The sequence below is a fragment of the Diospyros lotus genome, chromosome 11 (assembly GCF_014633365.1).
Source record: "Diospyros lotus cultivar Yz01 chromosome 11, ASM1463336v1, whole genome shotgun sequence".
Taxonomy (NCBI): domain Eukaryota; kingdom Viridiplantae; phylum Streptophyta; class Magnoliopsida; order Ericales; family Ebenaceae; genus Diospyros; species Diospyros lotus.
Window position 1 is genome coordinate 4573266 of NC_068348.1, and position 144179 is coordinate 4717444.

Here is a 144179-nt window from a genome sequence, read left to right on the forward strand (position 1 = left end):
GAAGGGGACGAAATGATCAAAGCTCAGAAGTTTTTTGGGGGGCTGAATCTGAAGCTTCAAAGGGCGTTGAGCAGTATAAGTACTCAGTCTTATACAGAAGTGGTATTGCAAGCCTTTACCACTGAGGCTAACCTAAGCCGGATCGAAGCTATCCATGGAGAAAGTCAGCGAAGGAGCGATCATAAAGCAGGCAAGAAGCTGGAACTCCAGAGGCCGAAGTTCAAGCCTAGTACTCCATGCAAAAGATGCCAGAAGCAACACCATGGGAAGCCGTGCTGGCTTGGAATGAAAAGTTGCTACAATTGCGGAGAAGAAAGACATCTCAACCAGAACTGCCCTAAGAGAGGAATCACTTGTTTCAACTGCCAGCAGATAGGGCATTTTGCAAAGGATTGCCCCAAGCCACGACAGATGTGTCAACCCCAGGGATCGTCCGGAAATGCCAGAGTACAGCAAGGAAGGGTGTTTCACCTAACTCGGCAAGATGCAGTAGAAGACCCAGCAGTAATCGAAGGTACCATGTCTACATCTGGTATACCTATGCATGTTTTGATAGATTCAGGAGTAAGTCATTCATTTATTTCGCATGCATGTGCTGAAGTACTAGGAGAAAAATCAAAAAAACTTGAACTATCGTATGATTGTGGCAACCCCAATGGGGAAGTCTATAGAAACCTCTTCAATATACAAAAATAGGAAGATTCAGATAGGAGAAGTTGAGTTCCTAGTGGATCTGATCCTTCTGGAATTTTAAGATTTTGATGTGATTTTAGGAATGAACTTCCTAACCAAATACAACGCTACATTGGACTGTAAAGCTAAGACAGTCTATCTCAAGAGCGGAGACTCGAACGTCAAATTTCGAGGGCAAAAGAGGGAAAGTGAACGGAAGTGGATCTCGGCTCTAAAGGCTGAGAAACTATTACGTCAAGGGGCTCAGGGATACTTGGCTTGTGTCCAAGGGAAAAGCGAGGAACTGTTAAAAATCGAAGAAGTGCGAATCGTTAGAGAGTTCGGGGATGTGTTTCCCGAATAATTGCTTGGATTGCTACCCTAGAGAGAGATCGAGTTTTCAATAGAAATCGTGCCAGGAGCAGATCCGGTTTCAATACCCTCGTATAAAATGGCCCCTGCAGAATTAAGAGAATTACAGACCCAACTTCAAGAATTGTTGGACAAGGGATTTATCAGACCAAGTATGTTGCCATGGGGAGCACCAGTACTCTTTGTTAAGAAAAATGATGGGAGTCTGAGGATGTGTATAGACTATCGACAGCTGAACAAGATAACTATCAAGAATAAGTACCCACTCCCCAAAATTAAGGAGTTGTTTGACCAGTTACAGGGAGCTAAGGTCTTCTCAAAGATCGACTTGAGATCAGGTTATTACCAATTGAGGATCAAGGCAGAAGATGTGCCCAAGACAGCTTTCCGTTCTCGCTATGGGCACTACGAATTTTTGGTGATGCCGTTCGGGCTAACCAATGCCCCAGCAGCTTTTATGGATACTATGAATCGAGTCTTCAGACAATTTTTGAACAAGTTTGTGATCGTGTTATAAACGACATACTGATATACTCTCCCTCGGAAGAAGAGCACGAGTCACATTTAAGAGTAATATTACAAACATTGCAAAAACATAAGCTATATGCCAAATTCTCAAAATGTGAATTCTGGTTATACCAAGTGGCATTTATAGGGCATGTTATATCAACCGAAGGAATATCGGTCGACCCGGCCAAGATAGCAGCTGTGAAGAATTAAAAACAACCTCAGTCGGTTACCAAAGTTAAGAGTTTCTTGGGATTGACTGGGTATTATAGAAAATTTGTGGAAGGGTTTTCCAGGATTGCAACACCCCTCACCAAGTTAACTCAGAAAGGGGTGAAGTTCAATTGGAGCAAACGATGCGAAGAAAGCTTTCAGGCGCTTAAAGATAAGCTAACAACCACTCCAGTACTGGCTATGCCAAATGGATCAGGAGGATTTATGGTGTACACTGACGCCTCAAGAAATGGATTGGGGTGTGTGCTAATGAAGCACGGTAAGGTCATTGCCTATGGATCCCGACAGCTCAAGAACCACGAGCGAAACTCCCCGACTCACGATTTGGAGTTAGCTGCGGTGGTATTTGCCTTAAAGATTTGGAGACATTACTTATATGGCGAGAAGTTCAAAATTTTTACAGATCACAAGAGTCTACAATACTTCTTCTCGCAAAAAGAGTTAAACATGAGGCAACGGAGATGGATGGAACTGTTAAAAGATTACGACTGCACTATTCAATACCATCCCGGTAAAGCTAACGTGATGGCAGATGCCCTAAGCAGGAAAGAAACCACTTGTGTGGCCGGAATGATGGTGGCAGAATGGAAGCTAGTTGAAGCTTTTAGCTTGATAACGGTAGGAGTAGTTTCCCGAGGAAACTCTGGCTACGCAGCTAGTCTCACGCTACAACCAGAATTAATGGATCAGATACGACAAGCATATTTAGAAGACTCTCGAATTAAAATATGGGTTGACGAGCATGAACAAGCAAAGAGACCAGAATTTGAGGTAAGAGAAAACATCCTTCGATTTCAAGGAAGAATATATGTACCTCGTGTGAGGGAATTACGGCAAGCAATTTTGGGAGAACCCCACCGATCTAGATACTCGATACACCCTTGTGCCACCAAGATGTACCAAGACTTGAAGGCTGTATATTGGTGGTCAGGAATGAAGAAAAGCGTGGCAAGATATGTAAGTCAATACGACACGTGTCAAAGAATCAAGATTGAGCATCAGAAATCGGGTGGAAGTTTGCAGCCATTAGAAATCCCGGAATGGAAATGGGAACATATTACGATGGATTTCGTGTTTAGATTGCCAAGAAGTCCTAAAGGAAATGATGCTATTTGGGTGATAGTTGACAAATTCTCTAAGTCTGCTCATTTTCTGGCTGAAAGTCAGCCAACTGATCAGCAAATTAGCCCAACAGTATTTGAACGAGATTGTCAGATTGCATGGAGTGCCTGTAAGTATATTATGTTTGTGTGAAGGCTAAGTTTTAGTGAATATGGATAAGTTTCAATAGAGTATCTATATAATAAAACATGATGATTTTTGAAAATATCTCAAAAAGGAGACATTTCAATGGCTGGGATCAATTTCTAATGGATTGATGGCTGGGATTAAAAAATTTTCCACCCACAGCCACGCACAGCGCAACCATCTTCCTTCCAAACACACCCACAGCACAGCTATCTTTCATATACACACAGTCATCTTTCATATACACATAGCCACATATACACAGCTAGCGGCAAGGGCGAACCAGCAATCTGTAAAGGGCGAACCTGCTGCAGGGGCGGCCGTGTAGCAGCGGTGGCCAGTTATGGAGGCTGGTCGGGGTCTCAACGGAACTGGAAGGAGATCGCAGCGAAGTGGCCAAGAGCGTCGGTGGCCGACGATGGCTGAAGCAGCTGCGACGATCGATGGATGAAGACGCAGGGGGACTAGCTGTGGTGGCTCGCGGCGGTCGGAGGCGGCCAGCGATGGAGAGGCTGGCTGCAACGATGGCCGGAAGAGGCCCAGGTGGCGTTGATCGACAACGGCTCTGCGCCCAGACGGGCTGTGCGCATGAAGAATAAAAGGAAGGAAGAAAAAATAAAAATAAAAAATAAAAAAATATCAAACTTAGTCTTTAAGTGAAAAAAAGTACTGACAATTAATAATTTAAAAGAAAAAATAGAAAAAAATACAAGAATTTAACTAGTAACCCTAATCAATTCATAAACTCAAGCAAAATCTTAGTTAACCTCTAAAGAAATTAAAAAGCCAATAAGTCCATAACCTAAGCACAATTCAATTTATTTTTAAGTAACAAAATCAAATTAATCTCAAATTTATCTTTAATTGCGAAAGTAAAGTAATTTTAACTTTAAAAATTAGAACACGAATATAGTGTTTTAAAATTCAATCAAAAATTATATTAAATAAAAAAACAAGAAATTTTAAAGAATTATTATTTAAAATGTCAATAAAAAAACCATGTTTACTAAAAAATGATATTTAAGTTGATTCTTTAAAAATTATCTTACTATCAAAAGTAAAAATTGAAATGGATATTGTTGTGTTATGGACCAATTGATTTTTGTACTTTTTTGGAATAAATTGAGATTTTGTTTAGGTTTAAGGTCTGTTCAAAGTTAGTGGTTATACTTTTTTACTTTTTTTTCTATTTTTCCTTCCCAAATTATCAAGTGGTACAAATTTCTTTTACTTAGCCTTAAGTTTGGTATTTTAATTGGCAATGATTTGTAATAATAGAATTATATGTAATTTTTTAAAATTAATCGAAAGCATTATAGCCATTTTCTTTTTTTATTGCGTAAATTTAATTTTGTTTATTTAAAAATGATATTTAAATTAAATTATCAAAAAAATAATATTATAAAAAAATGATATTTAAATTAATTTTGTGTATTGAAACTATTTGACTTTTATCCAAAACATCGACTCATGGTCATCACATGCAACACAACATTGTATGATTTATGTGATTTTGACATCTAGGATTACCTGTTGGAACATCAATACAAATATGACTATAATAACAGCAAACCCCCTGGAAATACTACAGACCCAACAAGCAAGGAGCAATTACAAATTTGTATATTGACACATCCACAGAACTTCTCACACAGAAATAATCAACAATGTTTCAGCAGCAGCATATATATGTATGTATCTTTTTGAAAATTAATTTGAAACTCGAGGAGCATGTCAGAGGCTCAAAAATAGAATCAAGACACAGGGTGGCAGCTAAGAAGGCTTCAAGCTAGCGAAGTGCATGCAAGTCGAGAATTGGTAGTTTCAAGACAAGTTCCTAACCCTATCATCATGTTCTTCAATCCCTATACAAGTCTCTATCGGTTAAAAATAAATACGCGTGGTAATTATTTATATAATAAAGCAAAACAATTTTTTAAAAATCTCTAAAATGTATTAGAGATACATTTTAATCCTATGATTGAGATGAGTTTTGAATGTTGGTGAATGGCTGAGATCTAGAAGACTTCCTACCCAATTTTTCTCTCTCTTCCACTCCCTCACTCTCTTTCCCTCTCTCTCACCCCCGATCGACAGTCGGAGCAGCTGGCGTAGGTGGGAGGAAGAAGAAAATGGGAAGGAAAAAAAGAAAATAAAGAAAGAAAAGAAAAAATGAAAAAGAAAATGGAAATAAAATAAAATATGAAAAAAAAAAAAAATAGGGGGAAATGACATTGTTGATGGGTGGGTTTTAGTGTAAGGGAGACAGCCAAAAAGGTGACGCAAGTGTAAGCGTTTGCTTGGTTTCTTTTCTAGATTGATTGATATAAAATTAATTATTTTTAAATTATTTACATTATGTGAGACAATGTAAAATAAGTATTGGTTTGGTTGAATTAAACTCTTGATTGGTGTTGTTTGAAAAATGTTGATGGGTGGGTTTTGCAGGTCGAGCTCCTTTCCAGTTGTTTTATTTTTATTTTTTGTGAAAATATTTTTAAAAAATTCATTTATTTTTTTATTTTATTAATTCTATTTTTTTAATTTAAGCACAAGGGTTTAGGAACACAAAGGTTCCCGACCATTCACGGTTGCGGCCATGGCACCCGGCAGCAACTGGTATGTATTGTTTGATATTTAATTTTTAATTTAATATATTCATATTGTATAACACTTACTAATGTGCTATATTATATAGATTTAGTAAAAAAAAAAAATTATTATAAAATGTTAACAAGTATATACAATAATTTTAATTTTAATTTTTTGTTTAGTGTCTACAAATTTTTTACTTGCTCTTATATTTTGAGACTAGAGGAGCATGTCAAAGCCACGCATTACGAGGTGCAAATCAACTTTTCGAACAAGGTGAGTGGCTAATTTCAGTCTTACCCATTGTCTTAAAAATGGTTTGGTGTGTGTGTAATGAGTTTAAGTGAGCGGTTCTACCCTCCCAAATTTAGGTTGCATGTGTTTAAACCAATTCCGACGAACGATTATACTCTCCAGAATTTAGGTTATATCGTGGAGGCGTTTTACTTATGTACTTGTGGCCTCATATGTATATTGAACATGTGGTATATTGCATCAACTGTTTTTACTTGTAAAAGAGTTGGTGCATGGCATATCGTTTTTTATATTATCGGGTTATTGATTTTCGTGTCGTGGTTGTGTCCGTAGGGGACGGGATGGGGTCTTCTCGAGTGACACGGTAGGGCATTCGTGGATTAAGTATGTCGCGATAAGGTCAATCCCAAAGGTGTGTGGAATGAATTTTTCACGAGATGTTGAATATGCCAGGGAGATTTCTCAAGTTAGACGTGTTGCATGTTGTCGTTGTCTGTATAGGCCATGCTCGTGTGTGTGTTTCATGCATTCAGTAAGCTGTATCATGCCATCACTTAGATATTTTATCTTCTAATCTGGGTTATGCCCCTGGAATTTTCAACGTTCCAGCTATGAACTGTTGCGAAAGCGAGGACGCGGCTAGTTGAAGGCCAACGGTGTTTAATATGATAGCTGTTGTAGCATTTTGAGGCGATAGTATTTAATTTGATATATGTATGAACGACTATATGATAATATTATTGTCATTTGGTAGCCTTGTATAACGTATTTTGTGTTAGAAATACTATGTAAGAACCTCGTGGAAGGCCACGGCATTTCAATGTTATTATATCCGCTGCGATATTCTATGACTCATTTAGTTTAAGATTATTGATCTTGTTAGTTAAACGGGCAAGACTGGGATTTTCGAGATCTTGTGTGCATGTGAAGATTGTTCTTAATGCACCACGCATGATGAACTTGAAAGGAAAACAAAAATTCAAGAATTCCCTTATAGTGACATGCCTGACGAGGCGGGGTGTTACACAGTTGCAGTTTTCGCTGCATCGCCTTGCCACACGCTGACCATCGTAGATTCTCCTTCTCTGTGGCAGTCAGCGCAAGGTGATGCGACAGTCAGCATGAGATGAGACAATGCAACGACCAGCGCAATGTGAGGCAAGTCAAAAACAACGAGAGGAAAGCGACGACCAACGATTACAGCAAGCAACTGTGGGAAAAAAGGAGAAAGAGAGAAGACAGTCAAGAGCAAGTGAAGCAAATTTATAATTTTTGTAAAGGTATTTTGGTCATTAGTGCATCTGGATAAAACCCAAAATGTAGACGTGAATATACAAAACGGTCCTTAATTTTTTCGCTGCTGAAAAATAGTAACAAAATTTAAAACAATGGGCCCCGCAAAAACCCTGGGGGCAAGCAAGGAAAATGGAACACGTGGATTCCACGTGTGGTGTGGCCAAAATTTATTTTGGCAATTTGTTATCCTTTGTGTCTTGTATTATATTTTATTATGTTATAAAAGTAATATTAATTAATTAGAATATTTGAGAGAGTTAGTTTAGTTTTAGTTTTCTAACATATTGAATGATAATGTTTGTATTTTTAAAATTTTTAAAAATAAAAGTTAATTATGTTATTTGATGTAAAAAAGATTAATTTAACGATAAGCAATACGTTTAATAATATATAATAATTGAATGTCAATATATTAGTAGAGATACTAAACGAGTTTAGTTACATAATTTTGTGAGATTTATGACATTAATTTTAATGACAAGTGCATTATAAGTTAGGATACAACTAGTTTTAATCATTTTATGATTAAAAAAATAAATAAATTTAGATATACAAAATATATTAATTTTAATTTTAAAATTATAAAATATATCATATGTAATGTCCCACATTTTTTAGCACGTTGTCGTCTTAGAAATTCTAAAGTTTATTTTATTTATATTATACCCATATATTTTTATGAATTTTCCCTTTTTAACCTCTTATAATCTAAATCCTTACATCTCATACATTAATATTCAAATAAATTAATGAAACTAAACTTTAGAGAAAGATAATTCCAAATTGAACTTAGAGAACACAATCTCCTAGCATGTCAAATAACTAGTAAGTGGCTCTTAGGGGCATAGTTGGGTGGCAAATGAAGTGGTTGTAAAGTCATGCAAGAGGCTATCAATGTAGGATCAATTCTCGAGAAAAGTAAAAACAATTTATCCTTCTGGAAGTGGTCCTTAGTAAGTGTCAGTGGACGTAACTTCAAAAAAAAAAAAAATCCTACTCATCTAGGCACATCCCTGATTTACCTCCCTCGTAATGACCCTGTAACGAGTTTGACAAGAACGCGAGTGATAGCACGTAATCTAAAATAACTAATAAGTGACCAAAGCTGGTGGTGGTACTCTCAAAATGATTTTTCAAGCATATGCACATAATCTAACTATTCGAGCCTTATAATCAAAGGGTTGTAAAAATTTCAATTTATATATCAATTGAACCTGCTGGCAATTCAAGGTAAAAACTAAATTCACCCATTGATAATGAAATATGGACCCCATTTTTTAAGACATCGAGTCATAAAAAAAAATGGCTTGGCCATGCCATGTATGCATCTCCAAAGACATTAAATCAAGATTTAATGCATTTAATACCAAACTTTTAAGCAAGTGTCAATATACCGATAATTTAGGGCCAATATGTAATTTCATGAAGTCAAATATGCATTAAATACCAAATAAGTGATATTTTTTGCTTAATTTCCTTAAAATTCTCAATATTTCTTCATCGTCTCAAATTTCTAAATCATCTATCATCGACTTTTTTTTAATAAAATAATTGTGCTTTAAAATCAAAGTTATAATTTACCAAAAATAACTTTTTAAAAATTATAAAAAAAAATAAAACAATACTAGCACAAACTCTTTATGCCTATAATTAAGGATGTGCAAACGATTGGTTTAGTTACCAAATCGATCGAAATCGACTTACTGATTAAATCAAATTGAATTAATTGATTAACCCAAAAATTTGAACCAACCGATAATCGAAAAAACTAAATCCCAAACTGTATAAACTAAACTAAACTAATTAAACCAAATAAATACAAAAATCGACGAAAGCTTAAGTAACTGATCAAAAACATACAAAACCAAAAACAACGATGTCGTTCTATAAACATCAAAATATCGTTTTAAAATTCAGTCAATTTGATTAGTTCAGATATTCTCTAAAATATAATTTACTATAATGTAATTTACTAAGAATAAGAATTGATATATATTGGTTGCTTGTGAATTTAAACCAAAGTTTAAAATTTATAATAAATATAAATTTTAAGTTTGGCGAACAACATAATAAAAATAAAAAATAACATAAAAATATATTTAATTATTTATACATAAGATAATTACAAAATACATAAAATTTTAAGTTTTGTATGAATGATAAAAGAGAAGAAATATAATTATATTATGATGGATATATGAATATATTTTTATTAAAAATAAATATTATAATATTAGGATTTATAATTTGATTTTCTTTTCATAACTTAAAAATTGAAACAAAACTACAAAATGATTTTTTAAAAATAGCAAGACAAACTATGCTTCCCAAAATTTTTCAAAGTTACAAAATGAGTTCATTCTGGTTTAAATGATTTTGTATAATATATTTTTAATTTAAAAATAATATATTTAATGAGATAAATGTTGAATATGTTGTTTTATATGTTGATGTAGAAAGAATATGATTTTGTAAAGTTGTACAAAATCATAGTTTAATCTAAGTAAATCATAATTTTATAATTTGATTTGATTATAAAAAAAAATATTTAATTTAATTTAAATAAAGAAAATAGTATTTTATAATTTATTTTTGAATTATAATATTTTATAATTTAATATTTGAATTCATATATATGTAATATATATAATATATACTATTTGGTCTGGAGGATTTAACTTACATTTAAAACGAATAATTTCTTAATAACTATATAATAATTTTTATAATGTTAATTATATAAATACTATAAAAACTTTGATTAATAACATGATTTTGATTTAAGTGTTTTGGTTGAAAGTAAGTATGATTACATTGTACCTTGAAAAAAAATGATCAAATTGTTTACAATGGGAATCTAACCATGGGTTAGGACCTTTGTTAGTAATTCGGTGTACAGAAAAAAAATTATAAATATTATTTGGTTTGATATATTTTACACACAATCAAACATTCGTTACATAAAAATATTTAAAATATAATTAATTTGTATTTAATATTTTTTAATTGAATAAATTTATCAATAAAAAATCGATATATTATATATAGATAATGTGCTAGATATACATTTTAATTTTCGTAAAAAATATATATAATATATTTTGTAAATATAATATTATAAATATATTATTTTATAATTAAGTAATATATATTAAATATTAGATATATATATATATATATATTAGAGTTACCAACAAATTTTCTCTAAAACAAACAAATCACTCTCCAAATAAAAGCTCATAATAGCTTCTTGGAGAACACCATTGTGACTTTGGGATTCTAAAAATTTATTAAATAAGGTGAGAGAATGAAATTTTAAGTTGTGATGGAAAGGGTATTATTGGTAAATAAAATGATAAATGACATAATTATCCTAATATCAATAATTGAAATGATAAAAATAGATAATTCTATCTAATAGATTCTATCCAAATAGATTTATTGTTAAAAAATATTCTGCTTTTTATACAATGCAAGGGACTTCTTTATTTTTGTTTAAAATTAATTTAATCAGCTTTTTTTAATGAAATAATTGTGCTTTAAAATCAAAGTTAAACTTTACTAAAAACAACTTTTTAAAAATTATAAAAAAAAAAATAAAGCAATACCAGCACAAACTCTTTATCTCTATAATTAAGCATGTGCAAACAGTCACCTCAGTTCTTGAGTCAATCGAAACTGATTAATCGATTAAATCAAATCGAGGACCAAACCATTCGATTAACCCAAAAAATTGAACTAATCGATAATTGAAAAAACTGAACTCAATTCGTATAAACCAAATTAAATCGAAAAAACATAAAAAAAAAAAAAAAAACAAAGAAAACTGAAATAACGGACAGAAAATACATAAAACTAAAGAAAATGACATCGTTCTATAAACATCAAAACATCATTTTAAAGTTCGGTCTGTTTGATTAGTTCAATTATTCTCCAACCAAAAAACTGAACAAAAAAAATCAAATTTTTAAGAAAAATTAATCGAGTCGAATTATACAAGGAAACAGCCAAACTGAACAAACAAGTTCGATTTGATTAATTCGGGTAAATCAAAGTTTTACTCTCCCTTATTTATAATACACTAATATTAATTTTTTTAAAAAAAAAATAGGTGAAGACAAATTTTTGGTGCTCTAAAGTAATTAGTTGTGCTAGCAAAATCAATCGTCCGTTGGGTTCTAAGATGAATCCATTACGCAAGAAAGGAGAACAACAAAAAGCAATAGCAAAAGGATGAAATACAATAGATTATATGTATAATATTAACTTATAAGTATGATATTAGTTTTGTTGTGGGGATAATTTTATATGTATGATTTTAGTTTTATGTAAATAATATAACATTACACGTATAATGATCTTTTAATGATATATTATAATATTATTAAGATAATGCTAACTATTATTTTAAAAGTAATGTTTAAAATGTAATAAATACACTTTATTTTTAGATTAAATGTATTTACTTCATCTTTTTTAACCTAAAAACACTCATATTGGTTGTTAATATATATATAAGTGATGTATTACCTCTCTCAAACAACAATATGTTTCACGCAAGTTAGCCAAATAGCGGGTGTGTGGGTCTCACCTCCCTTTTCACGGTGCTCATACTCGTCTCTCACAAATAGCCATTGTCAAGTAAAATTTATATTGTTCAAAATTTTTTTATATGTATATATATATATATATCATATTTTTGAAATATTTTAATTTTATCAATCAATTAAATTATTTTAGATTAAAAAGTGTAATAAATACGTTTTATATAAAAACGAGATAAATTTACTTTGCTTTAACTGTTAACCTTAAAATTTTTGTTAATAAGTGTCTTGTTCATTAAGGTACATTTACTGTAATTTACTTTTAACATTTAAATATTTTATTAATTTATAAAATATTTTAAAATACGATAAATTTATTATTAAACTCAACTCGAATAAAACTCATCAAATGTTGGACTTGACTCTACAAGCTTGAGTTTGATTCATTGACTCGACTCATTTAACTCGATTCAACTTAAAACAAGAACCCAAAAAGATCTTACTTCAGCACAAAATTAGTAGTGTCATCCCTTAGAACAAGGTAAACCCTTCAGAAGAACGAGAGGAATTTAGCCCTCAAGATGCTGTAATCTCTCCTACATAGCAATATCGCCCCTTGCTAGAAATGCAAGATAGATTCACCACTGAGAGACCATGTACGTATAATTCAGCAACAAATTCAATGGAAGTAAATTGGGCTTCTATCTAATCAAACATCACAGAAGAGATCCATGGCAGTAATTCATGACTGAAATTCTTAAGACCTTATCATATTGAGAAGGAATAGTACTTTTATTATAGAAGCCCCATTAGTTACTTAACAAACAACCAGAAGAAAGATAATTGTGGAGATCATGCCTCAAAATCCCCACAATGTTTGCAAACAAATAACGTTGCGGTTCAGTAGCGAACTCTCTGTAAGAACAAAAGATGCAGCTTTTACCCAATACACACAAGTTTCTCCAGTCCTTAGAAGAATATTATTGAGACTCCCATTGTAAAGCATCCAGCAGCTACCCAAGGGCTCAATCGTTCACCTGTTTCAAGTATCAATAGTTAGATACCAGCAACAATCAAACAGACATGGGTGTCGGACAGTAAAAAATGCCAGGATTTATTGGAGGCCCTTGAGCAATTTTCAATCCTAAAAAAATATCTTTAATAACCATTAACCAATGATGCCTTAAGAAGACTCAGTTATGGAGCTAGAGCTTGATTAACTTTGTTCTAATGCTATCGCAATGAATATGAAAAACGAAAGTGAGCTGCAGCATGTGAAACATGAGCGGGGGAACAAGTAGAATTTGAAAGCCCACCTATTCTAGCTGCCTTCCAAAAGAAACCTCGAAACCTGTCCATGAGAGACATTAATCAGTATCAACTTGATGCAAATATTGTAGATAATTTTCTACTAAATATAAAAACTGGAAAATTTAATCCATGGATACCCTGGAATATGACAACAGCCCTGATCTAGTTCTCACAATCACTGCGGCAGCCCCTTCTGCCAAAAATATTATTATCCTAGTTGAAAAAACGATGTCATTGCCTTGGCTCTATTAAGCAAACATTTGAAATAGCTACACGTAATATACTTAGAGCATTCTTGGGAAGAGGCCTGCTGTAAAAATAATGGTGTTAAAACTAGAGCACAATGTTGGGCCATTTCTTGAGCTCCATGCCAACATCACATGGCTTCAACAATCACAACACTGACCCTCCTCCAGTCATTGGAAAAAAAAAAAAAAAAAAATCTTTTACTCAGACCAAAAGAAACTATTTGTTTTAATAACTAATCCTTTATTTTCTCAACAGAAACTGAATTAATTTGTCATTGGCTATTTTCTTCCCTGCCTCGAGTTTCAGCAAGGATATGAAATCATGAGCACAGTACTGGGAAGGCAACAAGAAGAAAGACATGGTGGCTGCAATTGCATGCTTTACAAGAGAAGCATACTGATTAGTTACACTTTTTGCTCTCTTGACAACCTGTCCCACGGTTATTGTCATGGCCTGGTTGGTTAGTTTCATGGAGCCAAAAGATTGGAAGAACTTACCTATTCTACAAGATAGCCCATGAAATTTGGGAAGCTATGCAAGAAATATATTCAGACATGGAAAACACTGCCCAATGTTTTCTGATTCAATCTACCATTCAGACAACAAGGCAAGATACTAATTCTGTCACTGAATATTATAACACTCTTAACAGAATTGTGGCAAGAGATGAACCTTGTGATTAGGGTATAACTATCTCAAAGGCCAAAGGTACTACATCTATGGCTCGAGGGAGAGGGACAACCAATGTGGCAGGCCCAATTCGGGAATCAGTATTATATGTACCTGATTTGAAATGTAACTTACTGTTAGTAAGCAAACTAACAAAAGAAAGGAGTTGTGGTGACATTTTTTCCTTCTTATTGTGAATTTTAGAACCTATCTTTGGGGAAAATGATTGGCAATGCTGAGAAAAAAGGTCTCTATTATACCTTAGGGCTTGGTCTTCTCTTGGATCTAGGTCACATATTCGATCCTCTTTGTCTACTATTTCAGATTCTGAGATTATGTTATGGCACCAAGGTCTAGGGCATCATAGTTTCCATTATCTCAAAATTTTGTATCTTTTTTTTTTCATTAATAAAAGGAGACATTCTTTTCTTTGATCCTTGCTAAACAAACCAAAAGTGCACATCCAACTCATATATATAAGCCTTCAAAGAAATTTAATTTGGTTCATAATGATATCTGGGAGCCAGCAAGGACTCCTAACTTAACCAACACTCATTGGTTCAATACATTTATAGATGCCCATGCAAGGGTTAGCTAGATGTTCTCAATATAAGACAAATCTAAAGCTTATCTTGTTTTCAAAAAGTTTCATCAAATGATAAAAAATGTCTTTCAATCCTCTATCCATGTTTTACGTTCAGATAATGACTAGCAATATTTTTCCAATGACTTTAATCATTATCTAACTAAGCATAGCAATTCACCAAAGTTCATGCCCTTACAACCCTCAACAAAATGAGGTGGTAGAAAGGAAAAACCACCATCTTCTTAAGACTACAAGGGCTATAATGTTCATTAATTCAGTGCCTAATGCTTACTGGGGAGACGCAATTCTTATAGCCTCATATCTTATTAATTGACTTCCCTCTAAGGTCCTTGCATTTAGAACTCCCCTAAGGATCTTTCTTGACTTCTATTTTCATCGTACTCAAGTCCTAAATTCTCTTTCCCCGAAAGTTTTTGGATGTACTGTTTTTGTACACAAGTACTAACCTTCTCAATCCAAACTTGAACCTAAAGCTCTCAAATGCATATTTGTTGGCTATTCTCCTACTTAGCAAGGGTATAAATGTTACAATCCTTCTACACGACGCTTTAGTGTGTCTTGTGATGTATCCTTCCTTGAGCATCAACCATTTTTCTCCCCTATTCCTCTGTAGGAGGCCACACCTAGTGTAAAGGAATATTGGGACTCCACTATATCTCTACCTATGAGTTCACCTCCTATCTCTCCTCCTACTTCCCTACCCTCTATGATTTCTGCTCTTGAAACACCTCTCACTACTGAATCAATTCCTCCCACTAAACCAGTTCCTCCTATCCAAAACTTAGTGCCTAATCCAAGGGGAGATCAGGAAAACTAGATCCAAGATGATCCAGCTTCTGACAAACCATCCTAGGTGTATTCTAGAAGGCCTCATAATCCTCAACCAAACCTATTGTTTAATCCAGAGATATGTCCAGATATTGGAACTATGGAAGATAATGGTGATGTGGAAAGAATGACATCTAACAGATTTGATAATCTAGATATCCCAATAGCACTAAGGAACGGGGTGAGATCATGTACCAAATACCCTATTTCAAATTATTTGGGGTATTCAAATCTATCTCCTCAATTTAAAGCTTTTACGATTAGCATTGATGATATTGTGATCCCTAGAGATATCATGCATTACAAGATGGGAAACGGAAGGTAGCAATTATGGATGAGATGCAGGCTTTAGAAGCCAATGGAACTTGGGAAATTGTGAGGCTATTCGATGGAAAGAAAATTGTTGGCAGCAAATGGGTTTTTACAATGAAATACAAGTCAAATGGAAGCATCGATAGGTACAAGGCTAGATTAGTAGCCCAAGGGTTTACGTAAACCCAAGGACTTGATTATGAGGAGACTTTTACTCTGATAGCTAAGCTTAATTCAATCCAGGTGTTACTCTCATTAGTTGTCAATTTGGATTGGAAATTGCACTAGCTGGATATCAAAAATGCTTTCTTGAAGGGGGAACTAAAAGAAGTGATTTATATGAGGATACCACTGGGTTTTGAGACAAAGAACACAAAGGGGAAGGTATGTAAATTGAAGAAGTCGTTATATGGTCTTAAGCAGTCCCTTGGGGCATGGTTCAAACAGTTTAGTGACACTCTAACCAAGCTGGGATGCAAATAAGGACATGCAAACCATACCCTATTCATAAAACTTGAAGCAGCTGGAGGAGAACAATCCTCATTGTGTGTGGATGACATTATAATTACAGTGGATAACATCCTGAAAATTGAAAATCTCAAGGAGCAACTAAGGATTGCATTTGAAGTAAAAGACTTAAGAGAATTGAGATATTTCCTTGGAATGGAAACAAGCTAGAAGCAAAGAGAGAATTTTCATATCCCAAAGGAAGTACATGATAGATTTGTTGAAGGAAATTGGTAAACTTGGGTGTGAACCTACCAATACTCCACTAGAACCCAATTAGAAAAATAAAGAAGACAGCAAAGAAGAATACCAAGTGAATATGGGAAGATATCAACCCCTGGTAGGTAAGCTAATCTATTTATCACTCACATGTCCTGACATTGCATGTGATGTAAACATAGTTAGTTCATGCATTCACCAACAAGAAGACATCTTGAGGCAACACATCACATCCTTGGGTATCTCAAGGGAACACCTAGGAAATGACTTTTATTTAAGAAGAGCCAAGACAGGAGAATTAGTGTATACGTAGATGCAAATTAGGCTGGTTTCATTGAGAATAGCAAATCTACATTAGGATATTGCACTAAACTATGGGGTAATTTGGTTACATGGAGAAGCAAGAAGCAACCAGTAGTGGTTTGTAGCAGTGCAGAAATAGAATATAAAACTATTGCTCAAGGCATATGTGAGGTGATTTGGGTGGAAGAATTGATGAAGGACCTAAACATACCTGTATCCTCTCCAAAGAGACTCTATAGTGACAATAAGTCCATAATAAATATTGTGAATAATCTGGTATAACATGATCGAATGAAACACGTAAGAATTGACCGATATTTTGTCCAGCAAGAGATTGATAGAGGAGATATAAGTCTCATATTTCTACTGAATTTCAAGAGACAGCTATTCTTACAAAGGCAATACAGAAGCAAGGATTTGAATCCATTTGAGGCAAGTTGGGAATAATGGATATCTATTTACCAGCTTAAGGGGGAGTGTTGGAGAAGATAAAGGAAAAATGAGAGAGAATTTCAAGCTACAAAGGGTAGATAAGGAGGTGAGATTATTATGAGAAAATATTGAAAAAGTTTGAACTAAGAAGATAAAGGAAAGGAAGGATAAAGCAATTCCAAAACCAGATAAGTAAGTCCTTCAAATGAATTATAATCTGGAATATATTGCTATCTAAATTGTTATAATCTATTCCTGAATTTTCAGGGGGTTGTGTGTACATATAGTGCATCTCTCAGATCAATGAAAGTATGGAAGTACATTCATTGCATTAAGCTTCCAACATTCCTTTTATTTTTCAGTATCGCAAACCCTAACTGAAACCCTAAACCATCACCACCAGTTGTAGCCCAATACGACACTTCTTTGCACGACATCTACAAATCTCAATTTCTTCTTCACTACATCAGATCGCAATTTGATGTGTTCACAACTTCAAGATCCGACAACTACTCCTTGTGTTTTCTTTTTCGCGACTTCAGTTCACGATTGGCACCTTTTTGGTTCACAATTTCAGATCTGTTTTGCGCACCCTTGTTGGTTCATGATTGGATTTCACTTCAGATCTGGTTTTCGACGTTCCTGATTAGGGTTCGTGTTCTGGTGTTCAGATTGCTGAGTTTGCGTATGTGATCATGTCTTCATCCACAACAGTCTCCAACATCTAGTACAGCCACATCAACAACCGTTCCCATTCCTAATTCTCAGGCACACCAATTATTACAACTTAGAAATTAAATGGGAGAAACTTCTCTGCTTGGTCTCAGTTGTGGAAATCTGGTTTCTCGGCCATGGACTTCAAGATAATTTAACATCCATCTCAACTATTCCTGAGAGCAACAGACCTACTTGGCAAAAGGTGGATGCACAATTATTATGTTTGATGTGACAAACTGACCTACTTTGAAGCCCATTTTTTGACCTCTTCATGAGTGTAGTGCTCTATGGACCCGTGCCCCTGAATTGTATACAAGTGACATAAAGCATATTTATGATGTGATTTGTGCTTTGTTTAGTCTACAATAGAATGATTTAGGTATTACCACTTTTTTGGGTAAGCTCTAGGCCTCCATTACTGATTTCAACGAATTGATGCCTTCTAAGACAGATGTGAAAAAAGAAACAAGCACAGCGGGATCAAATGTTTACTATTCTGTATCTTCATGGAATTCGCCCAGAACTCGTACCAGTTAAAACACAGGTTCTGAGCATTGCCTCTCTTCCACCTTTGACAAAGGTATTTGCCAAGCTACTTTGAGCCTCTTCCCTTACTATTGATCATGGCACTTCTATATCTGGAGATCACTCTACTCTTGCCACTGCCCAAACTGGTTCTCATCCTACTCGTGGGGTAATTTGAGTGGGTATTGTGGTGGTGATGGGTGTAGTCAGGCCAGTATACCTACTATAATCATATCAATTACACCCAAGAGACTTGCTATTGCTTACATGGCCACCCACCTCAATGAAGGAGAGTATGCTCAGTTCCTCCAGTTCCAAGCAGCAAATCAGGCCACTTTGTAGTTCACATCTTTTGCTCACATTGGTAACACCAATAACCACACTGCTTGTTTAACCCAGTCCTCATCTTCTATTAGCCCAAGAATCTTTGACTCAGGTGCCACCAATCACATGTCTAATAATATTTCTCTTCTCCCATATCCAAAATTTGGGGTATCTAAATACTGTTACATTGGCTTATGACTCTAACGCCTTGGTTAAGGGTATTGACACTATAGAACCCCTTCCTACTTTTACCTTTATACTCCATTTTACATTTACCACAATGCCCTTGTTAGTCAACTCATTTGTAACCTTAATTGCTACATAACATTTTTGTTTTATTATGTTCATGTTCAAGATCAAAGGACCAGATGGACAATTGGCACAAGGTCATGAAGCTCAGGGTCTCTACTATTTCTCACCTTGCTTCATCAGTAACTTGCACACTATTGCTTCACCATTACAGGTCCATTGTTGATTAGGGAACTCGTCTCTATCTAGTCTCAAGAAGATAGTTCCTAGTCTATCTAATCTTCCTACCTTAGAGTGTGAATCCTATCAACTTGGCAAACACAATAGTAGTCCTTTCCCTTTTAGAGTCAATAAACCTGTTTGTTCTCCTTTTTCAACTATCAATTCAAATGTAGGGGTCCCAGGTGTGTTAGTTTAAAACCAGGTTTTGGTTACTTTGTAACCTTTATTAATAATTTTTCCTGTAACCACATGGCAACATTTAATGAGAAGTAGCTCAGAATTGTTTTTTGTTCACTACATTTTGTGTTGAAATTCAAACTCAATTTAATGCACCATGCTCTTCATAGTGATAATGTCCTTGAATATTTGTCAACATCATTTATATCCTATATGGCATGCAAAGGAATTCTTCACCAAACATTGTGTCTTAGCACCCCCACAACAAAATGGGGTTGTTGAACACAAGAATTGTCATTTAATTCAGACTGGCCAAACCCTTTTTCTTCATATGCATGTTCCTCTCTAGTATTGAAATGAATTATGTCTTCACAACGTGCTACCTAATTAACTGGATGCCTTCGTCTATACTTAATGATCAGATTCCTCATTCTGCTCGTTTTCCTCAACCACACTTGTATTTGCCAAATCTTAGAATCTGACAAGAAGTTCTAACTGATTTTGTGAGAATCTAGTTAAGAAAGTAGGGGGAAATGAGAAGAATTCCAGAGAGGGAAAGAAGACAAAGAGATAAGAGGGAAATCTGAGAGAGAGAGGGAAATCAGAACTTCTTTGATTAATTTCTTCTATGCCTTTACACTGAATGCAATCAATAATTATATACTGATTGTGGCTAGTATTTGATGCCAAAAGGGCCTCCACTTTCCAAAGTCACAGCTTTCAAAATATTTCAACTCTCTAACTTCCTTCTAGAAGAATGACCTTTCATCTACCCATTCCTACTACCTGAAAATATATTCCCCCTAGTTATTAGGTACATGACAGTATTCTCTCCCTCGTTGTCTCTTTGAGAGTACTTGTTTTGTCCACTAGTTTGCTTTTGGTTGGGATAAGTCGTCAGCTCATTCCATCAAATGTGTTTTTCTTGGTCATTTCACGTCTTCAAAAGGACTATAGCTGCTTACTATTTTGAGCTGGCTCAACATTTTGTTTTAACTAATGCTACCTTAAGTCATCTCCTTATTTTCTTCCCTCAACTGAGTTGTCTGAGTCAATGCCTACTACCTTACCATTGCATGTTCCTTTTCTTGATATTTCCTCTCCTCCACCGCCACAATTATTTCACCTTGATTGCCCAAATCTTTAAGACTTATCAACGGCGGCGTCCCCAACATGTGAACCCACCTTCAGAACTTGTCGTCACCAACCCAATGGAACAATCACTTGCCTTACCCTCCAATCTTCCTCCTTCAATTGTCTCCCTTTGCTTTTGACCTTGACTACCTATTGCTCTTCATAAAGGTACACTCATTGTTGTACCATCTCACATTTTATTAGTTATCATTCTTTGTCCCCTAGATATTATGTCTTTGTTGTCTCTCTTCCTAGGAATATTACAGAAGCCCTTTTTCCATCAAGGGTGGCAAGATGCTATGGTCGAAGAAATGTTTGCCTCCATTTTAATTGGACTTGGGATTTGATACCTCTTTCAAAGGGTAAGTCTATCGTTGGATGTCACTAGGTTTATATTGTTGGTTAGATTGATCACCTCAGGGCCTACCTTGTTGCCAAAGGATACACTTAGGTTTTTTGCCTAGATCATAGAGACCCCTTTTCCCTATTGCTAATATCTCCTCTATTCACCTCTTCTTGTCCCTTGTTATGTTTCATTGGCCTCTTCATCAACTATATATCAAGAATGTCTTTATTCATGGCAATTTATGGAGGACGTGTATATAGAGAAACCTCCTGACTTGGTGGCTCAAAGGGAGTCTGGGCTAGTGCGTTACCTTTGAAAATCCTTATATAGAGGGACACGTGTAGATTAAATTCAATTGTTCTTGAGTCTGGGTTAACTTGGAATGGAGCCCATCATTTAAGTTCTTTATCAGTCTCAATCTAACTGTTACATTCTTCTAGTGGTATATTACTATATTTTGATAATATAGTGATTACAGAGGATGACAATATTGGTATAACTAAGTTGAAGGCACACCTTCATTGGCAATTTCAAACTAAGGATTTGAGTGCCTTGAAATACTTTTTTTGGGTATTGAGGTGTCTTGATCAAAGCAAACATCTATATTTTTCAAAGGAAGTACGCCTTAGATATGCTAGAGGAAACATGGTTGCTTGGACTTAAGCCAATAGATACTCCTATGGTTCCAAATATCAGATTGTTACCAAGAGAAAGGAAGCCTATTTTTTACCTTGGGTGCCTCCATTGGCTGGTTGGAAAACTTAAATTATTTCACAGTCACCCATCTTGATATCTCATTCATTGTGAGTATGGTCAGTCAATTTGTAGATTCATCATGTGGCAATTGCTAGGAGGCAATGATTTGCATTCTTTGATATATTAAAGGGGCAGTCAAGGTGTATTGTATCCAGTCAAACTGTGGGATATACAGATATTTGGGCAATATCTCCTAGTAACAAACAATCCACATCTAAATACTATGTATTTGTTGAAGGCAATGTAGTCTCTAGGAAGAGTAGGAAATGAAGTGTTGTTAAGTCCAATGCATAAGCTAAATATAGGGCAATAGCCCTAACATGTGAGCTAGTGTTGCTAAAACAATTAATTAAAGAGTAAGGGGTTATTCAAGTCGAGTTTATGCAGTTAATTTATGACAATCAGGCTGCCATATTTAAGTTAATCATGTTTTCCAAAACCAGGCACATTAAAGTTGATTGCCACTTTGTCAGCGAGAAGGTGATCTAGGAATATAGTTACAACATTTGTTAGCTCCAAAATTCAGGTGACTGGTTAACTCACCAAGTCACTTAGAGATCCTTGTGTGAGCTACATTTGTACAAAGTTAGGAATACTCGATATATATGCTCCAGTTTCCGCGCGGGGCGGGGGGGGGGGGGGGGGGGGCGTTAAATAGTGTGAGGGCATGCGGATAGATAGATTTTTATGTACTCGGATGAAAGTGCTGACCTTGAGACCGTAGCCAGATTTTTGGAGTCCTCCTTCTCTCCCCAGAAAGAGAAGGCTCAACAATCAAACTCTTCATTGACGGGGACACACACACTCTCTTGTGTTGGTATTTTATGAAGAAAGAAGAAAAAGGAAGGAACGTACAAAAATAGATTGGGAGAAGGGATGAAGCTAATCATTTTACTGAGCATTGATATCACTTATTTATACAACAAAAGATCAACAAATCTGCAAAATAATTTGCTAACAAATCAGAAAATATTTTCCTACAAAATGGCATAAATAACAAGTCAAAGTCTAACTGATATTTGACTTATTCAAACCAGATCTAACTAACACTTAACTTATTCAAACTAGAATTAACAGTATCTTAAGTCATAATTCAACACTCCTCCTTGACTTCGAGGCTGCAAATGTAAATTTTTAATTTTGGCATGTCTTGGATATAGGCATATGGGCATTTTATGGTTTATGGTTATGAGGCATAGGTATGGTTATGGGACATAGGCATTTTTTGGGGCATAGACATGGATATGATTTTGAGTAAAGTTAAAATAACTCCTCCGACGTGCATGCGTAGTCAACATTGCCAACATATATTGACCAGGAGTCCACTTCTTCCTTCTCAGCCTATGTAGCAGACCCATCAGAAGAATCTTGAACAGCGCCTATTTCCTTCTCAACTTTGGCACGCATTTCATGAAGGGCACCAGCTTCCTCTTCTATCTCCTTGAGTCTCTTCTTCATCTCCTCCAAGTCCTTAGCATTAGGGTCTTCTTCTTCCTCATCCCTAGACATGTTGACATCGGCAAACATCTCTACTTCCATTTCTAAAGGTTGTGTTGTAGGTTATGTTTGGTTTCTCTCAACTCACAGGTCCCTCAAGAAAATATGCTTTGATACCATTTGTTGGTATTTTATGAAAAAAGAAGAAAAATGAAGGAACGTACAAGAATAGATTGGGAGAAGGGATGAAACTAATTATTTTATTGAGCATTGATATCACTTATTTATACAGCAGAAGATCAACAAATCTGCAGAATAATTTGCTAACAAATCAAAAAATATTTTCCTATAAAATAGCATAAATAACAAGTCATAGTCTAACTGATATTTGACTTATTCAAACCAGATCTAACTGACACTTGACTTATTCAAACTAGAATTAGCAATATCTTAAGTCATAATTCAACATCTTGTACTAAGTGTTAAGAGGTAGAAAAACATAATATTTTATTATTCTACAATCCATTCATAAAAAGTACTCCTCCATTCCATCTAGCTCTCTTTAGGTCAAACTTCAATCATCAAGATGCCAGAACCCTCTTACCATCAGAAAACATGATTTTCTAGCTTCCCTTTCCTCTTTCAAAAAGATTTGACATGTAACAACTATTTATTGCATCTGGAATTTCATAAATTCTATGCTCTTTATTGAAGGCTAAACAGCTTCCACTGTAACTCAATCAAAAACCTTGGTAGTCCTGGTCAGCAACTATAGCTCTCTCCATCGCATCCATGATTGTCTCATACCTATCTAATAATTATGAATATTTAGCCAATTTGTCTCTTCGCTTTTCTAATATCCAAGTTAGAGAATTAGGCCCTGTTCTCTTTGTTATTTTTAGACTGTTTTCAATTTTTAGTTTTTCAAAATAGTTAAAACATGTTTGCTTTCATATTTTCAAAAATGCATTTTCGAAAACAATGAAAAATTTTATAAAGAAGACTCAAAATAAAAAATAAAAAATCATTTTGGCTGTTTTTATCATAAACAAGCTCAAAATTTCCAAAACGTGAAAAACACTACAGACAAAAAGAACACGTTTTCAGCAATCTCAAAACAAACACTCAAAACACAAAACTGAAAATGAATTCAAAACTCAAAATTGAATACTAAAACACAAATAGAACCACCCCTTAAATTTTCATGAGATTCCTAATCAGAATTATCCCACATACGATATTAACTAGATAAAATAACTTCTAACATAACACATTCAGGGGCTTCTCTAAGGTTAACTAACTTGAAAAAGACTCAATCTTACCATCTTCCAAGTTTCAAAGCATTAAAAGAAAAGAATATCACAACAATTCATCTATCTCTAATCAAAACTCCTAGGCCACATCCATTTTTAGTAGAATTTATGAGCCATCCATCTTCAATGCAGGGAGAGTTTGGAGAATATAACATGAACAAGCAATCAAACACCCTATGCCATCTTCCAATTAGCTAATTGTATCTATGGTTGATTGTATGTTTTCATGTTATTCCTTGAAGTTCTCTATGTCATCATTCATTGACAGCCTCATTTTATGGTGCCTTAGAATAAACCACATTATCTGAGAACCACTATTTGTAATATTGTTGCATTTATCATTCCACTCGAGTTCCAGAATTGTTCCAGAACATTTGAGCAACATATACTGTTACTAATGCTATTTATTATCCTCTTCAGCACTCAGACACCCTATATTTGTTACAGTAAAATCTAAAATGGCTAAATTTTGCTATATTTTATTGAAGGTGTTTCTTCTATACACAGCTGGTCCCAAGCTCAGAAAAAGGAGGGTTTTGTTAGATAACCAACCAGTGTGAAAATAGCTGGATCATACATTAAGAATTCTAGACAGATACGATGACGGATAGACGGTTGGAAAGCTAGAATTCATGTTGCCAACCTCATATATTGGGATCAAGGCTTGGGGTTGTTGCTGTTGTCGTCGTTGTTAAAACTATATGTCTACAACAATTCCAGTATCATCCATAACCCCAGCTATTCTTTTACTCTATTTACTTCATCAAGACATCTATACTGTTTCGATGCACATGCACCCTTCGATCTTCAATAGCCCACAAAATACCACTATTAACAAATCAACCACAGATAGCCCCCTGGTATTTAAATGTAGAACTGTTGGCCCAGGGGCTCTCGATGTAAGACTGCACAGATTCCTGGATCTGTTTTGATGATAACCTTCATATGGCACTTCACACCATGCCTTAAGAAATCTACGTTGCCAGTTTATCCATGCCAAGGATAAGTGACTATTTCATGGTTTCTGGGTCATGACCATAAATAGATATGCATCTATAAATATATATCATCTTCATGCACTTATATACTGAGCACAACTAAAAATATTTTCCCAAATAGATTACCTCTACATATAAAAGAAGCGGGAAAAGAACAATACCCTGTTTTCTGTTCGAGGAGAGTGGGGAATTGCATCTTCACGTATGTGCAAGTGCAAATCACCAAAAGCACCACTGTCAGAAAGGAATGGAAGTTGAAAAGTGCTGACTGCAATTTCCACAATAACAACAAAAACTCATCAATAAACCCACCATCAAAAACTTTGAATTAACATCATTCCTTTCTGGGAAACATCAGGTAAAATAAATAAAAAGAAGAACAATAAGCATTCATCATCATCCAGTAATCTACAGTTACCATGTTTCTGATTCTCCTACAACCGAGTATTCTTCTGCCTGTCTCACCAAGCTTGCTTCAGATTAGCGGAGAGGATTATTGAAACAAACAAGATCTATCCCAAGAGTGTTAAATCTTGAAGACGAAATCTGAAATGTGGCTCCACTTTTTTTTTACTTATTGTCTCCCTGATACAGCGCTGCTACCAGTAGAGATGCTGCAAACAGAAACACATTCAGTTGCAGTTTGGAAAAAACGCGCACCCCCCCCCCCCCCCCCCGCGGGTTTCCCGGTTTTCAATCACCATAACACAACCTAACCCCTTAAATCCCTTGATTAACCTCCAGAGTGCTTCAATTCTACCCAATCCCGTCACCTGGTTATTACCCATCTTGTTCAAATTTTTTGCCTACTAAAACGATCAAATTTCCAATTATGCCATCCAACTTTTTTAGAAATTAATAATAACCAAAAATTCAAAAAATAACTACATAATTTCAAATATATATATATAAAAATAGATCATACATCCAATCTACCTGTTGGGCAGGGGCAGATCTGGGGTGGGGGTGGGGGGCAGGCACGGGCCAGCCTCAGCCCTCCCCCAGATCCACCCCTGGATCTGCCCTGCGGATCTGGCCCATTTGGGGAGAGGGGGGGCTGGCACGACTTGCGGATCTGGGGGCCAGCCCTCCTCCACATCCGCCCCTGGATCTGCCCCTACTGTTGGGTTTGGAAAGTTTTGCTTCTTTTTGATGATTTAGGACAGTAGGAATTGAGTTCTTTAAGATCTTGTGTGGATTTGCAGGATTCTAGGCAGCAGAGAACAGAAAATTCTTGGGATCAACAAGACAGGCACACGGGATTGTCAAATATGCAAAAGAGGAAGAAGATGTGTAACCTAGGCTAATGGCTTGCTTGAATGAACAATTAAGCATAAAATGTAACCAACAGAGAAATGATGAAGAGCAAGTGTAGTGTTTTGTTCAGAAGAGAGGCTTAGAACAGTCCTAAGCCCCAGACAAAAGGGGAAGGTTGTGTTAGGTAGACAACCAATATAAAAATTGTTGGATCTTTCAACAAATTCGAGATAAAGATTGGAGAGCAATAATTTATGCAGCTGATCCACACAGAGGATTAAGGAGTGTGATGATGATAGATAATGATTTACAAGTCATTTATACAAAAAATATAATCAAAACATTACTGCAAATAGCATTTTTATATTTATAAACTACTATAATGAGTGTTTTCTTGCCAAAAAAATGAATTAATAACAACTGAGCAATTTTGACTTGTGCAATTTTGAGAGGATTGTAGATGCTAACAAAACTCAACTTGGTCACAAACTAAGCTCAGTCACATAATGTCTTTGACTCAAATTTACACAACTCACTGCACAGATGAAGCAACAAACAGCCAAATCTCCATATTCTTATCAAGAAAGGAACTATAAATGTTGACAATGTCCTTTGAATTTGTTATAATAGCGAATATGCAATGTCTAGTTCTTACCAAAATACGATGCTTTTTCCTCTCCTTCCTCAAAGTCGTTGGAAATTGATCTGCAATAAGTATTCTTTAAGCATTTCTACCTCACCTGAACATTCTTTCAAGCCACCAAAACTCTCAAAGAAGCTACCTCCCATCTAACTGATATCAAGTTATTATAGCAGAGGTAGGAAGATGTGGGAAGATAATACATATCACAATGTAAAAACAACTAAAAAAATCCAATATGGAAAGTCATAAGTAACTAATAGTAAATATTAACATCACAGGAGCTCGACAGACTCATTTTTCTAGTTTAGAGTCATCTTACTTTTGAATAATAAGCTTACAAATGTCAATTCAGATTGCTAAAAAGGTTACAGGGACATTGTTCATCTATCTAACTTCATCCAATATGCAACTGCAAAAAAGCCTAAAAAAATTCTAGTGGCAATACACAGTCACATCAAGAGGGAGAGAGATTGACATCAGGATTATCAATAATTTATCATTGAATGTATTTGGGGATTTCGCCTTTTCTTAAGAGAGAAAGAGAGTACTCAGCGGAATCAATCAGATCTTCAATGTTGTGGAGGGATCTCTCTTCTGCGGCCAGCATAAAGATGGCACGAATCTGGGCCTTTTTGGCCAGTCTTGCTGCCAAGTTCAGTGGCAAATCAGGGGAGTTCATACTCCGCAATAGTTGGCGATAAAGAGATAAGACTCGTCCTCTATTCCTTGCCAAATCCTCTGCTGTTGTCCATATCAAACCTTTGGCCATTTTAGTGCTGAACCAATCAACCATAAGAAGTTAAGGTGATTATTTTGCATTTCATTTTCAGTCAACCAAAATGACTTCCAGGATAAATAAGAGTTGATGTTACAAAACAATAACAAGTCATTTAATAATCAATCAGCCTTACTCCATAAACAACAGTTTAAATGAGAAAATTGAAAGCAGATTTTACTCTTTAATCACACACTAAATTGAGTAACTTATAGTATAAGTTCCTATTGCCAAATAGCAGAGAATGAATAACTCTAGCTTTTCTTCCTAATTGTAAGGTCAATAACAAGGTTAAAGCCCCAAGAAAAAAAGGGGACAAACCAAAAGTAGAATCCACTCAACAAAAGTCCAGACTTTGAATAAGAAACACAGTGCCCAACATGACTAGCATCTTAGAATCTCTAACGCTAAATGGTACAGAATATGATGGTTGGTGAACTATGCCAAGGACCAAATGAGATCTCACTGCAGTTTATTATACAGAATCAGTATTGAAAACTGCCAGAATTTGGATTCAAAACATAAAAATTTATTAGATCAATTGTACAAAAGATGGAATGGACCTCATCTTTATTGTACAAAATTGGTATTGCTAATGATCAACTATTCAAACACATATCACAGATTTAGCCCCTGGATTCCTGTCCAATAAACTAACCAGATGAAAAAAACAGAGAAGAATATTGAGATCAGCTGACTGGGGTTTGGTAAACCAGGTAATGGAAGACAGCTACTTTGATCCAAAAATTGCCAACAACAATTCAAAGGTTTGATCAGTAGGAGTAAAGAGAGAGAAAAAAGAAAGAAAGATACTACAGAAAAAGGGGACTTGGTGGCAATAGATTCGACACGGGGAAAAATTTGATAGCCAAGGTTTCAACAGATTGCTGGGAGCAAGTCAATGTGGCATTGATATTTTTTTTTTTTTTTAAATGTGGGCGTTTGTTGAGTAGGTTCTACTTGTGGTTTGTCCCATTTTTGTTTTTGGGGCTTTAACATGGTTATTGACCTTACAATTAGGAAGCAAAGCTATATAGAATTGTCTACCATATCAGTTGCCAAAAGGAACTAGTACCATAAGGTACTCAATACATTCAGTTGATTCATAGTAAAGTTTGCTTTAAATTATCTCATTCCAATTGTTATTTACAGAGTAGGCTTATTGCGTATTAAATAGTTTGTGTACCATTTGTAGTGTCAATTGTTACTCATCTTGAAGTACATTTTAGTTGATCAAAAATGAAGTACACAGCAACCATGTTAACTTTATCGGTTGATTGGTTCAGCAATAAAATGGCCAAAGGTTTGGCATGGGCTTTGGCAAGGAATAGAGGACGGGCATTTATCTCTTTGTTGGCAGTTATTGCTAAATATGGACTCCTCTAGCTAGCTGCAGAACTTGGCAGAGAAGAACCAAAAAAGATGAGGTCTGTGCCATCTTTATGCTGACTGCAAAGGGGATCAACTCAGTAAAGAAACTTGTACAATAACTGACTCTGTAATATTCCCATTTGTATGCTGAACAATGTGTAAACCGACTCTGTAAACAAACTTTTTTTATTTTCTTTTGTGATACTAGAAAGCTAGTTCGGCTTTCCTTTGTAAATATATTATCTGAAGTAATCCTTCTAATACTAGATAAATGAGTCAGTTCCGCTCCAGCGAAATGCGTAAAGATTCACTGCATCAATATATATCAGCAACCAAATGCCATTGAGATAAGGCAAGTGATTTTTAAGGAAGAAACAAAAAAGGTCCCTTATTTTCAAGTTCCTTCAAATGGAGGAACCCACTCAGATCAGATAATTAAATTAAAAGAAGAAGAAATAATCTATAATGTAAAGTCAGTAGGAACCTATGAAACAACAGAAATTAGTTACACATGTACCTAAAAAAAAGATCAGCAGGGTTCCTGAGTCTTAAAGTCAAATAAACAACTTTGTCCAATGTCACTGACACTTGGTGCTTCTTCAGATCAATTGACAGGTCAGTCCAACCTGTAAGATCCCCACAACTTAGTTCATCATCGATATGAAAAGAACAAAAAGCATGAAAAGAAATACTTAATATTTTTTGAACAAAAAGATGATATTAATTTTTACTTTTTCATAATTGCCCTCTCCACAAATATTTACCATTTCACATGTAAATGTAAAAAGGGATATCCCCAGTCTTTCCTTTTTTGCAAAGAGGGGATATCCACAATTAGCAGAACCCATGGCCTTCCGATTACAAAGGAGCAACCCTACCATTGTCAATTAGGTTCACTCTCCAAGCTTTTTTTTTTCCCTTTTTTTTTTTTTGGGGGGGGGGGGGAGCAAAAAAGGGTTGAATATTAACAACCAAAACATGCAAATTGAAAATTTTGAGGAAGGAAAGATTGAAGTTTATGCATGTCACACCCCGTACAAGAGCATACATCTTGGAGGAGCATGGGGAGGGAGGGAGGGTGAGAGAGAGAGAGTCCCATATCTTCAAGATGAGACTAAGCTAACCTACACTAAATGAGACTCCAGTGGGGTCTCAGGGCAAATGGTCCAATTGGGGTGAATTAGTGGTTGATGAACTAGTTTTTTGAAAAGGATCTTAGGAAAATCAAAAAGGTCTCAAGGAAGGTCCCACTTGGAGTAAGTGATAACCCTTGGCTGGTTGAGATCAGATTAGTGGTCTCAATGGGTCACTAAGACATGACCTAAAGAACTTGGCTCATTATTAACCTAAGGGGTTAATAATTCCTTAAGAGGATTTGAGCACACCAATAGGGGTGAATCTTGAGGTCAAAATCAGTAACCTGAACCTTAAATTTTTATGTCAGCCCTATTTCCAATGTGGACTGTGAAATGTAAATATGTAATATTGACATTACTTTGAAAACTACAATATTTTTTTATATATATTACCAATGCTAAAAACTTCTCTCAATATTTCTGAGGATACAAAAGAATCTTAAAGTTACATACATAACTAATTTAATTTTTCTTTTATTCCTTTCTTTATGTTTATGTTTGCCAATTGCCATAGCCACACCAATACTCGTGATTTTGAACCCAACACCTCTACTTTTTATGGGTTTTAAATCCCACCTCCACTGCTTCCCCTTCACTTGTCAACATTGCAACCTTACTTCCACATGCCATCTTACCACCCTTATATTTATATTTATATTTGCATTTATACTTGGGGCAAATTTCACTTAAACACCCTTAATTGGAATTATTTATCTACATGGAAATTTTCTTAAAAATTTAAAATATAAGCTTCAGGAATCTCCAAAAACATTTTAAAATCACATGAAACCTTCTTACAAATGACACAGAATTAAGGTGCAATCTACCTTACCGTAATTTTGAATAAATTTTTAGGCCTATCTTGCAGCTCAAGGCTCAGGAGCTTCTGCCACCAAGCTACCTACCACATGATATATCCATTTTTTTTTTTTTTTTGATGCCTCATATTAATATGAGGCTACTACAACATAATCATATTTGCAAATTGCAAGACCAACATATATTTATAAATTTTTACTCTCCTTTTATCACTAACATATGGCAGAAATTGATTAATTTAAAACAATAACCAACAAAAGCCACCTTCATCACTAACACTAGACATCAATCAATTGGTTTGAGACACACAAAAAAATATGCTAGCCATTAGGAGTAGTGTTTATAGCAGAACAATACTATTTAATATATATATATATATATTTTCCATTCGTTTTTATATTTTTGATCTTGGATCAAGTTGAAAACCAGTTGGTGCCTTTAGACAGACAGAGGACCAGACCACGCAACCGGTTCTAATTTAGACCAAAATTTGAACACTCCTAACTAACACAGTACCTCGAAGCCAAAACAAATTTCTCCCGCCTTGGAATCTATGTTCAAGCACAGCTCTGCAACCGCAATTTCTATGACTAATTGCACATCACCTAATGCCAACATCTATGGCTCAAATTTTGGGTTCAAGCTTTGCTCTGAAGCCTCAATTTCTAATCACTATCTCACATATAACTTCATGTCCTAGAAGGCATGATTTTTCCTGTATGTAACATTTAGACTATCTTACCATACGGAACAAAATAATACACCCATTTAACATAAAACTCCACATGCCCAATCATGATATGCAAAAGGGACCTAAAATCCTTGGCAAAGCAAGATTTGGAATATGCTACAGCTCATATTCATACCTATCTTGCCAAAAACTTGCTCTGGGCATACAGTGTATGTAATACAATGCATGTGAAAGTGTTTAACCCCTTATTCATGCACCCATGTGTCATATCATTTCCATTTTATGTCCCAAGGTTCTAAAACCATGCTCTGATACCAACTTTGTCACGACCCAAATTCGGAGGCCATGACCGACACTATCCCCTAAAAAGCCATAAACTCCAATAAGGAACAGTAAGCCTTTCAATACGCATAACCTTCTGACATTTAAGTATCTCATATAAATTACAAACAATTTCATTGCCTTTAAACTGATATTGAAGTGCCCACCAAGCCAAAATTCATCATATGCTTACAATATTCAAAATTTACCAATTCACATAAGAAAGAAACATTAAACCTCCCTATGCATAATTCTTGTGAGGTGAGGTGTACATGCTATAGCTGAAGCGTGACTAGGGTATATGTAGTAAAGTCGCTTACCACAATCTCTATCGTCAAAATTGATGACAACCTACAAAATTTGAAATATTAAGGGGCAAGGCTACCCCTAGCTTAGTGAGGAGTAAAGAACATTATAATGGGGGAAATATAGAATCAAAGCATCAAAGGAATAACCATCATGCCATGCCATGTAATAATTAAGGCAATATAGGAGATAATGAATAAACATGCACATTAGGAGTAAATAATTTAGAACCAAAATTCTCATATTCCATCCTCTTGGGGTGGACCGTACTCTCACCCACGATATCCACTTCGGCAGACTGTACTCGTGCCGAATATAAACATAGATGGCAAACCGTATTCTCGCCAACAAAGGTGGACCGTACTCACACCCTAACATATACATGATGCACCAATGGCTAACTCTTACTGTGGTTAGCAATACAAGGTTCTAACTAGTTACTTCATTCAACACACAAGTTATGCTATCATTAAATATTAACAAGCGTCACAAGCAATATATCACATATAAGTATCACCGTCCACAGTCCACAACAACATGAATCGTATCTTTCCCAAATGTACATTAACAAAAATGCAATCAACCACAAGTGTCAATGTGTGCAAATCAGACAATATGAATTCCAATTCCCCGTATGCAATTAAAGAACGAAATCGTAAATAATATATATAAAATACCAAAATAATAATAGATATGAATGTAACAATTACCACAATAATACAATTTACCCACTCACAATGTTATATATAAACTTTGGGATTCCCTTAAACGTCTTTTGGCTGGGTTGCGTCAAAGTCACCTAATAAGTTTATCAAATTACATAAGAATTGAATCAATACAAAATCAAGTCACTTAAGATTTGGACCGACCCAAGGGCCGCCACAAGGCCCACAACTGGGCCAAACCCAACTCCAAACACATTGGACTGGCCCATGAAGCCGCTGGGCCCCGCCAACCTAGGCCAACCCAAAAACAGCCTATACTAGCCACAACTGTCAGCGACCACAGCCGATCGGAGATTTCCACAATCAGAGCCTACCATTAGAAACGCCAAACCAAGAAGGTTAATATATTAAAAAATGGAGCAGATCTAAAGGCTGGATTTTCATAGATCTAATTTTAAATTTTCAGCCACAATTGAAAACGCACTGCCAGTCGCCGCCAGCCACGGCGGCCGGCGTTTTCCTGCGATCCGAGGCCGCCACTCGACTCCCTTACCCCCATAGACCAAAATGCCCAAAAATCAGCCAGACCCGACGGCCGGATCTTCGTATAACTAAGTTTTAATTTTCGGCCAGAATCTGGAAAATGCACTGGCAGTCGCCACCGGCGGCGGTTTCCGACGATCGGAGGCAACCACCCAACACCCTTATCCCCATCGACCAACATACCCAAAAACCAACAAGATCCAACGGCCGAATCTCCATAGATCTAGGCTTAAACTTCCGGCCAAACCCAACCGCGCGATTATACGTATATATATCACGGATCTATGCTGAAAATAAGGCCGATAAAACTAAAAGACTTACCTTATTGTAGATCGGGCTGCTTTCACGGTGGAAATGCGGTCGGATTTAAGATCGGACGGTTAGATTTCACAAAATTGGTAGTTTACAGAAGCGGTGTTGGAAGCGAGAGAGATTGACGGAAAGAGGAAGAAGAGGGGGGAGGAAGAAAGCTGGGAGCCCTAATGGCCTCTCATGTCACGTGGGCTTGGCTCCCCTTGGGCCTTCTCAAAAATAAGGCCCAAAGAATTGGGCTTTACAGTTTTATCAGATTGAATCCCTGTTTAATAAATAAGTGTTGACCTTATATTTTGATTTGAAAAGGTTAACTTTGTCGAGAGAAGCAGTACCGACTCTTATTTGTTCTCTTATTTTTTGGCGTTGCTATTTTTCATTCCTTTCTCCTTCTACCACTCCACTAAATCGCAATTTAAACCCTCTAAATCTTTTGTTTTTAGACACAAGTTTGCTAAAAATATTAGGTTGCATTCTCTTTACTGTTTTCAAATTATTTTTAGTTTTTGATTTTCTAAAATAATAAAAACGCGTTCTCTTTGTTGTTTTTAAAAATATATTTTTGAAAATAAAAAAAAAACTTAAAACAACAAAAAGTTATTTTGAGTATTTTCATCTAAAACAAACTCTAAACTCAAACACATTTATTTATTTATTAATTTATATTTTATTATTGTAATGGGAAAGAATATTACAAAATTCATTAACTTTAAAATATATATATATATTAATAATATATTAACATTAAACATTTCTAATTTACTGAATAATCAAATTTATTGAATAAAATATTATTAAAAAATTATTTTCAAAATTTCAAAGAAAACGCGTTTTCTAATTTTCTGCTTTGAAAAATAATTTTTCAAAATTACAAAGAGAACACATTTTTAATTTTCTAAAAATAGACTATCAAAACAGAAAATTGAAAATGAATTCAAAACTTAAAATTAAAAATTAAAAATCAAAGAGAATGCAGTCTTAATATTCAAATAGTACAATAGATCACTCTACTTTAATATTAAAAGACTCAAAATTAAGACATATAATGCTTCTTCAAGTTCGAGTTCTAACTCAATAGAAGGCGACGCCAAATTAGCACAACTACTATTCAAGGTGGGGTTTAATCCCTAATCTCTAATCTAGTAATTTATTTGTATGTCCCTTTCTAATGCGGTTCAAAGTAAAATCATTATTATTGAAAATGTCATATCGACACAAATAACTTGAATTTGGACATTTAAAAATGTTACTTGACAAGTTGAAGGTTAATTTATTTTCTTTTACTTCACTGCAATAGGAAATTCACTGGTGTTTATAGATTATTTGATTTTGCTAGCAAAATAATGTAAGAAATAATAAACAAACTTCATGCCTACTCATTGAAACATGTTAGTTTCATGTTTTTTGAAAGTTAGTACTTTATAAGACGAGGAAAAAGAGTAATGTTTTGGTCTTGAGTAGATATTGCCTTTTTGTTTTTTTATTTTGTAATTTTGTGACCGATGATGTTATCAATAACTGTATAATTGGTGATTGCAATTGATATTCTGTAACGATTAATTTCTTTTAAAAAATTTTGCTTGAATTTAAGGTTTCAAAGTGCTTAACTTAGACGATTGAAATTACTATTGCAAAAAACAGTTTTAATCATTTAAAATAGCATGTCTCATTGAAGTAGATAATTGCAACTTAAGATTAATTGTTTGTTTTTACATGTTCTAACAACATGACACTCCTTGTTAAAATATTACTTGTCTGTAATTGTAAATGTTGTAAAATCTTACAATGAAGAAAAAAAAATAGAAGAGTTTGTAATAATTATAAACGTCTTGATCACAACTTGTCGGGATGTCCTATAAAGCAACGTTACCATTCATTTGGACAGGGGGTTTGTGAAATGGATGGTCTCATTTCCTCTCTCTCAATATAACTCCAAAACAAATTATTGCTTTTATATCATTTATTTTTTATTATATTTATATATTTTGATTAATAATTAGTTATAATTGCTTTATTACTTACAAAAAAAAAAATTTGCATTAAGAATATTATCTTTATATCATGTAATTATTAAAATAATAAATTTTAATGTACAAAAATAATGTTTGTACATTTTATATTAAAATATTTCCTACGATATATATTATTTAAGGTAAATTATATGAAACCCCTTATACTTAAACTCGTGTGTAATTTATTTCATGTGCTTTTGTTTGCACCAAAAAACTCTTTATATTTTCTATTTGTTGTAATTAGCAACCAGCAGCCGTTAGTAAAACTTAACTCTATTAGTTTTTTTTTTTTTTTTAAGTGACACATACATTTCACGTGATACTAAAATCACCCCCAAATTCAACTTCAATTAAAGAAAGAAAGTCCAAATCCCTAATTTCACCCCAAATCCAATCTTTTGCTAGAATTTTGTATGTACATAATTAATTTCATACATAAACAAGATTATGTTGTGCAATTACTACATATAACGAATTTTCACCATAATTTTGCCATAATTGCAAGTAAGTGTCTCGTTCATTAAGGAACATTTATTGTATTTTATTTTTAATATTTGAATATTTTACTAATTTATAAAATATTTTAAAATACAATACATTCATTATCTATCAATATAAATGTTTAGGTTTAAAAACAAAATACATTAAACCCAACTAGTTTTAAGAGCATTTGCTTTTAAGAAAAAACTCGATGTATGATTCAAATTTGAAATCACACATCGTGAGATTCTTTTTGTATCTCATACACAATGGGCACTGTTATGTTGCCCATTGTCGAATAACATAATAGTTGCCCGACTGAGAGAGATGGGGTCTACCTTTCTCTCAGTCTCACAACTATTATGTTGCTCGATGGTGGGCAACATAACAGTTGCCCATACACAATTTATAAGAAAATTTATCTCATACACAAAAAGTCATGATCACCTTAAAATATTCTAAATATATATATATTTCATACACAACTGTTAGAGTTTAAATTTAAAATATAAAGTAATTTTTATAAATTTTAAATATTTATAAAATTTAGTACTATTTTTTAAAGTAAAACTGAAAACTATTAAAAATTTCAATTTTTAAAATTTTAATTTATAGGTCCTAAATTTTTATTTTACAAGTCCGAGCCAACCATTTTAACATGCCTAAGTTTTATAAAAGTTTGGCTTTAAGAGTCTATGTCTCTCATTTTAATCTTAAGTTTAAAAGTTTCATTATTATGGGACAAATATCAATAACTTTAACTTTTGTTTAATAGCTAGAATCTGAATATAATAGCCTTACTAATCAAAACACTCTTATATCTTATAATAAGTCAATAATCCTAGTCTTTGTCTAAGAACTAGAACCTTAATTAATATAATTTATTTCAGAATAAGAAAGTTCTTATAGCAAGTCAAATTCTTTATAAACAATAACTAACATACAGAGCTTGATCAAATATATAAAAATAAATAAATAAATAAAATTGAGTGAACAATGATGTCCAACCATTGCTGTTAAAATCCTGATTTTACTTGTACGATTTTACGTTTCGAAGACCCCCAAACGATTCAAATCTCATATAAAATCTTATTTTGAGTAAAATCCTATAAAATCTCGATTTTAGATGTACGATTTACGCTTTAAAGATCCTCAAACAATTTTACGATTAAGTATAAATTGCAACTTAAATCTAATGAAGAATATTGGAATCATCATTTAAAGAATTTTAAGTTATATTTTGCCTCTAAATTGCCTATACCAACATGTTAGTTTTGAGTTATATTTTGAAAGTATCAAATTTTCAATTATAATAAAGAATAATCAAGTTATTAAATGATATTAATTTATTTTTTATAAAATTATGTTATTATAAACATATATTTATAAAAATTAAAGGGTATTTTTAATTATCTTTAAAATCTTAAAATTTTACTATTCAATTTCATGAACCTTTTTCGATCTCACTTAAAATCTCGATTTTAATTATATCGTGTCCAACACTTTCAAGGGTTCAACACACTCTTTCTTTGCATGTATACGGAATTCAATGTTGCAAGACTCTCTTCAAAGTGCTATTTCTTATTGTTTATTAGGTTCAAGAGATGTTATTTTCAATTCTAAATAATGGAGACTTTTTCTTGGCATGTGTACAAATTTTGAAGCTTGAAATGATAAGGTCCGATTGCCTAACCATATTGGGGACACTACAACAATTTTGGGTTTACGAGGCATTTAAAAATGCCTTAATATGTAGTTTATTGGGGCATTTTAGCTATTAGGGCGCTAACAAAAGTGTCGCATGTAATCGTGCCCTAAAAGCTTATTGAGACACTAACAAATGCTGTGTAAATCCACCAAGATATCTCCCTGCATTTTACATGTAATGGCATTTAAAAATGCCTCGAAAACAATTGTAAATTTATGCATGCAATGACATTTAAAAATGCTTCAAAAATAATTATAAATTTATGCATGTAATGGCATTCAAAAATGCCTTGAAAACAATTGTAAATTTAAGCATGTAATGGCGTTTAAAAATGCCTCGAAAATAACTGTAAATTTAAACATGTAATGGCATTCAAAAATGCCTCAAAAACAACTGTAAATTTAAGCATGTAATGGCATTCAAAAATGCCTCGAAAACAACTGTAAATTTAAGCGTCTGATGACATTTAAAAATGCCTCTAAAACAACTATAAATTTAAGCACTTTTTTTTCAAAATAGATTGATCTGGTGAACAAATTTTTGAATTCTAAAACCTGATATCAACCAACATAGACACAAATCTCTTCATCTAATTTAGTAATCCAAACCACATAATAAAACCACTTCACATATACATATACAAAACCAATACTCCATGGTCTATGATTGATTTGTCAAAAAAAGAATTACTCCAAAAATCCATAAATCTAACAATTATCATCATTTGTCATCCATTATAACACCAAAAAAAAAAAATTAACAAAACAACTAATCTCCATGATCTATTGAACTCTAATCATCACTTTCATCACGTTCAACCTACACAAAGAAAGTAAAAATATCTTAGTAAAATAGAAACAAAGTTTTTCTAAAGAAAGATGAAATCAACAATATAAAAGTATAAATGTACCAAGAACAATGGCCATGCAACATGTGCTCCAAGGGCATCTCCAATGGTTTCGAACATTCCATATCTTCTTATCAATTCTTCATCCCACTCTACTGCCACTTGAATATGTACCTCACACCAATTAGGTCTTAGTCGTGATCCACCAACTTCTGTGGATGGATCAATACTCCGGACAATTTCCTTTGCTACAATTTGAGTTGGGTCATTTATACTTTTCAAACAAACTCTATTTTGAACCTATCAAAAAAATAACAATGGATAATACAAGTTCAATATCCAACAACATCCTCAACAAAAAAGTAACATATATAAAACAAAAATTTAAACAGCATCACACTACTTGTAAAACTCATCATAAATAGAATAATGGAAAACAAAAGGAAAGAAAAAGAGAGATGAAACTAAATAGATAGAAAAGACAGTCGAATGGGTCAAAGCCTAAAGTTACAATGTCCCAAACAACAATTTTAAGTCGTAGTACTCGAATGTGCATAACTACTACAATGAAGAAGATAGTAAGAAAATTACTTGAATTGGTTGGCGAGTTGAAGTTGGTGAAGAAAAACCCATATTGCTCTGAAGAGATGACACAAGATTAGAAGGGTTCGAAGATGGCGTAGGATGACTATTACTAGGTGTTTCTCTATTTTCCATGCACATAGCTCTCAATTCTTGTAGCTGCTCATTCATATTCATGTATTGTTCCTTCATCATCTCCAATTCATTCTTATAACTCATAGCAAGTCTATGAGACGTTGCACGACTAGGTATTGGACCATAAAGATCTGAAGGACAAACACCTAAGCCATACATACGTACATGCCCAGCTTTCTCCTTTCCCATAACTTGAGAGTAAATATCATTTTCATTTTGGTCATTTCGTGGACCTTCTGGAGCATTAATAGTTAACTCACGCATTGCTTCCTACAAAAAAAAAAATTTATATTCAAAGAATAAATATAAACAAATGGACAAATAAATTATTATTATTTTTATTTAACTATTACCATTGCTTGACTAGCTGCCTCATTTCCCGGAGTTTCACCTTTTGAGTAACACTCAATGAACAAGGTAGAACGTGATGGGTAATAGCCAAGTTCCTTTTTCTGCATACAATGTAAATATTTATATATTATATAATAGTTAAACAAAGATATAAAATTGAATACTTCCAATCATGACAAATATAATTAATGAGAAACAAAAATAATATTTATTTCATTAAAATTCAATTATACATAGCATTTTGAAAGGAAGTAGAAGTTACCTTTTTCTCTGCCACTCTAGCGAAACTCATCTTACCCTTTCGGTGTACCATTTTTTGATGTCCTCGACTCACTTTATTTCTATCACTAACTCTCTAGAATACATGGCAAATTTTGTAAGAGTAATTAATTGAAAAATACCACAAGTTAAAGTATAACTTTACACACACCTTTGATGCATCAAAATTCCAAAAAGTTACCAACTCCTTCCATTGGTCTTCATGAACTCTTTTAGGAACATTTTTCATTTGTTCAACAAGAGATACATTTGGATCATAATAGTTTGTTTTCACAAAAGATTTCCAATTTCTCCACTTTTTGGCGATAGATTTCAATATCCAATCCTCTTGACCAGGAGGAAGCTGAAACTTTTCCTAAAAAAAAAAACAAATCAATTTGATAGAAGAATAAGCATGAACAATGATATTATACAATATTGTTATAATATAAAGAATGAACTACACCAATACCTGAACTTGGGTCAACATCTCTTTTTTATAAGTTTGAGGTACTTTGATCCAATTCTTATAATGTAATGGTGCGTATCTTCCATTGCGTGCTATAGCCCCCAAGAAGTGAGCTAATTCACTTGATGACTTTTCATCAATAGGTTGCCCTAGGTCATTAAATTCAACTTGAATAGCCTCTTGCTTATCTCGAGCCCAAATTTTTCGCATAAATGTTGGCCCTCGTACATTCTTCTTGATACCATTGTCTATTCCAAAACATTATAGAAGTATAAAGTGAAATGAGCAAAGCTGAATTAGAAAAGTTGATAGATTACCTGAGACTATATTGGTTTGAGTGTTGCTTAAATCTCTTCTTGACTGGTTTGATTCCAACCCATCAGACATACGTCCAATTCTAGTTCTTGGTGCCATCAAGCTGAATTTGTGTGAATGTAGCAATACTCATTGTTATATAACAATGATTCTATGTACCAAACTAATGGAACAACACACAAATAGTATTTAGATAATTGAAATAGCTAATTAAGACAACACAATCTTGATATATAGTTTTCTACAACGAAAAATGAATTAATTGAAAATAAAACCCAAAGGAGAAAGCATTAAAAACTACAAACTCAATTTAGAAAAGCATAGAATTGAAAGTCGTACAAAGTTATAACATAAAAAAATAATAATGAACCATATCAACCATAAGCATCAAATTCATCATGCTCCCTAGCCCATGTAATATCAACATTGATGTCACCATCTTGAATTTGAGGATTGCATGCATGGCTTTACAGCTGAGTCTCTATATCATCCTCACATGAATTGACTTTTTGATCAAATTGGTCTCTAGGTGTGGTTCTTATTACAACATGCCAGTCTTTTTCTGTAGGGTCTTCCACATAAAACACTTGTTGTGCTTGAGAAGCTAAAATAAATGGCTCAGTTGTGGGCATGAGTCTAGTGAAATTGACTAAGGTGAAACCATCATCATCTTCTTTCTTTCCACTTCTTTGAGAAACCCAATCACAATTGAATAGCGTCACTTTTTTACCACTGAGATAATCTAACTCTAAAATATCATTTAGAACTCCATAATATGTGACATCTCCTGATATGGGGTTGTTATCCCTCACGCTAGCATAACTTTCTGTCTTGGCAGTAACAATAACCCCACTATTTTGATTTTTTCTCTTTTCCTCAACTTCTTTCACACGAAATCTAAAACCATTAATAATAAAACCCTTGTACTTTCTTGCAACACAATTAGGACCTTGAGCAAGAGCTCGAAGCTCTTCAGATATATCCTCATTTCCAGCAGCAAACATTTCTCCAACCTAAATAAATGAAGGATAAGATTATGAAAACAAAAATAAATAAATAAAGTAATTGAAAGTGGGAGCCACAATACTTGACTACCAATGCTTCAGGAAACGTTAAAAAAGATACATGAAGGCTTAAAAAACATTTAGATCATAAATTGAAGGCTGCCCACACACACACACGCACAATACATATATATATATAAACATATATAACTGCAAAACATAAACTGATTGTGTTGCAGAGAGGCTGCGAACTACCCGGAGGAAGCAGCGGCCGCGTTGAGGCAGCAGGAGGCTGCGATAGTGGCGTTGAGATAGCAAGGACAAGGCGATGTCGGCGTTGAGACAGTACAGACGCAGCGACGGCGGACGTTGAGGCAGTAAGGATGCGACGACGATGACTTTGAGGGAGCAAGCGGGCGACGACAGCAATGTTGAGGGAGTCGATGAAAGCTGCAATATGCTTGAGGAAGATGGGCAATAGGGATTTAGGGATTTTGCAAGGGGAAAGGGAAGAGGCGGGGAAATCTCCCGCCACTGGTTTTTGCATTTTTTTTATATTTTTTTGTTTTTTTATTTAGTTGTTATATATATATTTTTTGTTTTTTTATTTAGTTGTTAAATAAAATAAAATAAATTATGAAAATAATATTAATAATTATTTGATTGATAAAAATAAAATGATTTCATGATAACTGTTAAAATAGTTTAAATTATCATAATTATTAAATAATTTAAATAATAATTTATGATAATAATTTAAAATATGTTAATAAAATAATTTAAATTATTGTATTAAATTAATATTTATTTAAAAATTTTGAATCCATATATATAGCTTTGTTTCACATAAGGGTGCGCAAACGATCGGTTTGATTACTGAATCGATTGAAAAGTAATAATGAAAATAACTGAACTGTATGTAATAATTAATCAAATCAAATCAACCGACAAACCCCAAATAATCAAACTAACCAAAATCGAATAATTAACTAAACAAAATTTATAAAAACTGAACCGGACCAAGAATTGAACTTTCTCACATAATAACCAAACAAACTGACCTAAAGTTCAGCCTTATTGTTGTTGTCGGCCACCTAACGGGGTGGTGATTCCAATGATTAGAACTGATCAGTGGATTTCCCCTAACCACAGTGGTTCATATATCCAAAAATCAAAATGATCTAATGATTACACGGAGACGAAGACGAAAGGACGAGCGAATCGGAGACGAACGAAGTGCCCCTAACCACAGTGGTTCATATTCTAATGGTTAGCAATTCGATTTGTTTTATTAACCGACCAACGAAGACCGAATCAATAAAAATTAACCCAAAATTTTTGACAAAAATAATTGAACCACTAATCGACACCTAATTTAACTAAACCAAACCGGCTGGTCGGTCGGTTCAATTAGTTCAATTTACTAGTTCCACACTTCAAATTTTAGCTTATTAGAATTATTTTATTAGATTTCTTTACTAGGGCACTTCATAAAAGTGTCTCATTAGAATTATTTTATTGGGCATTTTAAAAATTTTGTCCTATTAGATTTTTCCTTTAGGGTATTTTATCAAAGTGTCTCATTATTTTTCTATTAGGGCACTTCATCAAAATCTCATTACAATTATTTTATAGGGGCACTTTAAAAATTCTGCCCTATTAGATTTTTCTATTAGGACACTTTATTAAAGTGTCTCATTAGAATTATTTTATAGAGTCACTTTAAAAATTTTGCCCTATTAGATTTTTTTATTAGGGCACTTCATTAAAGTGTCTCATTAGAATTATTTTATAGAGGCACTTTAAAAATTTTGCCCTATTAGATTTTTCTATTAGGGCACTTCATTAAAGTGTCTCATTAGAATTATTTTATAGAGACACTTTAAAAATTTTGCCCTATTAGATTTTTCTATTAGGGCACTTCATTAAAGTGTCTCATTAGAATTATTTTATAGAGGCACTTTAAAAATTTTGCCCCATTAGATTTTTTTATTAGGGCATTTCATTAAAAGTGTCTCATTAGAGTTATTTTATTGGGGCACTTCAAAAATTATGCCCTAATAGGGTTTTCTATTAGGGCACTTTATCGCTATGTCTCATTAGAATTATTTTATTAAGGCATTTTTTTAAATTATGCCTCAAAATAGTATTTTATAGGGCATTTTTTAAAAAATGTCTTAAAAAAAATGCCTCAATAAGTGTTTTTTGTTGTAGTGGGAATTTCTTTATTTGACCTTTATTTAATAGTTTTATCACACTAAATAGGTGATTGCTAGGTTTTTTTTTATTATTTTCATACAAGGCTAAAAAATTAACTTGGAACAATGTGAAATAAGTGTATGCAAAATATGGCTAAGCACTAGCCAACTAGTTAAGTCATCTAAAAAGGTAAAAAATATATTATCAAATCTCGAAATTGTTATGTTATTTACGTTAGATAATATAACGTTTGTCTGATGTAGATAAAATCAAAGAAAGACATGGGCTCTTGCTCCCGCTCGCCCGTAACACTCCCTACATGTTTGTATCGACTAAACTCGATAAATATTATGTTGCACGATATGGATAACATAATAAATTTCTATCAAACTTTTAGTCGATTAGTGGAGGATGACTAATTGACTAGTTAAGCTCTTTGAGAAAACTTTCAGTGCACTGTCGGTTTTCAGTTGATTAATCAAGAAATGCTGGTTAACTACTAAAGATGGACTTAATTTATAACTAATTTCAGTTGATTAGCTCAGACCAATTAATCAACTACAATTCCTAGTCTTTCTTATTTTGATTTTTTGTCCTACTTTAATTAGTTGATTAATGGAAAGTACTACTCAACTACTTTATGTTCTTTTTCAATTTTAAGTCTCCAATCAACTTTAATCAATTAAATAGGCACAATAATTGCCTACTTAAAAGGAATATATTTTAATGTAGTGTTTGTTAAATAAAATATATATCAAAAAATATAAAATATAATATTTGTTAAATTTTTTGAAAAGAAATTACATGACTTTTTATCTTAAATTTTTAAGATAAATTTATCTATTTCATCTCTTCAGATAACTTATCTTGAACTTTACAGATAAATTATTTTAATAGAATTTTATCTTAACAAGATATAGATTGAAAAAAGTTAGATATAAAAAGCATTATAGATAAAAGTATTTTTTATTATATTTGTTAAATTTATCTAACGATCCTTGAAACATGACTTTTTATCTAAGTTTTTCTAGATAAATTTATCTCTCCCCATCCAAATAAATGAATTTTATATAAAATTGATGAGATATTACTTGAATTTTAGTTTTTTAAATTGAATAATTTTTAAATGTATTCAATTAATTTTTAAAAAATTTCTAAATTAGCCATGGCTCTCATAAAATAGCCACAATATCTCCTTAATATTAGCCTTTCAAGTGTTATAACTAATTTTAAAAAATTTAAAGATTAATTAATTAAATTTTAAAATCTAAAAAATATGTAAGCTGAATATCCCAATAAAAATAAGTCCAAGTCAGCATCAAAAGCATGGACACGTATAATCCAAGGATCAATTAAGCTGACAACGACGTCGTATCTCATTGTCGAGGCCGTACGCTTCCATGGTTCACCTACAGATTTGGCTACAGCCGGAAGAGAAGCAATTGGCGACGAATTCTGATGCACATCCAAGCCAGATCCATTGGAGGCTTCTGCAAATCGCATTCCTCTATAAATCTTCACTTTTCACCAAGGTTGGGATGATTTTCTCCTTCTTTTGAAAGCGTTGTTTGATTGCAGGAGGAGATCTGTGGTTTTTGTTTGGTTGTTTGTTGTTCGTTCTCTATTACTCCAAGTTCTTGCAATGTCGCGTTTCGGAGTTTCCCGATCTGTCGACTTGCGTTTGTTTTCAATGTCGTTTACCACTTTGAATCAATGGGTTCGAGTTTGTTTGTGAGATCCGGGCCTTATTGCCGTTTTTCCCTTTCTATTTGGTTGGCACCCCAAAATTAAGTCTATGTGTTGGATGAGTTTTAGAGTTTGATAGTATATTCTGTACAAAATCATGGAGTGATTTCAGATTTTGGGTTCTAAAATCCTCAAATTTGTAAATTTGATCAAGGGTTAAGTGGATCTTGAATTGTGACTTTTATTAATCTTCTGTTGTCATTAGAAAACGGGGTTTAATTGAGTAATCTTTGTGTGCATGAGTTTCATGTCAATTTATCTCGTAAAATGGCTCGGCAAATAGCTAATCCACGCAGAAACAGACTGATTTATATCTTTTTCTTGCATTTACAAAGATTTTGCCTCATATGAATCTGGTGGCATAAACTTTCACATAATTAGAGGTTCAGAAGGGTCTGTTGTTACATAAACCATGAACACAGTAATCTTTTTGCCCCACTTAGCTTGTAACTAAGGCATTAGGGGTTTTACGCTTACTAGCTGGCAGCCAAAGAATTGGAGAAGGGAGAAAGTTGAAAGACGGTGTAGTGGGTTGTCGTGATCGTCATTGGGAATTTCTACCGAAAGCTTCATACATTGTTGTGTCTATATCAATGCTCTGTTTTCTCAAATTTGGCTAAGTTCATACTCAACTCTACTGTCTGGAATGTTTGAATTCATCATTTTTGCAAAGACAAATGCTTCGGGAATGGAGTTTGGAATTTGGATTACCCAGAAAAGTTTCGATAACGTCCTCAGGAACGTGAATACAATAGAAATTCATACTATTCATTTATCATGGATAGTTTCACATCACTGCTTATTAGGCTGCAAGATGGTCTATTTAGCGTTTGATGATTTTACAGCGTGTCAATGATGTTTATGGAAAAGTTCTTCTTCAGTTCATGTTAATAGGCAATAGGCATACCTAGAGGGATTTCTCTGCCTTATTTGATATGGGTTGGGGTATTAGTATTTGTTCAGAATCATGCTCCTTGACCGATTGCTTACTGATATTTGCCCTGATGTGCAGAAAAGTTCCTGATATATAGAAGAGCAGAAAAGGTGCAATGACTTCTGAGAGGGAAGATTTCAACCTTTCAGGACCCTTGCATCTGAATAATGTCGACTGGTACAGCTTTTTCACCCCTCATTTTAATGGGTTCTTGAGGTTTAATAGAACTATATAGAGAAGGAAATTATATGCTTTTAAGAGATGAAACTTTGGTGTGTACGCTATGAAGCCTATGATGCTTTCTACAATATGCATGTGAAGAATGAAGCTGGAGATGTTAGGTAATGTTGGCTCTAACTTTATGCAGGAAAAACGAAGATCATCGAAGGTCTGTTGCCGCCTGTTTGGTTCAGGGTGTTTATATATTAGAGCGGGACCGCCAAGACAACAGGCGAGGTCCCCAGGCTCTGGCTCCTCTATGGTGGGAATTCTTCCATTTCCGCTTACACCGTGAGCTTGTAGATGATGTTGATCAATGCATTTTTGGTTCTATCTATGAATTCAAGCCTCCATTTGACGGCAACCACCTAGATGGGAGTCCACGCTATGCAATTGCCTTCCGGGGCACCCTAACCAAAGGAGACGCTTTCTTACGGGATCTAGAAATGGACGTCCACATCATAAGAAACGGCCTTCACCAGACATCACGCTTCGAGACTGCCATACAAGCTGTGCGATCAACGGTCGCTACACATGGAAGCTCGAATATCTGGCTAGCTGGCCATTCCCTTGGGGCAGCCATGGCAATACTTGCTGGCAAGACGATGGCCAAGACGGGCATCTTCCTCGAAGCGTTTCTCTTCAACCCACCATTCCTTAATATGCCAATCGAGAGGATCAAGGACAAGAAGGTGAAGCAAGGAATCCGAATCGCTAGCAGCTTCATCGCTGCAGGACTGACCGTCGCTCTAAAGGCTCGCCAGAAGAGGAACATTGTTAACACCTCAGAAGACCATTTGGCAGCTTTGTCTGCGTGGTTTCCAAGCCTATTCGTGCACCCGGGCGATCACATCTGCTCCGGGTATATCGGCTACTTTGAACACCGGAAGCAGATGGAGGCCATGGGAGCTGGAGTGGTTGAGCGGCTGGCTAGTCAGAATCCAATCGGCGGCCTCCTCATGAATGCAATGGGGAAGGACTCAGGGGAGCCGCTGCATCTCCTTCCTTCAGCCAATCTGATTGTGAATTCCATTCCTGCACAGGACTTCAAACAAGCTCATGGAATTCACCAGTGGTGGCAACCTGACTTGAGCTTGCAGTCCATAGCTTACAACTACAAGTAGTATTTGGATAATTTGTTGTCATTTTCTGTTTCTTTGTCTCACTGTTGTCGCGTTGGAGGATGGTTTTTAGGTTTTCCATGTTAAGTGTCAATTGTGATGCGTTGTCTCTTCATAAGAACAGAAGAAAGATTGTCCTTTTGTCCATACGTAGAGGCTGTTTGGCTTCCCTTTTTTTAAGGGCTATAAGCTTTTTTATTTATAAGTTGTGTAAAGTTTAAAAATCGGCTAGTGTTTAATTTAATAACGTGTTTAGATAAATATATTTTAAACTGTCATTTATTATATATATATATATACATAAAGATAAAAGAGGTGAGGGCAGATGATAATGGAGGTGTGGGTGGCAAATGATGGCGACAAGCCATGGAAGAGGTGTCAATGGAGGTGGGAAGCGAAGGCCAATGGGGATGGGGCTGAAGGGGGTGGCCGCCATTGAAGAGATAGAGGCAGCGATGGAGGAGCTAAGAGGAGGTAGCGGCAAAGAGAAGACAAAGGGATGAAGGAGATGGGTAGAGGTTGAGAATATGGAAATTGTTTGAGGGTAAATTCATCATTTACTTGGTTAACAAAATAAGTTACCAAGAGCATATTTGAAAAACCTGGAGGTAGCTTATTGGAAAAATTATTTATAAGCTTGATAATATTTAAATTTTTAGAATTTTAACAAATATGTAACAAAATAAGTTATATAATGTTTAAGCTATTACATTATAAACGATCAAACCACTAAGCCAAACACCCCATAACCAACGAAGATGATGGATCCTTTTAAAGAATTATTCTGTTTGTTGCAAATGAATGGTGGATCTGTACATTTGTTTATTATATTGGTCAACGGTGAAGTTGATTATTTGTGATTTTAAATTCAAAAGTTTGACTTAAGAAATAATTTTGTTTTCATGACCCACCAGGTGTTTGAGTTTCACCCAATCAATACTTAAAAGCAATATTTTCCCTGATTCACTCTTTAGATAAATTTGGATGCGATCACAGTTTATATATACTCGAAATAAATATTTGAGAAACGATTATCTTCTCGGTGGACTTCACCTTTACGTCTTATGGACAGAATCACTAAAAAGGCGTCAAAACATACCATAACTCTGTCTCTACGTGGACGACTTGCTTTTCAATTAATATTATTTTTCAATAATAATTATATTTTTCAAAACGTCACAAGAATTCAAATCTCCAATATTCTTTTTATTATTTTTATGCTTTATCGTTGCCAGAGGCATCAAATAACTCTTTTTGAATATAGGAAAGTTGACTTTCCTTGGAATCTTTCTCCAATATGAAAAGATTTGTACACTAGAGAGTAGTAGGTAAACTGAAGAATCAAACTATATCATTGTGTGATTCGATTGGTTTGGCTCGAGTTTTTTTTTTTTTAAATTAATTCTTTTTTAATTTTATTTTTGTCAAAATCAATATACTTAGTCGTGTTTAAGTTAAATTATCTAATATATAAATCCTCGCTCGACTCGACTAATATACATAGGGCCGTCCCTAAATAATGAGGCTTATTTTTATTTGAAATTTTATTTTATGATAATTTTTTATTTGAGTTTGTACTCCATTTAGTATTTATTTTGTTATTTTATTTAGATATAGAGGTTCCTAATTTTCCTAAGTTTACATATCATTTTCTAATGTTAGGTAATGAATAGTGAGGTGTTATTTAGACGATGAGACGACTTAATCTCTAAATGTACGGTTATTTTCAATATTAGGCAATAAATTATGAAGTGTATATCAATAATGGAAAAAAAAGACAAAAAATGTCATTTTAAGAAGATAATTTGATAAAACGATTCTTTAGACGTCTAGAGAATTCATAATAATTATTTAATATTTATTTATATTATTAAAGAGCCACTAAAATAATTAACCCATGATTAAGTACTAATTGTTATGAGTTGATACCTATTTTATCATAAAAAGAAAACACCAAATTTAATGTTCCCTCCAAATGAAGTTCTGTCAGATTTTCATTACCTTTCAATCTTTTTCCTTTAAATAAAAATTTATATGAAGAGATTATTACTCTTCTTGTAATATCTAATCAAATTTAGTGTTCCCTCCAAATGCATGCAAGTGCTTAAAATATTATATGTTGAATATATAAATGTTGAAACAATATATATTTAACATATTATGTTAAGAAAAAATGAAAATATTTTATATCAAGAGGGGTAGCTCGTGTAAAAAAAATAAAAATTTATTAAGTTTCGTGTGACAGTTGTACTGTTGTAGTTTACTTTTTAATTCTTTTAACTAAAAATTTAAATAAAATGATTCTTGGTGCAGTAGTAAAATTATTTTATAAATTAATTATTATTTAAAAGTCATAAATTAAAATAAAATTAACCTAATTGATTTTAGATTTCATAACACTAAAACATGTTATTTAGTGATAAGGGTGGCTAAAATGATAAACTCTCCTAAGGCTGGCTATAAGTCGAGGTAAGTCGAGCTGAGCTCGATTGATTTTAGCTTGGTTCATAGTTCGGCTCGAGCTTGATATGAGCTGATTTATTTAGCTCGAGCTCGATTCGATGATGACTGCGAGCTGGTTCTACTCAGTTCAAAACTGATTATCACCTTACTTTTATGTATATATATATATTTAAATAATATATTTATAAAATTATTAAGTATATATTTATATTATTGAGTATTACGTAATAAATATTTTTTATTTATAAAATTAATATATATAAATATATCAAGTTGGCTCGTGAGCCAAATGGTAGCTCAAGCTCGGCTCATTTATTAAATGAGCCAAATATTTGAGCTCAAACTTGACTCATTTGTATCACGAACTAGTTTATTGACCCAATTATCGAATTAAGTCTTGAGCCAGCTCACGAATAGCTTGGCTTATTGCCAACCCTAAACTCTCCCATAACTTTAGATTTTTTCCCTATACACTTATTAAATTTTATGTTTTATTAAATTAATCCCTAAATTTTCTTAAATTAACCACATCACCTTTTCATCATTAACGATGTTAAATAAATTAACCGTACATTTCCTAAACTTTGGGCATTTAGTCTGGAGACCTTCTGAACTTTATTTTTCACCAAATCAATTCCTAAACTAGGGGTCACATGATGTTCGAGATATATATTTAAAGTTTATGGTATATAGTTAATTTATCCGTTAAAGTAATGCTCACTGTTATCCTAATAAATAAATCTTGTTTTTAGACAAAACATTTATTGTACCTTATTTTTTTATTTTTAAATAATTTTTTTAGTTTATTAAATATTATAAAATAAAATATATTTGTTACTAAACTAATAAAATTATTTGAAAATAAAAAATAAGGTATAGTAAATATACACCAACCATTCATATGACTCAATTCTGATCATACACTAAACTGGCATTAAATTGGCCATGTGACAATCACAAGTCATTCATTGACTCCTCAAGGAACGTAAATTTCAAAAAAATTAAAAAATCAAGTACCTCATTAATTATGTCATTATTACATTATTTAACTTTATGTCGAGTGATTAACTTGAACATTAGAAGACTCACTTAGGGATCAAACCCCTCGATTTCTTTGTAGGTCAAGCAAGTTCAAAATAAGGTTGAACTCGAGAACAGTTAAAAACACATCTAAACCGGCAAAGTAGATCATGAATCTATCTATTGGACAACCGGTCGACTCTAAAACCTAATCAATGCTTAAAAAGATTAGGTGATGTTCTTTTAGTGTTTCATTTTTGAGTTTTGAATTTATTTTGTGTTTTGAGTTTTTATTTTGAGATTTCTGAAAACGCATTCTCTTTGTCATTATGAGAAACTATTTCTCAAAACTGAAAACGCGTTTATTTTGAAATTTTGAGAAAAATTATTTTATTCAAAAAATAATTTTTATTTAAATTAAAATAATTTAATGCTAGTATACTATTAAATACATTTTGAAATTAGTGAAATATTGTAATATTTTTTTCCCATTACAAAAAAAAAAAAAAATAAATACAATCAAGAAATAAAACAACTTTGGTAAAAAATAGTAAATGGAGAAATAAAAATAAAAAATTAACTCAGTGAAAATGAGAAAATATGATTGTTCATGATAAATAATATTACATTAAACAGTTCAATAACAAATGGATTACAATTACAAGTTTAAATAGTTATGACAGAAATCAAAACAGTTTGAACACTAAACATTAAAATAAGTCTACATAATCATGTACGATTCCTTGAAAAGTCATTCCACATTTGTGTAGCAATTTGATCCCTGACTTGTTCTATTTGAGTTGTTTAACTAGCATCAAATTGTATGGCTTCTTGATCTTGACTTGATTCCAGCATATCTTGAAATACCATATTCTCTGATAAAAACTTAGCGAACAAGCTATTTAAAGCGTGCTCCTGGTGAATATAATTATGTATTGCACAACATGCAATAGGGATTTGTCTTTGCCTACTAAGTGAATAATTGGTGATTAATTTTAAAATAGGAAATATTGCCTTTAAAACTCCAATACAACGTTCAATAATGTTACGACACGAAGAATGTCTATAGTTGAACAGTTCTTCCTTTCCACGCGGTCTTCCTCGTCCAAGATAATCATGCAGATGATATCTTCGTCCTCGATAAGAGGCAGGAAAACCAGGTAAGTTTGGATAACCAGAATCAACAAGGTAAAATTAATCTGCAAAAAAAAAAAAAAAAGACTTAAATACCCAAATATTATAATAATATTTGACAAATTATTTGAAATATTAGAATATACCTCCACGTGGCATTGAAAAGTTGTTTGAAGTTCTTGTGACTGCATCAATGAATACTCATGAACAATTAGTAGTACCTTTTCATCCAGAATACACAAATGTGAACTTCATGTCAAAATCATACGTCAACATCACATTTTATGTTATATTGGTTTTCCTTCCACGAAAAGATGTTTGTCTTGATGTAGGTGCCCAAGTTGCAACATGTGTTCCATTTATCGTGCCTATGCAATCCTTAAAATAAGGAAATTTGCGCAAAATTCGCTCATGTGGCACATTTTGATATGTCGGACATATTATCTCTGTGCCAAGTGAACAAACAGCCCGTAATACTCGTTTAAACCACTTGTGTATCGTGTTGTTAGAATGTTGAAACCTATCACCAATAATACTATATCGTGTAGTGTGCCTTACAATCATTAGAAACATAGCAACACCCTCCTCAACGCTTACTTTTTTTTCATCTTTCAACAGCTGCTTCTGTTTCAAAGTATCACAAAAATTCATGAACACATGTTTCTGTCTAGGAAAATTACGATAACACACATCTGGATGTCCATTCAAAATCTCTAATATGTACATTCTTCCCGTAAATAATGACATTCTACAAGGTACCCTGCCGATGACACTACTTTTACTGGCAACAACGCAATTAAGCATTATTACATCCCCAAAATTCACAACAATATCATCCGTAATTAAAAAATCATCATCACTCGCATCTTCATCAATTGAATCATTGGTATGCATATTACCAACCACATTTGATTCAGTTAACATCCTGTGTATAAATATATTCATAATCACCATTAGTAGTCCTATCATTCATCATTTATTATAATCAACGTAAAGGAATAATTCAACATCAGCTAAGACGGCAACAAAGCAATTAAGCATAATTAAATCCCCAAAATATAACAAGCATTCAATTCTAAATAAATTCAACATCAAACAGTTCCAGTTGGAACACAGTTCTACAACCATCGACATCAAACTATATATAAAGATAAAACAGTACTTGAAGCTAATGTAATAAAATACAGTACTTTTAGCTACAACATCACCCATGAAAATAACACGGTATTAGAAATTACGCAATCAACCAACCAAATCAAAGAAGCTCCAAGATAGGTCTTCTTCCAATTTTTGGCATCTTCACAAATGACACTCTAAAATCTGGATCCTTAAAAGCCTTTATCGCTTTCATATAAATCTCATTAGACACTTCTTCCATATTGTTCAAGAGGTCCATGCAAACCGCATTTGAATAAGGATCCAGACTACTAGCTTCATTATCTGATTGATTGCATGATTTTCCTTGAAGCTTTGCAAGCTTTTCTTTTATGTAAAGTGTCATAAGTTCAGTTTCTTCGTTCCTCATACTAATTGTAGATGACCATTGCGCCATACAAGCATCGAGTTTTACTGATCTTAGGTTCCTTACGTCGACGTTCGCTAGATTCACCAATTTCTTCACGCCGATGAGTATTTGTAACTTCATCAGCATTCTCCACACGTACATAAATTCATCTGTTCAAAAAATCATCTTCTAATTGCCTTTCTTCCTCTGATATTGGAGGAAGCTGAGTTGAAGCATTACCTAATCCTCCAGTAGCTATAGTCCCGTTAAATATCTCTCCAAGAGTTTCATAGTGCTTACATCTTTCTTTCTTCAATATTTTGTACTCGGACTTGTTAATCTACAATGGTAAAAATAAAACACATTATCATATTGTATAGCAAAAAAAGGGTAAGATTGATATGATAAAAAGTGGTTGTGAAAATATTCTTCACTAAAAATATATACCGTATAAAAGTATTGCCAAACTTCATTTGGAGCATTAACTGTGTTGGTATTTGGATCCCATGTAACACCTGTATGTCCTAAAAGTTCAGAGAACAAGCGATGTACCTTACGTAAATGGTTCCATTTCCCCTGTAAGCACCCCCGCCCGAATATCCCAACCACCCGATCTACCCAAACGGGAGCGCTTATGGAAGGGAAAAGAACGCAACTCAAGACGAGAAAATTACCCTGGCATGCTTACATAAGAAATATAACAATGGAAGCAAAACTATATACATGCACGCGCATAGGTACACAGCTAGAACAGCAGTCACGAAGTATAAAAAAATATATACAGACACCTGTGCCAACAAATAAAAGATACAAGGAACAACTCGGCACAGTAAAAAATGAGAGACATAAATCCTGACAAAATATCAGAGACAACGGGGGCAAACAAACTGTACACCCTACCACACGGCTAGCTGCTATGTGGCACGATCCTCGCCCTCAACTTTCGCTTTACCCTTACTTGGAATGATGGAAAGCAAGGTGAGTCGCAAGACTAAGCAAGTTATAAGAAAAGGAAGGCTATAAATTAAACAGACGAGGAGATCACCCCAAATACAGTCTCGCATGTACACACAAGCCATGAGAAGCAACAATACAATAGTGCAACATAATAAAAACACATACCGGTCCTTGGGGCCCACACAAGACACCCGGCACCCAAGTCCCATACCAACCTGCCGCTGCCCTGAAAGGCAACAAATGTCTTCAACAAACTTGTGCGCACTCCTCGGGTCGATACTCCCGACACCTGAGCCACTGAATAATTGAGCCCTAGGCTCATTCGGAACGATACTCCCGTCCGAGACCACTGTACATATCGTAACCATGCAATGCGCACATAAAATGCAAGGCGTAGTAAACATCAACTAGATACACTGGCACCCATACATCCAGGCATCAGGCAGATGCTTCGCCCACATAGTAAATCACACGCGATGTATATGCCCGTGCCAGATGTAACTAACAACACTAGGATGTCTGTGGCCAAGCACAACCAGATCATGAAAACCCCAACATGCAGCCCATACCCATGTGCACACCAAACCATGCAACAAGAATAAAATGTAACCAGTCATGCTATAACCACATAATGACAGAACTGATCAAAGTACCTGGCACTGGTCAACAGTCAGTGACTAGGAGTGTCCAGCCGACGACCTAAGATAGACCGTACAATAGTCACTCCAACATCACCGAACAGCCGACCCTTGCCCCCACTGCCCAACCGCTTTAGCCTATGAACAACCAAAATCCATAATAATACCCGAACAATTAAGAACCTATCCCCGGGTGAGTACGATATCATTCCCACAGGCATGGGGGTGGCACAAACCCCCATAGGCAACCAACAAATAAAATCCACGAGGCCGGTTTAATAAATTAAATTTAAAGTAAACCATTCAAAATTTCATAATCGATTAACGGTCGAAACAAACAAATGGACGTCAAATAAATTGACAACGAAAGGAACATTGTAGAGGGTATAAAGAACTTGCCTTAACGAAGATATCCTTAGGCTTGTTTTGACCCAACGTGGTAAAAATTATATAAATTGCAACACCCCAATAATTTGCCAAAATTAATAAAATTAGCCTCTAAACAAAATTCCAACCGTATAGAATGTAGTATTCGCCTCCTTGAATTATCTGGTATTCCCGAATTGCGATTAAAAGTGAGATTTTCTTAAAAAAATTCCAATTTTTCCAAAATTCCCGCTGCTCGCGCACACGCCGCTGCTTCTGTTCCCTTCTAATTTCTACTGCAGATTAACACTTCAATTGGCTGAAATTGAGGCTTTAATTTAAGAGGAGGAGGACTTGGTGGAGAGGAAGTCACGTGGGCTGGGCACAGAGGCGGCTCCTTCATGCGGCCCCGTTTTGGCGCTTCAATAATGCTGGAATTAATTTCCAGCAAACAACAAGTTTCAGCGCACACACCATCTCAGCTAAACATTCCTTTAATTTAATATACACCACTTTTGCATTATAAAGGTTAACTTGTGATTACTATTCAATGCAGCACTCCACGTTACTTCACTACTCCAATTCTTTAGGCTTATTATATTATATTCACACAACTTATAACTATATTAAATATATAGGATTCACAGCAACCTATATTCTTTTGATAGTTTATTACTCTTATGATTGTTAATAATTATTATTATAACTATGAATTAACAACACCTATTAATATCCCTTTTAAATTAAATTAACACAATAAACTGATAATTAAATTAAATTCTGCTTTACGGGACGTTACATCCTTTAATTTATCTATGCCGTAATCCATTTTTTGTGAGAGTAATCATGGCTTGATTGATCTTGCCCCAATCGTTTTTTGTGAATGTAGAACATTGCAATATCTCTGATTTCACATTCTCGTAAAGAATACCGATAAATGCGTGTTCGTTCTCATCAGACCACAACATTGGTTCTTTAGTCTTACCTCTGTGACCACCCTTGGTTCTTGAAAAAAAAATATGAAGCCAACATGAAAAATATACTCCAACTTACCAAATATACTCCACACGACATGAAAAATAATTCAACATCATAATTTGATAGACCCACCCTTGGACCAAGGAAAAGAAAAGGAAAACAAAAACAAACACGAGGAAAAACTGCAAGACTAATACAGCCTGCATTCTAAACTTTTTTATGTTTACAACCTAATAATTCATAAAACTTTAATGATCATCAATTGTAAATAATATTTATAGACAATTAGTAGCAGTATCATTATATATATATAGTAATCAATAATCAACAATTAGAAATCGATAAACAGTACATATAATGGTATCAATAAGCAGTATATAAGTAAGTACGCGCCAATAATTTCTTTCAGTAGTAAGATGAAAACATTTCACGAGTTTCAAATCATTTTAGCAATATGTTCAAAAGTAATTAAGATAGAGCAAGTAATAAATTAATATAAGATGTAAGAAAATAAGAGAAAGACATGGTATATTCCGTCTACTCACTTAGAAAACAAGAAATTAAGTTTGTCTGTATCTGGTGGATCCTAGGTGGAATTTTGATGATCCGCTCATACAACAGATATATAGATACACATAAATTAGGGTGAAACTTTGTGTCCTAATCAGCCTGATATTTTTGAGTAGGTATTTTTTATTCTTTTATCAAGTATGCATATCTCCCTTATGAGTACACAAATAATCCACGTGTTCATAGTTTTTAATTGAAAAATAAAAAAATACCATATACATAAAGGTGCTACCAAAATGTTGACATGTGAAACAAGAAACAACAAAATTAGAAATAAATATCTAAACTCTACCCCAACAACCCTTCCCCACCACCACTACCACCACCCCCCCCTCCCAAAAAAAAAAAAAAAAGAACAGAGAAAAAAAAGAAACAGAAATAGGAACAATAAAGTAAAATAGATGAAAGAAGAATGAACCAAGGTCAATGAGAATGTGAATAAAGCACAAATTAGACAAAATTTAAGTAAAAATGATTTAACCACATAAACAAGGATCAATAATTGAATCTTAAAGAAGCAAGACTTGGGCAAAAAATATGGCAAGAAACCCACATGGCAGAAAAAATAACTAGATACCAGAAGTTGCTCACCACATAAAGGTGTTAACGATCAAAAAACATGATTCATATGCCTAATCAAAACTGATAAACATGCATTCTTATAAGAGCCTTCCCTCTACAGGAATACATTGTAATACCCCAAGTTATTATGAATAAATTTAATATTTAGTTTAATTAAATTATGCTTACATGATATGTAATTAATTTATTAAAGTATGCTTATGCCAGAAAGTATATAAATATGTAAATATAAGTATGTATAAGTATGTAAATATAAGTAGGTAAATGAAAATAAGTATGTAATAGGTATAAATATAAATGTATAGGTATATGTACGTATGTATATAAAGTTATATATATGAATACATGTATATATCCGTATAAATATATATATATATAAAAAGGGGGAAAAATCGCCGAAAATCTGGGCAGGCGCACGGCCAAGCATGGCTGCACCTGCAATTGGCCGATATGGGGTAAGGGGAGCTTTAAATGCTCCCAAGGACGCTGGTAATAGCTTCTAGGGCATGTGGGTGCTTCGATGGGACGTTCGCGGCGGAGTTTTGGCTATAAATAGCCGAGTTCGTGCATGACCCATTCATCTGAAAATTTCATAGCTAAGTTTGGGCATTTAGGGCAGTGTTGAGAGGATTTGGGAGTAGGGTTTTGATCATTGTTTCGTGGGCAACGTTTCTGCTAAGTTTGGTGGCCAACGGAGTAGAGGAAGAGGCGGATCGAAGCTTCACCGAAAAATCGCGCCTCGCCGGAGCTGTGCCTTCAATTGCATATTTAAGGTATTTTTGTTTCGTTTTTCACAAATTTAAGGCTTTTATTGTGTTCGGGAGGTCGGATATAGGAGATTAGAAGCTTTTTTTGAAACTTTTGGGGGCAGCAGCATCATCGGCGGCGTGTTCAGCCGCCGGAGAAGATGAAGAAGACGGGCGTGTGCAGCCATGCGCCCGCGAGTAGGAAGAAGGCGCGTGGCTTGCACGCGCCCGACAGAAAATAGAAATAAAAAATAAAAAGAAAAGAAAAGAAAGGAAAAGAAATAAAATTTTGCAAAAAATTTTATCTGGAATTTTGTTTATTTCATGTTTTGTGAAAATATTTCCGGAAAATGTTAAATTAACCATTTATTTAAATAGTTCTTCTATTATGGAAATAAGGAAAAATAGAAATTTAATTCAAAAAATTCCAAAAAAATCCAGAATGTTAGAAATATTATTTAAGGAATATTAGAAAAGAGAAATTAGATTTTATGAAAATCTAGATAATTTTTATGCAATTTTGAAGAGATAAAGCTTTGAAATAAAAGAAAAATTGAAGAAATTATGAAAAATAGTAAAATGATATACTAAAAATAAGTTTAATGTTTTAGGAGTCCTTAAGGGCAAGAAGTTTAAGAAATAGCTGCTCGGCACAATATTCGAGGCCGACACGCCTTTCAAGACAACTTATCAGTAAGTGTACTGTTTCAAACTTAGTACAGTTATAATTGTTTACCTTCAAATGCCTGCATCATATTGACATGCTATGATATGTACCCAACACATAGACTGCATCCACGACATGATTATGAAATGTATAAATACACGTCGATGTCATTGATCACCCGCATATGAGGCCGTAGGGAGTACGAACTGGCATCGCTGCCTTACCAAGGATGCACCCATACACCTCGGCTTCGATAGAGATGGCCGCTAAAATGATCGGTAGCCTGAGGGTGCAGTTGACACCTACGAGGTAAGACATTACATACACACATGACATAGTATTATGTACCCTTACTTAGATGGTTCATCATCTAACTTGGGTTCGCCCCTGGAAAATTCAACGTTCCAGTCAGGACTTGTAGTGATAATACCGAAGTTGGAGATGTATAGTGACGCGAGACGTCAGGAAATGAGGAAATGTATCATGTTATGTTGTAAATGAATAGTTTAAGAATTATGTACGTTTGTTTTATTTTCAGAAGCTTATATAATAACTTTGTAATAAATGCTATGTCCAGTTATTCATGTATGTATTGCCATGAGCAGGTTTGATTCAGCTTCTGCTTCGTATTTATTCTCTAGTGTAAACATCTCGTCTGCACTAGATAAGGTTTTAGGGAATTTCGAAAATAATGTAATAAAAAAAAATATAGACTAAATTTCCTAAGGCATAACATGCCCTGAAAGATGGGCTATTACATACATCACACAGTACCTAATGTAAGATAGAGAAAGAGGATATGTAATAGGATAACTAATGTAATCAACTACTGCCAATAAAAACATCAAATCAGATTCTTTTCCTACTTCCCTATTAACCTTCGGCAAGATATATCAATGATTACACTACCAATAACATTTTTAGTGAAGTAGAGCCCTTACGAAGGAAGCAAGTTGGCTATGATTCCGATTGATTGGAAACCAAGTCTATTTACCCCCCTAAGGACACTACTTGTGTACTAATCAAGAAAACTGATGTAACACAAGAAGATAATAATAGGCCTAAGGAGACTCCGACGTTAAGAAATGATGCCAATAAAAAGAACATGGACAACCTAGTTTTGGCAATAATATGTCAAAATGCAGATGCAAGAGCAAGGGATGCACTTGCCAAAGATTGTTGATATTTGATATGTATTACAGGACAACTAATCAACATAAAGTTGTAGCAATAGCTATGACCTAAGGAAAAAGGCTTTTAGATCCTCTTTACAACAAGCATAAAACTTGAGATTATATTTTTAGCAGCTTACCTTGAGATCTGCAAAGGAAAGAAACACAATAAAGGATCATTAGAATGTGTTCCACCACTAGTGAACTAAGCATAACTTCACAACGGAAGAAATATGAAATATCAAATGCAAAATTTTGTCTTAATACAACAAAATAACCTACCAATTGTGAAGCCGTGAGGCCATTTTGTCAACCAAATTCATACATATTTTGTTAGATCCAGATTTAAGCATCTTAGAAACAAAATTACTAAAATCACTTAAATCAAAATACAAATGAAATTATGAACAAAATAACTAAAATTAGAATACAAAGGGTTTGACCTGAAGACAAGATTCGTAGGAGGAAGTAACGGACGACGTAGGCGACGGGGAAGAAGACACCACCGGCGTAGGCGAAAGCGAGGCATCGCGAATCTGGGTTGCTGGTGGCGACGATGTGCGGCAGCAGCGATGGCAGTGGAAGGCGCTGCAACAGCCAACAAGGAAGAGAAAGAGTCGATGACGGCTGGAAGAGAGGAAGAGACTCGCGATTGATGGCCGAGATGGAGTCAGATCTTCTTAGATCTGGAAGAGGGAAAGAGATGGTGGTCGACGACGGTTGGTGGCAGTGATGGCTGTGGCAGGCGTGGTCGACGGCCAAGAAGATTTGGGTTGCTGGAGCTTCAAAGAGAGAATGAAGATGGATGCTTGAGTTTCAGGAAATCGGAAGACATAGAGATGGATTGTAACATCCTAAAATTTGGAGATAAATATTAATTATTAATTTTGGTATTTGGAGATTTAAGGAAAAAAAATAATTAATGAAGTTTTGTGGACATAGGAAATTTAGGTAATTAATGAAATTATTTAGAAATGTTTATGGAAATAATGATGGAATTAATTAGGCGATAATTATTAATTATTGCGTATAGGGTGATTATTTATGAGTTTAAGGAAAATATTAAATTATTTGTATTAAAATAAATTAAGGGTAAATAATTATTTATTTGGTAGTATTTATGGAATTAGTAAAATAAATTAAATTGGTGGATTTTTGGAAGTTTTAGGGTGTAAGTGAAATAAAAGGGAATTGGAGTTTGGGGGTGTGTGTGTAATTAAAGGAAATTGGGGGTGCTGAAATGTGAATTGCGAAAATGGTTGCAATTCACCTTAAATTTAATTGGAGCGGTTATATGTATGAGGGAGCAGCTGGATCAAGCAGTCGCGTGTGTGTGTGCGTGGGAGGTGGTCGCGGGTTTGATCCGCGAGGGCATGCACGCGAGGTTAGGGGATTTTGCTCATTTAATTTGGCCAGATGAGGGCCGAAAAATACGTGTTTCGGCGTCGTTTCAGCCCAAGGCGGTGGCTCCTTCCCCGTGGCCCAACGGCTGCCAAGTGGCGCACACTGGGCCATTCTTTTTATGGCTGCCAAGCAGCCTTCGTGCATGCGATTTAAAGGCTAATTTCGGCCAATTTTGAAGCAGAAACAGAAAGGAAATTGAGGGAAGAAAATGGAGAAGAAGTAGCATGCGCAATAGAGGAAATTGGGAGAAAATTCAAGATTAATTGAGGTTTAATCACGATTTAATTAGCCCGATAAGTAGAGAATTATGTATTAAACATTCTGTACGGTTGAAATTTTATTTTGGCTCCAATTTTATTAATTTTGGAAGTTTAATCTATTTTACAATGTGTATTAATTTGGTGGTGTTCAAGATTGGAAACGCTGTAATCAGCTTAAATGAGGCAAGCTCCCTCTACCCTTGCGATCTTTTTCCATTTTGTGAACCCCTCGTCTTCCCTCAATTCATTTTGGTTTCGCGTATTAATTATACGAATTGAGGATTTTATTAGCGTGTTTTAATTTAAATTAAATATGAGTCTCGTTGGGATTTTATTTGCGATGTGCCTACGTGGGTAAAAAGTATTAGAAGCGGCATATGTTTAAGAATTTTATACAGCTAAATTATTTATATTACATGATAGATTTATTTAATTAAACCTGTGATTTCATTAATTACTAGTAAACGCTTTACTTCGCAACGAGAGCACAAAGGAGGCAAGAATCAATCAATTATAGGCAAACTCCTAACCCTCTCCTCATGTTCTTTAATTTCCGTGAGAGACTCCGTGATTTCTCGTATTTTATCATCTCCTTTACGTTAATTCGACGCCTAGCATTATTTATTGAGTATTATTCATTTGATATAATTTATATTAAATCCGGGACTTCTAGAGTTTTATTTGTTGTGTACCTACGGGGGTTTGTACCACCCCTAATCCTTTCAGAATGATGTCGAACCTAATTTGGGGACTAGGTTCCTAGATGTGCGGGTTTATTTATGGATTTCTCGAGTTTATTTATGATTCGGCTAGGGCTATCAAGCAGTGGGGCAGTGGTCGATTGTCTGGTGACGTTGGAGTAGACTATCATACGGCCCTGATGTGGACCGTTGGGCGGACATTCCTAATCACTGACCGTTGATCGGTGCCAGGCACTGCTGACTAGCCCTACCACTATGTGTTTTATTGCATGATTCGATATGTTGTATTATTGTTCATGATTTGATATTCACATGGGTACGGGATGCATGTTGGGATATTCATTTATTGAGTATGCTTGGACAAGGACATTCTAGCGTGGTTAGGTTGCATCTGGCACGGGCATATGCATCGCGTGTGGTTTACTATGTGGGCGAAGCATGGCCTGATGCCTGGATGTATGGGCGCCAGTGTATCACGTTGATGCTCAATACACCATTACATTTTTATGTGCATTACATGGTTACCGACAGTTCTCAGGTCTCGGACGAGAGGACTTTTCTGATGGAGCCTTCGGCTCAATTATTCTATGGCTTGGGTGTCAGGAGGACCAAGGTGAGCACACGGGCGATAGGAGCATCGACTCGGGACAACGCGCACAAGTTTGTTGAATATACATGTTGCCTTTTAAGGCAACGGCAGATTGGTATGGGAGTTGGGTGTCGTGTGTTTTGTGTGGGCCCCAAGGACCGGTATGTGTTTTTATTATGCTATACTATTGAGTTGTAGCGTCTCATGGCTTGTGTGTGTTTGGGGGCTGGTGTTCTGGGGAGAATTTATTGGATATGTTCAACCTTCAGCCTTTTGTTTCTTTATGCTTGTTGAGTTTTTCGACTCACTTTACTTTCCATCATTCCAGGTAGTGGCAGCGTGGGTCAAGGGTAAAGGAGTCAGCTTCTAACGGCAGTGTCGGTATGGTGTACAGGAAGTCCCGTCAGTCCCTGTCGACTCTGATGGTTGAGTAGGATTTACTTTATTATTTCTACTGTGCCAGGTCATTCATTGAGTCTAGTGTATGTCGGCACAGAAGTCTGTGTTCATTTGTTTATTTTGTGTCCGCTATGTTAGCGGAGTACCCGTAGTGCATGCATGTGTATAGTTTAGCTTCCGCTGTTTCTATTATTGTGTATGCATGCCAGGGTAGTTTCTGTCTTATGTTTCATTATTTCTCCTTCCGTAAGTGCTCTTGTTCGGGTAGTTTAGGTGGTTGGGATATCCGGACGGGGGTGCTTACATGGATTCTGGACTCAAAGCATCTACACCGCGTGAATTTGAAAACACAGTTGTTTTCCGTGTTTTGAACTTTTAACCGTGTTTTGGCTGAAAACAGCCAAAACGATTTTTTGTTGTTTTTCATTTCCTTTACAAAATTTTCACTTGTTTTCGAAAATGCATTTTGAAAATAACAAAGATAACACATTTTGAGTGTTTTGAAAAACTGAAAACAAAAAATAGTCCAAAAACAACAAAGAGAACAGGCCGTTAGTATCTGTTACGAGTATTTTATAGACTATTTTTTATGGGCTGAAAATAGTTTAGAGGATTGACTCAATCCCTTAAAAGCCCAGTAAGTCCCGGGTTAAATACATCATGGCGAGGTTGCGGATCACTTCGACTGGATCATATCGCGAAAAGTCTTAAGCAATGAGACAGGTTGCCAGACTACTCAGCTCACGTCACGAAGAGATGTTGAATTTATCAGAAGCAGTTAGAGAAAAAGTCAACATTCCTAATCTCAAGCAAACCAGATCCCTGATGATGCATAATTCATTTCGGATTTTGAGAAACTGATAAAGAAATACTATCTTTATGATATTATCCTTCAATTTTGGATTTTATAAAAATTGTAAACACCTCATATTATAAATAGGGGTCAAAAATCATTGTTACTCTATTAAAATAATCAGAGAATAATCGTGGACTAGGTATCATTCTGACTGAACCACGTAAAAAATTTTCTGTGTATAACTTGTTACTAATTCTGTTAGTTTTTTTTCTTTATATTTGTGTTTATTCTCTCAGTGCGGGCTAACGAATCACGATTGACCAATTCTAAACGTCGACAATATAATACATGAAACACAAAAGCTGCCTTATAGAGTTTGTGAATGTTGATGTGATAATTAAAAATTATGAAAGTTCAATAATATTTTGTAAAATATATCAATATTTTTGGGTTCAAAGCTCTGTGGGCTTGTGTCTGGAACTAGTGGCAATAATGGGCTAGATAGAGAGGCATTGATTGTGGTTTGTTGACGAGCAGTGAGCTTTTTTTAAGTAAAAACAACGCATCCAATTTTAGAATGATTGCCATTTGAACTCACTGCCTCACCCAAGGCCTCAATGATGCCCACTTCCACCTTAACCCAATGGTTACTCCCTACTGGCATTTAAGAGATGCAGTGTAATAATAAAAGAGTAGAAAGTGGGATATAAAAAGAATGTAAAATGGTGAAGTGCAGTCTGAGGATAGAGGACACTGTATTCTTAGAAGGAACACCTCAGAATTGCCAAAAATGACAAAAGGCTTTAGGTTTAGGGTACACACACACTTTAGCTTTAGGGTACACACACACTTTGTAGTGGGCCTGAAACACTTTAGGTTTAGGGTACACACACACTTTGTAGTGGGTCTGAGTAAATTTCAATTAAATTAAAATAATCCAATCAAACAAATTTAAATTAGCAGATTAATTTTATTTTTATATTTAATTTTTTTGATTATTTCAGTTCTATTTGGACTTCTTATTGAACAACCAAATCTTTTGAAAACTGCTCACAAATTTTAATTGAGTACAAATTATTCTCAATTGAGTAATATTATTTTTACTTGAATAGTACTTATTTTTATTCAAGTAACACTTATTCTTATTCAAGTAATTTTTTTTTTATTTTGTTAGTTTTCTTTTGATTTTTTCGATTTGAGCAACTATTTGGTCAATTCGATTTGATTTTTAAAAAAAATTCAATTTATTCAGTTTGAACAATTTGATCGATTCAGTGGTCACCCTTACTCTATAGTGGAGGTATAATGTGTTAAATATCTATAAATAAAAAAAATTATATTAAAATTTATTTTAATATAAAATTGAAATAATTGAACCAAATCAGCTGCATCGATATTTACTTCTAGGAGAGTAACATTTCAGTTAAATTGAAATAATCGAACTGAATCAGCCGAAATTACCAGTTCAATTTGGTTTAAGTGGTAGGTTGGTTTGATTCGGTTTCTAAATTTAACAATTTTTGTTATATTAATTTTTTTTTAATTTTTTCAATCAATTCAGTTTTTTTTAGTTTGAGAATTTATTTAATTGGTTCAGTTTAATTTTTGACATAAGTTTAATTTATTTAATTTAAATAATTCTATGAATTCAATAATCAAATTGATTGAATATTTACTCTTATTTACTTCTAAACTAAATCAAATAATTAGTCATATATATATTTTGATGGTTAGAGGCGTACGTCACTTTTGAGTTGAAAAAGGATACATTAACATTGATGTGAGTCCACGCTTTGTGTAATTTATAAGTAACGGCCCACTGTCCTTTTCATGAATAATAATGCTATTAAAATTAAAACTGTCTCTCAAATTGAATTGTCCAAATCACCCCCAGTTAAATTAATTTAAATCGTTAAATCGTGATTTTTTATTTATTTGAGCAGTCGGTGACTATTTGGGTTATTGGAAAAATCAATCATGGTGGTCAATTTTAATTTTATAATTTAGTAAATTGACATGTAAAATTAATTGTCTATACTCTTCAATTGAAACTTAAAAAACTCTTGTAATTTACTAAGTTAGTGTTTATTAAAATGAGTAAAATAAGATTGCATTAGGATAAAATTGAAATATTTTCCAAATCAATATATGAAATTGTTAAGATAAGATTGAAAAATATTTTAAGATTTTTATTAAATTTTTTAAAATACATTAGAAGATGCAAACGTCATTTTTTCTTATCTGTAAAGTGTCAAATATACTTATTTAGAAGGAGGAGAGATAAGCATATTTGAAAAATATCAGATAAAAAATCTCGTATTTCTTTTTCAAATGTTATCAAGACACATTTAACAAATACATTGGAAATGACAAAAGTTTAAAAAAAATTTCATATCTTATATTTTTCGGTCTATATCTTTATTAACAAACACTACCTACCCCAATATCATATTTAACAAAAAAAAAAAAAAACCCTAATTTGAAAAGTTGTTGGACAATATTTTTTAATTTAAATATTTGAAATAAACTGTCCTTAAAACCAAGGTTGTTAAAATCGAGATTTTAAGTGGGATCGACAAAGGGTCCATAAAATCGGATCGTAAAATCGAATCGTAAAATCGTAAGATTTTAGAGATAATTAAAAATACCCTTTAATTTTTGTAAATATATGTTTATAATAATATAATTTTGTAGAAAATAAATTAATATTATTTAATAACTTGATTATTCCTTATTATAATTCAAAAAATTATACTTCCCAAATATAGCTCAAAAACTAGCAGATTGGTATAGGCAATTTAGAGGCAAAATATAGGTAATTTAGAGGTAAAATATAGCTTAAAATTCTTTAGAGGATGCTTCCAATGTCTTTAATTAGATTTAGATTACAATTTTTTCTTTATCTAACATTGATTAAATCAAGTAATATCCCAATTTGGGGTTGGGTGGTTCATTAATTAATTACTTGTTTGTCTTGATTTACTTATGTAATCAATGTTAAATCAAGTAAAAATTATAATTTAAATCAAATAAATTGGAACTTATGCAATTAATGTTAGATGCTATGTGACATTGGAATTTATGTAATCAATGTTAAATCAAGTTCCAATTTAGAGGCAAAATATAACAATTCATTGCATAAGTTCCAATGTCAGATGCTATGTGACATTGAGACGTTGGAAGCATCCTCTAAATTACAACTTAAATCAATAGAGGTCTTTGAATCGTAAAATCGTTTAGGGATCTCTGAAGCGTAAAATCGTAAAATCGTACATGTAAAATCGAGATTTTATAGGATTTTATCCCAAATTGGATTTTACATAGGATTTGAATCGTTTGGGGGTCTTCGAATCGTAAAATCGTACGCGTAAAATCGGGATTTTAACAACAATGCTTAGAACTTTGAATTTGTCAAGAGTGGTGGACTGATCACTGAATCGAAGAAACGAGAATAAGAAAAAGAAACAAAATAGTTACACATGCACATAAAGAGACAACAGTTTACGTGTTCGGATCCTATTCACGGTAGGGGTTTCGTCCCTAGTCAATCTACTAGAAAATTAGGATTACAGTATAAGGATTTATAGTGTACATAAAAAGATAACAAGAATATACAAGTTATACTTACAATATGAAGAACACAGATAAACCGAGCACAAGATATGTACAAGCCTTTCCAGTACTCAAAATAATCCTCTATTTACCTTCCTTTCTTACTAGACTTCATTGATATTAGAGAAAGATCAATGAATAGACATATTAGGGTTAAGGTTCTTACTGCTTTGAGAAAGAGAGAACGAGAGAGTTTGCGAGATGCGTCTAGGGTTCAGAATGACCATTTCTCTTCCATCAAGCTTTATATATAAAAGGGGCAAGAGACTTGAGCCGTCGGATGAGCCAATGTGAATGATCAATAACTCCAATAAAATTCGACAAAAGACAACAACAAAATATTACATAAATCCAATGCAAATTAACATAAAATGCAGATCCAAATTAACATATTAACAAATACGTATCAAATATCATTGAATCATATAATAAAAACATATTATAAATCAACATTATTTAAATCACAAATAATAACACAATGTTTTAATTTAGATATTTGAAACAAAGTGTATTTGAATTGAATTTATTGAAAGTTGTTAGATAATATTTTAACTTAGATTCTTGAAATGGAATGTATTGGACACATTGACATATAGTTGTGTTTTTTAATTTGAAACTTTATTTGTTTTGTGGTTTTTGGCAGTTTCTATGATTCTTTTGATTTTGTTGGATGAGTATTAATTGTCAAACTTCAGTTACTATGTTTTTTTACATTTACATTTTTCAAACCGCTAAATTATAGTTTGAGTGATTTGAAAGATGTCGTGATTTGATTATGACTTCAAAATAGTCAAACCATCATTAGGGGTTTTGTTTAGAAAATACTTCTCAAATCGTTCAAACCGACCATTGCACATTCTTTGTGATGACTCTTTTTTTTTTTTTTTTCTCTTTTCTCTTTCTCTAATTTCTCTACTCTAAGAGCTCATTGCTCGAAGAATCCATCACTACATAGTTTGGAGGAAAAAGTAGAGAATCAACACTCAACGATGGTTCGGGCAACCGATTAGAACCCATCATTGGTGATTGGTTCCAACACACAATAATTTTTTTATTTAATTAGATTTAGATTTAATATAATTTAATTACTGTTAATTGACTTGAAGTTTAAATAAGAGTCATAATAGAAGGGATGAGCCAAAAAAAAATTAAAGCAACAAAGTCGCAAAAGGCTAATTTTAAAATGCATGGGGTGCCATAAAAATTGCATCAAGTCATAATTGCAATTTACCTTACATAAATTTTTAAAAATATATAATAAATTGGACAGCTCTAAAATACTCATGACAAAAAAATTATCTTTTAACAACGGAACAAATTTATCGCTAAATGTCTAAAATTTAGTCACTAATTGCTTAGTAGTGAATTTTTAAATTCATTATTAATTAGAGACAAAAAAAATCTATCACTAAAATCAAGAATTCAATAAAAAAAAAATATGAGAGAAAAAAATTCCATAACTAATTAGTTATAAAATTGAATTTTATCGATAATAACATGTGTAATATCAACAACAAAAGGGTGGCCTTCTCATTTTTCTTAGAGGCACAACCAAGTGGTAAAGAAAGGGTTGTAAAGATGCAATTATGTTAAAGTTTGTTAGTCTGGGATCGATTTTTGAGGGAAGCAATTTCTCCTGGAGTGGTCGTTGGTAAGTGTTAATGGATGCAGCCTCAAACCCTGATCACTTGGGCATATTCTTCGATTTACTTCTCTCGTGATAACCCAAGAACGAGTTCGGCGAGAGACACGAGTAATGACACATAATTAAAAAAAAAAAAAAAAAAAAAAGGATCTGGGCCCAATGGCTAGGCGTGTGCGACACTAATGTGCACGTAGCCAAGCCACAAAGCCCAAAAATCAGTATTTCCCCTATGACTCAAACCCAAACCTAACATGAATGAAGACCCTAACATAGTTTATTAAGCCCGAGGGTTATCAACCTAATCAATTATTTATTCGCCTCAACTTATATTTAACTTATTCTTCCCTATTCTCTATAATAAAATCCTAATTTTCTATTGAATTCTTGGTCCTATCAATAACTAATAAAATTATTATTAAATTATTATATGTGAAAAATACTAGCTCTTTAATTATTTTTTCATAAAATAAAAAACTCTTAATATAGAGTTTAGAGACAAGAATTTTTCTATGTCTGAACTCATATGCTGCTTCTACAAGTGTTAGAATATAAATATTATTATATTTATATTTTAAAATATAAATATTAATTATTTTATATTTTAAAATATAAATTATTATTGCACGCAAACTTGAAATTTTAAAATACCAATTATTTATAATTTAAAATACCAATAATTTTATTATTGCTCTTTCACTTTTAATTATTTTTATTTTATGTTTATTTAATTTTATATAAATAGAAATAGAATTAATTTCATCTTTAAGCTGAGGTTAGAATTAATTTTATCTCTGTTTATACAAAATTAAAGAAACATATACTCAAATTCATAATAATTTACTTAAAAGATTAACAATAAATTTACTTAATAATTTAGATCGATTACTAAGAGAATGTAAGATAAATATGATGTGAGTTTCTATTAATAATAATCATATCTTTAAGAGAACAATTCTAAATTATTCTTATTTTTAAATAAAATTATTATAAATTTATATATATTACGTGAATTTATAAAAATTATCGTTAAACATATTTATGAATATAACATTTTTTATATAACAAAAACAGATTATTATTTAAAAATAAAATTCAAATAAGATTATTTAATTATTATTTTTAATACAATAATTAGTATGGCCCTCTATACATATATATTATATATATAAAGTCAAAAAGGACAGTTCTACCCGAATCCCGAAGTAAGAACTCATCAAAATTCGAGCGGATTTTTACCCACCCGTAATTATTACCCGCCATTTCCGCTCGCATTGCTTTCTAATTATTGCTTGCGCGTTGCGACAATCCAATTGTTTTCTTCCTCTTCTTCTTTTTTTGTTTTCTTTAAATTGAAAACATAGGTTTTGGCGGTAACTGTTTCTTGGAAATAATGAGCCGAAAGGTCCACAACGGGAACTCATCCATCCCCACTGGACAGGATGGCAGCTTTGTTGAATATTTGCCCCAACCGCATGTGCATTCCAGTCCAATCGATTTGGCTAACCAACCAAGCCAATGCCCTTCACTCATTCGACGTTACAATCACTATCAACTTAAATATCTATCAAATGGGCACCGTTACGGTCACATAATTGCTGGAAAACGACTTTGTTTATGGGATGAAACTAAGACTAGTTAGTTAGACTTGAGTGTAATTACAGGCTCAGTCTCAAGTCACCAAAAATGCAAACCTCAGAAGAAGGGTCTAACTTTTTTACAGTTTCTTCACCAATTTTCGAGTTCAAACCAAACACCCAAGTGAGAAGAGAAAAAAAAAACCAAAAAAGCAGGAAAATAGTGCTGAATTCTTTCTGCTCCTAGCAAGGATTAGCAATGGTAGCCCAACACAGACCCATCGCTGACGGAAATGGCGACCCGACAATCCGCTCTGGCCTCCACGTGGTGGGCGAAGAAATGCAGGAGACCGACCCGGCCCGCCATCTCCATCTTCGACTCGATCTCCATCGTGGGCCCCACCCGCGCGGCGCTGAGGCCGTCGGAGATGGTGGGGCCCACATTCTCCGGGGAGGCCGAGCCCGAGGCGAGGGGGAAGGACTGAACGGAGAAGGTGGCGGCCATGTACTGGGTGCGGCCGGCGGAGATCTTGCCGGCGGGGATGAACATGAAGCCCACCTGGGTGCCGGAGTAGAGGAGCTGGAGGGTGCTGTCGTAGTGGGTGAAGGAAGCGCGGTTGGGGTTGTTGACGGCCACGTACTGGGAGAAGGTGAAGTTGACGGTGCCATTGCCGGCGGAGAAGGTGGGGAGCTCGACGGAGTTGACGGCGATCTTGGGCTCCTTGGGCTTGAAGAGGGTGAAGTAGACGATGAGGATGACGATGACCACGAAGATCAAGAAGATGGTGGCCACCACGCACGACGCCAAGTTTGTCCGACCGGACGGCGGCCGTTGCCGGTGTTTGCTCATCGTCTAGAGAGAGAGAGAGAGAGAGAGATTGAAGAGCAAGCAAGTGGATATTGAAGAGTGAGGAAGGAAAGTCTTCTTTTATTTTTTGCTTTACTGTAAAATTTTGTCTTTGCATACAAAGAAATTGAGACAAAGTTATTTGGTCGACTGTCACGTGACCTGAAATTATTTGGTGGAGAAGATCATATGTGTTGTTGATGGCATTGGAGAAAAGTTCAGAATAGTATAAATTATATGACATCGAGATGGGTTAGGTTTGAAGACTAACTTAACAAGATCCACTTAAAAGACTATACTTCTGTTATTTATTTATTTTTTTAAAAATAAAACTCACCTATAAAGAGAATGATATCTAAGAGGTTATAAACCTCATATACTTTATAGTAGACTATAATATATCACCATGTTCTGCAGTTTGAGAGCCACGACGACAAGTTATGTACTAGCCACAGCTAGTCTTAGACGAACACTATAATATCGATATCACCTCTGTCACTGCATGATTATAACTGGAAGACATGGGGTCGACTCTAATATCACTGTTACACCCCTTAAGTAAAACTTCTCCTAAAAAGTTAGTTGTAAATGAGAGAATGCTTAAAAGGTTATAAACCCCATACCAAAAACCTAAATCTCCGTTCTCTTTGTTGTTTTCAGCCTGTTTTCAGTTTTTAATTTTTTAAAACCATAAAAATGCATTTATTTTACTATTTTCAAAAATAAGAAAAAAAAATTGTAAAGAAAACCCAAGAGTGTTTTCAGTCAAAACATACTAAACACGCCAAAACTTGGAAAACACTCTCACCTCATCCTCTTCCCACCCCCAATCTCGCACACAACAACATCCATCATCTCTTCTCTCATTTATATTCTTTTCTCTTCCTTCTCAAGGCTCGACCGTCAACCGCGCCCGCCAATGCCATCACCCTCGCAAGACGCCGTTGAACGCCCCTCATCGTTCGACTGCCCACTGATTTTGTCTCATTTCTTTTCTCATATCTCCTCCATTCTCTTCTTTCTCTTGCTGGTTTTTGGGTATGTTGGTCGATGGGGATAAGGGTATCAGGTGGTTGGATCTAATTGTTGAAAACCACCGGCCACGGTTGCTAGTGGTGAGTGCTAGTGCGTTTATGTAGGTGTGGGTTTGGTCGAAAGTTTAAGCTTAGATCTATGGAGATCCGGCCGTTGGATATTGCTGATTTTTTGGTATGTTGGTCAATGGGGATGAGGGTGTAAAGTGATTGCCTCTAATAGCCGGAAACCACTGGCCATAGTGGCCAGGGGTGATTGACAGTGCATTTTTCAATTTTAGCTAAAAATTAAAAATTAGATTTGTAAGGCCCGCTTTCGAATATTCCCATTTATTATAAGATATTCGAAAGAAGGTCATTACAGATGTGATATAGAACAAACCATAATAAAACAAACGATTCATTTCATTTCTAGTAGCGGAAATTAAATTAAGGTTCAATTACATTTTCATAATCTCATAACCCTAGGCTCGATGGCCATACAAAATAATAAGAGGTTCAAATGCCAATAAACAAATAGATTCTCATCACTATAAAGTCTCACCAAATCACTAACTAGGATCTTTGAAGTTAGGACGCGTCTCCGTACACCACTATCCCTGGACTGCAGTCTTACTAGACTTGCCCCCAATAACAGTATTTCCTTTACTTGGAATGGTAAAGAAGATCAAGTGAGCCACAAGGCTCAGCAAACTCGAAAAACAATGGACAATATATAGGATCCAAGGACATGATGACACTAAGAAGAGTAATCAAAGATTTCACAATTATGTACAAGATTCATAATTCATGAATTTATCAATTCAACTTAGTATATCATGTCACCATGTATCACTATGCAAATGTGCATAAAATTTCAATATCATTATCAATTCTCACAGGCTCGCAAGCCATCAATCAATACATGCAAGAGTGCATTATTTCATTATCAATATCAATTTTTCCGGCTCTCAAGCCATAAATCAATGCATGCAAAAGTGCATAAATTCCATAAAATCTCACAAATAAATATGGAGCCAACCTGATGGGCTATGGCCACCTCGTCCCACGCTAGGTGTTCTAGGGTACCATTTTTCCCTCTGTGCAAAATAATAAGTGCGCAAAACATATATATGTGTAACATGTACATGTTTGCATCATGTATACATTTGACAACCACATGTATTTCAAGTTTTGTTTCTACGATATTCATACTTTCAACATCACTTACTCATGCCGGGTATTTTTCCATCATCAGATAAATTCAACATATTTTACTTCATGACGTTTTCCATGTTTAAGATGTAAATTATAACTTATAAGTAATTTTGGGAGTTGCTATTTAAGGTTAAAACTTGATTCAACATTTGGGGAGTATTAGAGATTTAATATGTTATTTTTCCATTATTATTCATATAACTGGATCCAATATACAACTACTTGCATTTATGCTCATATCTCAATCATAATAAAGAACGGCAACCCAAAAATATTTTCATCTCACAAGTTGTTGCCATAGTTATATATATTTTTATGCCCATCTCACAATATTGGATAGCTGTTCACTCATATCAAGTATGCACATGCTACAGTAATTTATTCAAGAATTTATTAAATCAATTGATATTTTACTTTTGGAAAATAAAATAGTTTGATAGAATCTTCAAATCTATAATTGAGTTGAAGCAAAGTTATGAAAATCAGTCTTTCTCGAATTCTATAGGAAGTAAGGTTGAGTGTTAAGATTCAAAATTAATAACCTTTTGATAATCTCAACTTGCTTTCAAAAAAAACGAAACTAGGAAATGATAAGTGTTCAGATTTTTCAAATGGATAGTCGACTATACAATTATAGATAGTCGACTATGGATTATGGTTAGTTAACCTATGGATAGTCGACTATGGATTATGGATAGTCGACTATGGGCTTATGGATAGTCGACTATGGGCTATGCTTTGTCGACTATGCCCAAACTTCTGCCGACTATGAATTTTCTCTATCGACTATGTATGTGGACTTTGAATATATATAAGTGAATGTAAAGGGGTTTTGCTTTAAGAAGAGCATCCAGTAGCTTGGGTACGGGTAATTATATGAACATATATATATATGTGTGTATGTGTGGGCTTCCAAATATGCACAGGGGCCTGAGCATCCAAAGCCTGGCTGGGTATGCATATATACATAGATATATATGTGGGTGAGGAGCTATTGGATCGTGGGTATATATACATACCTCGAGTAGCTATTAAAATCCAATAAGGAGTATACATACAGCTATCCCAAAATTATAGAAGGCTACTCGAAACAGGGGAGACCTCTCAGACTTGCAGCTTCTCTAGTTACGCATACGTATGTATATATATATATATAAGTGGATGGTTCGAATGAGGTGCTGAATATATGTATATATATATATGTATATGATTGAAATGAGGCATGGGGGGGGAAAGCACACTCAGTTATAGCTTAACACTTATTTTTACACAAATACAGAATGAGCAAGGATTCTGTATCAATTCAAACCCAAATAAATGCCATTCACCAAAAGAACTTGGAGATGATTAAATCCCCTTTAGAGACATCAACGAGACCCATAACTCATCGAGAATCAAAGATCTAAGTGTATGGAATGATATAACAGTAACAATGGTAGCAAACCAATATATATATATATATATTTTCCACACAGAAGCTTCAATAGAAGACAAAGACGAGATAGATGAAGAGAAGATCTTGCATTGGAATAAAAATGGGTAAGAGAACTTGCCTGAAGACATTCCAACAAAAGAACTTGAAACTCCCTCAATGAGCTCCAGTCGCCAGCAGCAAGACGGATAAAGAAGAAGAAAGAGATAAACTAGAAGAAGAACTCAGAGAAGATAAATGAAGGAGCGATGGAACAGTGGGAGGAAAAAAGGGAAACGACTCTGATTAGGAGATACGCCCCGGCAAAAAGCAAAAAGAAAAAAGAAAAAAGCAACAGCAACAGCTGTTGGTCTGAGTTGCCCCAGTGTAACACCCCGCTCCCACTTACGAGTGTTACTCACGAATAGCTAGCTTACTATTCACATGTTAGGGCAAAGATGAAGAGACGACTACGTTTCAATGAGAAACGACCTAGGTGAGAACTAGGCTTTGCCCTCCCTTCGCTTTACTCAAGGATACGAGAAATATCGAACTACCTCACGAAGATAAAACCAGAAACCTCGCAAAGTGTCACCCTTTCTCAAGCTCTTAATAAAGAGTTAAGGATGACTTCTCAGGATTCGACAAAACAAGCTAACTCACTCGCTTCATATAAATTATGGCATAAAACCTTAATTATAAGAAAATAATTTTTCTTTACCCCAACTATTAACCTATTTATCTCACCTTCATTTCCTTTGGAAAATATTTGGATTAATCTTTCTTTGGAAAAATTTTAATAAAATTTTTCTTATCAAATCTCCATTGATTTTTCTTTTAATTATTTCAAAATACCTCAAATTTCTAACACTTAGAAAATAAATTTTGAAATACAACATCAAGGCATCCTCAACCATTTTTTCAAAATTTAAGGAAAATACTCCATTATTTATTTTCCAAATTATAGGAATTTTTCCACAATTGCCTCAATTTTATATTAATTTAATAATTAATTTGGAGACTAAAATACTCCTTTATTTATTTATTTAAACATAATTTATTTCAAAAATTTCTAAAATAGCATATTATATTTAAATAAACAAAAAATAATAAAATAATAAAAAAAATAAAAACTTCAACCAACGGCAAGGGGGGGCAGGCAGCAGCCAGCTGCGCCCCCAGCGCGCGGCCGCGCGCGTATGGGCCGCGTGCGAGCACGCTATGCACGGCCACGCCCGGCTGCGCCCAGCACACTGCCTTAGCCTTTTTTTAAAAAATATATATATTTTTTCTTTTAAAACCCAAAATTTTCAGAATACTTTTACACTTCAAATGGCTTCCAAAACATTCAAGTTTGCCACTTTTCACCCACATTAAGCATTCATTACATATTTAACAAAATAAATACAACATTACTCACTAAACCCACAAAATATATACTACTTCGCATGCAATCTTCTTGCTTCATTACCTTTAACCTTTCAACACTCCCTTTCCTTTAGATGATTCTCCACCTACATAGAGGTCAAAGGACCTTATGAGCCAATGCATAGTAAGGCTGCTATGCAAATGTAAATGTAACATGAGAATATAAACATGTAATGCAAATGCAATACATATAATGGGTAGTCCTCCATGCCCTTATAACCACATAGGTTAAAGCACCAACTAACCCCTCCCTCATCACTAGTCCTCCATATGGCCATAAGTCCACTAGAACACAAAACATGCAATAAGACAATTACATGCAACTCATTCAAAACATGTACAAATGCAAACAAAACCCCACCACTTGGGGTTATCCCTTACATCTTTTCTTCTTGAAGCTTCAAGCCTCCACTTGCCAAGACTCTTTCTTTGGCTTTCAACCACCTTAAGAAAAATATTCTTAAAGCATTTAAATCTTGAAGACTAAAGAAATGAAAGAGAATGAAACTTACTTATTTTCTAGAAAAGATTTAACTCAAGACTTACCTCTTGCTTGCCTTTCTTCTTCCTTCTCCTAACCTTCTTCTTACTTTCTTTCTTTTAACATGTGGGAAAACCTTGCACTAAAATCTCAACCCCCTATTTATAGAGATTTCTCACTCAATCCATGCCAAAACTCAAGATTATATCTTAGCCATTGGTTTTTCTTTAATTCAAGAGACTCAATCTCAACCCTCAAATACAAGCACAATCCTTGTGCTTCTCCCAAACTCAATCTTAGCCTTTGATTTTAAGAGAACTCATCTCTAGTCTCTAGAGAAACACAATCCAAGAGGCTTAGTCTCTTTAAATCTCATCCCTTGATTTTCTTTGGAGATTAAATCCTCACCCTCCCTTATCTTTCTTCTTGAAATTATCCTACCCATGTGACAATCCATACCATTGGTAGGCTTAAATCCCAACCATTGGATTTCTTTAAATTTCAAGACTCAATCACCACCATTGGATCAAGGCTACATTTCTCATAATTCTCTAATTTTTCAAAATTAATAAATAATGACTAATTTCAAGATTGACCATTTTCTCCATTTTTCATTTAATTTAAATTCCATAACTTTTCAAGCAATTAATGAAGACTATTATCTTTTTCCTTTTGATTTAATTTAAATTGCTCTTGAAAGACATAATTCATTTTTCTTTGGCATTTAATTTAATCCACCATTTTCTAACATAAATGCATGACTAATTTCTATTTAATATGGAATTTCTTTTAATTCACTCCATAATGACTCTCATTAATACTTGGGAGATTAATTTCTTTTTCTTTTTAAATTTCTTTAAATCCCACTCTTACTTCACAAGATCATGCCAAGTGTCCCATTACACTTAATCAACAATTTTATTATTCCCAAATTAAATTAAATCTCATTCCATGAGATCTTGCCAAGTGTCACAAATCTAACCATACTTGGCTTCCATTTTATTTTCCTAATTATCCATACACTTAATCAATAATTAAATTCTCTAAAAATCAATTCTCCAATATAAATAATTTCTCCAAAAATAATTTATCTTTTTATGGGACGGAACTCCAAATTACCGGTTTGCCCTCTTAAGGCATCCTATATGTTATGTGCCTTCTCTTTAATTCAAGGGAAATTATGAAAATTTTCATATACCAATATTATCTTAATTGATAATTTTATCATAACTCCTCAAGGGTATTACACCCAGACTGATTCCCCTTTCTTTTTCTCATAACAGACAGGTTTTTTAGGGCATTTTGGTATTTGACACACATTCTTATTTCAATTTTCTTTTTCCTATCCACATAAAATATTTAAATTCCTTCACCATTGGGCCCAAGCCCAACCCAACAATTACATAGCCCACCTGATAGACCCATGAACTCGTTAACTGTGGCCCATTTCCTTATTTCCCCAATTTATTAAAAATTATACCTATATATGTATTTTCACAATTACATGAATCAAAAAATAAAAATTATACAAGTCTAAAATTATTTCTATGCCATCAAAAAGATTTATCATTAAGTATTAAAATACTTAGACCCACATTTAAAATGCCATTAAACCGACATTAAGTAATAAAACACTTAGACCCATTTATAATATAATTAAAATTCTAAACACATCTCAATGACCCAATTCATTTGGACTTTTCTCACATTTTGAATCCCGTTTGGATGGACTACCAAATTCTTATTTCCACTTACACTTTATTCCATAAATAAAAAAAAAATATTTTAAATCATCAATTAATTCAAGCAAAAATTTTCGAGCCCATAATAAAATACTCAAAAACACCTAGACCCTCTAACGGGTCGTTACAGTTTCTCCCCCCCTCAAAGAATTTAGTCCCCAAATTCGCATCTAACCACACAAACAACTGGAAAGGAAATGCCTTAGCTCATTCTTAATTTTTGCGAGTGACCTCGCCTTGATTGCGACATTACCACTGGCCATTACAAAAGGATTTGATCTACACTTCCATTCCTTCTCTCATCGTTTCGAAATGTTCAATGACATTTTCTCATATCACACCATGCGCATGACCTTTATGGTCTAAAGAAAAATCAACCACATGCTAAGGATCGATCACATACTTTCTTATCGTTACTACGTGCCACACCGAATGCACATTGGCCAAACAAGGCTAATTTATATGTCAAAAGTCCAATTCGCACTAGGATTCTTGTAAGAGTCAATAGGATGAGGGTTGGGGTTTCCCTCGAGCTTTAAACATCGCACGTTCCTCATGGCATTACCCTTAACCATGCATGGTCTTACATCTCAAATTCTAAATCCCGGCATTTTCGGTCTACATAACTTTCCTATCTATCTTAGGTCGTTTTCACTAAGGCCCTAACAGTTTTGATTTCTCAAATATTTTCTCAATAACTAGGGATATCCATCCTCCTCCTAACACACTAGCGTCTTACATGGACTGCTATAGAACGCCTCATAGGGTGGTGTCTCAATACTGGCATCTTAACTACTTTCATAAACGAACTCCACTAATAGAAGATGATCGCCCTAACTACTAAGGAAATCCAACACACGTGCTCGTAGTATCTCCTCCAATGCCTGAAGGGTTTTCTCATTCTATCGGTCTGTCTGCAGACGAAATGTAGTACTGAACTTCCACTTGGTCCCTGAGGTAACATACGACACTTCACAATATACTTGACATGATACCATTCAGTCTTACTATTTCCTTAATATACATCTCTGCCCAACGATTTAGGGAAAATGTTTTCTTAATTAGGCAAGAGGGGCTGGTTTAGTCATCTCAACTACTAGTACCCCAAACGGCCTCGTTATTTTTGCCATCCTAGGCAATCCCTACGCAAGGTCCACGGGCGCATTATCCCATTCCCACTCCTAGTTGATAACAATTGCCATAAATCCGAGAGTTTACACATTAGACATTGCAAAACAAATCTCGCCACTCCTCTCCTTAAATCGTTCTAGGTGAATAATATAATGTACCTTAGGCCTCAAGTAGGGTCCATAGGGAAACCATTTCCTATAACCACATTTGCATTCACTAGCCCATAGCATACATTTTGCAATTTCCCAATTTGGATAAGTAACTCTTAAGTACTCCTGGTGAGTCTCTTCACTCGGCGAGTGTATTTCCATTCCACCGATAGCACTATAATACCCTTTTTGACATGACTTATTTTCCCATCTTACCATTCAGTGATACCCTTCTTGACCACATGCCAATCTTAAAAGATACATCACCTCAACACCCAATCCAACAATTCATCCACTTATGGTGGAGATTCTTACTCATTATAGTTACTTTAAGTGCTACAGTCTATGCATGTTCTAAATCTCCCACGTTTCCTACTCATAGAATCATTAGGACTCTTCCTTAATGAATAGACTTGAGCGAGCACTATCTTTGTCTAGAAATCTTAAATTTCATTGTGAGTTCTTGCAGCTTTATTTCTTCCAATATATCCTTCTCATTTAACATGTTTACTTATCTAATTTGATCGTAGATCCTTCACTTCCTAGGTCACTATTGGTCATCGCCCGACGTTCTTATTTCCTTTTCTTAAGTTGACAATTGTGGTTTTCTTTTTAATTACGCATTACTATATGTTAACCCATGCAAAATCAGTATATTACAATATCATGAACCACATGACTTCATATATATAAATATATATAGATAACTTTATTGCAATAATTATTATTTCCTATGGTATTAGAAAACCAAGTCCAGCATCAACACAGTCACCAAACGGAAGAAACACTGGCGACCGTTCACGACCGGTCGACAGCTCCTCACCATCTGTTGAGAGCTGCTATGCTGGATAAGACTCTCACCTCATTGCTTATTTCCCCTTAGCCATGCACTGGCCTACCGTTTTCGTATTACACATTTTTTTCCCCTCTTATTATAAGCTAACCTATTTTTACATATATACATAATCGTATGCATATGTACTCTCGATCCAAAATCCCAATTAGTTATTTCCATGAGTAATTACACAAGCCACTCATAGGGTCCCAATCCTAGCTTTTCATTAATACAGCTACATACTCGCCCTGGTAATTCATTTCTGGGTACTATACTTCCCTCAAAATTTTCTCAAAATATAATAAAATAAAATAATTTTCTCAAAATTTCAAAATAAATGTTTTTTTAATTTTCTATTTTAAGAAATAATTTTTCAAAATAATAAAAAAAACGCGTTTTTAAAAATTTTAAAACAGATATTCAAAATGCAAAACTAAAAATGAATTCAAACTTGAAAATTAAAACACGAAAGAGAATGCAACCTAAACTTTTGATTTGGGATAAGTTTTATACCTTACAGTGAATCATAACATACATCTTCTATTTTTTTGCAAGAAGAGTTAATTTAAGACATGTTCATACTCATTAGTATGAGTATGCAAACTTTGGCTCCATTTATTGAACAACCATCTTAGAGATTAGGAAGCGTTAGAGCTAACCCAACTATAAGGCCAGATAAGCGACTGCCTAAGCCCCCAATATTGAAAGGCCCAATTTCAAAATTATATATATATATATTTTTATTTTATTAATAATAAATACTTTATTAAAAAAATTAAATACAAAACACTAATTTTATATTCTCTTTCCCATGCTCTCTACCCAATTTTGTACCATTGTTCTGCCCAATTTTACAGTGTTCACAGTTTCCAATTCTTAAATCGACTCATTAAACCCACTTTTCACTTCCCTCTTTCTCTCTCTCAGACTCTCATTTCCCTTTCTCTCTCTCACTATAGCACTCAGCAACAACAACACATCTTTATTCTGTAAGTTATATTCTTCTCGCTCTCGACCCCTCTATCTCTCTCTTTCTCGCTTATTATCACTGTTGGGCTAGTTGTCGATGGTCACTTCTATTCTTCTTGCTCGCTTCAGTCTTCAAACTTCACCACTTTAGCAACAATAATAAGCATTTGTGTTGTTTGTTCGGTACGTGTTTTGATTTATTTTTTTTTTACTTTAACTTTTGTTATTTTTTAGGTTTTCTAAGTGTTCTTGTGTGGATTTTTTTTGGCTTTGATTTGTTGTGAACTTGTTGTTAGATACAAAAGTGGTTCTAACTAATTTTGGTGCATGAGTTTGGGGTGTTTAGTATTTAAATTAGAATCATTAGATACTATCCAATTTTAAATATTTTTTCTTTATATTTTTAGTGTTTTACATACTCATTTCCATTTGATGTAGCAAATTTGGGAGGTAATTGTTAGTTAGCATTTAAAGGTGAAAATATATAGCATAATTAACATTATATATGATATTATTAGAGTTTAACAGGTTTGTTTATGGATGATAAAAAACAAAAACAGCATATATATAATATAATTAATATTGTATATTTTCATTTTTTGTAAAAAAAAACATGCATTGTCATGGAACCAATATTGGCTCTACTGATTCAAACTACTTTTCAACAACATGATTGGCTCAACCTCATTTAATCAATTTTTTTTAAATAATTCAAACATAAATAATAAAAGAATATCCTCCTTATGTGACACTCATCATTTCTAAAAAAATATAGTTGAAATAATCGTATAAATAATAATAAAAAAGTTCACAGGTAACATCCGTCTATTGTGTAAAAATTAAATAATCTATGATTTAAGTCGTTGATTTAAGTTTAATTTTATAAAAACTGTCTATTGTGGTTTAAATTTAGGATTTGATATTTATTAAAAAAAATAGTTATTATACTCTTGTGATTTAAATTTTGGAACTTTGGAAGAGAGTAATGGTATCATCAACCTTCTTTGTCTATTGTCAATTTTTTTTTTTTGAATTCTAATTTATATTTATATTCTTCTATAAAATTGAATGCTATGATTCAATTGATTTTCATTCAATTAACACTCAAAAAATTATCTTGGTTCATATTAGGATTCAATTGATTTGATCATCGAGAAAAATCACTTAAAAAGTCTAATTTGGATTTTAGAAAAATTTGAGATTGCTATATACTTGGAGCTTATAAGATTTTTCAGGTGATCCTTTTTTTTTTTTTTCTCATTATTGGCCAAATTTATCTTTTTAATTATATCAGTTTAATGTTTTATTTTATTTCCTTCTATAAGAGAATAAAAAATGTATAATTTCTTGCTCGAGTTGCCTCGACTTTCTTAGAATTTCAAGAAAAATTAGTTTTATTTTTTTTATTTATTGTAATAGGTTATTTGACTTTTTTTTTAATCACTGAGATATTATATTTTAATTAAAAATTCTTATTGTTAAGAGATTATCGTATTTTATAGTTAATTGAACTTTAATTTTTTTTAATTTAATGAAATGATAAATTTTTCTCATAAAAATATATATTATTTATTTTTTTATAAAAAAATTAATACTCCTAAAAAGGGCTCAACAAATTTTTGTGTGTGTTGTAGCTGTAGACAGATTTCATGGCTAGCACTTAAATATAGTTGAGTTATCATCATGACTAGCCTTCCAATGTAGCATGTAATAATAAATTTTTGTTGTTTTGAAACACAAAAGCAGCCTATTATTTCGTTAAATATATCAGTATTGGTTCCTTGTACCATTCATCTTTTATGTTCTTTAATTTGTTTTTGGTGGTTTGGTGACTATTAAGTTGTACATTGTACTGATTATAAAGAGCCCTCTATAATTAATGTTATTAAAAAGGTATTAATAGACGACGATGTGATTCCTAACCAACCCAGTCAGCTAACAAGTTTTGGGATCCGACATTAGGATGAAAAAACTAAGGGCCTGGTCTATTTGTTGTTTTCAACTCGTTTTGAATTTTTAATTTTTCAAAATATTGAAAACGTGTTCTCTTTGTTATTTTCTGAAACGCATTTTTAAAAACAAAGAAAAAATTTGTAAAAGTAACCCAAAACAACAATTTTGTTATTTTGGATATTTTCAGTGAAAACACACCAAAAACACAAAAACACGGAAATGGTCGCCCCCTACCCCCAGCACTACGACTGCCCCAATCTCGTTCTCTCACTCTCTCTCTCTCAAGCCTCGGCCAAAACACTGCGACTGCCTCAACCATCTTCTCCGCCACCGCCTCTTCCCTTCCGAACTCCATCTCTTCTTTTTCGGCCATCGCAGCGTCTGCCACCGCCGCCTACGTCGTTCGCCTACGCTGCCGCTGCAAGTCATTCGCCTACGCCGTTATCCCTTCCAGATCTGTTGCGCCTCATCGTTCGCCTGCGCCGTTCCTCTTCTAGATCCGCCATACACGTCACCATCGTCGCCGCCCGCCATGCCCAGATTCGCCATCACTTGTTGCCATCGCCTCTTGCCCTTCCATTTCTTCCTTCTTTCTTCAGCAATTTCTTCCTCTGCCATTGCCCTTTCTCCACTCTCAATTTTTTATTTTAATTTTTTTTAATTATATTTTTAAAATTTTGAATAAATCAACATTTTGTTATTTTATGATTTATTATTAGTTTTAATCTTTATGTTATGAGTAATTTAAATCTCAAAATTAAGGTCAAAAATAATTTATAATTTCAAAGCAGACTACCAGTTATGGTTAGATCATAATTTTAAATATAATTTATAATTTTAATATATTATATATGGTTAGATTATTATGTTATATTTTAAATTTTTTGAATTAAATTTATAATTTATTAATAAATATTTATAACTTTGAATTAAATTTATTAAATAAAATATTCTAAAATAAATTTTCTCATAATTTCAAATAAACACGTTCTCTAATTTTCTATTTTAAGAAACAATTTTTTAGAATAACAAAAAGGAGGCGTTTTCAAAAATCTCAAAACAGACACTCAAAACATAAAATTCAAAATAAATTTAAAACTCAAAATTCAAAATTAAAATACAAAGACAACACCACCTAACATTTTTTCTCAAAACTGCGACTGCACGCGTTTTTTTTTTTTTTTTGGAAGAGTCACCTTCGCTTTTTGTACCATTCAAGAGGTGAAATTATCCTTAAGTCCAATGACCTCGTCATGCCTCAAAAACTTTTTTTTTTTTTTTATCACTTCTATCTACCCTTTGCCTTTTCTGACAACACTTTTACTAGGCTTGGTTTCACCGGTTATTCATGATAGAGGAATAGCCACGTCTAAAACCAGAGGGAAAAAGAAAAGAGAAATGGAACAACTTGAGACAATCTCTATCTCTTCAAACACTTCTATGTCTCTGTAATTGTCATACAGGATGAACAACTATGCAGCTTCTTAAACAATCAAACAACCCTTTCTGATCTGTAATATTTGATCAAGAACCAGTTTTCTTATTTATGATTTGGACTTCTGTTTGGTGCCTGAACATAATCCCAAGCTCACCAAAACAGTGGAGTAAAAAGAAAAAAGAGAACTGCCAGGCCCCCAAAGAGATCAATGGAAGCCATCCCCCTTAGGTAGTTAGTAATAGGTACAGTCCATCCAGAATGGACAGCTCATTCGATCTATACACATAATTACACGTACTTATTATTAATAGATCTAGTGAGAATTATTTCGCGAGCTTGTCGAGCTGGAAATCCAGAATCTGGGATACAGATTCGAGAAATGCAGCTTCACTCATACCTGGGAGGATGGAGTCGTGTGCCTTGCGAACAACCTCCTCGATGACAGATTCCTTGTTCAAGGTTTCTCTGCACATGATGCTTCCAATGGCGAAGGGAGTGAGTCCTCTTTCGGCCCCCTTCTTTAGAAGCATGGTAGAGATGCGTAATGTTCGGGCACATTCAAGGGGAAGGTCCCATCCATAGAACTTCAGCAACGCAATGTCTTGTTCAGCATCCAGAGATTTTATGTATTCCAGGGTTTCCGGGGAGTATGGTTGGTGGGCTTGGGGCCAATTCAACCAGTCGAAGGTGCAGTCTTCAAACTGCCAACAGCAAACAACAATCACAAGTCTTAATATCCCAGTAGAATAAGAGATGACAAATTTGAATCTTCCATCTTCCTATCATCAAATCCTTGTACAATGAGGTTCATTTGTTTTTGAATTAGTTTGGTTCGAGATATTTTATGGATAATACAAGCTGTCTTGATTCCTCCAGCCAAGGCAACTAAGTGTTGTTTTGGTGATATAAATTTATTCACTCCAATAAGCATAAACAAAAAGGAGCAGAACTTACAGTCTCGGGCAAACAGTATCCATGATCGATAGGAATAAGCACAATACGTCCTTCTTCCCCGTCCTTGCTCACAAGAATATTTCCGGCATGCCTATCTGCATTTGCGATTCTTACATCAAGCACACTGATCCTGTGGACATCCTCCACGGGGAAATCCCGAGGGCCCATGTCCTCACAACAGCCGTTATTCTTCATGAACATTTGTAGCGAACCGATCTTGACATTCTTTGGGGCACACTCGTAGCCATCCGGATGATTAAATCCACTGTGCAAGCATTGAACCATAACAGTAGGCGGCACACCAGCAAAACCAACCTCCGCGCTCAATAATGACCGCGGACCACTCCTTGGATGGTCTAGAATGTATGCTGCAACTTCCCTAAATGCACCTTCTCCAACTCTGGTTCCCCTCTTTAACCCTTCACCATTTATTGACAATGGCAACCCCTGAGGGTTATTGAGAGCATTCGGTTCTTCATCTATGGGCTTAAAGACGGAAAGATACTTGTCTCCAAGTGCATCCTGCATGAGATAAGTTCCTCCGGCGCCCTCAGATGATCTAATAGGCTGTTTTCCTTTCTCAAGTCCATCAAGTGTGGACTTGATCATGTCCCATATCAGAGGAGGCAATTCAATCTTCGGATTAACAAGAACTGGTTCCAAGAACAAGTCCCTAATTAGTGGCTTCCCAGGTAAAACTTGAACCTCCTTGGATCGGCTCTCTCCTCCATGTAGTCCATCAGTCCTCTCAATCCAGTTAGCTGCCACAATGGAGAGTTCAACATCTTTCTCCACCGGCTTGGTCTGGACTTTGGCAGATTTCTGGACTACCAAGTGAATCACAGCATCTGTATTGAAAACATCGTCAATAGGCCTCTGCTCCTCAAGCTTCTCGCCGTTGCAGAAAAGTTCTTGATCCTCAGGATCAGAAAAAGCCTTCCCTTTCTTAGCAATTAATTGCTTGAGATGACCAACATTTCTATGGCGATCAACCTGAAACTCAAATTGCTTCCCGCAGGCAGTCCTGACGGTGATGGTAAGGAGATCAGAAAGCCGCAGAATCAAATGCAGGACATTTCCCTCCGAAACGCCGTAGTCCTTAATACAGGAATCATTTCGTGCCAACTCCCTTCCCCCAAAAACTAGCTTCTGTTTCTTTACTACGAATCCTTTACATGTCTGGATCCTAAGTTTAACTGATGCAATCGAATCAGACTCCAACACCCTCATGGGAATCACAGAACCAGCGATGGTGAGGTAAATTACAATCGATTCATCGGAGCAGAGATCTAACCAGCTATTCAGATAGCCGGAAGATGGTACAGATTCTTCGAGAATCAAACCAGAAGCAACACCAGCAACAGACATTGCATGCTTTTTACCTTCCTCGAGAAATTCAAGACCCTTTTCTGCTTAAAATTAACTGAATTCACTTTACAACTTTCAGACAACTATACCAACTCAACAGTTGATAGGATTTACAGACGACTCAAGAACAGAAAATAAAGGTCTACCCCTAGCCCAAATGCATAAATCCTCAAGAAAACAACAAAAGTAAAGTCAATAACATGCAAGCATTTAAACCACCCATGGAATAATTAATTCTTTCCCCCCAGATTTCAAATAACAAATCCTAATTTACAGGGAAAGCCCTAGAATCACCAAAAACCTCCGAAATTAGAGGCCTCGAAGACGAAGAAGCTGGAATTCAGAGGTCGAGACTCTCAGAATCAAGAAACTTGAAACCGAAAGGGCCCCCTCCCTCCCGCTTCCAACCCACCCACCAAAAAGGTGAGCAGAATTGGGCAAGAGAGAACAGGGCACGGCGAAAATTTAAAAATGCTGGGAGAGATAATGGAGTGAGACAGAGGCGTTTTCCAATCGAGATCGAGTGAGTGGATCCTTACAAATGGAAAGAATCGAAGGCGAATCACCCGAAGGTGGTGAGTTAAATTAGGAAGATGTTGCGGAGACGACACAATTTTTTGGCTATGAATTCAGGACTTATCCCTTTCTCGAGTTTCCAAGATTAGGCAATGGCTTAGGCGATGGTGATTCAGTGGCGTTTCGTCGGTCCCATTTTCTCGCCGGCTTTGTGGAGAGAGAGAGAGCGGAAATGTAGCCGTTGCCTTTGCATGATGCTTTTGACCCGCCGTCTTTAACGGGCAAATGTTCAAACCGACGCTCCCCCCCGCCTTTTTTGAATTACGAATTTGCCCCCAATGATAGATCAATTAATTTAATGTGTTTATTAGTAAATATATTTTAAAAGGTCTACTTAGCTTAATGGACTTGTTTGTGTTTGGAGATCAAGGATCGTTGTCCTACTCGGGCCTGATGCTGGCATGTAGCATCGCCCGAGAGAGGAGGGAGAGGGATGTAGTCCCTCTAATATTGCTTGTGTCGAGTAACATAATATTATTATGTTGCTTGACACATATAATATAACACTTTCGATAGAGATTACATGTTTTAGTAGAATATATATATATATATATTTGGCGTTTAGATAGTAATTAATTAGAAGTGTAATTAGTGTTATACACATATAAGTAAAAAAATAAAAATAATAATTATTATGCATGAAAATTAATTTTTAAAATGAAATGTTTTATATAAAGGGTGTTTATACATCGTATTAGTTTCAAGTTTCATATTAACTCGAACCCAAATCATTTTTGATTAGGTTCATAAAACTGGACCCAAAACTGAACTAATAATAATATACATATTGGTTAAAATTACATATACTAATTTATTAATCTAAAAATTTTGTTATATGAACTCTAAAAAATATATTAACAATAACACTCAACAAATCATTTGTTGTTTGTATTTAACAATAAAATATGAAATAATATTTGTCATTTCAGCAATGAATCAATCTTAATTAGGTTTAGTTCTTTCGACTCGAAACGTTTTGACCTAACAACGAATTAATCTTAATCAAGTATACTTTTTTGGACCCAAGATTGAAGCGATATATTAAAAAAATTAAATTAAATTAAATCAATCGCATTAATTCAATTGGATTCTTACATCTACTCAAACCCATAAACACCCTTAATAAAAATCATCTTAGGCATAGCATGGTTGCTTGTAAGCTCTCTTGCCTTTAAAATTGTAGCTATGGTAACAAATCACTAATTAAATAACTATAAAATACCAAACTCGAATTTAAAATTTCAAATATAAATTTTCAAGATCTGAAATTAAACTAATTGTTTATTTTCATTTGGATGATTTATTTTCTAGGAAATATATAAAAAAAAAAATAGTGACTTTAGATCGATTTGACTATTATATTTTTTAAAAAATCAAATAAATCACTACATTTTTAGATTTGATATCAATTTGATTATTATATTTTAAAAAGTACTAAATAAATTATTCGACTCTCAAATTTAGAGACATGAATTGAATGTCCTGCTCTATGTGTGTATAGATTGTGACTGCATACGATTTTATCCGACGAGCGAAACAGGGAAAAACATCGTTCGTCCTCAAAACTAGTTAGGCGAAACTCGAAACTTGGGTTATAAATAAATAAATATATATATATATATATAGTGTCTTGGATGACCGCCCTTGCACAACTCATGCCGCTCATATTCTCGATTTCAACAAATGAGATAAATCGTAGATGGAAGGTTTATCTCACTGCGTAAAGTAAAAAATCGAACTCACAATCTACTAGTGTGAATCGCAATTTATCGTGATCCAATCACTTAATTTATGCCCTAAGAAGTATATATATATAGTGTCTTATTTGACATTTTACAAGATATAAAGGTCAATTTACCCGAGTTGAAATATAATAACTTATTTAATACTTTATCTTTTTTCTTTCTATTATTTAGCATCTTTATCGAGCATCCAAACGCCATATTTGTTTTTTTCTCTAATTGTTGTTCCATGTTTGTTTGTCGAACAAAATGGATACAGAGGCCGAGTCCATAGCCGTATGACTACTAGCTTTAGATTCCAAGCAAACATATCGCGAATGTAGCCACAATAACGCGCATTTGTCACTCATTTGGGATGCATCCAATGGCCTTCAACCTCATGCATCTACGAGAATAGCAATATTTTATTCGAATTTTTATACCAAAATAAAATAATAATCATATTTTATAGAAATAATAAAATATAAGAGACTCGCGACTCTCACAAATATCACTTATAAATTAATATGACACGCACAAAATTTATAATAATTTTATTTAAAATTAATAATAGTTCGTATTAGAACTAATAATTGTGAGCGATTTAATGTTAATTTTAAATAAAATTGTTATGAATTATTATTAATTTTGAGTAAAATTATTATAAATTTTATTAATTTATGTGAATTTTTAGTTAAATTTATTTGCAAATATAATACCAAAAATCTTTCGATGCAAAAAAAAATTTCCAAAATATTTGTACAAAAATTGTATAAAAAAGGTATTTTTTATTCAATTTATTATAAAGTAAAAAGTTATTAGATAAATATTTTTATACTTAATAAAATGATAGGAAGTTGACTTGAGGTTAATTTCTTAAAAATTAAAAATTAAAGGAGAAGTATTTGCATCCCTTCCAATACTTCTCCTTTAAAGTTAATTTTAGTTTAAATATAAAAAAATAATCAAATAACTTGTATAAGAGTTTTTAGTTACCTCGATCAGAGAGATGTCTCTCTATTTATAAAAATTAAGACTGATAAATAAAGAAATATTTATATTTTTCATAATTATTTATTTTTAATCTCTAGTCAAAGATTTTAAATATGAATTGACACATTATTGATGAATTATAATCCGAAAGGTACTTAGATAAGACCCCCAAAGGGCCTCCCGAGGACTACTATGTGGGGAGACTTCCTCTTTGGACTTCTTCCTCTTAGACATGTTTTGAACTTAAATTCACTTTCGCGTACACAATAGATATAGAATTGAGTAATTTTGTCATCTTTTTTCAAATCTTTACCTTTTCTTTTCTTGATTTAGGAAAAAATGGATAAAAAAACTAAATTATGCATTTTGCAAATTAACTTTAATCATTTTTTTATAAGTTTAAATTTTCTCTTTAACTTTACAATACCATTTTTCCCTTAAGAATATATTAACAATCATTTATTGTTTAATATCCTTCCATTTAATTCATGTTCTAGATAATTCATATAATTATAATTACAACTAGTGTTAGACCATTCAAAATTAGTTTAGTTAGGTTAGGTTTAGATTTATCTTCTGAGTTTAATCATTTCTTGATAAGATTTATTATTAAATAGGTTTATAATATTTTATCTTCAACTTATATTATTTATTATAAATACTTAGATTTGTTATATTACGAGTGTCAAACAACATAACATTTGATCGACGCAAATAAATTGAGAGAGCGAGGTGGGCCTATTGGGGGACCCACACATCCACCCACCCCTTGCTACTCGCTTTAGGCAACCCAAGCAACAAATTATTTTTTATAAATAGTGTTGTATATCAATCAAATTAGTTAACCATTATTCCATAAGTATATTTATTTATTTGGGTAGTGAGTGCAGGGTCCAGGAGGATTGTCCATTCATTGGATTGGGGCAAGGGGAGGGGGGGAAAGAAGGCAGGCTCCACTCAAAAGTGGTGGCAGCAACAAGGGGCATAATACAATGCTCTGCCCATTCCAATGCAAAAAAGCAAGTGCCTTTGTAAAGGCACATCAACAATGGATGTATATATACATAAATAAAAGGACAAAAACAAAGATGAAGTGCTTTGTGCTTCCATGTTCCATAAGAGATGAGTAGTGTGTGTGTATGATTCACCATGCCATATCAAAAGGGTTTTGGGAGCATGGGCTTACATTCTTTAGCTTTTCTTCTTTTTGGGGTTGCATATCCTTTTGAGGATTTGGTGTTTTCCACCCTCTCCAATCCATTCAAAAGCAAATAGAGTTATATATATATATATATATATATATATAAAAGAGTATTTTGAGAAATATCATACGAAAATTAAATGTAATTTAGTTTTTTTAATAGATTTGTATTCTCGATCTTGAAAAAGGGCGATGGACTAATCCACTAATGATATAATTTTAAATGGAAAAGCTAAAAGCCTCTCATCTCACATAACTTTGGTAACCTAATTATGGGTATGTTTAGTATTGTTGTGTTGTGAAAATAATGTTTAGAAATTAAGTGTGTTGATAAACTTATTAAAAATAAACAATAAATGTAAGTTCTGGTATAGGTTAATTTGTTTTCTACAAATATTAAAAAAAAACAGAAATCTCTTATTTTGCCTTGAAAACAAACAATTTATTTGTGTTTTTTAGAGAAGTTCTATTTTTTATGTGCTCAATACAGTAAACTCAAGTTCAAAACTGACTCATGAGAAAAAAACCCCAAAAATGAAGGCCCTGGAGGCGTTCTCGACTGACCTCTTGGGGGCTTTTATCGAGTATTATTGGGAGACTCTCGAAAGAGCCTTTCCCGAGTACTCTCATGAGACTTTCTCGGTTGTCTCTCTTATGTTCCATAAATACAATTTATGGGGAACCCTCCAAGTTATAATTCATTAAAAATGTGTCAATATATCTTCGAAATCTTTGTCTAAATATTAGGAATAAAAAATCTTGAAAGACATAAATACTTCTTCATCTATCGGTATTAACCTCTACAAACAAACAAGGAGTTATTACGATTGAGATATGCAAGAACTTTTATACAAATTATATGAATACTTCTCTATTTTTTGATTAAGACTAACTAAATATCGAAAGATTTGTACTAGAGACACCCAACACTCCTGATTGTATTCTATTTTATAGGTCTCTCGAAGACTAGAAATTCAAAACAAACACTCTCTCGCAAATATAAATTTATTATTATATTTCAACAACAATTTTAAAATCAAAATTGTGTTATATCAAGCACTATTTTTAGAATTCTTTTTTAAAAAACATTTATAATTTAAAATCATAGCAATACCAGACAGCTCTATATCATATTAAGGTCTATTTATATATAACAAATATTTTGAATTTTTCTATTCATATCTAATAATTGATTTTCCATTTCTGCCTAGATTTAATTTTCTTAAACAACCAATTCTCATCTGATTTGATATTCGAAGTTACTTATATGAATTCTAACTCTCCAATTTCACGGGACATCTAAAACTTAGTACACAAATCTTTTTTTGTTTTGTGAGATCAAAACAAGATTGTTTCTATATGTAATTTTATGTTTATTTTCTTTGAAAAAAAACTATTTTCACAACTCGAACTTATGATCTCCTAATCAATTTTTTCACATTTACAATATATAAATCTTTTATCTCATTATGCAGAATTAGCTATACCGTTTTAACTCTCTAGTCTAATATGACATTATATAATGGAAATGAATGAATAAAGCAAAGTATTTACACAATTATTGATAAAAATATAAGATAATGATTATTTGATATTCTATATAATCACGATTTGAGTCAAACTTATTATAATAAAATTAATAAATGAAATAGATCTTCATCTTATAAAGTAAAGATATTATCTCTAAAGTGAGACAATATATCAAAATTAAAATTAAAATTAATTTATATCTCAGAATCCTTATTAGTTAACGAGTTCTCTCCTATAAATAAGATTATCTCCATAAGGCTTAAAATACACAAAAAATATATATATATATAAAGTGTTGAATAATGTGAGTTGATCTTATTTGAAAATGTGGGTATTTGGCACTAAAGGTGAAATCCCTTACCTTGGGCGCCTGCAGCTCAATCCTCAAATTTCTGCAGGGAATTAAATCAAGAAACCCAAAGTGGGATTTGAATACGGGACCATTCACTGACTATATAGCAACTAAATCCATGATTTTTTGAGACCAACACATATACAGTCTTAATCGCTAGATTATGCCTGTGGGAGCTTGAGAATGTGGGTATTTAGATGATAATTAAAGTGTGATTTTCGTTGCGTGATTGCGCACCTGACCTAAGACGATCAAAAAAGCTGGTGGTACAACAAGATCCAAATTTCACAATTAATCAAGTATTTTATCTTTGCGATAGTGAAATAATACACTTGCATTATGTTTCAAACATCAATCAGTAGACTTTTCTTTTTGTTTCTTGTTGTTTCTTTTTCATCTCAACATATGACAATAAACAAAAACATTACAAGTCTTAATCTCACTAGGAGAGAAAATAAGAGTTACTAGAAAATGTGTTAACCGAAAACTGTCCCAGCATGGCCTTTTTGCAACCTTAGTAAAGTTAAATCTCACCTTTGTGCAGCTCTGTAAGTGCAAACATACACAAGTATCTTATGTGGAAGTTCTTAGGTTTTTGGTCAGTGCTTCCACGTTCAGAATTAGTAATATCTGCAAATCCTCATGAAATTAGCTTTGAATCTCTGACTTCAGTGTTTAGCACAAAGCTTGGAAATGCCAGAGTTACTTCCCTGAAATACATCAACCAAAATAGCCAAAAACATCAAAAAAACAAAGACAAAAACCGAAAAACAAACATTCAGTGAGTTCTAGATCTTTCTTGAGGGATTATAACAGTGTTTCAATGCACGAGGTTCTTCGATTTGCAAGGATTGGGGGAGGCTCTATTTGTACACAGCCTTCCTATTGTTTTTCCCATAACACTCAAACCCTTGACCATTTGGTTACAAAGGAGAATCTTACCGTTGTTATCAAGGATCACCCTCAACAGGGTGTTCCAAGAAGTGGAAGTGGTAAAAATATGAAAGGATTATGAATACTTGTAACTCACTTCAAATCTGGAATAGTCATGATGTTTAGTATGGATGGATGCTTTGCTACCAATTCCTTCCACTCTTCTGGATCAATCTTCCCATCTCCTTTAAGATCTGCTTCCTTGATTGTCTTTGAAAAGACGAGCACAAGATGAGAAGGAAAGAAGAGTGAATCGACAAAAAACCCATAAAGCTATAATTCCTTACCCTGTTGACAATGGCATCAATTGCATCATCTGGAAGTGTCAACTCTGACTCATTCAGATGAGCCAAAACCAACTCCTTCAACTTCAACGTCACAAGCATTCCAAGATGGTGGGTAAAGAACCGGCAATATCACCAAAGAGAAAAATTTGAAATTTTGAAGGAAAATAAAGCAGGAAACTAATGATTTGACAAGATTTCACAGTAAAACTGCTAGTGTGCTTCAGGGACTTGTCTTGCTAAACCAACGGTTATATATGTCTGGACCTAGAATTTTCTAGAAGAAAAAGAAAACGAGAAGAATTAAATGTGTTTATGTATGTAAGAATGCATTTATACGAGTCATTTTTTTTAAATTTTCCTTTCCATGGAAATCATCCAGGCTGAAATCACCCTGATGAAAATGTACAGGCATGCAATTGTCATGGCTCAGAACTACTCAAGCATTCAAGAATTTTTCTTAAATTTTCTTTATCTTTTCATTCTTTTTTTATCAAAATAACAAGAATAATAAGGTTTATCATTCAAGGAATAGAAGGAGTATTAAAGCTTGTTCACGAGCCCAGACAAGCCAAGCACCTTAAAACTCAAACTCAGCTTGTATACTAAACAAGCTTCAATGAGCCTTAATCGAGCCACACTCCGAGCTGTTCATGAGCAGCTCTTTTCACTTGCAGTCCTACAGAGTAGCAGATCCAATATATAGATTATTAAACCATGTTACTTCTTTTTCCTGTAAAATGCAAATTTAAGAAGGTTGTTCCAGACAACAATCCATGGAAGGGGCATACAGAACATAAAGGCCACTCTGTTAGCATTTATTGTCATTGATGCTATAGTATCCATAAATGAAAGCATTTTTCCCACAAATGGATTGGATAATTTAGCTTGCATGGAATAAGAGATCGGAGTGTTTTGAAAACATTTACCTCTTCAGGCTCGATGTAGCCAGTGCACCTTAGATCAAACAGTGTAAATATAACTGCAAGAAGAGTCTTCCCCAAGTTAGTAGTGGTTATCACCGGTAATGCAGTAGATGATGTAATATCATAAGAAAAAAAAGCTCATTCAATTAGGAACTATGTCAGGGCTGTTTACATGCAATTTTGTCTGCTTTAGGAGCCTTTGGGTGGAAGATACTTAATGATCTAACAAATTCTTCAAAATCAATAACCCCATTCTTCTTAAGGTTGAACAAGTCAAATAACTGCAATAAATTGGGCAAACCTAAAAATGTATACAACTTTTGTCCTCTGAAAATCAGTAAATAACACATAAAAAATAATTCACATGTTGTATAATCATATATTTAAGCACACGCACTCTATCTACAAAGAGATTCTGCGCGCTCCTGCCGTTGAAAAGTGCAAGTTGGAATTCTTCCTGTTACATTCCAAAACGGAAAATGTAAGAAGTCCACACTCGGGGCATAGCAATTGTTAGGAAATAGTCATAGAACAGGCAGTGTAAACTAACTTTGGAAAAAAAGAAAACAGATTTTGTACAAAAGAATAGCCTAGAGGTGGCAAAGATACCTTGTGAATATGACCATCTTCAACTATGGAATTGCTTAGCATCTTGTAAAGATCATGCAAAGCCTCTACTTCATTTATAGTGACTGCCAAACAAACAAAGTGCCTCAGTCCAAATATTATCCACTACATAGTCCCTATGGCCAGTAATATAGTACATTAGTGTCGCTAAGCAATTCCAATGCATAGACCATCTTAAGATAAGTAGACTATGGGAAGGCCAATTAGGAGGATGTGATTTTCTTCAAGTAAATGCTCTCACTGCAGAAGATGAATGACTAAAATAATATTGCTAGAAGTAGAGAGAAAGGATGTGGCCTTTCGAATTAGTTTAGGAGGTGTCCTGCAAGCAAAGATTAATGAGGGATTCAGGGTATCAGCACCAAGTAGTTGGAACCAACAAGAAGTACTAGTTATATTTTTATATGCCACTAACATGGTTCCAAGCAGGTATCAAGAGCATTCAATTGGTAACAACATGTTGCTTGTCTTCTGGAAAGAGAGTAGAACAGAACAAAGAAATACCCGAGCTGGGTCAGCTACAGTTATCTACTAACAAGCAGCTGAGCAACAAGAACTTGTTTACTCACAAGCAGTTTCTGAAGCAAGAATAGCAAGCTGTTCAAGACCAGGATGACCACCAACTTTCCTTGAGCAGAAACAACCAAGGAAGGAACTCATCTTTCAATGTAAAGTTTATGAAGCTGGAAAGTGGAAGCCAACAATGCTGTTTAAGTCTAGGTTCCTGCCAATATGCAGAGGGTAAGGAAGTGTGTTACACCTGAAAGTATGTCTTCCAATTTTTTACTAAAAATCCTAAGAATTTATTCTTCAGTTAGCAGGGCGGATCCAAAAATTTATGTAGGGAGAGGCTGAAATTTTTTGTTGAGATGTAAAATTGTACATCACAAATTTTGGGGTGAATTTTAATTTTTTTTTGACTAATTTATTATTCAAAATTATTTGTTTACATTAAAAAAATTATTTTTTATATTAAAAAATTAATTTTAGTTGTGAGCTACAGCCCAAGACAGCTCACACATGAATACGCTTAGAATTACCAACAAGAACATGTTTATGTATCTCATGAAAATTAATTATTTTCTTCGTTTGACTGGAATTAAAACAGATTATAAACAGCAAAAAGAATATATAATTGTGATACTACAATGAGAAAACACAATCCAAATAGCCATTATATTGGAACACCTGGGCATGATGGATTCAATTTATGGGCTGGCAGATAGATGGCATATCCATTTACACACCAAGAATTCATATTGATTCGTTAAAAGAATGCTAAAGTTGCTAAATATTGGAATGCATAAGTTAATGGGAAGATGATGTGTTCGCAAATCATGAAGCAATGGTCCAGAAAGCAAACTGTTCCGGTGGGGGAAAAATCTAAAATTTTGGCTAGATTATGCTTCATTATGAATTCCGTTGACTTAAAATTTCCTAGAATCTGTGCACTGATCTGGAGCCTCTCAACAGGGAATCAAGAAAGTCATAATCAAAGAAGAGATGCTGAAAGCTAGCATCATAACACCTTTGGGAGGTTTTACTTTTTCCCCATCAAACTGTATTCGAGGGGCAAGAAAACACTGCAAAATTCTCTACTAAATAGGAATTTTGCCACCTAGTACTACAAGGCCCAAAATTCTAAATCCCCGCTCACATGTTCCTTCGTAAATCTACAAATACCCTATTGTACCCAATTTCCAAAAAAGATATTTCCCCGAATTTCACTGCATAGATAGATATTGAAGAAACAAGGGTTGGTCAAATGTTTCAACAGTGATTCATTGGAAAACTAACTATGCTTCAATCTCATGTCTGCCATAAAAGGCACATGTAGGACCCAAATACACTATGCTGGATAATGATAATTGCACTTTTTCCTCTAAAAATTCCAGGTGCCCAACAAACCTACTAGGTTGACATCAATACTAATTTAGAATTTTCAGTACCCAAATCTACCAATGGTTTCCCCGGACATCATAATTCGTGAAATAACACCAGTTAATATGCATATCTATCATGTGTACTCATACTAACCAAACGGGTTGGAGACACAAAAGACGCAGCAGGAAGATGAATTGATTTATGGGTTGTTGATCTGATTCTGAACCCTTGTCGCCGTTATTGATTTGTCTTCTCTTTCTAGCCCGTTTCTGGCATGTGGATTGCAAAAAAATGAACTTTGTTTCTTGTGATGAATCAATGAAGGAGAAGACTTCTTGAAATGATCTGCTTGGGAGCAAACCTGGTATCGACCCTATTTTGGTGGGCGGAGTGGACATTCCATGTCCGAAAGGAAAAGTAATAATGATAATGCAGCCTAGAGAGAGAGTGCTAAATGAAAAAATAATATGAAGATCGAAGACCTATGGGAAGTTCACTAACCAATCAAATGATCGAATGTGCCTTGTGCTTTGTTCATCAAGTCTGACTATTGAGCACAAAAGGATGTTGTTTACTAGTTTGATGGTGGGTTAAGCTTCCGACTTTTAAGGAAAAAATAATGTGCAAGTCAATGGGCGGTTGCTGTGTAACTATAACCAATCTTTAGTTATGCTCACTAGAATTGGCAACTGATCACAGAGTCAACTCGGCCTATCCCTTGAGCCCACTGGAGTACATAACTGAACCTTGAATGGATCAGCATTTAGGTTGGAGGTCTCAGCAGCTGACTTACAATCAACTGTAGCCTTTAGTAGAGTTGGCAATTGGATCGCGCAGCAGCTGACTTACAATCAACTATAGCCTTTAGTAGAGTTGGCAATTGGATGGCGCAGCCCATGGGCTGGCCCGCCCGCCTTCTAGCCTAGCCCGACCCAGCCCTGTTCAATACTGTAGTGAATAGGCCTGGCCAACCCGGTGTCAAGAATGTGGGTTGTACGGGGCCAGTGCTTTGTGGCCCACAACCCGACCAACAAATCTCCTCCTTATTGCAAGCATTCAAATGCCCTGCTTGCAAGTCTATGGTCTGACTCGTCTTGACCTGTTTATTAAGGGTCATAGGATCATGTCGGACCCCCATTTCTCATTGCCCGGCCTAGTCCCGACCCGCCTCATTCGGGCTCCAAATTCGGCTCGACCCACAAAATGGGTGGACCAAACAGGAGATGAGCTGGCCCAGCCCTCCCATTTTCCAACTCTAGCCTTTAGTCGTCGAGACTAGTTAGTCTAGTTTTCTAAGTTTTTCTTGATATTATTCTCTCTCTTTTTACTTAATTACCAACAAAAATTAAACTTTACTCAAATTTTCAGTTTTAGACTAAACATTTAGATCACTTTAATTCTAGGATTTTTTTAATTTTTAACTGTAATTTAATAGTTAAAGATGTCTCTAACTTTGTATGTCTCAAAAAGTCATAGCATTCATTTTTGAAAATTTTGAAAAATGTAAAAAATGATGCTTTCTAATTAGAAAACAGAGTTTTGTATTTTTTAATAGAAAATTCAATTATTAAATAAAAATTGTATTTTCTAATGTTTTATTGGAAATAAGGACATTCATATCTTACACAATATAAATATAAAAAAATTCAGAGAAAAATTGTGTATAGTGAAATTCAAATTTAAAATTCAAAGATTATTAGTGTTTGAGCCTTAATAACCAACCAAGACTTCATTAGCGCCATTTGAAATTTCCGGAAAAGTAACTCAAGCTACAACTTTGATAGTTCTCAAGATCTATTAATAGTACTAAAAAATAAAGAATGAAAAATTTAACAAATTCGACATTGCAATATCTTGTATCTATCCTATTGTAATTAATCTAAATAAAGTAACAACAAAGTTGGATAAAATGTCTTAGATAAGCCTTCAGATATAATTAGATAAGTATGTTGCGTTAAATGCACCCTGTAATGCCCCAACCTCTTTGGGGCGTTATATTTCATGAGTATTATGCACAATATAAGCAATCATATCATATACAAGTTTTTGAGGAGAATCACTCACCTTTAACTTAAGATTCAAACCACCTCAAAAAACGTGTATTGCCTCGATTTGCATGTTAAGATTCGAAAGTTGCACGATCACTCAATTTGAGCCACAAAGCACCATATTCACTATATTTATCCAAATAAATATTAAACCTTATTTTCCTCAATTTATTTATATTTTTCTCCAATTTTTCTTCACTAATATTCCAAAATAAATTTCTCCCAAACTATTTCACCAAATATTTTTCCACATAAATACATAAAATATTTTTCTAGGAATTTAAAAAAAAAATCAAAACTTACCTCGATTGCACGCGTTGCGCGTGATCTGTGCGTGTGAAATTCGCATGTGAAGGCCACACTTTGATCTTCTTCCCAAGTTCTGGTACACAAGCGATGTGGGATTTTTGCTCCTCGAAGATCCTTTCTCCTAATCGATTCTAATGGCATAGCTTGATACTCAAAGCAAGCACCGGAGATACCTCAACTGGCTGATCAAGGTCTCGACCAATGCTTGTGCCTCCTTTTCCAACGACTCTCAAAACCTCACTAAACGTACACGAAAACTCTCCATTTCTTCCAAAATTGATCCTCACCAACACAAGAACAAAATTCCCTTATCCTAGTTGCTCAATTTGCCCTTTAACGTACCCAATTTTAAGCTCCAACCTTGAAAGAAATTGGCTACTTCGATTATCTTTTTATACTCAAAATCGAGACTCTAAATGACAAATCTTGCTTCACCCAAGGCCACTAATGTTCTCTCTTATCCTAGATCAGTCCAAACCTACCAAAAAATGGCCCCAAAACCCTATTTATAGTGGTCAACTTTCAGCTACTTTTGGCTGAATTCTCTTCTGATTCGATCTCTTTTGTCGGCCATGGATTGCTTTAAGCCAAGCCCAAAGGTGGTCGAAAGCAGTGATGGAATGGGTGGCTGGAAGCTTGGTCGGCCATGGCTGCCTAACTTTTCTGAAATTGTATTTTCACCCCTCTCAACTTTTGAAATGCATTTTGGCCCTTACCACAAGACCCCTGAGTTTTTCAAAACTTTTATTGAGAGTCTCATGTTCTAAACTTCTCATTTGACCCCCTAAGTTTCAGAAATAATGTCGTTTTGTCCTCCATCTGGAATTTTCAAAAATCACACTTTGGCCTGGAATTACGCTTTGATTGCGAAACACCCTTGTTTCATCCCGAGATCACTTAAGGGTCATTCCTTATGTAATATTTGACTTCTTTGAAGGCTCTGTTATCTTTTTGGAAGCCTTTTATGACAATTCAATTTTTTAGTCTGACCCGAAATTGTATCGAAAACTGTCTCTGATCCAATTTTTTTTAATGTCATAAATCATATTTCAAGGTATTCATTAGGGTCATACCCTTTTCCTTAGGTATCCACGTTCCTGGGTATCCCCTCTGGCTTATTCGATCATTTTCTTAGGCTATTCTAATATCAATTCCTTTAAAACCTCATATTTCTTTCATCGTTCTTATTTTAAAAGTAACCCATAATTTTTAGGTATGACACACCCTGACCCGACTAATGAATTCATGTAGTTTCGAACAAATAGGCATCTCAAGAGATCCACAATTCTTGAAAATATTTAAATTGTACTCACATTTAATGCCACAACATGCTTTTTGAAGTGATGCATCTTTAAATCCTATTGTCAGACTAAAATGAATATAATTAGTTAGCCGTCTTATGAATAATTTCTAATTTGTAGTAGTTGGTGAATGGGGTATTAACCAATATACATGGCTTCCATAAAAAAGCCATTCAAAAACATTATAGTAATCTATGTATATATGATAATTATGACTCAAAATTCTAATTTGATGATTGAGTTTTCTTATTTGAGCATGATTAGGATTTCGAATTTGACTGTGATTATGATATTGTCAATTTCAATTTTGATTAAAATTTATCTCATCTGAAGAAATATCATGTTGGCTTATCTCATCTGAGGGAATATTATTATGAATCATCTTCAAATCATAATAGAATTTTCTGTGTACATTTATAGATGATTTAGGTCTATAAATAGGTGTCCAAGTCATTAAAATTATTGTAGTAATATTTGATAGTGATATTTTATTCTTTCTACATATAATTTTTTATAATTTGAGTTTTTCATATCAAATTATGTATTTATTTGTGTGGTTTATGGCTTGATTATGGTTTATTTTTTATCCAAATTCGTAACAATATACAATGACAGTATTAGAAAATTCATGTTTTAACTCTTCAATGGCTTTATTTAAGTGATTATTGTGATAGATTAACAAGTCATTTAGTTGTTTCAAATACTCATAATAAGTTTTCGTGTCATTGGTCTTAAATATAGTACGTCAGACTAGGAAACAACCTATTGAAAAATTATTAAGAACCACCACTCGAACAACTCCATATTAAATAATAGTCTACACAAATACGCACAAAAAAAGAAAACAAAAAAGACAATTATATTCGAAGAGATTAGTAAAAAAATATTTGGAGCTTTAGAAAATATATAAATATAATGACTTTTAGAAAAGCTTCTTACTTAAACCACTTTGGCAATGGTTTATATGACATTGATGTACAATATCTTTTATCTCTTCCATAGTTTTAGCTCTCAATAAAGTATAATTATAATCAATCTCTCCAACCATGAAAAATGAACTCTCAAGCATTTCCAAACAATTTGTAAATCAAGACCACCAATGTGTAAATAAAAAATCTCTCCCTATAACAATTCAATAATTTTATATCAATAACAAGGTATAATTTAGTAAAGCTACTAACCTCTTTTGTTATGACAAGTAAAGTTAAAATGCGCAGTCATTTAGCCAAGTTGTATATCAAGTGAAATATGGGTAATCATAATTGAAATATTTACTTTATGTCTAGAATCTCCACTGGTATTTATGTATGGGTTTAGGAAAGGTAAATCCACTGTCATCCTTGCAAAAATTTTAAAATATATAATTTGAGCAATGAATTAAGTAAGGGAAAAACTGAGTGTAAGAAAAAAAAAATTGCATGCCCAAATAATTGATCATCAACAATGCATTCGGGCAATGTCTGATTGCATGGTTGAAATAAGTCTTGCCATAAGAAAGCTTAGTTTAGGTCCCTTAAGATACGACCACTTAAAGAGGGGTGAATTGAGTGTTTTTTTTTTTTGGACAATTTACTTAATTAAAATACTTGTTGTTTAATTTTAAATAAATTAAGTTTTTGTAATTATGTATATGTGAGTTTGAGATTAATGAATTATAAGTCACAAGACATAACAAGAATAAATAAATGAGGCATAAGAAAATTTATAGTAGTTTGGTATCTTCACATACACCTACTCCACTCTCTCAATATCTTAATCACCATTGAGATTCCACTAATCTCACCAAGGTTTCCATACAAACTCACTTTGAAAATTAGATACACTCATAGATTATAACAGGTTCTAGATAACCATTTACGTCAATGTTTTCTCCCTACCTCACCTTGAAAATTAGATACACTTATGGATTACAATAGATTCTATGAAAACTATCACCAATGTTTTCTCCTTAGCTTACCTTGAAAACTAAATACACTCATAGTTTTTAATGGTTATAGAAAACCAATACAATCTACAATAAGTTTAAATGATTACAAATATTTGTCCACAATTGAATATAAATAAATAAGCAATTAAGCATAAATATACAAGGCAATGAAATATAAATAATTAAATCAGTTATCTCGATTGAAAAAATTTGGATTTGTCATAGAAGACTTGAAATGTTTTTCTCATTTTGTCTTGTGGCTCTTCAGTGAATGTACAACGAAGTGTTGAGAGTCTTTGATTGTTTGAATTTTTGCTTGAGAGTGTTTGGGAGCTTGTGGATGATTTAGATATACAATATGTGCTTTTTTTTTTTTTTTTTTATCTCCAAAATTAGTTTGAGGCTATTTATAGGCATTCTAAAAAATACTGTAGCGATCACTATAGTGCAACTGTAGCAACGGTCTGATTACTGTGGCAACGGTAAAATATTTGTATATAAAATTTTTATACATTTTAAAATTACTTAAAAAATAATTTTAATGAAAAATAATATTTTTAATAATACATATACTATGAAAAATATTTTATAAATTAATCAAAAATAATTTAGTACTACAATTAGTATATTTAAACATAATTTTTTTGTAATCATCAAAACACTATAATTTGTATATTAATAATATTATTTTTATTAATTAAAAATTAATTAATATGAGCAAATTGGCTTAATACTTAGTAAATGGTGTTCGAGCACCAACTATACTCTCATGAATTAAATTACTTGTATTAGATATTGAACCTCCTAATTGGTATATTCGATCAAAGTAATACATTAACAATGGAATAGTATGACTGGGCAAGAAAGAATAAATGTGAATGACACAAATATTAATAAAAGAAAAGAGTAAACAAATAATTCAAAATTAGCTGTCATAATTGGAGAGAAAAGGATAACAAATAATTTTTTATAGTTGTAATATTGTAGCTTACAACTCCAGTAAATAATTTATTTATAGAAAATTATTTATAATTTAAATTCTACTAGAATTATATATATTTTTGAAGTTGATTATTTTAAATTATAATCCAAATATGTGTAGATTAATATAAAGCTTGTTTTCCCAATAATTGGATTTGGAGAAGCTGAACATATGCATGTGATGATCCGCAGAGTGGGACCTAGAAATTTTGTTAAAAAAAGGAATAATAAATATATATATATTTAAAATAAAATTATAATAAATATCTATAAATTTATCTTGAAACTAACAGATAAAATTTTACTTGATAAATATAAATCTTCAAAATTGAAGCTTAAAAAATACGAATAAAATGAGCTAGGAAACGAGTAAAAATAAAGAATTGTGACAAAAATAGAGCATAAAAAATTATCTCTTAATAGATTAAATATATATTTCTTTTTACACCCAAACAAAGTAAAGAGCTCTTTTTTTTTTTTGCTTAACAAAAATTATAGTGCAAAAATTAAAGTGATAAAATTATTTAACATACAACAATGCTTCAAAAGCTTGTGTATAATATGATGGGTTAAAATTAATTTATAATAATTTAATTTATATTTAATTGAATTTAATTTTATTTGTACAAATATTAATTTTATCATATTAATTAATTAATTAACATGATGGGCCCACATCTATATTATAATAGTTTATATCTATTATAAGTTTTAATTAAAATGGATCCTACTAAAATAAATTATCACAAATTTTTTTATGTAAATAATAATTTATATTTATTAAAAATAATTAGTGAAAAGACCAAACATAAATTTCACAAACTACCCTAAGGTTTAATAAAAATGTATAAATTACCCCATATTTTTAAAAGTAACACACAATTTACTTAACTTTCTAAACCATGTACCACTTAACCCTCCTATCATTAAATAAGTATTGTCATCTTTATTAAAAAAAATTAAATACCTCTCCACAATATATTTATGTTCTAATTTTACAATATTTTTATATTATAACCATTTAAATTTGAAAGTTACAAGATATAAGGTCAAAGTTAGGCCTTATGTCGGGCATGTATCATAAGCTTAGTCGTTATAAACAGGGACTCCTGCCACGAAACCCCACACATGTGTGTTAAGATAATTTGGTTCGATTAACATATTTGTGTTAAACTAACTTATTATTTATATTTTAGTCTTTTTTTTCTTCTTCACTAGTGAGTGAAGATCACAATCATCAATTTACCTATTTATATAAAATTATTTAGTAAAATTTTAAAATGTGTCTTATATTTATATTGCTTAAATATAAAATTTTAAATTTATTTCAATTTTAAATTAATAATTGAGATTTTGTTTAATAAATATTTAAATAAATTTTATTTCTATAACTCAATATATAAAATTTTTGTAATTATTTTTTATAATAGTCTATTGACGTCTCATCTTTACTTGTGAGCATAGATATATTATTGGAATATATTAAATCTAGTAGACTATAATCTTAATCTTACATTATTTATTCAGGTTTTAAATAATCCGATAACCATCCACTTAGCAAAGCAACTTCAAAAATGGTCATACAGCACATTTTAAGGGTTCTATTTAAAATTGTATTTTTTTACAAAAAAAATAATTATAAATATTCACACTAAAAAGTAAAAACATTTCAACTTGCAAACTTCGAATGGACTTTTATGATGATGCCTAAAAAAATAAGAAAATTCGTATAAAACCCGGAGCCACATCATTTGGTGACTGAGTTTTGCATCATCACTTTTCATATGAAAGATAAGATTGTCCATGGTATTTCAAAAATTGTCGTCTTCTAAGTATTTCTATAATAGATTTTATAGAAAAATAACTAACGAAAAGTAAATAAAGAAAAAGTACAAGAATGATAAAGGTACTAATGTTGAGAGATATCATATAAATATAATTGTTAGTAGATATGAGATATTAAAATATCATATTCGAAAAGATGTTATTTGTAAGCCATGTAAGGCTTTACTTATAGATTGAGAAGCCTGGGGTGTTGCTATAATTTTGAAGTGTGATTAATTTATATTTGTTTGATCTTATTTTCTTGATACTGTTTGTCTACTTAATTTGCCTTACGATATAAGATTTATCTTTTAATTAGATTCGATCTGACTCCTAATATATAAGGTTTTATTTTGATTAAATAATAATTTCATTGAGTTTCGACTTTGATTTGAAATAAGATACGTTGGGAAATATCCCATGATATAATTATTCACTCAAATTAACTATGTTGCCATGCAACATATAGACTCTTAATTAGGTTTAACTAGGATTGTATATTTCGATCACATATAAAATGACATAAATTTTTAAATATCGTCAAAAAAAAAAATTGAGAGGAACGAGAGGAGAGAGAGAGAGAATAAGGTATTTTAAAAAAATTTAATGCACCATTGTTTACGACAAGGGAAATAATTGATATTAATTTTTAATTTTAGAAATATTGTAATTTATCAAATTATAGGAGTTTCTCACAATTAATGTTAGATCTTAGAGCTATTTTACCCTAAGTTAATTTATTTGTGGAATATTTATTAATATTTTTTAAAAAAATGATATGATTAGTGAATTATATTTTAAGACTTTGGTTTTTATAGAAATTAATGTTTTTTTTGTTGCTAAGTGAAATTAATTAATCCTTTCTCTAATCTTGAGTGAAGCCAAGTTCTTAATAATACCATCACGAAACATTTGATTATTCCTTTAAAGCTTTACGTGAAAGGATCGTTTGGGAGCATTTCATTTCTCTTCATCTTCAAACCTAGAGCCAAGAACACAGCCAAACACAGCCTCACTCTCTTGCAGGTGATCGTTTCGACCGCTACGTCTTCGATCGATCAATCCCCAATTGTATCAGAGACCCCAGTACCAACCGAAGACGATAACTGAAATCAAAACGTCTTTTGATTTGCGTAGTACCTTTCTTTCGGAACTTGCGGTAACTCTGAGCAAATTAGAGTTTATTTTCTTTGATAATTTTCGCTTTCTGCCGAGGAATGATAGAATTCTTTGACTTGATAATTTGATTGTTGGCTCTTGCAGACAGGGCTTATGGATGTGGAATTAGTAGCAGAAGGTGCATCAGAAGATGATGCTTTCAATCTTGAGAACAACATTGATGTGAGTTTCTGATTATCAACTTCACTGGCCTTGTCGCTGTATGTGAAACAAACAGCATTAGGGTTATGTGACAGAGGGTGGGAAAAGAGGGTTTTGGATTGAAGAGAAGATGATGAGAATTAAGTTAATCGGGCACATTAACTTCTAATACGAACGAAGTAGAAGTTGCATAGACCCGGTCGAATTAATGAGTTTCAAGAACGGTCTTGTGTGAAGTCATACTTATAGAAAGAATGACTTTGTCCGAAGTCTTGTTTTGTAATATTAACAAATTTCGGATGATCCCATTGATGTTTAGGAAGATAGTTAAGTGACCAGCATGCATAAATTTATTTTACATTCTGATAAGAAATGTATTTGTGTTTGTTGTTTGTAATAACCAGTGTATGTATTTGTCTGACTTATCTGATTGCAGGATTACACTGCTTTTGATGGTGAAAGATGCGGGATATGCATGGATATTGTCATCGATAGGGGGGTGCTGGATTGCTGCCAACACTGGTATGCTTCTTCTTTTTGTTCTTCAAGAAAACATGGTCTTAACACATGAATAATTAACCCCTTGGGGTTGTCCAATCTGGTACTTGCCACGATCTTTGAGTTGCTTGGTGCAAGTTTGAATCTCGTTGATAGTTTGTGGACTGCATTTTTCAGCTGGATTCTTGGGACCCCTGTGTGGTTGATGTGGTGCTCTGCCCACCATGTTGTGTGGTGCGGTCTTTGTATGCATGCCATGCCCTTTGTAGTTGTTATGAGGCTCCACCTATCACGTGGTGAACCTTTGCCTGACTCATGTGAACAGAGCAGTTTGCATGGGCGCATGGGGATTAGTTGGGTCAAAGATCCGGATACCCCATGTTACAAAAAAAAATGTGAATAATGATTATATTACAATTCTTTTTCTTAGTCTGTGAGTTTTCTTGTGGTTTAATGCCTCTGACTGATATCAAGGTTTACAGAGCTTTGTGAATTTTCACATATATCTAGACAGGCACAAATATATTTTTAGATGGTAGGTTAAACAAAAATTAAGGCCCTCTTGACGGAGCAGAATGGAGAAAAGAGCTCAAGTTCAGAAGATTCTTAATTGAGTTGAGTTGCATATTTGCATGCGCACACATGCACATTAAGTGGGATAGGTTTGCTTTTAAAAGAATGTTAAGGTCATGGCCCTCATAACTTGAAATGGAAATTTGTTAAGAGGTTCAAACAGAGCAGAATGGATAAAAGAGCTCAAGTTCAGAAGATTCTTAATTGAGTTGAGTTGCATATTTGCATGTGCACACATGCACATTAAGTGGGATAGGTTTGCTTTTAAAAGAATGTTAAGGTCATGGCCCTCATAACTTGAAATGGAAATTTGTTAAGAGGTTCAACTTCCTATATGCCTGTCACCCAACAAAGTTATAATTAATTCTTTCTTGGAAACTGCATGAAGACAAAGCTGTCACGCCTTCAGATGGAAGGTCAGACAATTAGGCAATTCTTGGAGAATTACCATGAAAATAATGGAATTTGGAAAAGAAACTGATAGGTCGAGATAGAAGGAGATGGGAGAGAGATAGAACAGAGAGAAAGAGAGAATTGGAGACGGAAGAGTATAGGGATTCTGTTATTCAAAAGCTGCCTTCCACTTTTACATCAGCCTTCTTAAAGGCCCGACCTCTAACTGCCTTATAACTCCCTAACAATATTCAGCTACTCACCCTTTTAACTCCCTAACAATATACAGCTCTTAACCCCTGTTAGTTTCAGCAGTTATAGCCCAATTGTCCCTTCTAACCCTAGGTTGGTAACATTTCCCCTCCCGATGAGAACATTCTTGTCCTGAAGAATCTACAGTAGGTTAGTTGCCTGTAGAAATTGCTTCAACAAGTCGGGCAAGTATTCCCAAGTAGTATGACCAAGGTGCAGGTGTGTCCATTGCACCAAAACTTGAGTGAGAGGGGCTGTGCCTTGATAGATGACCCGTATGTCCACAATAGCCTTAGGTTCAACCACTTCTTCACACTCTTCTTCCATAGGAGGTAACTCTGGGCTGGTAGGATCGTTAGGGCCCACTGATTTTTTAAGCAAAGACACACGAAACACTGGATGGATCTTCACGCCTGCTGGTAGCTGCAACTGATAAGCTACCTCTCCCACTTTTTCCAGCACGGTATAGGGCCTGGAGTATTTAGGGCTGAGTTTAGAGCCCTGAGTGATAGAGAAGGCTGACTGCAAAAAAATGCTTGACCTTAAGAAACACCTGGTCTCCCACCTGGAATGATCTGTCACTCCTCTTCCTGTTGGCCATCTGCTGCATCCGGTTTCAGGCTGTGGCCAATATCCTTTTTAGTACTGTCAGCATCTGCTGCCTTTGCTGCAAATAGTGTTTCTACTGCTGCCATAGTATTAAGGCCATTAGGGATGGCTGGTAACAAAGGGGGGTTATAACCAAATGTAGCTTCAAATGTTCTCTTGATGGCACTATGGTAGCTGGTGTTGTACCACCATTGTGCTAGAGACATCCATTTATTCCAGCTCCTTGGCTTAGTAAAACACGTACACCACATATATGCCTCGAGACTTTGGTTTGCTCTCTCAGTTTGGCCATCGGTCTCCGGGTGATAAGTTGTCGACATGTGCAGCCCTACACCCAAACTGCAGAACAACTCATTTCCAAAAAACACTTGTAAACATTTTGTCCTGATCTGAAACAATCGACTTTGGAACACCATGAATTTTGACCACTGAATCTAAGAATAATCTAGCCACCTCTTGAGCTGAAAAAGGATGGGTTAGGCTGTGAAAATGGGCAAATTTGGTTAGCCGGTCCACTACCACCAAAATGACATCTTTCCCTTCTGACTTCGGTAAGCCCTCTACAAAGTCCATAGAAATTCCCTCCCATCCTTGATCTAGTATGGCCAATGGCTGTAACAACCCGGGGTAGGCTACTTGCTTATGTTTACAGCGTTGGCAGGTCTCACATGACAGCACCTAATTCACCACATCTTTCTTTTGCCTAGGCCAGAAAAATAATTGCCTCACCTTGTGATAAGTTGCTCTCACACCTGAATGGCCTCCCAAAGGTGAGCAATGTAGTGTTTGCATAATTCTTTCTTTTAACAAATCATCATTTCGCACTACTAACCTCCCTTTAAATCTGATTACCCCATTGGAAAGGGTATAACCCTTGAGAACCAGTGGGATGTATGGCCAACTAAGCCCATAATTGCTTCAACCAATCTGTCAGCTCATAACTCTTAGCAACATCTTTGACCCAGTCAGGTACCACAGCCGTGATGGCTTGGTAATTCCCTTCTTCTCCCTGCGGTGAAATGGCATCTGCCACTACATTCTCCTTCCCTTTCCTATATTGGATAGTATAGTCCAAACTCAACAGTTTGGATATCCCTTTCCTTTGTAGATGGGTATGAAGCCTTTGTTGAAGCAAGAATTAAAGGCTTTCACGATCTATCTTAATCACAAAAGGATTCCCTTCTAAGTAATGACTCCACCTATCCACCGCCACCAGCACAACAATCAGCTCCTTGTCATAAACACTCAACCCTAAGTGTTTTGGAGCAAGAGCTTGGCTGATATATATGCCAATGGTCTTCCTTCCTGCATGAGCACAACCCCTACCCCATTATCACATGCATCCGATTCCGCCACAAAGGTCTTGGAAAAATCAGGTAGTGCAAAAACTGGTGCTTGAGTCATAGCCTTCTTTAGGGCTCCAAAGGTAGCCTCGGCCTTGGCATTCCAATGAAAATTGTCCTTCTTAAGCAGCTCTATGAGTGGTCTACTAATCAGCCCATAATGCTGAATAAACTTTCTATAATACCCCGTTAATCCCAAAAATCCTCTTAGCTTCTTGACTATAGTGGGCCTTGGCCAACTCACCATGGCCTTTATCTTTTTAGGATCAGTACTAACTCCCCTCTCGGAAATCACATGGCCCAAATATTCCACCTCCCCTTTGGCAAAAGTACATTTTGACAACTTGACATACAATTGATTAGATTTAAGGACTTCAAAGGCTATTATTAGGTGGGATACATGTTATTCAAGGTTGGGGCTGTATATGAGTATGTCATAAAAAAAAAAAACGAGTATAAATGTCCTTAGATAAGGACTGAAAATTTGGTTCATCTGTCACACCCTAGGTTGAGCTAGGGTATAAACTGGAATTGAGGAGATTAAGAGAAGAATTTTGGAGGGAGAGATTAGATGGGAGGGAGAGAAACAACAAAAAAATGAAGACTATTCGAGAGATAGGGAGAGAAGATAACAGAGAAAGGGGGATACTCGAATATCAATTCATTACTCAGTATCCTCTGTCCTACAACTGTGGCTTAACATGTAGCCTCCAGCTATGCACAAGCACCCATGTGTAGTGTACCCCAAATCCTAACTGCCTTTAGCTACAGGACAAATAGCCCTAACAGAAAATAAAAACCAAAATTACAATAGCTACCCTTGCCATGTGACATCATCAACTGCTTGAAAAGTGGTTGGGGCATTAGTAAGGCCAAAGGGCATAACGATGAATTCATATAACCCTTGGTGTGTTCTAAAGGTTGTTTGGGTATATCTGATGGATTCATTCGAATTTGGTGATATCTAGCTCTTAGGTCCAATTTAGAAAAAATCGTAGCCCCGAATACTTCATCAAGTAAGTCCTCAATGATTGGTATGGGGAGTTTGTTTTTAATTGTGTTAGAATTAAGTTATTGGTAGTCCACACAAAAATGCCACGAGCCATCATTTTTTTTCACAAGGAGCACATGTGATGCACAAGGGCTTTGGCTGGGTTGGATAATGGATGAAGTCAACATCTCCTTTACTTGTTTTTTGATTTCAGTTTTCTGTATTGGTGCATAACAGTAGGAACGAATGTTCACAAGTTCAGTATTCGGTTTAAGGTGTATGGAGTGATCAAAAGATGATAGGATCTCACAATCAAAATGATAGAAATCTCCAATTACAAAGCTATGGACGAACAAAAAGAAAAAAAAAATGGCCTATTCGAGAGGGCCTCCTCTCCCAAAACTTCTTTCGAATTATCTCCCTCTCCTATTTCCTACCTTTTATATGTATTCCCTAGTCTGTTGCAGCCACGTGAGTTTGTTATTCTCTCTCAATTGAATGTGACTATTTTTCCCATGTGGTTTTTTCCTTAACTGTTCCTGCTTCTCCTCCCCTTTTACATTGCTTGTATGTGTGACGAATAAGGGCTTTATCATTACTCTCACCCATGAGATTCACCTTGTCCTTAAGGTGGAACTCAGGAAATTAATGCAATATTTGATTGTATGTCCCCCACGTGGCCTCAAGGGGTGGCAACCGCTTCCATTGGATAAGAACATCAATGCCCCTTAAGTTCTTTCCCGTGCCAGGTCTTATCCCCAGTAGGAATTCTAGTTCTTCCACCATCTCCAGCTCTGCAGTCCTAGGATGTAGTGTGATACTGTGGTTGCGCCTCCGACGAGAGGGAAGTCCGCATGACTCCTCGAAAACCTCCCTAAATTCTGCTAACACTTCTTATAACCCATTAGTTACTTCCACCCTTACTTCCATGAGGTCAACAGACAGACTTCCCAACTCCAGGAGCACACCCTCTCCATTTTCGCAAAACGCCTTCATCATCGACTTTAAGGATACCAATGTCTTGCTGAGACTAGGATCACCTTGCAAAGTAACATCAGTGTCCCCCACTCGAAATTTCATAACCAATGATCCCCAATCCACTTGTGTCAACCCTAGGGTGGCTAACAATTTCATTCCAAGAATAACATTTGAGCTTCCCAACTCTAACGACAAGAAATCCTCAACTATTTCCACATTTTGTAACTTCAAATTCACCCCCTTACATATTCCAGCTCCTTGAATTGCCATACCTGAACCCATGATCATGCCGTAGCCACGAGTGTGCATTCGTATCAGCCCCAATTTCTGCACCAGATCGGCTACTATGAAGTTGTGGGAGGCTCCACTATCAATTAAGACTACCACATTCATCCCTCCAATTTTCCCTTTAACCTTCATCGTCTGTGGTGGAGTTAGGTGTACAACGAAGTTCAACGACAATTCCACCATTTCCCCCTCCTTAATCTTGTCTTTCAGTTCATTTGACTTCTCCACTCTCCCCTCTTCTCCCATAATTCCCTCTTCTTCCTTCTCTTCCTCAAATATGACCATCACTTGTAGCTCCTTATTTTTGCATTTGTGCCCAATCGTGTATTTCTCATCACAACGAAAATAGAGACCCTTCGCACATTTGGCTTGCAACTCACTTTCACTAAGCCATTTGAAAGGTGGGCTGTTCAATTTTTCGGTGGCCAGTGATTGGGAGGGGTTAGTTGGGCTAATGGATGTAGTTTTGTGAGGATTTGAGGGTGGAGACAAAGGAAATCGCTACATATTAGGGGTTAGGGCTGATGGGGTCGTCACCTTGGGCCATAACCAAGACGGTTTCCTTGGAGCACTTGATTCCGGTCCTCAATCCTCTAGGCCATATCCATGATGTTCTCCAAATCAACGGGCCTTAACACCCTGATTTCAGCCCGTATCTCTGGCTTAAGCCCATTAATAAAATGCCCCTCCAGTACAGCTTCAGGCATCTCTTCAATCGGCAATGCTAATGTCTCGAAGCAAAGTCGACAGTCCTTGATGGATCCCCATTGTCGAATAGCTAGGAATCTCTCCTCCACAGAGCCTTCTTGCGTAGATCGAAACCTATTCCTCAACAGCCCCTTTAGCTCCTCCTAGCTTCTCACTTGACGTCTCCTTTGTTCCCACTGGAACCATGAAAGGGCTCCTTCAAAACATAGAGTCGCCTGACTCCAATTTGTTTGCCTCCGTCAGTTGGTTTACAGTGAAGTATCGCTCAGCCCAGAAAACCCAACCATTCGGATCATCACCCTCAAAAATTGGCATTTCCAGGCACCGACAATGTGTGTCCTGTCGCCTAATTCCATCGACTCTACTACCTACTTCCCCACTCCTCCCTCTTTTTTCTAGCGTTAGCTCAATTGATAAGGAGGAACCCGATGGTTTGTCTTCGCCATCGCGCTTTCCCTTCCTCTCTTTTTCCTGCTCCTCCCATTGCGCCATCAGGAGGTTGAATTAGTCCAACATCACTGCCATGTTCTTCTCTATATTTTGCACCCTTTGGAATTCCATCCTCATCGATTCAATCCCTCCTGCAGACCTGCCATATGCCCTTCCATCTGTTAGTGGTAACCTTCCAATCTTCCCTAAAGCTCACCCACTTTTTTAGAGACAATCATCCCCATGGATCAATGCTCTGATATCAAAATGATAGGATCTCACAATCAAAACAATAGAAATCTCCGATTACAAAGCTATGGACGAATGAAAAGAAACAAAAAAATGGCCTATTCGAGAGGGCCTCCCCTCCCAAAACTTCTTCCGAATTCTCTCCCTCTCCTATTTCCTGCCTTTTATATGTATTCCCTAGTCTGTTGCAGCCACGTGAGTTTGTTATTCTCTCCCAACTGAATGTGACTCTTCTGCCCATGTGGTTTTTTCCTTAACTGCCCCTGCTTCTCCTCCCCTTTTACGTCGCTTGTATGTGTGACGAGCAGGGGCTCTATCAATGGAGTGATCAAAAGGTCTTTGAGGTGGTAATGATTTTGGTTTAGCAAATAAGTCCTTAAATTCTGCCAATAGTAAGTTCAAGTCATCAGAAATGTTTACCTCAGTCAGGAGTAGGATGGTGGCAAGGCTGGAGGACTCAAGCTGTCCTTTCGTCTCCACTTCCTCTTCTTCCCATTCCACTGCTTGTATGGAATATAGATGAGAAATCTTCCCTCCCTTCTTCTGCATCAGCTTCTGCAACTTTCTTCTGGAAATTAATTTTCACTCTCCATACTCCAAGCTGCCCACCAAGGTACGCTTCTTCCCTTTGACATCCACTATCACCTCTAATTTGTTGAAATCAAATGTTAACGGACTCACAATCCTCATCCAATCTACTCCCAAAACAATATCACACCCCCTCCCCCCCAACTCCAATATCCTTAAATCAGTCACAAACTCCACGCCTTGCATCTGCCTCCTGAAATCAGCACACTTATGGTGGCTGTACATCTTGCTCCCATTCGCTACAGTCACTGAAAGGGGGTTGGTTTCTGTTAGACTGCATTTCAGACCTACTGCAGTGGCCTCATTCAAACTATGAGTACTGCCACTATCAGTACAGTGAGTCTTCTCTTCCCCACTTGCCCTCTCACCTTGATGATCTTACTGGTTGAGCCTCCTTTCAGCGCATGAAATGAGATTTCTCCCCCTTCATTCTCTTGATCATCTTCCATGGTTGCCACGGGTACCTTCTCCTCTGCCACGGCTTCTTCTTCTTCTTCTTCTTCATCAGCCCTTTCCATGTTCAGCAATTGCCTCCTGCATTGATGCATGGGACTGTAGTTCTCACCGCACTTAAAACACAACCCCAACTGCCTCTGCTGCTCCATAGTTTGATTCTCTTTTACCCCCGAATTGGACACCATCTTGGCTTCACCTTGACCTATAATCGCAGTGGCCGCCTTTAGATTGCCCCCTAACTGCTGATTGTAGGTCAGAGCAGGCCTTGTCCAGCTTCTACTTTTCTTGAATATGCCCTCCAAAGTCGATTCTTGCAATCTTGCTTTCTCCGCTGCTTGCTTTACCGTTGTGGGCATCATCATCTTGACCATAGGCTGTAATTCATCCTTCGACCCACTAATAAAACTAGACACAAAGTAGGGCTCAGTTAAACTTGGCTAAGACATCCCCAATAACGCCCTCAATTCTTCAAACTTCACCTGGTAGTCGATCACTGAACCCTCCTGCTTCAATTTATTAAATTCTTCAACTACATTTGACATATTTCTTTCTCCAAACCAGTCACAAAGTTCTCTTGCAAATTCCATCTAATTCAATGTATTGCCCTTATCTTGCACCCACCCTTGATACCAAGAATCAGCCATATCATTGAGATAGGTTGCTGCCAATGTAACCTTCTGTTCCTCGTTAATTCGATAGAATTCGAAGAACCTTTCACAGTGGCGGATCCACCACCGTGGTTTCAAGCCCTCAAATACTGGTATTTTCAGTTGGGGCATGGGAGTATGAACGGAAGTTTGAGAGGAAATCCCTTTTACGCGACTGCCTTGCTCCAAGGCGGTTTGATCTCTTATTCCCGGACCTTCATCAGGCCTAGGGAGGATGCTGTCACGGATCAAGATCGAGTCCCCACCCATTCTTGAAGGGAAATCCGGCGGAAGATGGAATTGGGGCAGTGCTGTCAGCATGTTGAACATGCTGTTAATCTTTGCCTGTACTGTTCCACTGCATCTCTATTCTTCTCCAATTCTCATACGCTGTCCTTGATAGCTGAAATGTCCTCTCAGCTCTGAATCATGGCTTCCTGCGTCTGCGACATCCTGAATTTCAGTGCTTCCATCCGTACTTCCAGCTGCTTCATCCGGGTTCCTTCAGCCATCTTGCAATCGCGTCTAGTGCTGTCGCACCTGTCTCGCTAGCTGATTCTCAACAATCTTGATCGCTGCTCCTGCTCATGTCCGTAAGTCCAATCCTCACCTTGAATCGCACACTGTCGGGATTGCTGGCTCTGATACCATATTGTCACACCCTTAGATGGAAGGTCGGACAATTAGGTAATTCTTGGAGAATTACTGTGAAAAGAATGGAATTTGGAAAAGAAACTGATAGGTTGAGAGAGAAGGAGATGGGAGAGAGATAGAGCAGAGAAAAAGAGAGAATTAGAGAGGCAAGAGTATAGGGATTCTGTTATTCAAAAGCTGCCTTCCACTTTTACAACAGCCTTCTTAAAGGCCCTGACCTATGGCTGTTATGTAACTGCCTTATAACTCCCTAACCATATTCAGCTACTTACCCTTATAACTCCCTAACAATGTACAACTACTAACCCCTGTTAGTTACAGCAGTTATAGCCCAATTGTCCCTTCTAACCCTAGGTTCATAACAAAAGCTAATGATTCCGATGCTTCACCTATTTTAAACTTTTACCTCTCTTTCTTTCTCTTGCATATAATTTGGTTACTTTTTGAAAGAATTGGTTGCCACTGACTGCCCTGTTACATCTACTAAATGCCCAAGTTCATAGTTCAAATGATGTGTGATTTTTCTGTTTTCTTCTTAATCACTGTTTACCACCTATATCATGTCTAGGCAGTTCATTTTCTAAGTTTTGAAAGAAATAATGCAAATATTCGAAAAAGAAAAAAAAAGGATTGGATGCTTCTAGCTGGTGGATGCACTACACGAAACCCAATCCTCTTTTGTTCTTGAGTGCCACTGCACTATTTGTGAATTGCCATTCTCAAATGATTAATTGAAACTGCTCAGGCAAAATATCTTCTGGTTTATCACTGATGTGTATGGTATGGTATGTACCTTAGTTATGTTCACGACATGTTTGTACTTGGTGCACGTGTGCCTAACATTGCCACCAATATTTTCTTTCTGAGGATGTTGATGGTGTTATTGCTGTTCCATTTGTTTGTTTGATAAAATCTATAAATCTGAGATGATTACCTGGGTTTACTATTTAATTTCAGGTTCTGTTTCACATGCATTGATAACTGGGCAACTATCACAAACCTTTGCCCACTTTGCCAGAACGAATTGCAGTCAATAACATGTGTACCTGTGAGTAGCAGTTTAATGGAGCTGTATTTCTGTGTTTGAAACTCTTTGGACCATGCTGTGCTTCTACTTTGCCATCATACAATTGTTCAGTTGATCCTAGAAGTCTCTTGCAGCCTTAATGAGATAGCACTAATGCAACCTCAACTTACAAATATTGATTATTTATGAAGGTATATGATACCATTGGAAGCAGCAAAGTTGATGAAGACCTGTGCATCGGGTATTTCTTTATGTTTTAATAATTTTTATACTGCAGTTACATCTAATAGATACTCTCAGCTTGCCATTAGTTTTTATTCTTACTGTTATACAAGTGTATGGTTTACCACAATACTGATATACTGTATTCATCAGTTTACGACCATTTTAGAAGTTGTCAAAAAGTTTGACAACTTAGGAAGAGTCGGGTGGGGTGTGAGGAAGAGTAGGGTCGGCTATTTCAGGAAGAAGAAGCTTGACTCCCCTCTTCTTTATTACTATGTGTTGTATGTCTGGGAGAGTAGGGTGGGGTGTGAGGGATCTCAATACTAGGCCCAAGGGATCTGTATGTCCTCTTTATCCATCTTGAATATATTTCAATTACAACAACTGTAATACCCTAAGAGCTCAGAGAATGGTAGTATATATCGAGAATAGTGTAAGAAAAGAAATAACACTAGCTAGATACCTTTTGGGTTGAATGTAGGCAAAGAACTCCTGGGTTAAGCGTGTTTGAGTTGGGGAAGTTTAAGAATGGGTGACCCCCTGGGAAGTTTGCGTAGGCCTATTAGGGTAAGTTGTTCTGGTCCTTTCTATCGCTCGATGCAGGATATTACAGGTGGTATCAGAGCCGACATGAGCCGTGTGTTGAGACCGTGTACTAGCCAAAGGCTGGGGGTACTGGACTGAGGACATTGGACGAGGGAGAGTTGGGACTAGTTATAAGGTCGCATGACGAGGACGCTATGTGCTCAAGGGGGGGAGAATGTAATACCCTAAGAGCCCAGAGAATGGTAGTATATATCGAGGATAGTGTAAGAAAGGAAATAACACCAGCTGGATACCTTTTGGGTTAAATGTAGGTAAAGAACTCTCGGATTAAACGTGGTTGAACTGAGAAAGTTCAAGGATGGGTGACCCCCTGGGAAGTTCGCGTAGGCCTATCAAGGTAAGTTGTTTCAGTCCTTCCTATCGTTCGATGCGGGATATTATAACAATAATCACAGCCATCTCTATCCATAGCCATATCTCTGCCATTATATTCTACACATCATGACTGAGGCTTTTTCACTAAGATTTCTTTGATGTTTCTCTCTCTCTTTTATAACAATCTTCTTTCATTTCATCGATTAGCGTTATAAGTGCCTCTATCAATCTTCTTCTCACATCTAAATCATCTTAATCGTGACTCCCGCATCTTATCTTCAATCAAGGCCACAATAACCTTATTATATATGACTTATTTCTCACCCTAACATTCTCATCTCAATTACAACTATATTTTGCACGTGTTAGCGTTTAACAACCCAATATTCTTAGCCATGCAATGGAGATGGTCTTGTGTTTGTCTGATAAAACTTCCCATTTATCTTTAAAGGGATTTTGTGGTCGCATAAAATGTTGGACGCAATTCTTCGTTAATTATCCTACCTTAATTCTATGAGTTGGAAATATTTCAATTCTTAAACAAAGTTGTTTTGTGTTGTGATCATTAGGTGGGCTCCATCTACCTAGATCTTGGTGTGTTATAATTGTGATTCAGAATTCAAATTTGACTGAGATTGAGATTCTAATTTGACATTGATTATGACTTTGAATTTGACTGTGATTAGAATGTTGTCAAATTCGACTTTGACTGAGATTTATCTCATTTGGAGGAATATTTTCATGACTCATCTTTTGATCAGGATGGGATTTCTTGTGTACATCTATAGATGATTTAAGTTTATAAATAGGTATCCAATACTCTGGAATTAGTTGTAGCTATATCACTATTGTGACACCAATATCATCATAGTGATATTTTGTTCTTTCTGCCTGTGGTTTTTCTCGATTTGGGTTTTTCACGTAAAATTCTATGTTCATGTGTGTGGTTGATGGTTTGTATTCAATCCAATTTCGCAACAAACTAGTATTAGAGTCGTTGGATCAAACCATCAATGTTTGGTAAATCTCAACTGTTGGATCTGCACATTATCATCTTCCACAACTAGAGTTACTGTTGCTAGCTGTTGTCTCCGTTATCAACCACCACTGTTGTCCAACAACCTCTGTGTTCTCTGCCTTAGACGTTGTAATTGATCGTCGGCCCACCCCCCTAGCCGCCTCTACGCTGAAAAGATGCCTTGTCTTTCTCTTGGTCAACCACCGACCAATCGACTTTGCCATTGCGATTGTTGCCATTAGCCCTCGCCTCATTGTTTTCTCCGGCCTTCCTCGCACTTCGTCAGTAGTCGTTGCAACACCCTCTTTGCCGGTCGTCTGCCCCTTACCATCAGTCGCCTGAAGCCCCACCTTGCTGATTGGGTTTCCCTTATTGTAGAAGGCCACTGTCTTTAGCCAACCCATATCTAACCTAGATCTGGGTCGACCTGACCCACTAGGTCACGACCTGCTAGATTCGCTAGACATATCCAAATTTGGTTTTTTGCCCAGATCCAGTATTTTTGGTTTATTTTTTATTGGGGTTTATTTATCGGTCATTTGATATTATTTGGGGTTATTTGATGGCTATTTTGAAATACAATATACCTTTCTTGGACCGAAATATTTGATTTTCATTATGACAGGTTAAGATGTGTGTAATTTTGGACGGATAGATTTAGATGAAAGTGGAGTCATCAAGGGGGATTTACATTGGTGAATGTGTAGTCATTAATATCAGTAAAGATATGTTGAGGCTGATCTCGTTGCCTACTTTAAGTGGGGTTGAAGATATCCACTACAATAAACTTTGCGTGGATTTGGGTGGTATTTCCCATGGTGCAATTTTGGTTGGTATTTATCAGGAGATTAATTCTCCATGATTTTGTTGGAAGACAAAATTATGAATAATTTCATATTTAAATTTCTTGTCAAGGTAGAACTTGTTATAATTGTGACATGGAATTCAAATTTGACTGAGATTGAGATTCCTAATTTAACCTTGATTATGACTTCAAATTTGATTGTGATTAAAATGTTGTTAAATTCGATTTTGACTAGGATTTATCTCATTTAGAGGAATATTCTCATGAATCATCTTTTGATCAGGATAAGATTTTCTGTGTATATTTATAGATGATTTAAGTCTATAAATAGGTGTTCAATACTCTGAAATTAGTTTCAACTATATCACTATTGTGGTACCAATATCATCATAGTGATATTTTGTTCTTTCTGCATGTAGTTTTTTCCGATTTGGGTTTTTCACGTAAAATTCTATATTCATGTTTGTGATTGATAGTTTGATTGTGGTTTGTATTCGATCCAACTTCGTAACGTGGTGGTAAATGGTATTTTGTAAGATTCAAAAAATAATTTATTAGTAATTATTTGGTTCATCTGGGAAAAAAGGAACCCTTGCATCCTTGACCATTTGATGGCTTATTTCTAGTATCAACAGGCTAATTAGTATTACTTGCGAAGGAAACCTCATTCAATAGAGAGTGAGGTTAGCTCGTGGAAATGCTACTCAAGTAACTCATTTGCATTTTTGGTGCCCTGCGCATGGAGATTTTGACTTCTCACTGTCTGCTGCTTGGAAAAAACTTGTGGTTGGGCTGAATTTTCAATTAGGGCTACTCTGACTTCTGTATTTTGCTACCCCTTCGGATATTGCTACATGCTATTTTAGTTTGGCTACACATGGATTGTCTGAATAGTTGTTGGGTCAAGGGAGTGCCTGTGGTGCCCCTGTCACTTCCCCAGCCCCCAAGCAAAGCCTACAATGTGTCAAGACCCTAGGTTTTGAATCTATGGTTTCTAGTTGACAAATGAGAAAGAAGAAGAAAGAGAGAATTTAGAAAATGAGAGAGCTTCAATTTATTTATTCATAGTCTCAGAACAAAGTGGCATGGCCTTATATATGGCTATTCACAGCAGTTATTTATAGCAGTTACTTGGTATTTACAACAGTTATTTGGCTACATTGTAGCCACTACTGCAACTGTAAAAATAACAACTCAACTGCACTCAAATGCTGCTTTCTGCTTATCTCCTAATTCTTTGATCACGACACAATGGTGAGATGCATCTCTTGAAACCCCTAGCTGATCTAGTAAACCATTTGCTCGAATGTGCCCTTCCACCTCTCACATGAGTAATCACCTCCTTTCAAGCATGAACCTCTTTGTTCATTTGTTCAACCCTCCATGGAACAACCTCAATCAAGAATGAGCGATGCATAGACTCCATTTTTGCCTGTCATGCTTTTTTTACTGTTTTTAATGTCATTGAACAAATAAAAATGGGTTTGAATGACTAGGGACATATGCTTTTGGATATTGGCCCATTCTCTTGTTAGAGATATGGACATCTGCTTCTATTTTAGATAGACAAAGGAATTTATTTATATGACACCTAAACTAAAAGGAAGTCATTTCTTGCAACTAATGTGGTGGAGATAGTGTGTCTATTAAGTCTATCAAGTTCCTTTACATGTTTCATTTCTAGTCTCATAGTCTCCCTTGATAGGATCTAATTGGTGTTCCATCTCTTCTTTCCCCCCTGGTTGTCAAATTTTTTTATCCCTCTTATGTTCTTAACTTTTCTGGTAAGTTCTAGTTTTCTAAGAGAGAGAAAACATTCAAGCATTTAATAGATTTCTCCATGCATGATGTGCTCTCTATGTAGATTTCGTATGAGGTGTAGGAAGAACATAAAAGAAGAAAAAGTTGGTCATGATAGATGTTGATGACTATTAATCAATTCATTGTGATTTTCATTATGCTTGGTTTAAACAGATACTTTATTTTGACCTTCTCTATCATGTTATATGTGCAGAGAAGATGATTGGTGCATTGAAGGGAAGAATAACACTCTTTCATTCCCATCATACTACATTGATGAAAATGTAAGTATTCTACTAAAAAAGAATCCTTGTAAAAGTTTTACAAGTTAATTGTAGCATAAACCCTTTGATTATGGAGCTAAACCTTGCAAAGAACCTATGAACTCCAATTCCCCAGCCCAATTCTATTAGAAGATGGTGAAAGTTGTAAAAATGATTTCATTGTAACTACTTGGGGGCTATAACATTAGTTGTTAACATAGCTCATGCACGTTCATGTCTAGAACTTAGGACATAGCTATTCACGTTTATATTGGCATTAAAATTTTTATATTTGGGGTCCACCATGTGTGATTTAGAAAATATACATGTACCATGTGCTTTTGATCCTTCATCGTCCAACTAAGAAGTTGAGTTGTGTGCTATGCACCTGTATTGCTTGTTACCGAATGAATTAATTGTGTGAAATATAATTAAATATCTGCAGCAGAGTGCATCAGCACCTTATTCATGCAAAAGAACAAAGCTGAATCTACTTAGAAAATCTGAATTTGCATTTGTGAATTCTTTTTACTTAACAACTTTTGCCAATAAATGGCCTCTCCCCTGGGGATTGATTGAAGTTCCATGTCTCTGAAAAGACAATTTAATTTAAATAATCTCAAGGAGCTTCTTACTTTTTCATCCTTAATGTCCTGCTTTCATCTGTTTATGTTCAGAATTCAGTATTTTGGTAGCATTTTTCATATGCACTTTACCATGTTGTAGGCAGTTATCTGTTTGGATGGAGATGGGTGCAAAATCCGAAGTGGATCAGTGACAATTGAGGAAGACTCAAATCTTGATACATCAATTGCTTGTGACTCATGTGATATATGGTATGCTGTACCTGTCAAAATAGCTTCATTTTTTCTTCTTTTCATTCACTGATATATTAGTTGGTGATAATTTATTAATTGAAATGCCAAATTGGAACGAGCCAAAAGATCATGGTGACCCATGTGTCATCCGAGCACAATAGTTGAGCATGATATGGAACTCACTGACTTAGAGATTGGACGTGTGATATTGTACAAGGTTGAGAAAATTATTTACCAATGAAGGGTTTTGACACTTAATTCTTTGTTGGGTTTTTTTAAGTCTTCTGGAGTCTCTTTCTAGAATTATTTATACAACCATTACTTTCTGTTGAAAAACCAGTGTTGCGTTTAAAATTTCAGTTACTATTTAATGTGTCCCTACTTTGTTGTTCCCGAATTCTTTTAAAAGCTAATATGTTAATTTGTTTGTATCATGTCATGTTTATGTGTTATGTTAGCATTCATGTTTCTTACACAGCCTATAAACCCCTAAAAGATCCTAACAGAAATTATTGTCCAAACTTTACCAAATAAACACAACACAGGAAAAGATCCTATCAAAGCATCTACTCTTTTGAGTGTTGAAACACTTGATATACATTGTTGGCCCCTTTTCCAAACAGTTTAAGTTTTTGGGGTAAGTGTAACTTAATATGGTACCGATATTCTTATTCCAGGAGGTACTGGGTCCAAGTCTTGTCGTGTCCGTATGTGTGTTGCCTTGGTTTTTGTTGTGCACTCTTGTTCTGTTTGTGCTGATACACCAATATGTAGGGATGTCAAATGGGTTGGCATGACATTTGCTTGTAGGAACAGCCTGGCCCATTGATTAGATGGGTTGGGCTGAGCCCATTTTTGGGGGGAAGGTCCAGCACGGCCTAAGGGCCCAGCTAGGGGTGACAAGTCTGATCGACCATCCTTTTTTTTAATATTCAAAATTAAATTATTAAAACATATACCTATTTAAATTTATATTATACTTATTAAAAATTTATATCCACATATCTCATTTAAATATTTGAAAATTGCTTTAATATTTAAATTTAAACATTTATATCTACTTCAAAATTTTAAATGTTACATATTAAAATTTCAAATGTTTTTGTCATTGTCATTATCACAAATTACAACTTAGCCTAACTAAGTTAGGGTCATGGATGACATCCATTATGTCAATTGGCTTTTAAAAGTCTCATGACAATACAAATTCATGCAAAAGAATGTGGCAAAATTTTACACCAAATGCCTTCTTGACGCAACCTCTGGCGAGTAAAGAGAGAATAATGAGATAAAGTTCCACACCATCTTTATATGGAGAAGTTTCAAGGATGCCAGTGAATGAAGATAGTTGTTATGGTCGTGTTCTATCACACGGTTGAGATCGTGAAACCAACCTATACAACTTGGAAACATGACTTACCATTTAGTGTTTACATATGTACTTAATATTCAAATTTTTAATGTTACATCTCTAAAATTTAAATATGGGAACTAAATTCAAATTTAATTGAAGTGAAGCAGAGTCCAGAGTTCACTTGATTGATTCGTTTTAATTGGTGGAGACAACCCAATTTGGTGACAGCAGCTACAGCAGGCTGTGTGTGGCCTGGTCCATATGACATCCCTACCAATATCCAAATATAAATTGCACGTGAGGGAGAGTCTTTATGCATTGTTTGGTCTCTTCCTAACAACTTAAGCTTTTGGAGCAAGAGGTAACCTAACATTTAGAATCCCATAATATGATTATGCCACCTGAAAAACCCTCGGCTTCAAGAGAAAACCCAATGGTTATAGGTTACCTCAGATCCTTCAAACTATTTCTAAAGAAGCTCTATTGTTTTTTGTTTCAAACCAGACTCCCCTTACATTTTTTTAATTAAATTCTTAAAACTAGCCTTTTGCTAGGGTCATTTAAACCACTTGAATTCCAAGAAAACTTGGTAGCTTTGGAGAGATCAGAAATTTTTGCATGTCAAATGTATTAAATCATGTTGGTATTTTTGTGATGGCTTGTGCTTTGCTAAATTTCTTAAAGCTGCTGTCCGCTGCCACACAATTAACAGTGCCGATAAAGATGATGTTCTGCCATGTTCAATTCTAGATGTTCTCTTATAGTAATTTGATTGGTAGTATGTTCTAATGTTAGGCTCCTAGTTATTGCAAGCATTTCGTGATTATATGACTAATTAAATAAATGTGATTTCTCTTGTGCATCCCTTTCATTTACCTCTTTTCAGGATCTACAGTATGGCAACTTTTCCTAAATTCTTGAACCATTATATTTCCCCATCAATTTGAAAACAGAACATTAGAAATATTCATTTTGCTGGTTGCAACATGGCCCTGTTAAACTTAGATGCCAACCAGTAGGTCCGGTACAACTAAATTTACAGAAGGAATGCAAAACTCTAAATGAAGTCATATGATGTCACTGAGAGGGCTTCTTTACTAATGTTTTCATCAACAAAAATATGCATATCCTATTTTGTTGGATTGGTTGGAATGTTAAGTTATTTATTTGTTGGAGTAACTTGTTCAGAATAGTATATTTGTGTCTGAATCATTGTGCTCTGTTTGTTTCACATGGGCTCAGAGATCTGGCAATTTAGAATTTGACTTCATGCAAGAAAGGGCTCATTTCTGAGGACTTCGTGGGCATTTGAAGTCACCTCTTTGTATATATCTATATACTTATGCAAATGTGCATGTGTTGTACTACTTATTTTATGAGCTATGAAATGACTGTTTGTTATGCTTTTGCATGGAAAATCCCTTCCAATTCCAGGATATCATCTGCTATCTGTTTCTTCTTCCACTATATCTCATTCATAGTTTTCAGATGTACTTATGATTACTTTCTTCACTTGCACTGAATCAGGTATCATGCTTTCTGTGTGGGATTTGATCCTGAAGGGACATGTGAAAATTCATGGTTATGCCCCAGGTAAATATGACTTTAGTTTTATTTCATGGGAAAATTTGGGATATAGGGCCATTGCTAGAGGCAGTTCTTCAGAATTGGCACTAAGCTGCACTGCTGAAATTCTCTTTGTTGGCATGTGTCTCAGATGTGCTGTATCTCTTAATATGTAGTCAGTTAACTAAAGTATTTGTGGACTTTTTGCAAGCTTATATTTCTGGTTTCTGGAGTCTGCTGCACAAAGAGTGCTCTTACTGGGGATTTGGGATCTTATGCTTAGAATTTCTGATTAGCATGTTGATCAGATTGTTGCTTGCCATCTTATTATTCTTATGGGAAACCATAAGTTCCTTTAAGGATTAAGTTCTTTGAAGGATTTAGTGTTGTCTGATGTGGCCCGTTGAATCAAGCTGAGACCCAATCAATGTAGCCCTTTTGTTTTTTACTGGCATAAGCTTTCATCTTAGTTTTCTTCTTGCCATCTTCTTTTGACAATGATGTAGGTGCATAGCCCAAGAAAATCCACAAAAATCAGATCTGAGTCCAGCACTGGGGCCTAGCACCTACTCTCATCTCAAAAATGCTACCAGTGAATGTTTAGTTGAGGCTGCTTTCTCTGGAAAGGTTTCTGTATCTGTTGCTGATGCTGGTGAGACTGCTGTTGTCATCTCAATGATTGATGGAAATCAAGTGCCTGAGGGACAAAGTGAAAAAGCATCATCAACCTTGGAACTTGATGATGATGCTAAAATTGATACGATAATTTCTAGTTCCATGGCCAATGGTTCCAAGTCAGAAACACCGTTGACTGAGAAAACTTGCACCCAACCAGTTTTGGAGGCACAGGAGCTGGACCTAGGTTTATCACAAGATTCATCCTTCAGTTTAACCTGTACTTCATTGGGGCAAAGTGAATTGAAGGAACTTTCTTCTGATAAAATGACCAAAGAGCCAACTGGCTTTCATGGCATCATTATGTCTTCAAAGTCATTAGATTGGCCATCCTCCACTAATGAACCATTTGAATCCAGTTTGGATCTTCATCTTGGTATATCTGTAGGCTGTTCTTTTCCTGGTAATTTTGGAATTATGTTAGTTTTTCTCCATTTCTTGTTTGTATATTTATGGCCTCATTTTTTCCTCAACATTATTTATTTTCTCCCAGCTGGCAGCATGAAAAGTGATTTAACTGAAGACAAACCAAGTGGAGACCTGCCGATGAAAAGTAATTCAGAAGAATTGCCCGGTATGGACGCAAGTGATTTAAGACGGTTCTTTTCTTCTTGTCCATTGTTGGGGAGATGAAACAATAGAAGCATTGTTATTTCCCATCAGCTAGTTTTCTAGTGATTGTGGTAAGTGTTCAGTCCAATATTTGCTTATGGTCTCCTGGTGTGCATGCTTTCAGCTGGCAAGATTGTCCCTGATAGGAAGGATAACATTTCTGGAAAAACCCCTTCAAAAAGAAAGCTTATGGACTCCAGGTCAGTATTTGTTCAATTGTCTATTACTATTTACTATGCTATAGATTTTCACAAATCAGTACTCATCATTGTGTACCATATGCCACTTATCATTGCCAACAAATGTTAGGCTGGGTTAGCTTCTGTTTCTTGTTGCATAAGATATGCTTTATGATTGTGCTAGAACCCACGGTATCCTTTCCCAAAAGAAGTGCTAGTTCTATGAAGAGCTTTCCTGACTAGATGGTTCAGAAAAAGGTTTATAGTCATTTATGACTGCACAAGCTAGTTCATATGGTTTTCTAGTGGACTCATACAGAAATTCAGTCTTACTGGATATTTGGGAAAGCAGAAAATTTATCCTGCTGTACCAGAGATTTCACTTTACTGGGTAACCATGCTACAAGTGTGACTAAATTTACCGTCAATAGCCTGCATAGTGCTCTACAATTGCTGATTTGGCGGAAACTAGTTGTCATGTTGTTGGACTGCCCTAGATTTAGGTGGAAACTTTCTGTGGGACATCAACCTTAAGAGTTCGGGAGATCAACAACCTAAACTATGTGTACTCTCATGTTTTTGTCTTAACATAATGAAGTTTTGACCTCATAAATCAAATTCAAAATGCAGTGTTAACCATCTCATCCACATGTATCGAGTTGTTGGTAGGCTTGGAATTCCTTAAAATCTTGCTTATATGAATGTTGGTTGTGAATTGTGTAGTTTACTGTGCCCATTTCCTGTTACCTTAAAAAAATTCTTACAATGTTTGATTGGTTAATTGTTATATTGTTTTCGTTGGCCTTAATTGCCTTTGCACTTGTGGAATTTATCTTTTTCCTTGTGTTTTTCTTTTTCCTGTTAGTGATGATATTCATACAGCTACTGTGGATGAAGAAACCAAAGACAGACTTGAGCCTAAAGCTTCAACAAAGAAGGTCAGAGTTGAGAGAGATGGTAAACTAACTAATTCAAAAGGCCAAACTGATGGATCTGTTTCTGATGAGTCGCAGAAGTGTAACTCAGAAAAGGAAAATGATGCTTATGACATAATGAGTATAGTTCAAGGGACAAGTCGTAGAACATTCAAGGCACATGCAAACAATAATCACACTGAGAAGTCCTCAATAGAAAGACAGAATGCAGCTGGCTTGAGAGTGAAAAAGATCATGAGGAGAGCTACTGAGGACAAAGACTCATCCATGTTAGTACAGAAGCTAAGAAAAGAAATTAGAGATGCTGTCCATAACAGATCTCCTGAAGAGTTTGGGGAAAACCTTTTCGACCCAAAACTTCTTGCTGCATTCAGAACTGCTGTGGCTGGATCTGTAACTGAACCGGCTAAAATTTCACCTGCTGTAGTTGTGAAAGCTAAGAAGTTAATGTTGCAGAAGGGAAAAGTACGTGAGAATCTAACAAAAAAGATATATGGAATTGGTGGAAGAAGAAAACGGGCATGGACCCGGGACTGTGAAATTGAATTTTGGAAGCATCGCTGTTTGAAAGCTGGGAAACCTGAAAAGATTGAGACTTTGAAGTCAGTTCTCGATGTTTTAAGAAAGAGTTCCAATGACACGCAGATTAAACAGGCCACTGAAGGGATGGCCACAAATTCCATTCTTTCCAGGTTGTATTTGGCCGATACATCTGTTTTCCCTCGCAAGGATGATATCAAGCCGCTCTCTGACCTCAAAAGTACTCGGCCTGTGGAGAATAAAGGACTTGATTTGATGGAAAAAGTGTCTACCTCATCTCTGGAAAATCACACCACAAAAACTCCCCAAGTGAATAAGGTTTCATCACAGGCTGGTATTCCTTCATCTGACTATAAAGGGAATAAGAATATTACAGGTACAAGTGTAAAGGATGAATCTGCTTATAATAAGGCACATCCTAACAAATGCCTGCAACAGCCATCTGCTGCTTCTTTAAATGGTTCTGATGTAAACTCTCAGAAAGAAACAATAGGAAAATCTACCAATGTAAAGAAAGATAAAAGGAAATGGGCTCTGGAGATTCTTGCAAGAAAAACAGCAGCTACAGGCAGTAATGCAACACAGGCAAAAGAGGCAGACAATGCCATATTGAAAGGAAACTATCCTTTATTGGTATATTATAATTTTGCTTTTCTCTTGGTATTTCTTAAGAGAGCTATTTGATTCATGTGCTGTTATTAGTTCCTTTCTTTTCTTTCATTTGACAGGCTCAATTACCAGTTGATATGAGACCAGTAATGGCACCTAGTCGTCATAACAAAGTCCCAATGTCTGTCAGGAAGGTAAAGAACACCTTCTTCTCTATTTCTTAACAAGTTAGCAATTAGCTGATCCAAGTTGAAATTTCACCCTTAAGATATCCTAAATTCCTTGGGATATGTCACCAAATAATTGTCATTGTTTGGCATCTTGACTTACTGACTCTGCCACATGGTCACCTCCATCCTACTTTGATGGTGCCCCTAAAACTAATGTTAATACATTTATTGATGTCATTACAAGCACCCCTTATTACGTTGTTTTTCGATGTTGTACAAATTGGTTTCATAATATCTACTTTGGATTGAACATGTCCATATCAATTATCTTCATGCATTATCATCCCATAAAACTTTTTCATATGAAGATGCTGTTGGGACTTTATTTTATCATTCCCTTGCATCAGAAATGACATCTGAAATAAAATTTAGCCACAGTGTTCTTGTTCATGAATTTGTATTGTCAATGTGACTTTTAGAAATAAATTGATATTAATGAATGATGTGTTGTTGATCCTAACTTGGTTTGAATAAGGTGCAGGTGATGATGATGATTACAAGCATCCCCTCATCAGTTCCATTAAATTTTATAGACTTATTTAGAGAATTGGATTTTTTTTATTATTATGGACTTTTTTTTTGTATTATAGACCTTTAATTAAATTCTTAAATTGTTAACTACCCATCTTATCTAAAAGATTAAGCTCTCACGTGCAATTATTTAAATATTAGATTAGTGGTGAGATTTAAACTTAAGACTTTTGCCTACTCCAATATCATGTTAAATTACTAACCACCATCTCATCTAAAAGTTTAAGTTGTTAGACAAAGGGTTAATTTTATTCTTATATTATTACTTTTATTCTCAACAAATCCCATTTCATCTCTTGGCTTTTAATGCGTCTCTAATACTATCACATACTTTCTCATTGATGAAATTGAGGCTCTGCCTCCTATCTGAGTCATTGCAGAATTTCCTCTTGAAGATAAATGCTACCAAGTCCTTACATGAGTAATTTAATTAGGTTATGGAATATTTACCAATGTTCACTGCACAGGCACAACTTTACCGCCTCACTGAGCACTTCCTACGCAAAGCAAATCTGCCAGTTATTCACAGAACAGCAGATACAGAGTTGGCAGTTGCAGATGCAGTCAATATTGAAAAAGAAGTTGCTGATAGATCAAATAGCAAGTTAGTATATGTGAATCTAATGTCCCAGGAGCTATTGCATAGGGCAGACAACATCAAGTATGGTATGGCTGCATCAGACCCATCCTCAACTTCAACAGTACCCACTGATAGGCCAGGGCAAGAAACAAGTGATCTATCTGATAGTCCAATAGTTGAGGAAGCATTAAGAAATGCGGGCCTTTTGGCTGATTCACCACCAAACAGTCCATCTCCCCACATGGATAAAATAGATGATGAAAATAACTTTCCAGAGAAGATTGTCAACAAAGAGCCTGATAATGTATTTGAAATGGATTCTCATCCAGAGCTTGATATATATGGTGATTTTGAGTATGATTTGGAAGATGAAGACTTTATAGGTGCTAGTGCTTTAAGGATATCTAGTCTACAACAAGAAGAGTCAAAGATGAAAGTTGTTTTCTCTACTATAAATTCCGATCAATCAAATAATGCTCCTGATCTTGAGGGTCATGAACAGACAACTAATGTTGAGGCACAAAAAACTCCTTCCTGCTTGCATGATTGCAGTACTGACATGAGCATTAGAAGCTCAAGTGTGGCACCTAGGACAGAGGACGGCCTCCAGCAACACCCAGTAATTAATGAAGGAGATGAAGAGCCTTCTGCTGCAGAATGCGAAGAACTATATGGTCCTGAGAAAGAACCATTAATGAAAAGGTTCCCGGACAGCACAGTGACAAAGCCCAGTCAAATAATGGCTGATGATGCAGTTCCAGAGAAATGTGAAGATTCTGGATCAAATCAAGCAGTGAAAGCATCTGAATCAAGGACTGGGAGCTGCGTAGACAAGTTAGCTGTTGCAAGTGTTGGTCACCACGCTTCTGCTGGAGAACATGAGACAGGTTGTTCTCAAACTAGTGAAAACGGAACAGTGAAGGAGAAGCCATCGAATACTGAAACAAAGAAGGAATCTGATAATTTCAATGCTGTATCTAAAAGGGTAAGGGATGAGTGCTTTCATTGTCACGTCTTTTCTTGTTCCTTCTCAAGTTTCTCTTCTGAACTGCAGTTTAATGTGATTAGCACTAAACGTAATTTGTTGAAAGGCTGAAGTCTGCTTCTTAATTGCTTATTCCAGTCTTTCCACTTTTCTCTTATTTTGGAGATCACAAACTCCCCTTTTTTCTCATGGCTCCCACTGAATCTTTTACAGGTGGAAGCCTACATCAAAGAGCACATCAGGCCACTGTGCAAAAGTGGAATCATCACAAGTGAACAATACAGATGGGCTGTGGGTAAGACAACTGAGAAAGTTATGAAATACCACACTAAAGAGAAAAATGCCAATTTCCTCATCAAGGAAGGTGAGAAAGTGAAGAAACTTGCAGAGCAGTATGTCGAGGCCGCCCAGAAGATGGAAAGAAAATAAGGTTCAGATGCAACTATTTCTTCCTTTTTTCAACTGGAGATGTCCTTTTTTTTTTTTTTTCTTACAAGGATAACCCAATTCGATACACTATGCAGCAATGCCAGGAACTGAATTATTAGCAAATATCCCGCCTTGTGAACTAGTGTAAAGTTGCATACTAAGATGTCAATACTCACAGCTATGAGCTGCTCTAACATACAAAGAATGATTTGCATGCTCAGATTTAATCTCCGTGTGGTGCTGAACTTACTCATTAGCATGCTCAAATCATATACTTTTTGGGACAATCCCATTATGTTGTTTTGCTTTGTTCTGAGTCCCTGTTCTGTTTTTCCTGCATCTTTTATAGTTTTGAGTTCTTGTGTCATCTACTCTCAGTGCATAATTTATTTACATAAATTGGAAAGTTACAGTTCAGGTAGATAACTGGTATTAGAATATGGCAGTTGTCACAGTTTTAAGTTTCTTGCCGTGCTTGATTGTTGGCATTGCATTTTATGCTTCACTTTGTGTTAATAATTCCAGCAAATATCCCTGGAATACATAAATTGTATTCTTTTTTGACATTAGCTTCATGTTATTTATACTAATTGTGTTGTGATCACGCGGGATTTATTCCTAACAATGTTAAGCAAATTGATTATATATCCTTCTAACTTCGTAGCAGAGCCGGCCCTAGCCCAGGGCTACAGCCCGGGGCCCACGGCTGAGGGGGCACAAAGTTTTTTTTTTTTAGAGTAACTACATTCCCCATTTTTTATTTTTTTAATATTTTCCCTTCCCCCACTCACTCTCTCTCACAGACTTTGACTTTTTCTTGGACTAGCTTGTAATTTTTTAATATTTCCCCTTCCCCCCGCGCTCTCTCTCGCATTGCTCTCTTCCTCTTGCTTATTTTTTCCCTGCCTCTTTCTTTTTCTCACAAACGCCTCTTATCTATCTCGTTAATTAAACACATCTAATTAATTTTTCATTAATTAAACAAATCTAATTAACTCTCTTCTCTTTATCTTATTAATTAAATACATTAAATTAATTAAATATTTAAATTATAAAATTAAATAATAATATATTTATAATACATGTTTTCTATTAGTGATATTAAATTTTTGTAACTTAATAAATTAAATTATTTGATCAATCTTTGTTTGATACTATATTTTACTCTATTATTTTAGAACAGACAAATTATATATTTGAAAAAAAGTTTTAATGAGACCCCAAAATATTCTTCTTTATTTTTTGTAAATTCTTATAATTTTAATAAAATTAATTAGTTGATAATTTTTATTTATTTTTATTTAATTTGTATAAAGGGGCACACTTGAGAAAAAATTTATCCCGAGCTTTAGAAAATCTAAGACCGACTCTGCTTCATACCTTTGGCTTTGGACACCCCTCGAGTTTTATTTTTGGTCAAAGGAATGGATTTCAACGAACACAAAAAGAGAGATGTCGTAGAAAAAAATACTTATTTAATGGACTTTTACAATTTAATTGTGATTAAAAATTAATTATAAATCATTTAATCTCTCTAAAGTGACAATACTATATAGTTAATATTTTATAAATAATTTTTGGAAAATAAAATATTAAAAATAGAAAATACTTAATGAAGAATTAATTACACTTCATTAATTCGAAAATGGTAATGTTGTGTCAAATGCCAACCTCTCTTCCACATTCTCTTCTCTTTTATGTTTTCTCTCCTTTTCTACCAGTGAAGTCGAAAAGCACCCACCATCACCAGCTATTGCGACGCCACTGCCACCATTTCTACTGTCTCTAGTCATCGCCACTGCAAATCCTTTCGATTTCCAAGTATGTTGATTTTTCTTTCTCCAATACCCCATTTTGTCCACTATTCATTGTTTTTTAATTTAGATCTCTCGATGTCATCCACCACCTGAAATTTTTAACTAGGTGGGCAAAAATAAAATAGCAAACAAAATTTTAAATTATATAATATTAAAAAATACATATTGATAAATTACTATAATTATTCTCGACGCACTTTTATATTTTGATAACATTGCATAATGACATCATTATTAATTTCATTAAATATGTCATTTTCATTATATTCAATCATTTATCTCTAGTTCGATTGCATAGCTAAGTCTCGACCAATTTCATGCCAGAAAATACTCTTTTTATTATAGTAGTAACAATAAGGAGAATTAATGCTAATGTCACAAGTATGTAAACATGGCCAGCCTTGAAATTTTAGGGGTCAAGCAAAATTTTATATGGAATCCTTTACATTTAAAAATATTATAAAACATTATCTATATGAATTCTCTTATAATTTTATTATAAATATTATTATAGAATATTATTTATATATGTACATAAGCAGTCCATTCCCCTTTCAATTTTAATATATTTCTTCTTCTTGTAGGCACACCTTAACCCATTTTCCCATGTGTAGCTTATGTATATATATTTTAATACAGTTGAATCTGACTTAACTGTTGATTTGAAAATATCCTAAGCTAAAAGGGCGCCTAGGCATTGGATTTGAAAATGGGGGCCCTAGGCAGCACCTAAAAAACCTATGCCCAGGGTCAGCCTTATATATAAACTAATGGATACACATCATTGTTTTACGTTGCTATCAACTTCTGTGCAAGATCACTAAGATTCCGTAATCTTTCAAAATTCTTGTTAGTACACATATCAATAATATATATTTCAAGGATCCTTCAAATTGAAATTCTAAAATTCTTAAAAATGCCCCAAAAAATTAGTCCCTAAATACTACAAAAAAATCCCAAAAAGTTAGTCCATAAATCTTTCAAAATACTCTCAAAATTTAGTTGCTAAATCCTTCAAAAAAGCCCCAAAATTCAGTCCCTAAATTCTTCAAAAAAAGCCTCAACCTTAAACCCCTAAATCCTTAAAAACAAAACCTTGAAATTTAGTCATAAGTCTCTTCAAAACATTCAAAAAAAAAAAAAAAGATGCTGAAGAAGAAGTAGAAAACACTACTATCGACCAGTGTCTGACAACCAATTTTGGTTGATCGACAACGATAAAAGATAATAATATGAGACCAAAAAAGTGAAAGAGGTGGAGACTGAAGGCTTTTGAATATCTAGAACCAGATCCTTCTACTCAAGCCTCACCTGCATAAGCCATATTTGCGGCCTTGAGCTTTACGTCAAACTGTTAAGGCCACTCCTTACATGCAACGCTTGCTGTTGGCTTCCTTACGTATTCAATTATGGTGACTTGGCCTTGTGTGGGGCTTGGCTTACTACTTCCAATTCCAATCCTCATATCTCTAATTTTCCTCTCAAATTTTCTTTAATCCATTTCTTTATTTCTTAAATTTTCTTTTGAAACACCCCACTTTCACAAGTGTGTTATAACTTAAGAATTTTCAGGCTATATTTTTTTTTTTTTGGAAACAATCTCAACATAAAACAAAACTCCCAAAATTTCCCATATACCTATCTAGTATGAGATTCATCATACATCATATACGCTAGACTAGGTATTTCATCAATAGTGAAAGGAAGAATCGAACTTAACTTTTAACAATAACTACAAATTCGATCATACATTAATAACTTTTAAAATGTTCCGAATTCAAAGTAGCAGACTTAAATACATAATTGCGTAATTGTAAAGCCAAACAACATGCACTTGCCAAACGCCATTACATGTTTCTTCCAGGCCTGCCTCTGCTACATCTTTGTCTGGAATGTTTGAATATTTCAATGACAAAGTCTAGATTAGATTATGAATCATCTAAATAAGAGTACAATAATCATGTTTCATGCATGGATGCAAAATGCAAAATGTATTCATTCATTTCTTTTGAGGCAACCGCACCTTATTATTACTCTCCATTTTTACAACCTCTTTACTAAGATGAGGTGCAGGGGGCACCCTTGGTAGAGCAACGATACATGTCCGTACTCTCAAATATATGCGATGCAGATCAATCATATCATCATGAGCATATGCATATTTTATCATGACATGTGAATGCAATCTACATGATATTTAGCATAACAAGGCATGTTAATGTGCTAAACCATTTACATAAAACCGCGTCAAGGGTCAAACCACTTACAAGACAAAACCATTTGCATGAAACTAAAACCAGTTTTGGTAGAACCACTCACCTTGAAAGCAATTAACATCGAAAACTCGAAGTGCGTGTTAACATCAATTAACGTGCCAGGACCTAATAATTACACCTTTGCTCAAATCTCGATGCCTCAGTGATCCCTGGCCATTACATTTATTCAAGAAGTTCAATATCCTATTTTTATCCCAAATTTCCTCTTAAAATCTCATATTTTTCATAACCCTTCTTCAAAATTCCATAATAAATATTTCTCAAATATTTTTAAAAATATTAAAAAAATTCCCAAAAAATACCTATGCTTCACGCACCTTCATGCACCTACGTGTGAACTAAGAGTGAAAAGCTAGTGCGTGCTCCTCACGTATCGGTCATCTTCAACCTTTTTTTGGTCACTGGCGATACTCCGATGGCCAGTTTCTTCCTCCAACCTTGGCCTACTTCTTGTTCCGATCATGATGAAACTCTTGGGTGCTCGAAACGATGGCCAGAAGTGCCTCAAATAGGCATTTTAAACCTTGGCTCCGACAAACCCTCGGATTCCAGCCAAGCTCAAACACCACTCAAATGAACTCCAAAACTTCTCAAATTCTCCAAAAAGGATCCTCACTTACTCAAGAACAAAAGCCACTTATCATTCTCCCTCAATTCTTTCTCAAACACTCATATTCTCGAGTTTAATTTTTAAAGTTTTTGGCCACCCTTAAACCTTTATTTATACTCGATTTCCAACCATGTTAAGCCATTTCTTGTCAAATCCAAGCCCTTAATGCCCTAATACGACCTTAGATCGCCTCAAATCACCATGGTTTTCTTCGAACACCCCTTCCCCGATTTTTCGGCATCTCACGGCCATGCCCCACCATGCTTTCGTCAAATCACAACCATACTTGGCCATTTCTTGGCCCATACTCACCTCGATTGATCCATCATGCTCTGGGGCCCACTTCTTGCCCCTGAAACCCTCATGATGACGGTAGGAGGCTGGCCGTTGGTGGCAGTGGTGGCTGGTGGTGGCCATAGCTGCCTTTTTGAAAAAATTACGTTTTGGCCCTCTTAAATTTCTTAATCTCATTTAGGCCTTTCCATGCAACCCCTTGAGTTCCTGAAAATTCCACAATGACCCTTAGAATTTTCTTTTTCACATTTCATCCCCCAAGTTTCGTTTTACTATTTTCAACTAAGATTCAAAATTTACACTTAGGCAAAAAAATATGCAAAAATCATGTTTTGATCGTGCATCCTTTTGTTTTACCCCGAAACCACTTCAGGGTTGTTCCGTATGTGAAACTTAAATCCTCTCAGGATTGTGTTGCCTTTCCAAAAGTCTCTTACGATGATTCAATTTTCTAGGCTGCATTGCAGTTGTATCGAAAATAGTTTCTATTTTGATTCTTTTTAGCATCATAAATCTTTCCTCGAAATGCTTGTCAATGATATACCTTTCTCTTTGGATATTTACATTCCGGGAATTCATTTTCATTGATTCGGCTGTTTAAGATTCTTAAACTGTCTTCTAAACTTTTCTTAACGTCACGAAATATGCAATATTTCGCGTATTAACGATATATTTAATTATTTAGACTTGGGATATTATACCTTTTCTTAATAATTAATTTTTAACTAACTAAAGAAAATTGAGAAATTCAAGGTGGGCAATGGCCCACCCTTGGCTATATGTGGCTCTGCCATTGGCCGTTGGTGTTGATTTTTTATTTTAGCAATGTCAGGAGCTTTTTCTTCTTCTAGATTCTTAGTCTTCTTCTTTTCTTTACATATCTCTCTCTGTCTCCTCTTGCCAAAACCCTAGCGGTGGGTTTCGACAATAGCTCTGGTGGCCACGGTAGCTGAAGTTTTTTTAATTTTAATTTTTATGTTATAATAGAATTATAAATATATTATAATATAATGAAAATATAATTATATAGTTAAATATGAAAAATATATATATATATATATATATGAAAAATGTCGACGTTCAGATTTAACAGATCGTGATTCGTAAGCTCATAGTGAATGAACAAGTCCAAATGCAAAGAGAAAGGACAAAATAGAAAGAACATAAGGAATTTTTACGTGATTTAGCCATAAAGATGCCTACTCCATGACTGTACTTTGGGTATTTCGATAGAGTGACAGTATGGTATTATCGATCTTCTCCCCCTACAATGATATTATTAACCTTTATTTATAGTGAGGGGTGTTTACAATTGCATAAAATACAAAAGTGTAGAGATGATATCATAAGGGACAAGATGTCCTTATCATCTCCATAAAATCAGGAGTAGGGTTCCGTATTACCAGGGATCCGATTTGCCTCACAAAAGTAAGTGGGTCCTTGCCTTCGGTTATTCAGCAATCTTGTTGTGAGCTGAATAGTTTAACCAACGAGCTATATGGTTAGGCCAGCGAACTAGAAGCATTGCTGAGAGCTCGTTGAGTATATCATTAAGAGCTCGTTGGAAGCCTTGTTGGGAGATTGCTTGGTTCCGTGATCTGAGCTTGGATTTCAGCGATGTATGAGCTTGTTTGGCGAGCTCAGCTGGGCCTACTGGGCTTTAGGCGATTGGGCCGGCCTATTGGATCGATTCTAGCCCATAAGAAGTGGTGCGGCAAATGTGCATAACAAAAAGGTATATAATTGTTTTGAAAATTATACGCACACACATATCATAGGGCTAAGTAATTTGGTTATTTTGGTATGGCTAAAATTTATTTAATCTTTTTAAGATTTATAATTTGAGACACTTAGTGTTGTTGTGAAAACTAAAGTAGTTTTTCAAAAAAGTTTTCCACTAAGATAGAAAATTAAAAATTCTACACAAAATGATTTTTTTTTTTCTTTAAAGAACAGAAAACAAATTTTTGCTTTGCAAATTTGTATTAGACTTTAGAAAATATTTTTAAGATGTTTTCTATTGTTTCCTCTGTTAATTTTATCCATGTTTTCCCACTTATTTTTAAGGGAAAACATGGTTTTCTATGAGAAAGCTTCTGCTTCGAATCTTCCAAGCCATATTTCCTTCATCGACACACATCCTTTATTAGTCTTATCTCTTTATCACACATCCTTCAACTTCAACCTCTGCCTCAAAGGAATGTGGATCGTTTGGCTCTCCTTTTCTTATAAATCCTTTGCGAATCGTTGGTCTTTTCTCTTCTTACAGATTCTTCATGGATTGTCTAGCTCTTTTCTTCACGTAAATCCTTCGTGGATCGTCTGCCTCTCTTCTTCTTGGATTGTTGGTCTTTTCTCCTCTTACAGATTCTTAGTGGATCGTCCAACTCTCATTTTCTTCTTCTCATAGATCTTTAGCGATCTATCCAACTCTTCTCTTCTTGCAAATCCTTCGTGGATCATTGACCTCTCTTTTTCTCATAGATCTTTCATGGATCGTCTGGCCCTCCTTTTCTTGCAAATTCTTCATGGATCGTTGGTCTCTCATCTTCTTGGATTGTCTACCTCTCTTATTCTCACTAATCATCTGGCTCTCATTTTCTTGCAAATTTTTCACAGATCATCAGCCTCTCATTTTCTCACAAATTGTTTAACTTTCCTTTTCTTGCAGATCTTTCGCGAATCGTCAATGTCTCCTTTTCCCACATCGCCAAGCACTCTTCTTTTTACAAATAATCATTCCTGGATTGTCTACCTTTTCGTTTCTCAAATCTTTGGCCTCTCATCTTTTTAGTTTTTGTTCAAGTAAAAATAATATGATTTTTAACATATTCTATCATTTTCTAAATTCTAAAGCTATTTTTATATTTGGCATAAATGAACTTTTTTTTTAAATTTTTCTCTAACTTTCTGTAGAAACAAAAACATGAAAATAAAGATAGAAACTAGAGATGAAAAACAAAAAACATTCTCCACAAGCAAATGAAGATTTTGTTTGTTTTGGAGAAAGTGTTTTCTTGAGGGAAAATAGTTTTCCTAAAAAATAATTTCTTGAAAAGAATTTTCCTAAAATGTGTTTTTTGTTGTTTGGGTGCAACTTGAAAATGTTGCTGGCAAACCATTTCCAGTGTTTGGATGGCACTAAGAAAGTTTCAATTTTTTTTTTCTTATCATTGACTCTATAACATAAAAATTAAAAAAAAACAAATAATAATAATAAAGATCAAAATATAATATTATGTATCATTCAAATAAGTTTGTCGATAATCATAAGTTTTACAATATTAAAATTTTTGCATACATAATTCTAATAAAAGTTACAAGCTAAAAAGCACGAGTTTAAGTTGTGAAATATTAATAATTGCATGTCCACAGTAAGACAGAAAACACGAGCTTAAA

General features: G+C 34.6%; 8 protein-coding genes across 17 annotated transcripts; 2 read left to right on the forward strand and 6 right to left on the reverse strand.

Moving 5' to 3' along the window:
* Positions 1 to 12491: 12491 nt before the first annotated feature.
* LOC127813049 (uncharacterized) lies at positions 12492 to 34335 on the reverse strand. Of its 8 annotated transcripts, none has more exons than XM_052353752.1 (7): positions 33411 to 33450; positions 29919 to 30027; positions 27268 to 27317; positions 25774 to 25969; positions 25517 to 25623; positions 13037 to 13071; positions 12492 to 12757 (listed from the first exon to the last, which is right to left on the reverse strand). In XM_052353752.1, the coding sequence occupies exons 4-7, from the start codon at positions 25774 to 25776 to the stop codon at positions 12690 to 12692; spliced, it is 213 nt and encodes a 70-aa protein (XP_052209712.1). In that variant the 5' UTR covers positions 25777 to 25969; positions 27268 to 27317; positions 29919 to 30027; positions 33411 to 33450; the 3' UTR covers positions 12492 to 12689. The 8 variants fall into 8 exon arrangements, with proteins under 8 accessions (XP_052209712.1, XP_052209716.1, XP_052209714.1 ...); XM_052353756.1 differs by having other exon boundaries at positions 27268 to 27352; positions 33411 to 33444; XM_052353754.1 differs by having other exon boundaries at positions 27268 to 27401; positions 33411 to 33444.
* LOC127813048 (uncharacterized) lies at positions 27412 to 34335 on the reverse strand. Of its 3 annotated transcripts, none has more exons than XM_052353749.1 (3): positions 34204 to 34288; positions 33411 to 33473; positions 27412 to 28031 (listed from the first exon to the last, which is right to left on the reverse strand). In XM_052353749.1, the coding sequence occupies exon 3, from the start codon at positions 28022 to 28024 to the stop codon at positions 27752 to 27754; it is 273 nt and encodes a 90-aa protein (XP_052209709.1). In that variant the 5' UTR covers positions 28025 to 28031; positions 33411 to 33473; positions 34204 to 34288; the 3' UTR covers positions 27412 to 27751. The 3 variants fall into 3 exon arrangements, with proteins under 3 accessions (XP_052209709.1, XP_052209708.1, XP_052209710.1); XM_052353748.1 differs by lacking the exon at positions 34204 to 34288 and adding an exon at positions 29919 to 30027 and having other exon boundaries at positions 33411 to 33450; XM_052353750.1 differs by lacking the exon at positions 33411 to 33473 and having other exon boundaries at positions 34204 to 34335.
* Positions 34336 to 38910: 4575 nt separating this feature from the next.
* Positions 38911 to 42821, reverse strand: LOC127813348 (uncharacterized). Its single transcript, XM_052354284.1, has 9 exons — positions 42611 to 42821; positions 41354 to 41454; positions 41040 to 41284; positions 40740 to 40943; positions 40572 to 40664; positions 40312 to 40410; positions 39833 to 40228; positions 39305 to 39541; positions 38911 to 39213 (listed from the first exon to the last, which is right to left on the reverse strand). Exons 2-9 carry the CDS (start codon positions 41448 to 41450, stop codon positions 39187 to 39189), a joined length of 1398 nt encoding a protein of 465 aa, XP_052210244.1. The 5' UTR covers positions 41451 to 41454; positions 42611 to 42821; the 3' UTR covers positions 38911 to 39186.
* A 3103-nt stretch (positions 42822 to 45924) lies between these two features.
* Positions 45925 to 48779, forward strand: LOC127812529 (GDSL esterase/lipase At4g10955). Its single transcript, XM_052352939.1, has 3 exons — positions 45925 to 46086; positions 47313 to 47411; positions 47602 to 48779. Exons 2-3 carry the CDS (start codon positions 47350 to 47352, stop codon positions 48575 to 48577), a joined length of 1038 nt encoding a protein of 345 aa, XP_052208899.1. The 5' UTR covers positions 45925 to 46086; positions 47313 to 47349; the 3' UTR covers positions 48578 to 48779.
* Positions 48780 to 72369: 23590 nt separating this feature from the next.
* LOC127813263 (uncharacterized) lies at positions 72370 to 73341 on the reverse strand. The gene has a single exon (XM_052354152.1). The coding sequence runs from the start codon at positions 73199 to 73201 to the stop codon at positions 72605 to 72607; it is 597 nt and encodes a 198-aa protein (XP_052210112.1). The 5' UTR covers positions 73202 to 73341; the 3' UTR covers positions 72370 to 72604.
* A 13619-nt stretch (positions 73342 to 86960) lies between these two features.
* On the reverse strand, positions 86961 to 90049 carry LOC127812558 (phosphatidylinositol 4-kinase gamma 4-like). The gene is made up of 2 exons (XM_052352980.1): positions 87921 to 90049; positions 86961 to 87667 (listed from the first exon to the last, which is right to left on the reverse strand). The coding sequence occupies exons 1-2, from the start codon at positions 89286 to 89288 to the stop codon at positions 87290 to 87292; spliced, it is 1746 nt and encodes a 581-aa protein (XP_052208940.1). The 5' UTR covers positions 89289 to 90049; the 3' UTR covers positions 86961 to 87289.
* Positions 90050 to 96010: 5961 nt separating this feature from the next.
* On the reverse strand, positions 96011 to 100827 carry LOC127813303 (calcineurin B-like protein 7). Its single transcript, XM_052354220.1, has 9 exons — positions 100469 to 100827; positions 99001 to 99155; positions 98414 to 98496; positions 98202 to 98261; positions 97977 to 98085; positions 97808 to 97860; positions 96882 to 96962; positions 96692 to 96804; positions 96011 to 96371 (listed from the first exon to the last, which is right to left on the reverse strand). Exons 2-9 carry the CDS (start codon positions 99089 to 99091, stop codon positions 96302 to 96304), a joined length of 660 nt encoding a protein of 219 aa, XP_052210180.1. The 5' UTR covers positions 99092 to 99155; positions 100469 to 100827; the 3' UTR covers positions 96011 to 96301.
* An 8914-nt stretch (positions 100828 to 109741) lies between these two features.
* LOC127813188 (uncharacterized protein At4g10930) lies at positions 109742 to 136216 on the forward strand. Its single transcript, XM_052354005.1, has 15 exons — positions 109742 to 109864; positions 109969 to 110046; positions 110462 to 110547; positions 120639 to 120729; positions 120900 to 120949; positions 125692 to 125761; positions 126467 to 126576; positions 129440 to 129505; positions 129985 to 130556; positions 130647 to 130727; positions 130890 to 130965; positions 131810 to 133052; positions 133148 to 133222; positions 134257 to 135354; positions 135568 to 136216. Exons 2-15 carry the CDS (start codon positions 109978 to 109980, stop codon positions 135781 to 135783), a joined length of 3903 nt encoding a protein of 1300 aa, XP_052209965.1. The 5' UTR covers positions 109742 to 109864; positions 109969 to 109977; the 3' UTR covers positions 135784 to 136216.
* Positions 136217 to 144179: the final 7963 nt, after the last annotated feature.

Bases quoted from the DNA above. Each gene is read 5' to 3' on its own strand.
- LOC127813049 (XM_052353759.1), bottom strand. The intron at 13,072-25,516 runs GTATTGTTCTTT...TCTCATGGACAG, and splicing joins CTCCTCGAACAGAAAACAGG to GTTTCGAGGTTTCTTTTGGA. The intron at 12,758-13,036 runs GTGGGCTTTCAA...TACTTGAAACAG, and splicing joins TTGGAAGGCAGCTAGAATAG to GTGAACGATTGAGCCCTTGG.
- LOC127813048 (XM_052353750.1), bottom strand. From the start codon at position 28,024: ATGGCCAAAGGTTTGATATGGACAACAGCAGAGGATTTGGCAAGGAAT.
- LOC127813348 (XM_052354284.1), bottom strand. From the start codon at position 41,450: ATGGCACCAAGAACTAGAATTGGACGTATGTCTGATGGGTTGGAATCA. The intron at 41,285-41,353 runs GTAATCTATCAA...GTTTTGGAATAG, and splicing joins TCAAACCAATATAGTCTCAG to ACAATGGTATCAAGAAGAAT. The intron at 40,229-40,311 runs GTAATAGTTAAA...TTTTTTTTGTAG, and splicing joins AGGCAGCTAGTCAAGCAATG to GAAGCAATGCGTGAGTTAAC.
- LOC127812529 (XM_052352939.1), top strand. From the start codon at position 47,350: ATGACTTCTGAGAGGGAAGATTTCAACCTTTCAGGACCCTTGCATCTG. The intron at 47,412-47,601 runs GTACAGCTTTTT...AACTTTATGCAG, and splicing joins CATCTGAATAATGTCGACTG to GAAAAACGAAGATCATCGAA.
- LOC127813263 (XM_052354152.1), bottom strand. From the start codon at position 73,201: ATGAGCAAACACCGGCAACGGCCGCCGTCCGGTCGGACAAACTTGGCG.
- LOC127812558 (XM_052352980.1), bottom strand. From the start codon at position 89,288: ATGTCTGTTGCTGGTGTTGCTTCTGGTTTGATTCTCGAAGAATCTGTA. The intron at 87,668-87,920 runs GTAAGTTCTGCT...TGCTGTTGGCAG, and splicing joins GATACTGTTTGCCCGAGACT to TTTGAAGACTGCACCTTCGA.
- LOC127813303 (XM_052354220.1), bottom strand. From the start codon at position 99,091: ATGAGTTCCTTCCTTGGTTGTTTCTGCTCAAGGAAAGTTGGTGGTCAT. The intron at 97,861-97,976 runs GTAAACAGCCCT...CTCTTCTTGCAG, and splicing joins TAAAGCAGACAAAATTGCAT to TTATATTTACACTGTTTGAT. The intron at 96,805-96,881 runs GTAAGGAATTAT...GTCTTTTCAAAG, and splicing joins TTGATGCCATTGTCAACAGG to ACAATCAAGGAAGCAGATCT.
- LOC127813188 (XM_052354005.1), top strand. From the start codon at position 109,978: ATGGATGTGGAATTAGTAGCAGAAGGTGCATCAGAAGATGATGCTTTC. The intron at 120,950-125,691 runs GTATTTCTTTAT...TTATATGTGCAG, and splicing joins GATGAAGACCTGTGCATCGG to AGAAGATGATTGGTGCATTG. The intron at 133,223-134,256 runs GTAAAGAACACC...TTCACTGCACAG, and splicing joins TCCCAATGTCTGTCAGGAAG to GCACAACTTTACCGCCTCAC.